This window comes from Cyprinus carpio, unplaced genomic scaffold (genome assembly GCF_018340385.1).
Source record: "Cyprinus carpio isolate SPL01 unplaced genomic scaffold, ASM1834038v1 S000006694, whole genome shotgun sequence".
NCBI classification, from domain to species: domain Eukaryota; kingdom Metazoa; phylum Chordata; class Actinopteri; order Cypriniformes; family Cyprinidae; genus Cyprinus; species Cyprinus carpio.
In genome coordinates, this window is record NW_024879306.1 from 316,764 (window position 1) to 438,659 (window position 121,896).

The 121,896-nt window shown below is 37.9% G+C and overlaps 1 protein-coding gene across 1 annotated transcript; it reads left to right on the top strand.

Annotated features, from left to right (window-relative positions):
• The first annotated feature begins 40,415 nt into the window (after nucleotides 1-40,415).
• LOC109053459 (A disintegrin and metalloproteinase with thrombospondin motifs 2-like) lies at nucleotides 40,416-120,714 on the top strand. The gene is made up of 20 exons (XM_042755375.1): nucleotides 40,416-40,535; nucleotides 86,411-86,610; nucleotides 97,261-97,344; nucleotides 104,386-104,542; nucleotides 104,808-104,913; nucleotides 105,880-106,023; nucleotides 106,104-106,236; nucleotides 108,968-109,081; nucleotides 109,178-109,323; nucleotides 109,512-109,690; nucleotides 111,069-111,202; nucleotides 111,278-111,398; nucleotides 112,067-112,147; nucleotides 112,239-112,402; nucleotides 112,492-112,657; nucleotides 113,169-113,301; nucleotides 113,891-114,098; nucleotides 114,206-114,335; nucleotides 115,394-115,483; nucleotides 119,325-120,714. Exons 1-20 carry the CDS (start codon nucleotides 40,445-40,447, stop codon nucleotides 120,362-120,364), a joined length of 3,621 nt encoding a protein of 1,206 aa, XP_042611309.1. The 5' UTR covers nucleotides 40,416-40,444; the 3' UTR covers nucleotides 120,365-120,714.
• The last annotated feature ends 1,182 nt before the right edge of the window (nucleotides 120,715-121,896 follow it).

The following is a 121,896-nucleotide window of genomic DNA, read 5'->3' on the forward strand; positions in this document are numbered from 1 at the left end:
TGTTATTTTGTGAGTTAAATCACATTAGTATGGCCTCTTCAGTGAGCGGCAAACCACAGATGGGCACAAATTGTGTCTGCCTCTAGCTTATGGCATTAAAAGTTGGACAAAACAGTGCAAGCGCATGAACACAGCGTGCAAGCGAATTTGAAAAGCTTGCACATAAAATGTAAACCTGAAGAAAGGGCATATTCCAAACTTGAACACAAAAAACATGATTGTGTACACATTTCTACGTGCTGCAAGGGGCAAATAACAAAACCGCGTGTCCTGGCAGATCCTACATGCGTGAGTAATATCTGCATGCTTGTTCAGATCTAAACACATGTGTGAGCTGAACCCTTCAAGCACTTGAAGTTTTGACAGTCAGCTTGCTGTGTTAACAAATGCTATTGGCTGCTGGCCAAATCCTGTATTGATTGGATGCTCGTCTTCGGATTGGCTGTTGATTGGCCCAGATCCTGATGAGGGGGAAACAGAGAGCGAGAGGGGATAGGATGATGGCAGGCCACAGTAAAGAGTAAAGTTTTCTTTCTAAATCCATACTTATTCATCTTAGCACTAAGATTTTTATAATATAAGACTCTAGATTCAGTATAGGCACTTTTCAGACAGTAGCCCTGCACCAGTAAACACGATCATCCTTTCCTCTTTACTACTAGTTCTAGCTCCAAATTCTCGTTCCTGGTGTGCCTACCATAGATATGTTATAGAGTAAATGCCTCATTCGACAGCTCCAAGCATGAAGACAACGTGCACCATCTTGCAACTGTCAACTTGGCGTTATTCACCACATAATCGATGAATATTTCAAAAATGCCACATTGATGGTTGTTAAAACCACCTGGATTTAAATTCCAAAACGAAACAGGTACGCCTTCACAGGAGAGATGGGTTGTGTGTTTTTAAATGTATTATCTCAATATTACAAGTTTTAAAACATTGGTACTTTTAATGTTGTGTGAGCCACATCTCCTTGTTGTATGTTAGTAGGTCACCAACATTTGTTAGGTAATAATAAGTACATCATAAAACAGCTTGTTGGGCTCTCAGTTTACAATTAATTGTCATTTTTTTTTAAGTTATAAACAGTTTTTAGAATATTCATTGATTATGGTGAATGATGTCAAGTTGCCCACCTTCCAATCAGGGAGAGACGGCTGTGTATAGCAGCCCATAAAAAACAGTCGCTAATGAGGCATCTAACTTATACATACCTATGGTGCCTACTGGATGTTGATCATCATGTGGTTTTAATATAGAGTGAGAACTGGCAGAACAGTGATTAAACTAACTTTGAACTGGTTTTAATAGAGAGCGAGAGAACTAGTAAAGACTGGATCTAACACATTTGATTTATTAACTTTTCACATAGGGTGCTTTCACATCTCTAGTTCGGTTCATTTGGTCCGAACCAAGGGCAAACAATTATACATTGTAGCATTTTTCAGCTTTTTTGGTTCCTTTTCACACCACACTGATTGCTTTGGTCCGAACCAGTTGAAACGAACCAAAATGCAGTCACATGACAACATCCACATCACTCTTTGGCCATGACGTATTTCCTAAACTGCTTTTCGATTGGTCAGAATTTACGTGCGGGAAAATTCCAACATAAGAGGAAAAGTCAGCAAACAACACAGAGACAACACAGCTATGGAGAGATGACTGCGCGGGCTGGTTTTGTCCCTGGCCATAATCTATTACATTGTTTGTATACACCACAATATGCAAACGTTACATTTCTATAATGAAGCGCGGATGCGGCTTGAAAACAACGTTCTAATGCACTGCAAACGGCGAGCGGGCATCGCTCGTAATGTCAAGTGGAGGCGTGCATTAATCCACGAGCTGCCATGCTAAAGCGCAAACTGTCAACAAACACACACAAAAAAAAAAAAACTGTCAACAAACACTTCCTCATCCCATAATGGACAGCGCAGCTGACTACGGCAGCTGGTTTAGTCCAAAAATGATCAGTACTTTTTGCAGTTGGGTCTGTTCGAGGTCGGATCATGTTCTCACCACAAACGAACTGCTCCAGAGTTCGTTTGAAAGCGTACCTAGACCACCTCTTCAATCAGGTCTCGGTACGCTTGTTTGGTCCGCCTTTGGTGCGCACCCGAGTGCGATTGCTGCTGTCCACACCACAATAAAATCATTTTCTACCAAACTGTTTAAATTCATTTTAAATCTGGTCAATTTTTAAATCATTTTCCAATGTTTTAAAATTGCCTGTTTTATGTTTTTAAATTTGCTTGTTTTATTTTTGTTATTATTTTTCTTCATGATTATTTTAAGTTTTATGTAAAGCCTTGAATTACAGTACGAAAGTGCTATATAAATAAACTTGCCTTGCCTTGCCTTGCCTTGCCTCGAACTAAATGAGGCAGGTGTGAAAGCACCCATAAAGTGTTTGTCCTTGTCAGGAAAGGGGCGATCAACATGATTGGGCTCTGCCCCCTGACTGTCAAAACTTTTGCTGCATCCCAGTGTGCCTACTTGTACTCCACCCTTAAAGTTTGTACTATTTTGTTGAAGAAAAAGTATACACTTTTGAATGTGTAGTAGAAGAGTAAGCAAGTGAAAGTGAAGTGACATGTGGCCAAGTATGGTGACCCATACTCGGAATTTGTGCTCTGCATTTAACTCATCCAAGTGCCCACACACACCCAGAGCAGTGGGCAAGCATATTGCTGTGGCACCCGGGGAACAGTTTGGGGTTCGGTGCCTTGCTCAAGGGTCTCACCTCAGTCATGGTATTGAGGGTGGAAGAGAGCGCTGGTCATTCACTCACCCCACCGACAATTCCTGCTGGACCTGAGACTCGAAACCCTCAACCTTTGGGTTACAAGTCCGACTCTCTAACCATTAGGCCACGACTGCAGGAAAGCTTTGGGACATACTATCAACATAAAATTGCGTCTTTAATGGACATCTCTTCTGCATAGTTAAACGCACCCTGTCACTGTAAACTGGCCTGTCAATCATCCTGTCACAGTTAATATCCTTCACATTTAATTCAATTTAATTTCCTACCATATTGGATGGAAAAGAAGTAGCACGTTGATCTGCCAGCCGTGAGTCTTTATCTGGAGAAATCTGCTCATATTTTTGCATGATGATGCATTTAAAAGTGAATGGCCAAACGGAAGGTTCACGTTGTTGCAGATAAAATATAACATAGATAACATTAAACAAATATTTTTTTTACCAGGTTAAATGTTGATTATTGGTAACTTAAAACCCTTTATATAAACCTCTCATATAACCGTTGGTCGTGCACATCCACCCTGTTTGTAGTTTTTAACACTTTTTATTCGTGTTTTTATCAAATCTTTTGCCAAAGCGCAATGGATTGTGGGCAATGTTAGCCATTAGCATGTGCACGGATCCACACTTTAAAAATTGACGTGAAATTGTAGACCATCCAGGGACTTTTGGCATACTCTTTTTAACATACTATGCTTTGGGTCACACTTATTCTAATCTCACATACTATTTAAGATGGATAGTAGGAACATTGAGATGCAGGGCTTGTGTGCGTAAAGGGTTCAGCTCGCGCGTGTATTTAGATCTGTACATGCATGCAGATATTACTGGCATGTGTGAGATCTGCCAGGACTCACGGTTTTGTTATTTGTCCTCGCAGCGTGTTTATGTGTGTACACAAACATATTTTTTGTGCTCAAGTTTGTAATTTGCCATTTCTTCAGTTGTTCATTTTACATGCAATCTTTTCACTGTGCGCACAGTACAGTAATTTGCTTGCGCACTGTGTTCACACACTTGCTCTGTTTTGCCCAACTTTAAATGCCATACTCAGTGGAGCCACATGAATAGGGTGACCATATGGGCCATTTTTAAGGGAAGCACCCTTGCCAGGATTTCTATATTGACTAAAATATCCAGGTTTTGGCTGTTAGCACTGTGCAGATCGATCGTTGTATAACATTATTTCACGAGAGCTACAGAGAGTAGAGCAGACGGCTCCTTATGCTTTCAAATCCCTCTTGCGGTACTTTCATACAATGATCAGTGCGCAGCTTCAAGTTGAACGAATGAACAAACATGTGCGTGTATTTGCATCACTTTGATCAATCTCACCTTCTCACGTGCGTCGCGCCACGTTGGTCAATTATTATGTTCAATACCTGCATGTTATTGGTCAAACTACTTTGGATGTTTTACGCAATATAGAAATTATGTCCAGGATGTGTCCTGTATAAATGGCACATATGGCCACCCTACACATAAATAATATTGAGAGATCTGAAAATCCTAGTGAATTATCGAGCAATGTGCTGGTTTACTGGTGAAATGACCAGTATTATCGCTCTCATGTATTTTAGCTTCATGTTATTTGCAATCATTTACACAGGTTACAATTGAAATCCACTAGCTAGGTTAAAGGATAAGTTCACTTTCAAATTAAAATCTCCTGATAATTTAGTCACCCCCATGTCATCCAAAATGTTTATGTATTTCTTTATTCAGTCGTAAAGAAATTAAGGTTTTTGATGAAAACATTCCAGCATATAGTAGACGTCATGGACTTCAAACGGTTGAAGGTCAAAATTACAGTTTCAATGCAGCTTCAAAGGGCTATGAATGATACCAGACGATGAATAAGGGTCTTATCTAGTGAAACGATTGGTCATTTTAAAAAGGGATTTATAAAGGAAAATGTTGAAGGGTTTCAATATAAGCCAAGAGGAGACTGGTTTTCCTTTGCTAAAGTAAGGAAATGTTGTTTCCTTGTGCGCATGTGCGACCCATACGTGCTACGTCATCCGCTGGAACAGCTTCCAGTTTTGACAGTTGGCAGAAGTGATAGAAAAGTGTTTATAAAGCATATATATATTTTTTTTTTAAATGACCAGTCATTTCACTAGATAAGACCCTTATTCATTGTCTGGAATGGTTTACAGCCATTTGAAGCTGCACTGAAACTGTAATTTTGACCTTCAAACGTTTGGAGTCCATTGAAGTCCACTATATGTAGAAAAATCCTGGAATGTTTTCATCAGAAACCTTAATTTCTTTTCAACTGAAGAAAGAAATATATAAACATCTTGGATGACATGGGAGTGAGTAATTTATCAGGAAATTTTAATTTGAAAGTGAACTAATCCTTTAAAACTGTTAAATATATTTAACATTGACTGTTCTCCCTTTTTACTCATGTTGACCAGCATGTATTTGCAAAATCATAAGATCATAAAACTACAAAAAACAAACAAACAAAAAAAAACAAAAAAACAAACACATCAGACCAAAACCTGAAGTGCTATTTTACACCCACAGGATGTAAAGTAATTAGTTTTCTATCACACCGCATGGCATTAGCAATATCACATCAACCACTCTGGTCAGATCCATCAAAAGAATTAAGTGCCGTGCCCTTAACAAAGGGTCACTGTGACCCTTATATCCCCTGCTGGTAGATGTGGCAATTACACAATCTGGATGCAAACAGCATCTTTCTTCACTGATGTCATATCCTTGGTTATATCCAAAAATTGTGAACAATTGCAAACATTTATTTATATTATTTTTCATATTTTATTAGCGTCTGCTCTTTTTACATCACAGCTCAGCATAGTCACCGATGAAGGGTTTGGGCATAGTTGTGGGTAGGTTGGACAAATCTATCTATCAAAAACTAATATAGAAAATTGCTTTGATTGTTTGTTACAACACATCTGTTTAGGATGCAGTGTAAAAAGTAAGTAGACCAGGTGCATGAAGAGTGTGTGTGTGGTGTGTGTTTGTGTGAGTGTGGGACAGAAATCACCCCATGGGATCCTATCAGGTGGTCAGTGGTAAGTTGACTCTGGTTGATTTATTACAGTGATTTTGCTTCATCAACATTAACATAGAGCAGAATCAGTGCAACAAGCATCAGCATTTCCCTTATAAATTGCCAGCATGCAACTAATCAATGAACAGTCGATAGTGAAAACTGGAAAGCATCTCAGCCTCTCGTTCTCTGAAAATGAGCCATTTAATTTCAATCAGAGCTTATCGTTTACAACAGTCTGGAACGTTTATGCCTCATTATGAACTAAATGGAAGGATGACAGTTATTCTTTACCATTTAATTGTTTGATGTGGTATCTAAATTCCTCTTAACAGCAATGGATTAAAGTGCTGCACTCAGCTTTTGCTGATGTATGCTGGAGAGTGGTGTAAAAAAAAAACGCAACCAGTCATGCACACATACACTATACACAGTGGCACACCTCATTTAGGTGTTTCATAATTGCAAACCTTGTGCATTGCATATTCATAATTACAAAAAAATTAACATTTTGATGTCTCAGAGAACAATGAATAAAATAATAATGATTTATTTTGATTTGTTGGGGACCTGGTGTGGTGTATATTAGTGATTTACCCTTATCCGAACTTATCGATCCATAATGTGATAGTCCACTCAAAAATGAAAATTACCCAATGATTTACTCACCCTCAAGGCAACATAGGTGTATATTATTTTCTTCTTTTAGACAAATTAAATTGGAGTTATATTAAAAAATGTTCTGGCTCTTTCAAGCTTTATAATGGCAGTGAATGGGTGTTATTTTTCAGTAGCCCAAAGAAGTCCAATAAACCACATCCATCCATCGTAAAAAGTGTCCCACGTGGCCTCTTGAAGCAAATCAGTGTGTTTTTGTTGGAAAAAATATCCATATTTAAAACTTTATAAACAGTTATCCCTAGCTTCCGTTAATTGTTGTACGCGCATTCACAATAGAACGCCATTCTGGCAGATGATGTATGACATAGGCATAGCGTAAATTCTATTGTCACAAATTAGAAGTATAAAATGAGAATTTGTATAGAAAAATGTTGGAAAATTTTGATATAAGCCCAGATACGTGTTTTCCTTTGCTAAACAATGGAAACTTTGCTTCCTTTGCTCCTGTAAACAAAACTTGGTTCCCGCTAGACTAGCATATTTTTACTTGAGCTTACGCTACGCCTGTGTCCGACGTCATCCACTGGAACATGACTCTCTCGTGTTAGCGGAAGCTAGAGATTACAGTTTATAAAGTTTTAAATATACACTTTTTTGACTTACAAAAATGCATCAATTTGCTTCAAGAGGCCTTTATTAACCCCCCGGAGTCATGTGGAACACTTTTTATGATGGATGGATGCGCTTTATTAGACTTCTTTTGGACTTTTGAAAAATAACACCCATTCACTGCTATTATAAACTTGGAAGAGACAGGGCATTTTTTATTATAACTCTGACTGCATTTGTCTGAAAGCAATGAATCATATACACCGAGGATGCCTTGAGGGTGAGTAGATGGTGAACTATCCCTTTAAAGGATGCTTAATAGTGCCTTAATATACTAATATGCACTCTATATGAGTAGACAAGGTACATAAGTTCCTTTAAGTTTGTCACTAGAGCAAAGTTTTTCTTGTACTTTTTCCTCACTGTGCAGCATGAATTTCTATGTTGGTTCTATGTTTGTGCTGGGTAGTACTAGCTTAATCATGCTTTTCACCAGGTGGATAAACTTTGCTGATCAGTATGGTATGTCTTTAACTCTGTTTGGCAAAAAAGTCTTGCTATTTAGACTAAGAAAATCGGTTAAGAAGCCTTGTGCCGACTTCCCTGAAGGAATAATACTCCCACAAATGAAAATTCAGTCATTATTTACTCAGCCCCAAATGTGTGAGCTGTTCTTTTTGCTGTGAAACAGAATTTTTGAAGAATATTCACACAGTTATAGTAAATAAACTGATTTTACATTCTCATAATGTTCTTAAGATAGAAGTTCATGATGTACAAAAAATAACATTACATCATTGTAATAACTGAATTGTGTAGTAGTAGTCTTGCAACAGTGATACACCGGTTTGGAAATAACTTTATGTTATTTATCATTATGTAACACCATCTCGTACATTTTCAGTAAATTTTATTTTGTGTATATATATATATATATATATATATATATATATATATATATATATATATAATATATATATATATATATATATATATATATATATATATATATATATATCTATATATATATATATATATATACAAACATTGCATTGTATACAGTATATATATATATATATATATATAATACTGTTTTATATAAAAATTTGTGCACAATGTGAATGCTGAACAGTCTGAGAATGATTTATCAGTCCATCATTACCTAGAAATGCATCATTACTGACGTCCTCATTATTTCTTCATTTTAGCCAATTGCATAATTGTGCTGTACATTGTGAAGGCTGTGGGCAAAAGGCTTGTGTTTTCAGCCTGAAGTATTAGACACCGCAGTCATGTGACACATCCACCCTGCCCCTTCATCTCTGATGAAGCCTGAGACCGAGCAAGGAATATATTAAGGAGGACTAAAGGCGTTGCCTTGCCAACTGGAAGGAGAGTTCCCACTCTTGACTTCTTTTCCACCATACCACATGTAGTATCATTAACCAATTCGATTTGATGTATACATAGATTAATACAGGGTTATATAACCCACACTGCCTTTATAGGTAACATATTTAATAGAAGCTGTAGCAGGATATATAATACCTGAACAGTTTCTAGGGTGTACAAGTATACACACATTGGTTGTCTCTCTTGTCTCCGTGTTATTGCTGGAGCAGGGCCCAGTACAGCAGGCGAGGTGCTACGCAGGCCATTTGCATTGACATATTGACACCCTTGTCAGGATTTATATGTACAGCGTGGCATGCTGGCTGAGGCGAGGACAGCGGAGCAGAGCACAGACATCCCAATCAAGAGATCTCACTTCTCCAAACAACACTGAAACTGAACATTTATCAAGCGTTTGGGTCTTATTTTAGTCAGATATGTGTGTTTGAGAATCAACAAAGCTCTAAATTAAATTTAAATCTGTTAAAGAGTTCATGAATAATGATATTATCTGATGCTGAATGTTCAGGAGAATATTATTTCAATTTTCTCTCTTTGTCCTCTCTCTCTTTCATTCGTTCTTGGCTAGACTCCCTTGAGGTCCCTGCATCATTACAAAACTCGAGGCTGAGTTGCACATAATCAAATATTTGACGTAATGAGGCTTTTTAATTACTCTTCCCTGCCTGCAGTATCGGCATGCTGATCCTCTCATTCATTTCCAGAGCCATTTGTCATACAGTTGACAGGCGGTTATGGATACTTCCCATGGTGCATTTTGGGGCTGCGTGAAGCTAGCTGTGTTACTGTTGGGCAGAATAGAATTACTGTTTATGGATGGGGATATTGGTATATACTTTGAACATCAAGGCTGCAAGCCATCAAGGATTTGGCAACATAAAATTAAAAGATAAAACAACTGATGTGTTCATGCTTTTTCAGTTATGCAGTGATAACAGTACAAGCTTGTCTGACATATGTAATTCTGTCTATACACTTTTTGTGAATATCTATCTATCTATCTATCTATCTATCTATCTATCTATCTATCTATCTATCTATCTATCTATCTATCTATCTATCTATCTATCTATCTATCTATCTATCTATCTATCTATCTATCTATCGTCTGTCTGTCTGTCTGTCTGTCTGTCTGTCTGTCTGTCTGTCTGTCTGATGGCATCTATTGCTTTTGTTTTGGATTCTTGTTTTGCAACACTGGTCGCATTGGACACAGTGTGAGATTTTACTGTTCAGTGTCTGAATATATTAGCATGAAACACCAGACAGTCTTAATAAGGGCCGTCATCCATGTTTCAGTGTGAAATGTGAAAAGTCTGTGCTCAAAAATATCATTATACAAACAGTCTGCTTGCTGCAATTTCCCAGGGTACCTGCATTTTTGTGGGTTTGTTAGAGATGTTCCTGAAGTCTTTTGCAGCAGCTGAGGCTTAACTTTACAGACATAACCTTGGTGGAAACTGAATGCAAATAAGATGGGCTTGTGCAGCGTAGTCAAAATCGCTGTTCATCCAACACTGGTTGCTTTCATTAACATGTTCTTGTAAACAATGAACACACCTGTAAGTGATAAACATGCCTTTTAGTTGAAGTTTATACTCTTATTTGCATACAATTTATTATGAGGTGTAATGCAACAACTAATTTCTTGCATTTTCAGCTAGTTTTTGCTTTTATTATTTTCACACATATTCTGTTTAATTTCTCTTAGGTTTATGATATAAAAATATATTTTTCAATCTTTTTATCTTAACACTTGCATATATTTTCACATTCTATTGAATAATCATGCTTTATGTATTTGCAGGCCTCAAATAAAAGTTTCAAGCAGAGTGGGCCCAATAATAATAATAATAATAATAATAATAATAATAATAATAATAATAATAATAATAATTTTTCTATATGAATTACAGTGTTCTTCTTGAATGAAGGAGATCTGCAGTCCTGCTTTTTCTATATTCCCCAAACATACATCCTATGAGAAAATGGCATTCTCGCAGGTTTCCTGTCTTTTTTTCCCTCATGTGTGGAGATAAAATTCTGTTCTTAGATGAAAGTAGCAAGGGGAAAAAAAGCATGGCACTGGCATGGATGGAGTATGACAGGAAATGAATGTGGTTTTTGCTCATTAAAATTGTGGAGTGATAACAGAAGGATAGATAAAATGAAAAGGCTAACTAGAGGTTTCACTTTGCCTTAAGGGTCCGTCACAGCTTGGGGAAGGAGTGGCAGAGCCCAGGGTATTAAGGAAGCCCACCAAATGTCAATGATCTCTGTATGATTTAAAAGGCAGAATGGAGATATCACTGGAGATATCTGGTACAATCACAGTAATAGGAGGTAATGAGGGCTTTCATAATGTTAGATCTGGCAATTGAGCAATTGAGAGAGATAAAGAAACAAAAAGAAATAGAATAAAAGGCAAGATGACAAGATGAGAAGGACAATACCATCAGGGGATGCTGGTGTGTTAATCAGCAAGGCTTCCTTAGTCAACGAGCATGACCAGAAAAATCACGCTGATTGACAAGCATCAAACCAGCACTGGAATTCATGATGGTCTTTTCAGCAGTGTATTTATTCTTGTATGAATTTAATTTACTCTTATTACTTTTAGAAATTGCGGTTTGAGTGTTTATGATTAAAATAGGCTAGATGTGTATGCAATGAATTGTTAGAGTAAATAATTCATGGATGAACTTGTGTTCAGTGGTTCCACACAATGGAAATGGGTTTTCTATAACATTGATGGTAAACTTAAATACATTATGTAGTGGAAACTGAGCTGAATAACTGAACTGAGTAGCAACAAATAAAATTGCAAATAAAAACAAATAGAAAAGACATGTCAAAGTAATGCTGAATCTTTAGCTGTCAACTACTAGGTACACTCTCAGAAAAAAGGTACAAAAGCTGTCACTGGGTTGGTACCTTTTCAAAAGGTACACTTTTTTTAATTCCTAAAGGGTGCATATAAGTACCTAAAATGTACATATGAGTAACTTTTGAAAGGGTACCATCACAGTGACAGTTTTTATACCTTTTTTCTGAGTGTGTAACAATAGTGTCATTAGTGGTACTTGATCAGCTCTTTTTAAAATATACACTGAACAAAATTATAAATGCAACAGTTTTGTTTTTGCCCCCATTTTTCATGAGCTGAACTCAAAGATCTAAAACTTTTTCTACGTACACAAAAGGCCTATTTCTCTCAAATATTGTTCACAAATCTGTCTAAATCTGTGTTAGTGAGCACTTCTCCTTTGCCGAGATAATCCATCCACCTCACAGGTTTGGCATATCAAGATGCTGATTAGACAGCATGATTATTGCACAGGTGTGCCTTAGGCTGGCCACAATAAAAGGCCACTCTAAAATGTGCAGTTTACTGTATTTGGGGGGGGGGGGGGTCCAGAAACCAGTCAGTATCTGGTGTGACCACCATTTGCCTCACGCAGTGCAACACATCTCCTTCGCATAGAGTTGATCAGGTTGTTGATTGTGGCCTGTGGAATGTTGGTCCACTCCTCTTCAATGGGTGTGCGAAGTTGCTGGATATTGGCAGGAACTGGAACACGCTGTCGTATACGCCGATCCGGAGCATCCCAAACATGCTCAGTGGGTGACATGTCCGGAGAGTATGCTGGCCATGCAGGAACTGGGTTTTCAGCTTCCAGGAATTGTGTACAGATCCTTGCAACATGGGGCCATGCATTATCATGCTGCAACATGAGGTGATGGTCGTGGATGAATGGCACACCAATGGGCCTCAGGATCTCGTCACGGTATCTCTGTGCATTCAAAATGCCATCAATAAAATGCACCTGTGTTCGTTGTCCATAACATACGCCTGCCCATACCATAACCCCACCGCCACCATGGGCCACTCGATCCACAACGTTGACATCAGCAAACCGCTCACCCACACGACACCATATACGCTGTCTGCCATCTGCCTTGTACAGTGAAAACCAGGATTCATCCATGAAGAGAACACCTCTCCAAAGTGTCAGACGCCATCAAATATGAGCATTTGCCGACTCAAGTCGGTTACGACGATGAACTGCAGTCAGGTTGAGACCCCGATGAGGACGATGAGCATGCAGATGAGGTTTCCTGAGACGGTTTCTGACAGTTTGTGCAGAAATTATTTGGTTATGCAAACCGATTGTTGCAGCAGCTGTCCGTGTGGCTGGTCTCAGACGATCTTGGAGGTGAAGATGCTGGATGTGGATGTCCTGGGCTAGTGTGGTTACACGAGGTCTGTGTTTATGAGGATGGTTGGATGTACTGCCAAATTCTCTGAAACGCCTTTGGAGGTGGCTTATGGTAGAGAAATGAACATTCAATTCACGGGCAACAGCTCTGGTGGACATTCCTGCAGTTAGCATGCCAATTGCATTCTCCCTCAAAACTTGCGATATCTGTGGAATTGCGCTGTGTGATAAAACTGCACATTTTAGAGTGGCCTTTTATTGTGGCCAGCCTAAGGCACACCTGTGCAATAATCATGCTGTCTAATCAGCATCTTGATATGCCACACCTGTGAGGTGGATGGATTATTTTGGCAAAGGAGAAGTGCTCACTAACACAGATTTAAACAGATTTGTGAACAATATTTAAGAGAAATAGGCCTTTTGTGTACATAGAAAAAGTCTTAGATCTTTGAGTTCAGCTCATGAAAAAGGGGGGCAAAAACAATTTCAACACATTCTTTCAGAGTATTCTGGGAACAAATACAATTCAATTAAATAACTATATATTAAATAAACTACATAATTAAATTGGTGAATGATGTTAAAATAACAATTAAATCTCCATCCAACCAAGGCCATTTATGTTCATGTTAAGGTATGGAAATAATTTATTTAGTTATAAGTGAAATGGATTAATTAAACTTCTATTTTACAAGTTTGACTTACATTGAATTAGCTTGTTTTAATTGACTTAAATTGAGAAAGCAGCAAAAGTGCCTCTCTTGAGTGTAAGAGAAGTGATGTGTTCATGAGTAATGTGAGCGAGAGCCCTTATGACCTGTTGATGCTGAGTTACCAGGGCAACATTATTTAGTTGGAATCTGAGGAGATGCAGAGAGCAGACTTGAGATGAACTGTCCTTGCAGTGACAGTCATCATGCACACTCTCAAATAAAGCTTTTTTTGAAACACTATATCACTGGAAAATATTTGCAAACTGCAGACTACAAATTGAAAATAAATAAATAAATTAAAAATATTCTGTATTAATCTGTGCTTTGTATATAAATGTTTTCTCACACATTCTGTAGTATCAAAATAAAAAAATACTGATTAAGAATTTTTTTTTTTTTTTTTTTGCTGTGTCAGTACATCATCCATTCATGTTTCGTGAAGGCTAAAGAGCACCTTTATATATTACGATTTTCCTGTGTGCCCACTGCCAGTTTGTCAATGAAGTTCTTTCATATGAAAAACACCCAGCTCACTAGAAAGTGGCCCTCTTCTATTCAGCAAGGCCTTTGATGCCATTCATGTCAACATAAGGTATAAAAAGCCAAACAAGTACCAAGAAGCACACTTGGCTAACTGTGGCTCCTCTCGTTCGCTTTTGCTGAGACACACAGTGTTGGTGGAGCTCTTGAGCTTTTGATGTATCGGGTGCTAAGCTATTCTTGCAGCCTGCTGCAGATAGAGGTTCTGGGCTTTTAACCAGGGTGGAGGGGGTTGAATAGTGTGTGAGAAGACAGCATGGAAGAGAAACAATTGGAAAGGATGAGTCCAATGGTTTATCAGATCATCTTCTACTCTTTTTCAACCATGTCTCCATAATTTTCTTTTTGTGAGTAGTTTTTAGTGCATAAAATAATTAAATAGAATTTTTAATTGCATGATGTGCTGCTTATTAATTAATTAAATTGCTTTCAATGAATCACATTGAATAGAAAGATCTCAAAGTACGATTCAACACATCAAATAAGGTTATTTTGGCAGATGCATTTTATGAATGAAAATATGTTACAAAAATGCCTTTATAAGTCTATATTATTTATTTCCATACATATTGATTTAATTAAGTTGATAGCCATGGTTTTAGACATTGGTTTTCACACATTGGTTGGTGATTTAGTAAAACAGTTAAAAGACCATTTCAAAGCATACAGAGTGACACAAAACAGATACTCACATACTGTAGGTTCATCCACAAAATACACAAGATGGAATAAATAAAGAACAGACCACAGACAGACAGATGGAGACAGAATGATCAGTGGAGAGACTGTTCATAAACTGCAGTCTCTCTGTCTGGCCTCTGGAGGAGACAGCAGGTAATTAAAAAGCAAAATGGGGGGTTGTGGGATGGGCGCTTGGGTGTTGGTAAGGCATTAATGGGCTGTGGAGAACAGTGATGTGAACTGTAAGCAATTTACAGTACCAGTCTGGTTTCGATTCTTCCTAACTATTTCTTTAACGATTTTTTAGTAGCTACTTTTAAAAAAGAAATATTTGGGGGAAAAAGAAATGCACTTCTTCTTGCATTTACTTCCCTCATAAGTCTATTGCAAAATTGTGAGATTTTAGAATCGATAATTGGTCTATAAAATAAATAATGAATGACACAATATAATTCAAAAGGTGTGTTTTAATTACTTTTCACTGACTTTCTGAAAGTGGCATAAATGCATTCCAATAGCTGCCCTATATATTCAGTTAGGTAGTACCATCCAAACATTTGGGGTCGTTCTTATTTATTTATTTTTTTAATAAATGAGTACTTTTATTCAGCAAGGACGCATTACATTAATCAACATCATCAATCAAAAGTGGTAGTAAAGACATTTCAAATATTATAAAATATTTTGATTTCAAATAAATTCTGTTCTTTTTAACTTTCTGTTCATCAAAGAATCCTGAAAAAAAGGCATCACAATTTGTTACCACAATGATAAGCACCAAAACTTTTTTTCAGTATTGATAATGAAATTAATTGTTTCTTGAGCAAAAAACAAAACAAAAAAAACAAAAAACAATTCAGTATATTAGATTGATTTCTGTAGGATCATGTGACACTGAAGACTGGAGTAATAGCTGCTAAAATTCAGCTTTGCCATCACAGGAATAAGTTTTAAAATATATTAAAATAGATGTTACTTAGAAGTCCTTTTTTTTTTTTTTTTTTTTGCTATATTTTGATCAAATAAATGCAGCCTTGGTGTGCATAAGAGTCTTAGGAAATCTTACCAAATCCAAACATTTGAATGGTATATAAAAATACAAGACAAAGGTAACATTTATTCCATTTGTTTTTGATTCAGAAAGTAAAGATTTTTGGTAGTTTTTTGATTCACTAACAAGAAGTAGTTTATTTAGGTATTTGTGTACACTGGTCAAGCTTTATGTTATGCACATGGAGGTTTACATCTACATTTATACATTTTTATCTAAAATTGACTTGCATTCAAAGTACTGTATATATAGCCTGGAGAAAGCTCTCCATTACCATCCTCATTCTTCTCATTGGCAGTTACTCAGCTAGTGCAAAGCTCCTAAATGTACGTAATTTGAAATCTTCTTTTTAGAACCAGAAACTAAATGCCATGTGACTAATTTCTGTCATGATAGCCCTATAATCCTAACCCTAGTGGAGAGAAAGAAAGAATAATGGGGGAAAACCACCAAATGGTGCAACAGCCTTGCTTATGAAAGAAATATGGCCACAGCAGACTGATCTATTAAAAAAAATAGCAGAGGTCGAGAAGAGAAGACTTAGAGAAGACTTAGTGATTTGAGAGCTAATCAATATTGAGGCTCATCACAGAAAATGATGTTTTATATTCCGCCACTAACACTTGGCTTGTTTTGCTTTCTCTGTGTGCCCTTTGGGTGGCTATGTTTGCTCCTCTGCATCTGGAAAATTCTCTGTAGAGGCATTTCTGATGCTATCATTGAGTTCCTGTCAGCCAAAGATCACATTAAATGGCCAGTTATCAAATATACTTAAAAGAATGAGGGTGGAACAGAAGGAAAGTAAGTTAACATAGAAAGTGAGTATATACTGTATATATCTTAAGTAAGTATAGTATAGTATATATATATAAGTATATATCTTCGTATAGGAAGGAAGGAAGAAAACTTATCAGTTCTTTCCTGTACTTTGCAATAGGTTGGTTAAAACTATGTATATTGAATCCAGTTAGTATATGTGGTACAGGAATAGTTCACCCAAAAATCACCTGTAATCAACCTGTATGACTTTTTTTTGTCCTCGGAAAGCAAAAGAAGATTTTTTTTATGGTCCATATAATGAATGCCAATAGGGTTTAAAGTTGTTTTGGACCCTACTGACTTTCATTGCATAGACTTTTAAACACTGCTTAACCAGAAATTTTAATTCTGTCATTATGCAGTCACCCTCATGCTGTTCAAACCTCTATGCTGTTGAAGTTTTCTTAAAAATTCCCCTTTTTTGACATTTGCAGTATAACTCATATTCCACTTTCATTATATGTAGCATGTACAGTATTTATGTATGAAAATTATGGTCAAACTATTTTGCATAGCAATTCCATAGCAATAGCTTTAGTGTGAAAGCAACCTTATATCTGTTAGTATTTGCAGTATATTTTCAGTGTGAATGTGTCTGTGTCTAAGGGAGAGATGGAGGGCATGTGTGTGCTGGTATGCTGCAGTGAAGTGTCCATCCAGCATTTAAATATTTAGGTCTATCTGTCAGGCTGGCTCAGGAAGGACTTAGCTTCAAGGCACATTTGCCGCAGGAAAAGAGAAGAGTGGGAGAGAGACAGAAAGGGAATATGAAAAAAATCGATAAGAATTGTGGGAAATGAGACAAAGATAAACGAGGACAAGAGAAATACCTGGACTTGAAGTGTTAAAGATTTTGGGTAAAAAAATAAATAATTAGAAATATTTTTGAGAAAAACAGTAAATAGTATTATATTAATTTAAAAAAATCATATAAAATGGATATCTGCTTTATACGTTGTTGTATATATATATATATATATATATATATATATATATATATATATATATATATATACATATATATATATATATATATATATATAATATATAATATATATATATTATATATATATATATATATATATAGTGTGCTGTATATACTATTATCATGCTCTCCCAGTTAAGCTAAAGCAGCACAAAATAAATGAATAAATAAATAAATAAAACAGAAAAAGGAAGAGTTAGATGAATGTCCAATCCAATGTCCATCTGTCCCGTTCCCTCTCTGCTCTCAGGAACAAAGATCTTCCCACAGTCCTGCTGTGACTGAAAAACAAATCAATTTTTGGGATGATGCAAATTCATTATGGTTTTGTTTGCTATGGAAAAAGGAACTGAAATCCAACTTTAAGCCAAAGGGCCTATGATTATCTGGTTTGGCTTTGAATTTGTCTGTGCAGGTTGGTTTCATCTCTCTGGAATGTTAAAGTGTCACTTTCAGTTCAGAAGTTCATCCCTTCACTAATATGAAAACTGGGTTATGACCCTCTCACTTGGTGATGCGCTCAACTGGAAATCAGATTTGTTCTGTAAATAATATTTGACAAGGTTTGTAGGAAGACAGGTTGCTCCCCCTTCCCTGTTTTGTTTGTTTGAATGGATGTTGTTTTGTTGAATCAAAAAAAGAAAAAGAAAAAAAGTTGATCACAAAAAAAGAATACACAATGCAAAAAGGAAAATAAATTATTTTCATCAGTTAATTTTAATGTAGTGTTGTTGAAAGCTACAGGCCCATGTCTCTCCTCCTGTTCATAGCAAAATCTTCCTTCCTCTGACAGAACAACCAGCTGGACAATAACCAATCTGGATTTAACATTGGCCATTCAACTCCAAATCTTCAGTTCTCATGATGCTAGATCTATCTGCTGCGTTTGACACTGTTAATCGTCAGATCCTTCTGTCCACCCTCTCATCGCTGGCTATCGCAGGAACTGCACTCCATTGGTTTGAGTCTTACCTCACAGGTAGGTCCTTCAGGGTGTCTTGGAGAGGAGAGGTATACAAATCACATCAGTTGGTCACTGAGGTTCCTCAGGGATCAGTTCTTTGGCCCCTCTTCTTCTCTATATACATTGAATCACTGGGACACATCATTCAGGCACATGGTTTTTCCTACCATTGCTATGCTGATGTCACACAGTTCTACCTCTCATTTCAACCAGATGATCCAACTGTACCTGCTCAGATCTCAGACTGCCTGATGGACATCTCAGCATGGATGAAAGAACATCACCTGCATGTAAACCTGGCAAAGACAGAGCTTCTCATCTTTCCAGTCACCCCATCAGTACAGATCAGACTCTTCTGAACAGAATATCCAGCACAGCTTCTCATCCAGGTCCTTGTCATTTCTAGGCTGGAATATTGCAATGCTCTTCTGGCTGAAATTCCAACATGTGCTATCAGACCTCTGCAAATGATTCAAAATGCAGCAGCATATCTTGTTTTCAATAAGCCAGAGAAAGCCCATGTCACACAATTTTTCATCTCTCTGCACTGGCTTCCAGTCGTGGCTAGCATCAAGTTCAAGACATTGGTGCTTGCCTACAGAACAGCCACAGACTCCGTACCCACCTACTGTACCTCAGCTCTCTCCTATGTGTCTACATCCCCTCCAAAAGTCTGCAGTCGGTAAATGAGCGGCAATTCGTGGTCCCATTGCAGAGAGGGACAAAATCTGCAGGCAAGAAAGCATACTTAAAACATACAAAAATGGGCATGAGATGATTTAATTAATACTAATGTAAGATTTAGATGCATCCTCTCTCAAAACTTGGAAAACCTGGACTAACATCTGTGTTTACGTTTCTAGCTGATGTAGCCTATATAATTTGAGTGTATTTTTGCCCCTGTAAGTATGGAAAAATAGACTAAGTGCAGTCTCATTTGTTCCTTCAGCTTCTCTAGCATTAAGGCTTGGAATTATTCAGCGGAGGGAGGGATGCTTAATTTTTCAAGCGCATCCCAAACCAAGCGCCTGCACAGTTCCACTGACCATTAACATCAGCTGCCTTGTCACACTCCTCCATCCTTTTCCTGTTCATGCCTTCGCTATCTTACTGATTTCCATTTCAAGCATCCTTAAAGTGCTCACTTCAATTTTCAGCCTCTCATTTGAGGCAAACCACAGTATGTTTTTCTTATTATTGAGCTAAAACTGGATGTGGAATCATTACAAAACATTAAACATTACAAAAGATAGCGAGTGATGTTCAGAACCATGGATGAGAGGCTTCTATCATTCCCTCTAATGCCTCGCCTCCCTCTCCAAGTCTGAAAAAGCTACTTTTACAACTGATCTTATCTGAGCTTGCTCAGATTTACAGTTTGCACTCTACATCTTCCCACTAGCCTTAAGGGACAGGGTCAAACTCTGTACAACTGATCCCCTTATCTAATCTCTCTTTGCTGAGACAGACAGAGAAAAAAAGAATCACAGTGACTGAAGGTGTTGGGTGCTGGAGTTTGTAGAGATGGGGCCTCAGTGTTCAATTATACTTGTTACACACTTCTTAAGATTCAACTCAATGCTGTGTGCTTTTCAATGTATAGGTGTGTGCTTTGGCATATTCCAACATAGACAGGTAATCTTTAGGTTGGACAGATTTTTTTTTAGGTCTGTGGGGGTTAAGGAATTTTTTTGGGGAGGTTCTGCATCCTTGATAATAGAAATAACAATAGATTCAAAAGATTGTTTTAATTTATGATAAACAGTATTCATTTCAAAATGCAAATAAAAAGATAGGATAGGAAAGGAACTGTTTCCTATATCCTACACATCCTATTATCTCCTTACGCTCATCTGAACACATGAAGAAATGTGAAATGAGTCACAGTCAGCTTTCACTCAAAATCATCTGAAGTTACTAACATCTTCACACTAAATAACAACAAATGTTGTGACAAGTGACAACGTATAATGTGACATTTATTTTAATGACTATGAGAAATATTTATTTCAGTTAAAAGATTAATCTCATTCTGTAATTTGCAGTTTCATTTAAATTGTCGGCTTTCAAATACAATGTTAAATGAATTACCTTTTTTTTCCCTTGGGTGTCTGCTTTTCTGTTGTTATCAGTGATTTTGGGCTTGATTGTACTTTTGAATTTACAGTTAAAAATTGTCGACAAATTTCAAATAATTTCACCACATAATATTATGTCAAAAATTACAGTGTGTTTTGGCTGTGCCAGTGTGATCTGCAATGTCCAGTTTGTTTTGTGTTCCTGCAGGCCAGATTCTGCTGCAGCTGTGTAAATGCAGTCTGTGTAACTACAGCTAATTAAAGCTGCATTATTGATAGATCATTGAATTATTCAGTACTTATAATAAAAGATATCCCAATGATAAGCATGGTGTTAAAGGTTTAGGGCCCTTATAATGGAAAAAGTCTTGCTTTGTTGTTCACCCTGTTTTTAATTGTCTGTCGGTTGTTTTTTCTCTTTTCAAATCTCTACCATAACCGTGACACCACTGACCTGTAGTGAGACAGATGGTATGTAAAAATTGTGAATGATCGGGTGTTGTGGTACATTTAGTCTGCGTAATGCGTAAAAGCAAACCCACATTGCAGCTTATTTTGGACAAGAACTACCTACTTGTGGTGGACATGTAAAGTGACCAAAGTGACCACAAGTTCTACAGACAAGCACAGATCATTTTGTATCTGAAATAGATTGTTTTACAATAATAGACTACGACAATAATAGATTGGGGGAAAATGAATAATTGCGCTGCAGTCTCTGCAAACTGTACAGAAAACGAAATATTGCATACATATGTATAAATGTTCTTTCCAACATGGCAAAACATGCAAAAAAACAAAACAAAAAAAAAACTAAAAGTTGTTTAAAGCTAGCCAATCAGATTACAACACAGCAGATTGAGAAAGTGTTTTCCAGTTTTTTGAGAAATATGCATCAGACGGTCAGTGAATGGTCTGTGGGCGGTCTGTGGGTGTGCCGTCTGAGACTAGGCTACTCTGACCTGAATTTAAGGTCATCTTAAGGTTGTTTATATCAACATGCAGGCCTTTAAACTGCTTTAATACATCTGACTGCAGTATTATCTTTTCATTAGTGCTTATCAATACATAACTCGATTGATATCATCACACATTGTCAAGTCTATCTAGGATGAGATATTAAAACACACAGTCTACAAAAGTAAAAACAATTCACTATCGCTCTTCTTGCACAGTGTGTTTCTTAACAGTGCTGCATGTGCTTGAGTGTGTGTGTGGGTGTGTGTGTGTGTGTGTAGTCAGCTATATGCTGTGTAAGTTGACCTTTATTACCTGTGTTATAGTGAGTTGGCTCATTAGAGCGGTGGGAAGCAGCAGGCATCTTGTTTAGCTGGGTAATGAGGAACCTTCCCTGTCCTGTGGCCCACGTCTACAGATCAAATCTCCATTACAGACCCCTTATTCAGCCTCCCACCAAACAGTTGTCATTGATTCGCTGCGTACTTATTGTGTTAGTTTGCTGAAAGCACAGGTCAGTATGTCTCTCGATACATTTCATCCATCGATCCATCCATCAGTCTATCCATCCATCTGTGCATTTATCCATTCATCAGGCCCTTCAGCTTTTTGAGACAAATAACTTGTAATGTAACTTCCATTTATTACTAACATTGAAAATATTTTTGAAATAATTTTTTTTAGTATTCTTTTTTGCTCTTTTTTGATTCATTTTTTAAGTCAAAAATGTAGTATTGCAGTATTTTTTTAAAATTTTTTTAAATTTATTACAACTGTTTTCTATTTTAATATACTTTAAAATGTATTTATTTCTGAATTTCTTACATTTTCAGCAGCCATTACTCCAGTCGTCCAGTCTTCAGTTCTAAAATGCTGTTTTGGTGCCTAAGAAACATTTCTTATAATCACTGATACAGGATTATTATTATTATTATTATTATTAGTAGTAGTAGTAGTAGTAGTAGTAACAATGTAAGTCTTTATTGTCACTTTTGATAAATTTAATGCATCCTCATGTTTTTTTTTTCATCTGGGAACTCATCAAGTGAGCCAGAACTTTGATTCTCTCTCCATCCATCCATTTATTCAGACTGATTTCTGTAATAATTTTTTTTTAACAATTTTTACAAATCTTTTGTTTCTGTCTTAATAGCATATTCAGAATTGTTTTGTTTTTTTCATATACATGCTTTGAATATCTAAAGTAATATCGACAGTAGATTATTGCTGTTGAGAGAAACATTAGGACTGATTTGATTCACCGCACTTCATGTTGGTTTTGCTGAAGTACTGTTAAAGCAACTGAGGCAGAGTCAAGTAGATTTAGAAACAAAACTGAACAGAGTGAAGAGGAATTTTAAAACCATTTAAAACCATTTGACACATTTTAAATAATTAATAAATGCACTGTAAAAAAAGTTTCTATCATTTCTAATCAGGCACTGAATAGGAAGCATTTTCTTAGTTCCATGGCACTTGACAAGAATGGTTTAGCTCAGTTCTTTGACTTGTTTTTTATGGTGTCTGACGGCTCCTCAGCTCCCATGGTTGCACACTTCAGTAGCTCAGAAATATGTCATCTGGGTATTGTTCACTTACTATACAGTGTCATGAATACATTTTACTTATACTGTGTAACAGAGAAGAACTTTCTTAAAAAAAAAAAAAAAAAAACTTTATACAGGGGAAGAAGTATATGTACAATGCAACTGGGAAGCATACTACCGTATGATGTTGGTGTTCTTAATAAATGATGTATTATGTTATGATTACTAATTAATCAGCTGACTCTTGTTGCCAATAACTGTGGCTGTTTAACACAAATCAGTTTTTCCACCTTCTTGTCAGTTCCAAAATCAACCAGTCTTGTCAGTGCCAGGACATTTTGAAAAAAATTACGTAAAATAAGTGTTCATTTGTAACTCCCAGTCCCAATCAGATGTCCCAATCAGCAAATTTTTCCCATCCATTTCCTCTGGCGTAACACTTATATTGTTCATTAATGTCAAAATCATAGTGACATTCACATACACATTTGTCATCATTTACATACTCAAATGTTGTTCCAAACCTGTATGTCTTTCTTTGTTCTGAGGAATAAAAATGAAGATATTTTGAAGACTGTTTTGTCCATGTGATGAAGACATAACACTATTAATATATATATATATATATATATATATATATATATATATATATATATATATATATATATATATATATATATTTTTTTTTTTTTTTTTTTTTTTCACAGAATAAAGAAATTAATACAAGTTTGGAATGACATGAGGGAGGAATTTCATGTTTGTTGAACAATACCTTTAAAAATGTTTTGGTGTATGTCCAGCCCATCCTATGTTTCTTCTCAGGGTGGGTCAAAGGAGGAGGTCAAATGCTTGATTTCTAGTGCAAAATGCTAATCATATTTATATATGACTGGGTTTCCTGTGCTATGAGTGAGCTTATTAAAGAGAAATAGCTTGTCCTAAGCCGGCACTGCAGGGGTTAATTTGGCTTTGACTGAGCCTGGAAGGGAGAAGGAGAGACAGAGGGATTGCACGATAATGAACCAGCAGGAGGAGGCATGACTGACCATAATATCAGGGTGATTATGAGACATTGGCGGGGCGAGATATGCACAATGTTGTGTTGTACAATGAGCTAACTGCTTGTGCCTTTTGAGTTAAATGCCTGTTAAACTGATGGAGAAATAATGTGTTTTCATGTCAGGTCACTGTTTGGTTCTGGAGGATTCTTATGGCTTCTGTCTAAAAAGGGTGTGGTGGTGGATTTGATGTATTTGGCAGTGCAAATCTTCTATGTTGAATGACAGGCGAGTATTTGTGTATATTTGTATGCCACATAGTGGCTGATCTTGCGTTCATCCTTTGATTTTTTTTCTCATCTTCCTAGGGTGGGGCGCAGTGTCTGTGTGTGAGGTAGGTATGCATCTCAACAGGTCCTGTAAAAACTCTCTGATTGGTCCGTTGAGTGCCCTGGGAGATGCAGTCTTTTGTGCCATATTGGCTGACAAGCTGAAGCTGTCACTGTGCGAGAAGGTGGAGGGCGGGACAATGTCTTCCACTGTTGCTAGGTTACAGGTATACCTAACAGTCGAGATAGAAATAGAGACAGAGATAGAAAGATAACAGGAAAGAGAAGTGCGAAATGGAGCGATTGGCATTTCTGAAACTTTCAGCTAGTTAGCATTGATTTTTACGCATTCTCAGGGCCAAAACAGTTGGCATGTGTAAACTTTTGCTATCATTTAAAACTCCTGTGTGCAATTATCTGATGATTAATGCCATTAGCCATCATTGTAACAAGGTCTGAGTGCAGACAGTATTATTTGTCATTTTTGAACACAGGCACTTTACAAATCCCCATTGTGACACTTATTAATGGAATATTGGCTGGAGGTTGTTGACCTGAACACAATCTGCTTGTAAAGGAATAAGCGAGTGCTTAAACATTTATCATGGCACTGTATAAATATAGCCACCACCAAGCTTTTTGTTCCTCTCTTCTCATAGATTACTGCTCCGAACCAGTCCGTCTGGCCTAATTGAGGTAATCTATCACCATCCCCCACTCTGAAGTGAAGAGGAAGTGATGAATAGCCAATGTACCGCTCTCATGTTTCACTGTTGAAAATAACGCGGCCGATGAGTCGGGGGAGCAACATCAGAAGTGTGGGACAGTGCTGTATCAGTAATCTGAATCGCTAACAAGAGTCCATTTAGAACTGCCAGGACTGCCAACAAGTTGAGCTCCCCAACACACACCAATCAATACACTCTTGTCAGCCTTGCCAAGGGCTCTGCAGGAACATGCTGTTAATGCTGCCCAAGAAATGCTACACAGTAAGGACATGAGGAAGTGGAAGAGAAGGAAAATGAGAATCTTATGCAGAGGAGAAGGGTTTGATACAGTAATCTATGACAGTGGTTCTCAACTTGCTTCGCAGCACAGGTGGGATGTCTAGTAGCAACCCATCACTGAACCAGAATTGTTTAACACACAAAAAAGTCTTTAAAATGATTGAACATTAAATCAAAATGTATGTATGTACATATTTATAATATAATAATTAATAATATTAACAATAATATTATTTAAATGATAATATAAATTATATTAATATTTTAATTAATATTAAATTGGTATATTACATATTATATAATATAATTAATCTAATTTTTTGAACTTTTTACACTTGTTCTGATGCTGCTGAATCTGGATTGTATATTATTTTTCATATATATATATATATATATATATATATATATATATATATTATATATATATATATATATATATATATATAAATAAAATATATATATATATATATATATATTTATTTGCATGTGTGGTTTGAGTTTATTCTAAATTGAGTTATGAATCTTACATTAAGAAAAACAGGTTTAACACACATATTTGCATATACAATGTGAATATTTTTGAGTAATTAAATATATGTTACTGATGATTACTATACATTCGCACACACACACACGCACACACACACACACACACACACACACACACACACACACACACACACACACACACACACACACACACACACACACACACACACACACACACTCACTGTGTATAGTAAATACTATACACACTATATATACTATTACCTGTTCATCTGGTGTAAGTGTAAGATGGAAAAAAACATTTTGTATAGTGAGTCTGATCTATTAAAGATTAAAAGATTTTTCCTTTTCATAATAGCTTACTTAATTTTTTTTTGCATCAAAACAGTTGTAGATCAGTCTCTACAAACGTTGGCTGTTCTCTCTTCCCTTCATTCTCCTTTTCCCTCTTTCAGTTTTATGTTCATCTTGCTGTCACTAAGCAGTTATAGCAGTTCCATAGTCATATAATTATAAATATTGTATAGCTAAATAGCCAGGTTGACCTTTAGCAAAGAGATTTACTTTTGTGCACAGAATCTAGCAATTAATCAGCTTGTTTCTTATATGGAAAGACCCCTTGAGTATAGCTGTCTTTAAAGCAGCCTGTTCTAGTTGTGTGACTCAACTGAACTGGGTTCAATTTAACATAATTAAATTAGAATGGTTTAGAAGCCGGAGAGGCCGGATCCCAGGCAACCAAGTGCTGAAAATCTGACCATAATTTTGCCTGCTAATAAGCTAGCTTCATTTATGATCTGTGACTGACTGTGAAGATGTTAGCAGTATAATACACCATATCATGTGAATGAATAATTTAAGCAAGCTGTTTAAAGTCAACATAGAAACTACTTCTGTAATTTGATGTGCTTCTGACTGAAGAAGGATGTTCAATAAGAAAAAATGTAGAACAAGACACCTGCCATTAACTGGATCATGACGAGTGAATGTTCAATGGTGTTTAGTGTCTAAAATGTTATTTGACTGTTTGGTTAACATTATATTATTGTCTGTGCTGCCAACGTGACGTCAGCATTAAAGGGAAGTTTTTATTTTGATTACAGAGACTAGAATAACATGCACCGATGAATCATTTGCGGTGCAATCAGGAACATGATTTAAGAACATAAGTGGTCAAGTTTGATTTCATGTTGACTTGAAGTACTCAATTGGACTCATAAGTACATACAAAATGACTCATAATTCTTGCTCTGTAGAGTCTGAATGAGCTGAAGAGAACCACGAAGAATCATTACTTTCTTTCTTAAGAATCATTTCTTATTTTTGAATACTTTTGCCCTCGATTCTCTCAGTGGAAACGTGACATTTATAGCATTTCTCTGCTCTCTGTTAGGCTGGATCAAACCATCCCCCTCCAGCACCCTTTAAAACTCTCAAAACATCCACCCCGTTCCCTTCTTCTCTCTTGCTATCATTCTCTCTCTCTCTCTCTCTCTCTCTCTCTTTCTCTCATACCCCCTAGTCATTCACTTCTTGTCACCCCCTCGTGCAGCTAGGCCCTGATATGACACCAATTAATTCATACTGGAGCACACAGCTCAACCTATTCTTTTTCTCTAAAAAATGACACTCACACATGCACACTATGTACCTGTTCCTATAATATTTGTTTTATTCTTATGCAATTTTGTGACTTTTCTCCCACAATTCTAAGCTTACATTCTCAATTGAGACCGTTTCCCCATAATTAATAAAAAAAAAAAAATAAATAAATAAAAATCAGAATTGTATTTTGTGGCAGAAACAAACTCCCATAGTTCATTAAAATCACAGTTGGACAGTAAGCATGTTAAAATTAGTTAACAATGTGGTTAACGTGTGAAAGTCTCTCTTGGGTACAGTATGTCTGTTTTACTTTAACCCTGCTGATATGAATACCCACATTACAAACTGTTCTACCATTTCTTTTCATTGTAGTCCTAAACTACAAATATTTTACATTTTTCTTTTTTTGGCATGTTTTCCAATAAAATTTCTAAAACTCTTAAAAACATGATGAATTTACTGAGTCAGCATGAAATGGAAATTCGTCTATTTACTAAATGCATGCTCTGGTGAAGTTTGCCATAATTTTTCAATCACTTTGTCTCCATAAGCCCTGCCACTTTTTTTGCAGTCAACGTACTTTTTTGCAAACTGCTAACATCCAGTCGACAACCGATGGTTAGAACCAAGTCCACACCCTACACTTTTTTTCGTTACTTTCAGAGGTTGTCACAATGTGAAAGAAAAGATCTCTTGCTACAGGTATATATGTTACATCACAGCTTTAGTACTAGAAGCAACACTGAATAAGATATTATACTATGAGACTTGTTTTAGATTGTCGATTAGAAGTTTTTTTTTGTTTACTGCACTGGCAGATTTTTTAACTTGTTTTAAACTGTTATCAACTTTGATCAAGAGAAAAAATCTTTCAGTGCAAGAAAAATTACTCGTATTGAAGGTGTGGGAAGGTTGAAGGTGTCTTTTAAAGGATAAATGCGTTGCTTCCTTAGACCTTGACCTTGACCAAAATAAACAACAGCCTATGTGTCGAAAGCACATGTATGCTTTAAAGGTCCCCTGAAGTGCTTTGAAATATGCAGTATTATTCAATGTGGTGACGTAATTTCAACTGAAACAGAAAGAGAGAGGGCGGGACAGGAGCCAAAGTCCGAATCAGACAGTGTGGCTGCCGCAGTTCGTGTGAAACAACGTGAAACCAGACCTCATTTGCACCAATCGAAATCAATTGTTCCCTATCACCTACATTGTGCACTACAAGTCATTCACTGTACTGGAAATACTACACTGTGAACAACAACAGTACCAATCTCAGCCGGCGCTTCAGCATCTATTTATAGTGCAGGGGGCAGGCAATTCAGATTTAGAGAGTATTTGATTGGTCAGAACAAAGAATTTGATAAGAAGATGAAGTACGATGTGATGTCAAAAAATTGCCTTTTTGGCAGAAGTGACAAACTGCAAGCTTTGAAGGCTGCTTGTTTTGGAAAACAAAACCAGTACCAATGGTCATATTGTTCTCATCCAGCATACTTTCCATGTGATTATGGTAGATTTGTTCTCAAAACAACATTAATAAGACCAGTAACATTATAAACCCCTAGCTGAGTTGCATGTGTGGTTATGAGGTGTGTGGTTGACGGAAGGTTTCAGCTCAGCGAGAATCTGTCCCAGAGGAAGCACCATAAGTTCAGTGTGTGTGGAGTCTTAATGGGCTAAAGGGGGGATAGGGAGTGTTAACGGCTAGGCTAATGATTCAGCTGAAAGGTTTAAACAGAACTACTGTAGCTCATAAGCGTGCACAAACATAGACAAACTTTGATGAAAACACGCATACAGGGGTGCCGGAACAATGAGGGAGCTGGCATTTGACTCAACACTTTGCAAACTGCTGGAGTGATACAATTTATGATTAGCTTTGGGTGGAAGTTTATTTTTTGGAAATTATTCTGAACTCGTTGGAGCTGTAGTCTGGTGTTTAATGTAGTTCTTTGACAATGTTGAGGCGTGGTGCAAATACAAATGATATGAGTTACGATTTCTGCTTCATTGTTTATCTATTTAATATAATTTAATTTAAATTATTTATTTATTTATTTGTTAGTAAATTGCTGAAAATTCAGCTTTTCCAATTATATAAATTACATTTAAAAATGTACGTTTTACATTTAAATTGTATTAATATTTCACAATATCACTTTATTATAAAATAAATGCAGCTTTGGGGAGCATAAAAGACTTCTTTCTGAGCCATTAAAAATCTTTTCAACCCCAAACCTCTGAATGGTAACGTATTTCTTTAAATTTGCACACATATCCCTTAGTGACATGGCCTGGACCATTTTTTTCCCCTTCTGAATTCTTGATGACACTTTCGTGAGTGTCTTTTTATGCAGCTCTCATTCTGACTGTCCTTCTCTTACCTTTGTTCTCTTTTCTCATAATCTCAGTGTCTCACGCATATACATCTCTGTCAGCACCATCTGAGCCTGTCAAAAAGTTCTCCAGCCCTCACAAAACTGTCAGTTGGTTATGCACATACTCTCTTTTGCTTTCTTTTTACACTCTCACCTTTCAAAGCCAACTGAACTCATCGTCGAGGGACATAGTCCTCTTGCCACGCAAATAAGAACTGCCTCTTGTAGCTGAGGTTCCTGTGTTGCGATGCCGATGAACTTCTGCCAAGGGAGCAGAACTGATGTGTGTGTTTGTATGTGTTTAGTCACTTGAATCATAATCTAGAGCAGATAATTCAACTATGTGCATTGGACTCTTTCGTGAGAATTTCATTTATGTACACATAAGCCTCGACATAAAGCAAGGCCTGTCTGGCTTTTAAACGGGTAATCAGAAGCAGAAATACAGTCACTTTTTAGAGTAACAACACATTGCATCTACTATCGTTCTAGCCCGCTTGTCGAATTGGTCTTGGATCAATATACAGTATATGAAAAGTGGACTGTGGATTCATTTGATTCAGATCGTGATTTTGGTGTGAGGGCGCAGATCTGAGGAACAGTGAACATCTCTCCGTGAATACTCAGTGTAATGAGAGTTTTCTTTTTTTGGGCTTTGGATGCTACGAAGCACGTAGGTTGCTCATAAGTCTCTTATGGTTGTAACTTGACCTGTGACATCGTGCCATCCCTGTGTGGGAATTTATGAGTTCATTGTGGTGGTGATAAAAACAGACTGGAATTAAGCCGTTGTTGTGTGCGTTGGCAAAACTGGCAGACATCAGACATGTAAAGAGACACGACAACTTCACTTACTAACCTTAAGACAGACTATGGAGCAGGACACACTATCACGAATTGTACATCGGTCCTGAATTCACGTGATTACATGCTGCAAATGGAGTTACTTAGGGACAGCAGCTGAAAAAAGACCAGCCTTATACCCAGGCATGTTCTTTCCGGTAAACGCTAGTTGGACTTTGCTGGTCAAGCTACTGCAAAAGCTTGTTTGAAGACCACTCAGAGCATCACAGGTTTTTTGGCACCCCAAAACAAACATGTTGGTCCTTAGCATAAGTATGGATATTAAACTTTGTTGAGAGAAGATAAACTGTGTAATAAGATATATTCATCTTTTAATAGTATATATATATATATATCATATATATATCTACATTATCTATAATATATAGATATATACATATCTACAGCCATTACCCCTCAGATTAATCGGGAGACTCTTTTCCTACGCTTAATTGATGATTAATCGCACACTTCATGTATAATTAAGCCTAGAGACCGTCTTTGATCTGCGGATGTGTCAAACTGGTTATTTTGTCATCATTGGCTAGTATTCAGCAAAATCTAAACAAAAAGACTTGGATAGGAAGTGATTCTTAAAAATCTGTAGGTTGATGGTCGCTGCAAGATAAATGTCCGATATCTTTCCATCAAAGGACTCCAAAAGAACTCCGAAAAACTCCAAAACTTACTCCAATAAGGAACCCAAAAAAAAACTCACAACAGATATAAGCTCCCCATACAACGCGGGTCATATTATGAAGAGCACCAATTATATATACTCCTATATATATATATATATATAATACCTATATATACAGTGCGGCGCAAAAGCGTATTCATACCGCTTCAATTTTCCCTCTGGGTGCCGTTACGGTGAGTGCTTATTGTCTGAAACGGTGCTTTAAATGAATTTTTTCCCACAATCGACAGCAGCCATACACACCATAATGGTAACAGCAACAAAAAACCCCATCTTAGTGTAAAAATACGAACACTTAACCTTGATTACCGAATCCGCCGGATAATGTATCTTATACCCGGCCTCTAGCGACATGGTTGAACATTAGCTTCAGGAGCATTCATACTGCCCGGGACTGCGCGTAGCAATTGTGCAGGATCACCGAACCACTGTGAGTGCACGTGAACTCGTGCACAGGACAATGAGAAGGGTGAAAAACAACCACAAACATCAGTAAAGCTCCTCCCCCTAGCCGAACTGGAGCAATGTCATGAGAGGAAGGGCTTTGGATTTGAAGTGGGACTCAAAGAACATCTATGTTCACTCTAGTTGATCTCCATTGTGGAGATAGGAGAAATCTGACAGTAAGGGACAAAACACCGACCTCGCCAGTGCAACTCTCTATCATCCTCGTGCACCGACTCTATGGGCTTAGTCGGTCGCATTGGCAAGCTTGTGGCCAAAACTACAATCACGCGCTTCAAAGGGAAGCCAACCCCCAGGATAAACACACTCTCAGAAGTTGCAAAAAAACCAAAGAAAAAAGAGCAACTTAAAGACCACAGACTGGTGAGAAACAAGGATGCTACTTGGTTATGATTTACCCTCAAGGCCAACATTGTGTTTGAAGGAAACATCTGCTCAAACACCCGCAGACTGCAGAGTAACATTCCCCAAACGGACAGTGTTGCTGGTAGCACCTGGGGGCGGTCCAGGGGTCACAGCTCCCGGGCTAGACTGGACTGAGATGTCATGCATAGTAGAAGAACACACTCAATGAACCAAATATATGACGATGTAACAGTATGACTGTAAAGGGTGCGTCAGCTAAATATTAGCGAAGGGTATGAAATACTGTCCGCATGGACATACTTATGCACAGGTGTTATCATGTGTATAGCTCATGTACGAAGTTGGTGACCAGCTGGACCTGGGCCGGCAGAAGATAGGAGAGCATTGGCAGCCCTCTAATATTATATATATATATATACAGTAGATAGAGAACTTGGAATATGTAGAATGTACAGGGCAAAGCATAGATCCATCCGGGTTTACAGAACTCTAAAATACAGCGTGACGTCAAATGTGCTGATCTATCGAACATAGGACTACCGCGACGCTATGGCTTCGCTGCAAAACCATAACCAACTGCCGTCTGACTGGCAGACAGGTCTACTACAGTACATGAGCCCATAGCAAACTTCAACTGTACCAGACACAGGCAAAATGAACTATTGACCAAATCAAACAGTATAACGGAATCTGGGTGGAAAACAATGTGAATGTATGGGAATGTCTGAGTCGTGCATAAATAACAAAGTCGAGAAGAGCCACCCGTGCAAACAAGACTGTTTGCACGGAGCACCCTCTACCACCCGCACATTAATATGACAGACTCACCGCGCTACTTACGTACGACGTCATGTACGCCACCTAGAAATCGCCGCTTAAAAGCTTACTTGCAGTCTTTTTCCATCAAAACTTTAATGCTGAGGCTGCGTCGAGGAAAAGGTGCTCAGTCAGTTCGAGACGCATCTGGCGCTATAGCCGATAATGTTGGACAATCGACTTCACAACAGCGCGCATGTGAGTAGTGAGAACTAGTGCACAGAATAGGACAGAGCACAGACATGCAGTACGAGAGCTTGTGCCGCTAAAAGCAAGACACCATCGGATTATCTCATAGTTCCATTGACGTTACGCAATGCGAGTCTCTGTTCTCTCTGCAATCTCTGGGTCGCTAGACTTAAGCCAGCATGGTGTCCTGTATATCGGACATAGCGCCCTGCTTAGTTTGACAGATGGTTTGAATGCCTTATATTACTGGATCAATGGACGACAGTAAGCAGTAAACAGGTAAACGTATTGCGCGTTAACTGCAGTCAACTTAATTTAAGTAGATATAGTCTAAAAAGTAAAAAGTAAGAGTAAGTGATTTATAAACATAGTAGACATACATTCTTAGATTTAGGCCAGACATTCTTGTGTGGCTCTCATTCTTAGAGAATATGTCTATACAATGGATTAAAAATGAAGAAGGTGTGATACAATCGTAATGATGAAATAATTAGATAGTATATATATATTCGCGGTTGACAACACACACCCAACACACAACACACTCAAACACACTCACACACACACACATATACACACAGCGCTAATCTCTAACAACATGCATGGTGCTAAATTTGCTTTTTTTGTTTCTGTTAAAGTTGTTGGTGTCTCAATACAAATTAAATTATGGCCAGTTGGAGGCAATGGGGACATTAGCGTAGAAGGAATTGGTCGAAAAATCCCCGAAGAACTTAAGGCTGCCCACCCACCCAAATTGTGCAGGCGCGCTAGGAGGTACCCGCTTAGTTGTGTAATTGTGGCTGAAAAGCAAGAGGCAAGCAGTCTGCACCCGCTGAATTACGTTGGATTTCCCCTGGGGCGGGGGGGCTGCTGTGTGCATGCTGTGTTGTGTGTGTGTGTGGTGTGTATCGTGTGGTTCTGAGTGAGAGAGAGAGTGAGAGAGGTCTAACAGAATGAGACTACGAGTAGAGGAACCTTAGGATAGTTATGCCACGCCTTATTCAGTCGAGTAGAGACACTTTCTGTTCTCCTCCATGGTGTCTGAAGGCAACACGCACTCATTCGCTGTGACAGAAGATGAAGTACTCGCCAGTACGATCACACATAACAGTTACGTCATCGCACCGTCTAAAGGTTATTTCTTAGGGCTGCCCATGGTGCTTGTACGAGTATCCTTCCTCTTCTCTCTGCCGCGGCCCCTTAGGCTGCGCCAGAGGCAGGGACATCCTTAAATCAGATGGTCCTCTGACAGGCTGAGAGATAATATAATAGAACCGGATTCACCCTTAACGATGAAACACAAACATTTTCCAGTGATTGCGATTAGGGAATCCCAGGTCACAGGTATCTTAACAAGCCTTATAGTATATGATGCGCTGTAGCGCCGTTTTATACAAGGCTGAGATGGGATTTAAGGGTGGAATTTAGTTGTGGCACATTAGACCACGTTTTTGTAAGTAATAAGTTCCAGCAGTTTAGAAAACAAGTTAGGTTTTTTTTAAAATTGTCAACATGTATTCATAAAACTTGAAAATCTGAGCAGATAGGTCATGTCTCCAAAGTGGTCCATCAAGGGTATGCATAAGTTTGTCTCTGCAACTTATGAGTAACCGTGGACTTTCAGGGGGGTTTTTTAGGGGTTCACTGTTTTGCAGCGTGCAACACATGGTAACATTCCCTGCCAATGCAAAGTATCATGATGGCTTACTTTGTTGTATAGATTTTTTTGCGTTTTGGTCCGACAAATCATGTTCATGCTAGGACACATTACCGTGAAACATAGCAGGTGGTAAGAGGCAAGTAGTATCCCTTGGTCATTTTCATATTTGAATGTGCCCATTACACTGGAAAGCCATCCCACGGCTCCAATTCCACGGTTAGTCTTTTTTAGGTCCTGCTCACCTTGAAATTCCATAGGGGGTGAAATGGAAACCCATAGTGTTTACATCTTTCAAAAAGGATTGTACAAACTTGTGCCAATGCTAACTGCCTATTTCATTAAGGAGAAACAAGTGGACACCTAACAACGCATCAATGTGAAAGTTGAAGGCAGTTCCTTGTTGTGGCTGTGGACCCACACGTAGTCATAAATCTAATAAAACCAGTTTGAGGTCACACAGCCTCGGTCTCAGTATGTCTTTACTCGCAGACCTGTTAACTATCCGTGCCCATTTTGACTTCAGGACATTTTTCACAGTCACAGTATGCAGCATCAGATTTTGGTGAACTCGACAATTTTCACTTTGCTTTTCTGAGAATTGGCATTTGTATGACACAGCGGCTACTACGAGCTGACTGAATACAGACGGCAAGAGTATAATGCTAAACTAAAGATGATGCACATACCCTCCGCATCAGCCATTTAAGAACAACCAAGGACAGGAATATGAACCAGGCCCCGTAGGGTTAAGTGCCTTGGGGCATCAGGGGCTGAGGTCTCGCAACGAAAGAGAATTCCATGAACCTTGCCTGAGCGACGTGTCCTCCGGTGTGATATACATACACTGCACTAAAATAGGCTTATACAAAAGATTCACCAAAAACATGAAAAGGATCCCATAGTTGTACGCACCCTCAAGCCCATCCGATGTGTAGATAACGGTCGTCGTCTGTACCAGACAAAGGGAAGCAGAGGTATATAAAAAAATTGTCCTGGCTCTGCCAGTCGGTATTAAGAACAATGAATGGTGGTCCAAGAGTTGAAGTGCAAAAAAAGTGCATCCAGCAATTCGTTAAAAGTGCCTCCAATTTGGCTTCCGGTGGGGGTTAATAAAGCGCCTTATGAAGGGAAGAGCTGCTTTGTCTACGAAAAATATGTCCCTATTTAAAAACTTTATAAACTGTAATCTCTAGCTTTCCACCTAACTGTCATACGCATGTTTACGAGAGAGGAGTTGGTATTCCAGTGGATGACACAGGATTCGTAAGCAAATCCATAAAGCCTCTGGTAAGAATATTCGAGTCTTGTTAGAAACCAAATTGGTGTTTACAGCAAAGGGAAAACCACTGTAGTTCTCGTCTTGGTATAGTTGAAATAATCTAACATTTTTCTTTTCCTCGTTTTGTACTTATAAGTCGTTAGTGAGCAGGTTCACTTTTCACGGAAACTTTAGGCAAAGCTCTACATCCCTACATCATCGCTGTTATGTAACGCGACCTCTGTCTCAACAACGTGTTTATGAAGTCCCTGAATATTGGATTTTTTTCTTACACAAAAAACAAATCGATTTTAAAAAATGTTACGTTAGCAGGCTTTGTCCGTCCCAGGAATAAATTATATTGTATGTATATATTAAAAAAAAGGAAAAAAATTTACGTGTAAATAGTTAATCATATACTTGGCTATAACAGTTGCAGCAAGAAGTGGCTGGAGACCCTATCTTTCCTTCTCTGCATGAACAACAACAGCTGCTCATTTGCCTTTCAGGGGGAGCAACAAAGTTTTTCTCGTATCACCATATCATGAACCAAGCTAAAAGGCTTGACGTGAGGTTGTTGAACTGGTTTTTTGGCTTCTAGGGTTTGGGCTCTCTATCCGTCCCTGACACCCTATTGATGGCCTCTTTTCCTACATTGCTTGGACCCATCCACCTGAACTTAAGAAGTTGAGCCAACTGAAGAGCCCAACGAGGATCGCAGGTAGACCTGTAGCCCTGTCGTCTACCCAAAAAAAAAAAAAAAATACCTGCCCGCTCTGTCTTCGTCTCCTAAATCCTGTCCTTGGAAGTGAACACACATGCTGCTTTGGCTGAAGCAGGCCTCTGATGTATTATTCAGCATCTCCTCTGAGAGTTGAGTTGAAGGGACAGCACAGAACTTGTCCGGTCCCCTCTCCCTTCCGCTGCCTCCTCCCTTCAACGATCAATACGTCCGTGTCTAGAGTCCATCACGTCCAGCTTTCCTCTCTCACAAGTGGGCTCTGCCTTTCCTCTGTTTGGTATTCTCCAGAGCAGAGGAGCCACAGTGTTAGATCCCATCAGCAAGGCTATAGGGAGGGGAGAATGAGGGATGAAACCGAGAGAGAAACCCAAAGACAGAGAAAGTAAGCCTATCTCTCAAAGTTTCTCAGAAATATGCAGCTGAATTACAGCACTCGGTTTCACACAAATGGCATTACACTTTTGAATCTCTTTTTTAATAGGCCAGTTTGGTCTCTTCTCTGTAATTTTGACAGTTTTCTGTGAGCTGCACGCACCTGTGTTTCTAAATAAGCAATGAAAACTTGATTTATCCCATAACTGAAAGTAATCACAGCCCAGTCCATCTGTAGGCCTTCATTATACTTTTGCACCGCGAATCTCAGTCATAACTCTGTTGATTGTTTTTGTTGCATATGTTGCCCTAGACCTTGATTTAGATTCCTAGTTTTTTTTCAGGCACATTATTTTTACAGTGTTAATATGTACAGTATTAAATATGGCCAGAAGAATGTTATTTAAAATTGGAGAATTTTTTACTTTTTTTTTTTTCGGGGGCCATAAACTATGATTCAGTTTAGGGGTACCCTCTCCTAAAAATATAAAGGTGATCAGCTGCATATTTTGCTTGACAAAATACCAATTTATACAATTGTGGAGAATAGTAAGCATGATATTATAAAGATATTAAAGGAATATAATTAAATTCTGAGAATGTATTAGAATAGAAAAACATGTATTTTAAATTATATATTACTATTTCCACAATTACTACTGTTTTTTACTGTATTTAATGGATCAAAAATAAAAGCCAATTTTAATGATTCCAAACTTCTGAAACAAGTAGTTGACTTTAATGTGTTTGCATATATTAATACACATGAGTTATCAATCACGTTCTAATTTTATTCAGGAGCCACAGAAGTTACCTAAAATGATCATGTAATTCTCATGCATGCCTCATTTTCACCCATTCCTGTCTAAAGACGTCAAACGTGAGAGGACAGACACAACGACAGTGTGATGGGAGCATGTCTGGGGCATGACTATATTTATGCTTAGTGTGTGGAGATTATCCCTTATGGATACGCGTAGATGCAGTCAGCAAGACTGGGTAATTTACCAGTTTGTCTAACAGACAAGATGGACTTAAGGCGAGAGTGAAGGCAATTTTCCGACACGCTTGTTTTGGGAGCAAGGACCCTATGAGAAGCGCAAAAGAGGCGAGCAGGACTAGAGAGACGAAAGATTAACCTGACCTGCGTTGTGTAGCACCTCCGCTTGACGGTTTTTATTCTTATTCAACTCTCATGTCACTAGCATCAGGCGGAGATACACTTTCCACCCTCCTGAAAGGATACATCTCGCCCTCTGCCTTGTTTTTCTTTTAACCTTCCACCTTTCATTCCTCTTCTTTTCCTTGTCTTCTCTCCTATCTGTTTCTGTGTTCTCTTTCTTCCTCTCACTTGAAGAGAAGGTCATCCAGAGTAGATGCCCATTCTGAGATAGCTTCACCACAAAACTCAGGCTGAGCACTATGGATCTTTTAGCACATTTTTGCTCAGCAAACTCCAGCTGTGCTCAGCCCTTGGGAGGTGATGGAGCTCCCCGTGGCCTGCAGTCTCCTTTTTCGGTTGTAAATCCATGTCAAGAGAAACCATCAGTTTGCCGTCAGTGAACCGTGTAACAAGCTACAGCTCCTGACTATGCCATTATCCTTAAGACCAACTGATTGCTTGGGTAGGTTTACGCACACTGGCCAATTTAGCTATCAAGGGATTACACCTTGTGTTGGTGTGGTAGGAACAGCTTGTCGCACAGCAGCTTCTTAGTCGAAATGAGGAGTTAGGGTAAACTCCAGCCTAGACCCAATAAATGAGAACTGGCAACATGACCTTTTTTTATAAGATATTCTGCCCTAATACCGGCTCTCTAAAGTATAGTTGTATTATGTAAAAAATAATAAGGAATTGCAAGATTACAGCGAGTATGTTCAAATGAAAGAAAAGAAGGCACATTTGTGGGGGAAAAAAATCTGGTCTTTAATGGGCTACATACTTGCATAAATGACCAGGTTTGTTGCAAGCAGGTCAGCCGAACCCATGCTACTTACCTGTCGAATCACAGCAGTGTGGTCTACGCATGCATATCTGCAATGGTACTCCAGCCATATAGAAAAGACAGACGAGTCTTGTCTCCTCTGGGAATCATTGTGGCGTATCACTCTCTGGGGTGACTTCTGAAATCCACTTTCTGTCTCATATGTGCCACAATCTGATTCAGAAGCCACTCCTGTTGAATAGACGTCAATGTGTTTAAGATGCAACTGGTGTTAAAAGAGATACCTGATCCTAAATAAGGGTTGTGGAAATAAAATTGAGATTGACTGACTTAGGGAGGAAGGATATCGGTGGGCAGTAATGTGTCGTCAGAGCAGGTGTGAAACGGGGCCTGAAGGGTATACTAGAACCCTTTTAGAGTCTGAAAGCTAGAAAGGAGGAGTTTCAGTGATATGGTTAAAAGTGTTCCCAGAGGAGGTTCTGCATTGTGCAGCGTGGCCCTTATTTCGGAATAAAAAGGTGCTAAAATGGAAATTGTGGGCGTAAAATTATCTAGAATCAGATTGACCAACAACCGAAGAACAGATGAGGCCTAATGATTTTCATTTGTTTCACTAAGTGTAGCTTGTTTCCTTTTAGCCATGGGATTTTTTCTTGTTTAATTCTTTTAAATGTACAAACCTTTTCTGTCATGCATTTCATACGTCTTTGTGGAAGCAGTGGTGTGATGTTGATTTTAATTAAAAATCGTTCATTACGGATTAACCATTTCAAAACAACCAAAAACATATGGATATTCCCATGTTTACCAGCTTGACCGGCACAAAATATGAACGCCGTGACCTGTTGTTTTCAAGGAAGAGAAATTAAATAGTGTGAAGATGAATTAAGGTGCTTTCTCATTGGCCAGGAGAAGGACTGGAAAACGTACGCTTCCTATGCTCTTCATCAGTAAGTGCTCTTGGTTTCAGCCCAGTGAACACCTGGCATTGGTCCTTATTCTCTGTGTTCAATCAGTTTATCACAAGATGTTCTGGAGTATATCAGTTATTAGTTTGAAGAACGTCTTTGTTACCTATGGTTGTGGGGGGGTGTGGCATTGTAACATTTGTATAAGTTTGGCACACTGTATTGAATTCTTTTTTTCTTCTCGAACAGGCAGGGGGGCGATCGTGGCTGGGTCATAACTGAGCAGGAGGAGGTTTTCATTTGAGCCCGTGGGGGGCTAACGGGAAAATCATGTGACTGAGCAGGAGGAAGAGGATGGTGGCCGTTCTCCACATTGTGTACCGTTCTGCTGCCGTGATAAGAAGCCTCCTGTTAGCCCACAAGCGTGCAGATTTTCACTCCAAAGGTTAGTCCTGTTCAGCAGCTGTTCAGTGTTTATGTTAACCTGCATATTTTGCCTGTACATACATACTAAACAATTCTCCTGCATTTAAAGAAAACATTAAATCCCTCTTGTGTTATGTAGTTGCACCATTGTTGCACTGTCTAATATTTCAGCATATCTAAAGCATTTAGATTCTAAAGCACTTCATTTCAAAATAGTTGCACTGACATTTACTGTCAGTGTGGTTATAACTAATGGTTCATGTGGTGGCATGCATTGTTAAACCCACGAGAGTCAAAGGAGGCCTCTGGTCAGCTTGGGTTGCACTGTTTGGATCTTCGTCCACTGACTGCCAGTCGAACATCATGCGTTATATTATTTGTTAATGAAGTGCACACGTTGAAGAAAGAGTGTTTGTCAACCTGTATTGTGAGTCATGTAATTGAAACAGAAATTTGGGTTGTGAAATCGGTTTTATGAGCAGTGTTTTGGGGAAAGTTACTTTTAAAAGTAATGCCTTACAATATTGCGTTACTCCCTAAAAAAAGTAACTAAATACGTTACTTAGTTACTTTTTATGGAAAGTAATGTGTTACATTACTGCTTGCATTAATTTCACGTTACTTTTTAAATATGAGCAGGGCTTGATTGTTTTTAATATAAGAAGTTCTATTTATAGCAAATGTAAAAGCCCTTTCACACCAAAAAGTGTAAATGAATAAACCTCAGGCTGAAGGAAAAGTAAATTCACGTCTGTACCAGTAGAACACAGGAGAAGAAGGTTCAACACTCTTCAGCAATAAAAAAAAAAAACAATGAAGCACAATTGTTAGATTATCTAAAGTCATTTTTGATTATTAGTATGGTTGAACATAAGGGAATCATTTAAAGGTCAGCAGCACAGACACTGTTAATAAAATGGGAATAGATACATTTGTGTTATTTAATATATTTAGTTATTGCAGGGTTTGCGTCATATCTGAGTTTGCCGTTCACTGTTTTTGATTAAGTTTTTGATGAATACTAAATCTGTTTGGTGTTGTTTGTTTTTTTGTGAGTGGGATGAATTAACGCTCATTCACATTTAGTCTAGAACTACAGTAACATCATGTTCACACAGCGCACACAACGCCTCCATACTTCCGATTTCTCCCAATATGGGAACAGGAGGCTTGTCAGTCAAAAAATGGGGGAATACAAAGTAACTGGCGTTACTTTTTTGAAAAAGTAACTCAGATATTTTCTTGTAAATAAAAAAAATAATGTGTTACTTTTCTAGTTACTTAAAAAAAAAAAAATCTGATTACGTAACTCATGTTACTTGTAATGCATTACACCCAATTACCCCCAACACTGTTATGGAGACAGCCACTCAGTAAAATGTTACTGATTGTTTAAACAGTTTTCAGCTTTGTGTAAAAGGGTTTATTTTGACCAAAAATAACTTCCAATATGACATGAAACACAACTGGATATGATATGAGATTTTGGACCTATTTATGTTATATGTTATAACCCCTAATGATGATAGTGAATAATTTACAGAGAAATAAATGACTTTTCAGATAAAAGCCTTGATGTACTATGAACACAAACTTTCAGAGCTCAAAATTTCCTCCCTCTTACGTTCTTAATGGCAAATTTTAGTTTTAGGTAGCTTTTGAGCATTTAAACATGCTGTCGATTGAATGCTTAAAAGTGACATTTTGTAGCTCTGCCAAGCAGCTGTTGAGATGTTGTTAGCACCATTTGGTCCATGTACTTATTCAGGAGGTAGAAAAATCAATTCAAAACCATGCGGCATGTCAGTACATCTGTTGTGTAAAGCCCTCTGAAACTGACTATTGGCACTTTAAAAATGTTGTTTTTGTTTTAAGGATATGTTTAATGAAAAAAATAAATAAATGTGCAAGTGGTAATGGGTCCAAGTAGTCTAAGCATTCATATGTGTCATATGTTTTTATTTATTGATTTTTTAACATTTTGAACTTTCTGTACAGTTTTTATACTCATTCGATTTGTGGGGGGAAAAAACGAAAAAAAAATGAAAAACAAAAAAAAAAAACAAAAACAACATTTGGTTTCCATTTCTTGTCAGAGGAGTGGCCAGCCATATGGGAAGAAAAAAATAACTGTTGTACATGCAAATAAACAATTATGCAATTAAAAATTGGTTTCGCCTTTCTAACAAACTTACAGTAGCTGTTCACTAAACACATCAAAATTAAAAGGGATGGATAGCAAATAATATTGATTATGAAATGAATACAGAATCAGATAACACATTTTCATTAATTAAATGAAAATAAATATTTATCTGGTCTTCACTTTCTGGCTATTTATAGGAAACAAATATTTTTACCTTTATTTAAATAAAGCATAGTATGAATTAATTAGTGCTTCAAATAAATAATTGCATTATATTTTGCTCTGTTACAATGTTTTGTGTGTGTGTGTGTGTGCGTGTGTGTTTTTGTGACATATAAGGACACAATTGGTATAATGACATGGGTATGACACAGGTATTACAAGGAGAGGGTGATTTATGAGGACATAACCCATGTCCCCATTTTTCAAAATGCTTTTTTTTGAGAAAGTAAAAATGCCACAAGTTTCCTGTAAGGGGTAGGGTTAGGTGTAGGTTTGGTGTAGGGCGATAGAATATACAGTTTGTACAGTATAAAAACCATTACGCCTATGGTATGTCCCCACTTTTCACAAAAACAAACATGTGTGTGTGTGTGTGATAAGTAATAAATATTTTATTTTTATCAACATATTTTTTTATTCCAAGATTTTAAATTGTAATCCTGTTTCAGTTGTTTTTGGAAACAATTTACAGTGATGTTCCATTTGTTAACATTAGTTAACTATATTACATAACATAAACTAACAATGAAAAATACTTCTCAAGCATTTATGTTGATTCCAACACATACTTATAATAAATCAAAAGTTGTTTCTATTTAATGTTATTTTAATTGACCTGAGCTAAAATGAACTGACAATGAACAGTTGTATTTTATTAACTAACGTGAAAAAAATGAATAAATACTATAACAAATGCATTGCTCATTGTTAATGTAAGTTAATGCATTAAATAAAAGTTAACAAATGGAACCTTATTGCAAAGTGCTATTAAGTTTTGTTTTGTTTTGTTTTAACAAAATGAAAAAAAAATAAAAGCTTGCCTGTGTGTTTTTGTCCAATTGATCACCTAAAGGTCAATCAATCATGACCTTTAGCACTAGAGGCGTAGACGCGACGGTGCTCTGGTATGAGGAGCATCATAACTTTCAGTCGTTGCTGCATTGTGTAGCTGTGCATTGAACGGGTCCTGGAGTGTTCAGTGAATATGGGGGATTATGAAGGTCTATTCTGAGCGCTCGCGCCTGACACCAGAGCCGCCTATAATAAAGGAATAAAAGCTGTGGAGAGGAAAAATTTGTTTCCATAAGAGTGCATCACAGAAGGATCTGGAAGGAGACAGATCTCTTAGCAAAGTGTAGACTGGTGTTAATGCTTTGTCATTGACACCTGCTTCTCAGCTGATTCCACTTCTGGAGTGTTATGGTGTGTGTGTGGTGTGTGTGTGTTTGCATGCTTTTCTTTCTGTGTGTAACACCCTGTTATGATAATATTATCCATACTGAGCCCCACACACCCTGTTGTATATGCATTTAATAAATGGCATCTCTGTACACATGTACAAAGTAATCTCTGTGTTGCTTGGTGAGCTGCAGTGTGCGCCTTTGAAGCACTAGGGTGAGTCTGGATGGCGTGGGGGGAAGCGACGCTTGGGAGGTGGTCGTGCTGCACTCTACTGTGAAGAAGTTTTTCATGGCCAGATGGTCATGTGACACAAAGACAACATAACTGAGTTGTGTTCCTGCTATTTTGCATTTCACCTTCCCAGATTTCATACCAGGTGCTATACAATATCAGCTTAATGGTTGTTCTTGAGGTGAACTAAGAGGTCTACCAGTCTGTTACAATTTAATGTCTGCCATAGTAAAATTTGTTGAACATGAGCATTATGTTTGTAAATCATAATCAAACTGTGAGTTCCTGAAACATTTTCTTTCATGGTGAATTATTGCAACAAGAACTGGGTGACTTTAGAGAATTTACTATATGTGCATAATGATTTTGCTGGTTCTATAAAATAATGCAGCATTGTGAATATTAAGATTATTCAATTAGGTTTTAAAAAGAGCCATTATATTAATTTTGCATGGTACTGCATTTTTTTTTAATGATGATAACATTTGATTAGTAGAGAATGGGAGGCCAAGGAGCCCCAATTTCATAGATATAATTAAAATCCTGTGCAACGGATTTAAATAGTGTACATCACTTTTCTATTTTCTAAAAGAATAAAATTGGTTTCCCATAAACATATTTATTTTTAATTAAATTAAAACCAATTCATTAACTTCATGAAAAACAGTTCATTTGGATTTTACAACAGAAAGCATATTTCGGTTTATTTATTTGATGCACCAATACTGAATTTCACTGCCGATACCGATAGCGATTATTCAGAATGATATCTGCAATACCAATGCCATTACCGATTTTGATTTTCTTAAGGAAAAAATTCTCTCCTAACCAATGCTGTTAACCACACAGGTAGCCCTGTCATTTTGCACATTGCTATAATATTAAAGGTTAAAATTAACCACAGAGATATTATATTCAACTGTTATTTATTTTCAGATAGTATAATTATACTCAAATAAAAATTTTAAGGGGTCCCATTATGCTTTTATGCTTTTTCACTTTTTGAATTATAGTCTGTGTGTAGTGTGTATGTTTGGGCATAAAAAAATCTACAAATTATAAATCTCAAAGTCCACTCTAAAGGGAGATATTTCATTTTTAAAAAAAAAAAAAAAAAAAAAAAAAACAAACCTTTTCAAGAACTACAGCAAATGTCTTGTTTGGACTACAGCATTGTGTTTTCCGGGTTTTGTGATGTCCAAAGCAGTCCATTAGAATATCATTAAAATAATTCCCTCCTACTGAAAATCAGACAAGACGATGACGAAAAAGAAGTGCTTCATGTTTTGTAATATGTAAAGTAATTCATAAATAACTATTAAAATTAACAGCAATGCATATTTACAGTACCTTTTGAATTTCTGAATTTTTGAAATAAACATAATACATATTACCATTGCACTTATCTGTACATAATAAATGCAGTTATTTTTCAGGGGGTGGGGGTGTGCCCGAAGCATGAATCCATATCCAGAAAAAGGCATGGAAAAACAATAACGTTTTTCTAACAGTTGCCTGTTACATTACAGTACATAAAACGAAAACGGTATTGGATGTGGCGGATTGCGGGGGGTATGGGGGGGGGGGGGGTGTCACGATGCTGGCTCAACATTGTGATGTCTATCAGCCATCGGCGAAGGACGATGCCATCGTCTATCAGCCCAACCCTAGTTACCATTCTTATATGTCTTGCAAAGGTTCTGTGCAATCCTCTTGTTTAATATTCTTGGGCTCTGAAACCGGCTCAATTTGATAATGGCAATATTGATCCCATTCTTAACTGGAGCAGACACAACTTACTGCTTTGGCAAGGGGCGGGGCAGTACTGATACACCGTCTAAGCTGTTCGCCAATCACAACACACTGGGACAGCTAACCAATAACACATTTCATTTTTCGGAAGGCGGGCCTTCATCAAACCTGGAACTAATCAGGCTTTTTTTTTTCTCCAGGCTGGGGAGAAAGGTATTGTAATAATGTAAAAAATTTGAAAAATAATGCGTTTTTCGAACCACTAAGTATGAGAGCATGTTCTAGTACACCCCCAAAATAAAATCAAGACTAAAAGAGCATAATAGGACAGCTTTAAATGTCTGTTTACAACTCATTTGCACATAGTCTTCATAAATACATGAAGTCTTCAAGCCAGATTTATTCAAACATGCATATATAATTATAAGTAAAAAAAAACTCCACTTTAGTGTTGTTTTATAGCTAACTAATGAATTGTTGAACATTGGATAACTTTGCTGAGGTACATGCTACGTTAAATGACATACTGTTCACAATCTGTTTTATTGCCATCTTTCCGCGGTTGAAACACTGATTGAGCGATTACATTAGACATGATACATTTTGGTAAGCTGTACTGTATCTTTCAATATACCTTCTGATGTTTATTCGTGTTAATTTGTGCTATAACTCATTAAAGTGGAAGAGACTCACGCGCTGCGCTGCTGCTTGAACTGAGGTGCTACAGCGATCTGTCACAACACATTTAAAAGCATCAAAATGGCATTCATTGTTTGTATTTATGATAGAATGTACAGGATTTGAAAGCCAAGACTTTGTTTCTTATCAGAAGTAAGAAAGCACAGAGCTCTTTGTGATTATTGGATGGGAGGCGCGCTACAAATAATGGTTGGTGTAGAGAAAAGATCTGGCAACCCTGGCTTGTACTGCGGACAATTCCTAGGGTCAAATAGAGCCTGCTTTAATGTCGCTATTTTTAACTGTTAATGTATTATTGTCATGTCAATTTTGACAGCCCAAAATTCAACATATATATTTATCTTAATTCAGATAATACAGATAATAGAATATTCCAGATTTTTAAATAGTGTATTGTTATCTTCTTTTTTTTTAACTTAAGACAATATTCAATATACATACATATATTTTTGCCTAAAGATGAAAATATTGTAACGTTTTTAGCTCTATCACCCAACAATAATAGAGGCACTTTGTTTCCAAAAATCTGAGTCTATGTGGATTTCATGTCCCTTCCCTTCTTCTCTTTATCAAGAGAATATTTTTTTGGTCAGTGGACTGAGACATGCACAGACAGATGGACCCCCCATGAGGCGTATCCTACAATGCATCACCTGCTTCGACTGCTGCCTCACCCTCAGGATGTTCTTCAACCAAATACAGTTTGTCTGAATAATAGTTGAACTCTGTTTGGGTCACAGATAGATGGTTCATTTGGTAGACCAGAAGTAGACAGCTGTCAAGAGGGTTTAATTTTACACTGATTTTGTCTGGAAAAATAGGGTGAAGCATCCAACAAATTAGTGTAGTAGCACTTAATTGTCACATTGTTATTCTGTCCATATTGGCAAATCCCCTCTGAGATGATGTGCACCACCCACATGAACAGGATAAAATAGTGACTCACCGAATCTCATGTGTCATATTTGGCGAGTGGTTTTTATTGTTTCTTATGCTGTTTTATTATGTAAAAGCAATTTCCATATCACTATTTCCATTGCAAAAAAGGGGGAAGAATAAAGAATGTTTTGAATGTCACACAGGATTTTAATAAATTGCATCCTTAATAACATTATTCCAACATCTATTTGGCTATCTGCCGAATATCATTATCTTATTTTTAAAACAGTAAAGAAAAAAAAAATGCAGTAAAGAACTTAATTCTTCTTTTATTATACATTGCCAAAAAACAGGCCCAGCAGAATTTCTTTCCATAAACTTAAGGTGCTGCCACCTTACAAAGGCACCATTAGATCAATACTGGAATGATCCCTCCAGAATAACTTTTGTGTCTTGTAGGAATTGAACCAGCAACCTTCCAGTTATAAGTCCAGAGTCATAACCACTGCACCAAATCTCCTGCTGAATCAATTTAACTGGCCTTTCCCACATTGTGACTGTTTTTCAAGCAAAGCTGCAGGCCAAATAAGCAGCCATTTAATCCCAGTTCTAAAGTGCAGCCTCCTACACAGTGACTGTCCAGGCCCATTACATCATGTCTTTGGAGAATCACACACATAATGGACAGAAGTGAGGAAAATAAACTGAAATAAATAAAATCCCGTTTCTTTTTTTTTTGGTTTGAGTGTTACCCAATGGGTCACTGAGAGGTCAGTATTGTCCATCATTTTTACTCTATATGCATTGATTGTTTTAAATGTGTTGTGGCAGAATTTGCTGCATTAAGCATTAAAGAGGTCATATGATGTTGCTAAAAAAAAACATATTTTGTGTATTTGGTGTAATAAAATGTGTTTGTGCAGCTTAAGTTTTAAAAAAAAACATTATTTTCCACATACTGTACATTACTGTTTCTCCTCTATGCCCCGCCTTTCTAAAACGCATAATTTTTTACAAAGCTCATTGGTCTGAAAAGCGAGGTGTGCTCTGATTGGCAAGCTATCCAGTACGTTGTGATTGGCTGAATGCCTCAAGAGCCCCTTACTATACTGTGATGCGTGTCCTGGTCAGAGTGTATTTGGTGTAATGAAATGTGTTTATGAACCATTATAAATGAGCCATTTGTTGCATCCAGTGGGCACATAATTATGGATTATAATGACTTATACTGTGTTTTTACGCATTGCTTTGCATCACGTCATGTACTGTAAGCAAAACCATGTCTGCATTTGTGATTGGAGAAACGACAAACAGCAAGTGCTACTCTACACCAGCTCATAATAATCAGCTCATTAGAAAAGAGCTTTGTGCATTATCTGTGTTCCCATTGACATGGTCCCTACACAGTGTTCATTGCTCCCTACTCCCTGAGCAGGGGAAATTTGTTGAAGTTTACCTCACTTCGGAACATTCATTCACAGATTTGTGCTGCACAATGTCTTCACACACAGACAAGTGTGACATCATATACCTCTGACAATTTAAATTCACGTCTAGCACACTTCAGTGCACTCTGAATGGAACATATACGTTCACTTCGAACTGGAATCATGCCGGAATATCCTGTGATGTCCAGTTCGTAGGGCACTTATGCTTGAAAAGAACAAACGTCTGAAGCGATAAGAGAAACATACAAAATGTGCAGAGCAGAGGGACACGAGAACTGGAATTGAGAACTGCTGCTCTACACTGCTCAGAACTCGTGTTTGAATCATCAGTGGCAAATCCTTTACATATGTAAATGTACTTACAGACTGTGAGTCAGAACAGCCGGCATTGTAGTCTTCTCTCCCAGGATCAGGAAACAGTGCTCCATAAAATGTGCTGCACACATCTGAATATTTGGGTTGAACTGTTCTGGAAAAGTGTTGTAAATACAACTTAACCACTGATTTCTAGTTGTGTCCTCTTTTGGAAAGCCAAACAAAGTATTTTCGCTTTCGCAAGGAAACACACAGCCTCTTCACAACATGGCGGTGGCGGTGGCAGCAACAATAAAGTTATGCCTTCTTTCTTTGCTTGAACATTTGGGAGGCGTTATGCAAATCTTCCCACATTGTGACGTAGACATGTGGGGGTGTGTTTAAACAAGCCGTTTAAGAAGGATGTGGACAAGTCTTAACTTTTATAAAGAATATCTCTTTGGGTTTGAGACTTTAGTCTTTGCAACTTTAGGGATCTTATCTATTCACGAACATCTTGTAACACTCCAAAGAGAAAGGAAAACTTGAAACTGCATTATATGACCCCTTTAATGAAGTGTAGAGGAAATGCTTGGTGAATGGTCACACATACGCACAATCACACAACCAGTTTAAATGTTATCTGTCTCACTCAGTTAATAGTTGTAGACTGTCACACATGCACAGATGGCATCCTGCAAAACTCACTGGAAGTCAGAGAGAAAGCAGCTCCTCAATAAGTAGGATGGTACTTCTTGAGATTACAGTATGTGTGTAAGGCTCTTTTTGGCCAGGCCTGTTCTTTCCCAAAACATTTTCCTATTTGAAAACTATCACATCGTTTCAAAAGTGCTTTTATGTCCCATCCTGACAGACTTTGGTTTCTGTAACATTCTTCAGAATTTCTGCTTATGTGCTCTATGTGTAAAATAAAGTCATGCAGGTTCAGAATGTAAATGATGGTAGAAATTGAGTTTCACATCCAGTAGTTTTACCAAGCTGTACCACAGATGTGCAAAAGGTGGTTTTCAACATCAGGTCTCATGCACCTGTTGAATGCATGAGTCTTCATTTTGGGTTTGTTCCTGTCTCCCTCCTATCTGTAGCGACTCACAAATGTATAAATTTTCAGTTCAGCAGAGCTGTTGAATTTCATTGGTCACGAACAGGAACTGTGAGGACAACCATATGGCCTTTGAACTGCGTCCATGTAAAACAAAAATGTTTGGGTTGGACAATCGAGAAGAGGCTTTTGAATGTTTTCCTATAGCTACACCCAGACTAGAACACGATGAAGTCTTCACCCAGAAAGAATACTGAAACACAAAAGGAGAATTTTTGAAGAATCATTATGCATTAAAGTTATTGTAACTGCATGTAACATCACATGTCTCATACACACACAGACACCCAAACAAACTTTATTATTATTGTTAATATTATATTTATTTCCTTATATATTTCATTTTGTGGGATTGGTTTTCTCCCTTCACCACAGGTGGTCAGCCAGTATTCATAGCTACACCTATATAATTATTTCAGTCTTGCCATTTCCATCTGTATGTTCTTTAAGTAGTTCACTGGATTTGTTTGAACTGGACAGATTACAGGGCAGCACCAAAGCCAGTTTTAGTGGTCTTTTTATGGGATCTTGACTCCAGAACATCTGTTCTGAAAGGCCTAATATTACAAAATAATAACACACCCAGTATTCCCAGAGATAGACCTAATAGACTTGAACACTAGAGGAAGCAGCTGGTTGTAGGAACACTTCCTTCACTGAAACTCTATAATTTCCTCACACACTCTCTCTTTGTGTCTCCTTTTCTGTTTCTCTGTCTCTTGCTTACATTTATGTTTCCGTTCATGTGTAACACCTGGAAAGGGGACATATCGATTATCAAAACAAAGTGCTTTATTCCTTTTGCAGTATGAGCGCTGAGTTGTTGCAGTGTATAGTGTATACCTGTTTTATTTATGCTGCTAAAATCCTATATAAAAGAACGTTTAAGAAATATAAACATGTATAATATAATGAAATTGCATGCTATCTGAATACCAAAAGGCATGTTAACGCCAGGTTTAAAAGGGAGTTTTTGTTTTGAAATACAAGCAGCCAGTATTGTACAATGACTTTTTTAAGTTCCCTGTCACAGTTTGATATGCTTGCTTTTTGTCCAGAAAGTACTTGGCATAACATATGTACGCTGAGTTATTTTGCTTTCTCTATCTTTATTGCCCTACACAATATTAGCATTTAGTTTTCCCATCCTCACAGTTTAAGCTACAACAAAGCATATTCTTGGGCAGTTTATCACCGTATAAACCAGAATAACCTCCACTGCACTCAAAATAACTGTTGCTCGGGAGCCATGTGCTGTCAGATGCTTGAGATAATTCTTAAGACTGTTTCATGTGAGAGTGATTCACCTCAGAGTGCCGTTCTCTGTAGGTCTGTTATTGAGCCATCACTCTCAGTGCCACACCACTATTATTACTGAGAGGGGGACAGTGAGGGAAATAGCAGGGTGTGTATCCGCTTGAGCATTTGGGATACACATTACGAAACTGGTGATTCCATCCACCATGTCTGTAAGCAGTACACATGACTTCACTAGTGCTATCAGTTTAGTTAAAATGTAATTTAGTTAACTAATTATATAAATCATAATATGATAATGTAATTTTTTGATCTGTATGTAAGCTTCATAATAAGGACTCTGTTAGATAAAAAATAGCACAGCCTGCATACATTTTAAATTGTGATAATCTATGGTCTAAAATGTAGTTCTTTTAAGTGTTATAAGGAATTAGTTCCCCATGTTGTTGTTTAAAAAAGGAGGAAATACAAAACATTTGGAAAAGTTGGTATGACATATCTCATAACAATTTTGTAACCATATTAATATTAATGTTTTACTGTAAAAATAATGCCTATCTTTCATTGTGTGTTTTTCTTGTATAACAGAAATAAGTATTTGAGAAATTTGAAATTCCTCATTTGGATATTTTCTAAGCAACTATTGCTTATATGTGATTTATTGTGAATTATTTGGTTATTTATTTAGTTTATCATATAAATTAATTGGTTAAATTTTTTTTTGTAACTGACAGCTGTAGTACAGAAGCACAGGAATACAATATTTGTAACTGTTTTTACCTTTTGATAATCATTTATAGAACTATCTGCTTTTTATTGCTGCACTTTTTGTAACTAATAAATGGGAAATAAGTGAGCATAACAGTACAAAATGTCTCAGACTTTTTGTTTTTGTTGATAAATTGTGAACAAAGTTACCATGATCATTGCAGGCGAATTGGGTAATGATTAGCAACTGTTCAGAATTAGCCACATGGTGACATGTTTTTTGGAAGATTTTTCCCACCAGTCTGGTTTAAAACCAGCGCTTACATGATTCTCAAATTGTTTTGACAGTTTTTGTTTTGAGCCCTTTTTTAGCTGTCCACACTTCTGCGTTTCGTTGTGTGATACATATGTCATGTTGTTCATTAAAGTTCCACTCCAGAGTTGCCGGGAACATGGCTACTTTAATAGATATTCACATGCCCTTAATTAGAGATACTCTGGGGGTAATTGAATGCCCAAATGACACCTCTGGCCTATTAGAATTCATTAATGTGTTGTGATTAGCATTCACAGTGCTCCCCAGAGGCATTTGAGGAGAGATCATTTTGAAGCAGGAGGTCTTGATCACACAACTCAAAGATACTACTGCAAAGTCTTGATTATAAGTGTCAAAACTGCACCACAGCCTCTTTGAAGCCTATTAACCACTGTTTTTTAAAGCGGGTATAATGTTTATAATCTCCTGACACTGTATAATTATATTTGAGGTCAAGATTTTTAGATGATGGTTTGAACTGGTTGGTTGTTGGTTCAGAGTGGTTTCCTCAGTTTCAGATGGTTTACTCTGTGTGATGATGGAGCATGTTAGTTTTGAGCATGAGTGGTTTGTTTATTTGGCAGAGGGGAAGGGTTTGATGCCGATAGTTGCTCATGAAAAGCATCTAAATGGTTTTGAATGTGTAGCTGGCAGCTGAAACACCCAATAATGTTCTAGTGGCTTTGATTCATGGTGGCGTCTGGCGTGTCACTCCTCAATTTGGACAAATTTAGCATATTCATGTGCACCCATTAATCTACTATAAAAATGCCCTGCAACTTACACTCATATGCAAGCATTTTTCATTCATGTACAGTGTAGTGGAGTATAATTTATAATCAGAATAGTAATATGCGAACTATCATGTTAAGCAGGTCTGGTTGAACAGGGTACAAATGCAAACACTTAGCAGAGCATAAGGGAGAATCAAAACAGTGTATCAGTGATAGCGGTTTTCTTATTCACCTATCAGATTTAAAGATACTGACAGCCACTTGGAAGTTTATTTAGCAATAATGACCAACTGGCTGTACATTATACTGCTCATTAAATTTATCAAACATATTAATAAATAGACATGAAATACTGATTTGAATGTACTGTTTTATGTGTGAAAAAAGATTTTTGAATGATATGACACATGAATCTGGCATGTAAAAAAGGTTGCCTGGAAAAATGCAATTGTATAATTGTCAATTATGCTATTCACTGATCATTTTGCAAATAATATTTCATCACAGAATGCAGTGATCAGCCAATCAGATTCAGGTATTCCACAGAGCTTTGAGCTTTAGAAACTTTAATTTACTATGACTTTCTTTTGCAGAACATAAAAGAAGATATTTTGAAGAGTTTTGGCAACCAAACAAGTTTTGGTTAACATTGACATTAGAACATTGAGACATTTCTCAAAATATCTTCTTTAATGTTCCACAGATGAAAAAAAGTCATACAGGTTTGGAAGAATATGAAGGTGAGTAAATGATGAAAAATTTTTGGGCAAATTATCCATTTAATATTTGCTGTAAACAGTGTTTTCTCAGGCAATAATATATCTTCCTTTTGATAGTTTTGTCCTTTTGAAATTTTCTCCATTCTTTTAAGTGTTTGGATAAAGAAAAATAGGCTCTTTCAAGAACAAAACTGATTGATTTCTGCAAAGAGTATTGATGATGGTCTAATTAGAGTTTTGACACAAACATTTGTGCTCATTAGGGAAAGCGATATAATCACAAAATGATTGCAGCATCCGACATCAAATAGAACTACCAAATTAAGTCAAGTGTGATCTTGCCAGCATTTGTCCGCATTCAGTTTTGAAACTGATTTATATCATTATTTATGCACTCCATGTCATTCCAAGTCCTTTCTTTATTTTCATTATTTTTATTTACTTTCATTGTAAGCATGAAAAAAAGTGACCAAGTACATAATTTCAAAATGTCTCCTTTTGTGTTTCACAAAAGACAAAGTCAAATAGTTTTGAAACAACGTGAGTAAACGATGACAGAATTATTTACTCTAAAGTAAACCATGTGTTTATTGAACATTATCTAATTACACATTGGCTCCCATAGACTTGCTGAACATGCAATCTGAAGTTTCTGCTTGGTGTATTCTCTCAGAGCCTTGGATGCCTACTTTTTCTCTGGGCTGTTGATTATTTTATCAATATCCACAATGATCTCAGACAAGTGGTCAAACTAGTTAGCGATTCTGCAGTGTAGACATGAGTGTAAGAGAGAAATAGTGTCGAAAGTGATGTATGAATACATATACTACTGCTTTTAATCACTGTATATGTGGCCTTCACTTAAAAGAGTGGGCAAATGTGTATACAGTAAGCCTGATTAAAAAGATGATCTCCAGTAATTATGAGGGAGCTGATTTTACTGTCCTTGAGGCATGGCTAATTGAATGAACACTTCTTTTTCTGGTTTTACCACAGTCAATAGCCTGTGGGCCTTCTGACCCTTGGGAAAACATGCTGATCAAGTAGTGTAAGAAATTTGCATATGCACTGCATCTATTGGAAAGCAAATTTCCAGGAAAATATGCATGCAATAATCTTCCATTTGCACATGTGCTCAGCCTTCCTCTACTCTCTCCAATAGAACATATGTCTTTGTACCATTAGGTTTATCCAGAGGGATTGAAGCGAAATAAAAGCAGTCCAGGGTGGCCACACAGCAAATGGTTAAGGCAAAGAACCGATACCTCCACTGGCTTATGGAGTAATTGTGTGCTGGGAAACCGTAGGACTACCTAATACAGCCACACGCTTTTACTCAAGCGAATCTTATGCCTGCAGTACCCAAATCAATTTTACCCCAAGCGATGGACATGATTTATTTCCACTAGTCTGAGCACCTTGCTGTATTGACATTCTTTAGGTTTCATTATTGTGCAATTTGTAGGGATTTTTTTTAGGAAGAAATAATGAAATTGCTTGGAATTTTCACTACTTTCATTCTTGATTTAAAGTAATATTCTATTGATTGATGAATTCAACATTCTACATACACTACCGTTCAAAAGTTTGGGTCTCTTTTACTCACAAAGGCTGCATTTATTTGATGAAGAAATAAACTATAAAAATAGTAATAAAGTGAAATATTATTACAATTAAAAATAATATTTAGCAGAAGAAAGAAAACCATGCAAAAAAAAAAAAAAAAAAAAAAATCCACTAAGACCTAAAACAGAAAAAATGCTTGTGATTGTAAATGTGATTTCCTTACTTTTTTATAATGATCGCAGATTCTACGATCAATTTGATTTCACAGCTATTTACACCTACTTCAGTAATATTTGTCAGGTTGTAAGGACATTTTGTGCATTTAAAATTAATAATGCATATAAGCTGGCAACACTTCAGAAGCCTTCAAAGAAAAAAACAACAACACCCTCACTTTACTCCATCACTGGTTACTAAGTTCAGAATTTAATTTTACATTAAACCTTGTACTCCTTTTCTTACTAGCATTGTTAGTCAGACGATTTTTTTTTCCAGCAGAATATGTTTGTTTTTCAGTTTTGTATAGGCAGAACAAGGACACAAACTTCACAATTTGTCAGTTTATTATAGTGTGAAGTACAGTACTGATTGTCACAAAATCAACATTAGCTTAATATCATGTTCCATTCATGTCGTGATTCTGTGGATTTCTATGTCATCCTGTTTGTGTGAGTATATTTGTACATTTTAAATTTCAGACTTCAATCACTGATCATCTCCCCCCTGAAGAATCTCTGAAATGTCAGTTTTGATCACATGCATAAGGAAAATTAGTTTTCGTTTTGACTGATGATGAATGTATTAAATGTCCACTTGAAAATGTAATCAAATCCAGTCATTACAATTTGCTCAGATCACCTTGACCAAACGAATTACCCAGTGTTATATTCCCTTTGGAAGTTTTTATTCTCTGTCGCAGTTTTGCAAAAAGACAAAGACGTCCTGAAGTTGTCAGTTGCTGGAAGAGTGTAATGGGGTATAATAGACTCCTCCCCTCAGTATATCAGTGTTATGAAGAGAAAAGAGAGACGGCTGTCTCCTTTAAGTGTTTTTGGCAGCTTAACTGATAGTAATGAAACATAACAGCCTGCCATAATAACTGTCACTATTACTTAGTGGGCCACTGAAGGGAATAAAAAAGGCTCAGACTGAAACTCCAGTCTGTGCTGTACTCTATACTTGCACATATGACATAATTCTGTCTAAGGTTGTCTGTGCAAGGGAAAGAAGTCAAACTTTGACATGATAATAGCTTAGTAATGCAAGCCTGTTGTACTATGTCTGTAAGCTAGTGCTTTGGGAATGGTAGAAAACTGTTATAGCTGGATGTGATTCTGTCAATGGATGAATATCTTGAACAGGATAACAGACACAGAATGGAGACATACTTGGCAATGCTATCACCTTCACCTTCAGCTTCCTCAGCAAGGCAGTTTTCATCTTGCCGGTGTTTGGGGTCATTATCATGTTGGAAAACTGCCGTTCTGCCCAGTTTCTGAAGGGAGGGCATTATGTTCTGCTTCAGAATGTCACAGTACATGTTGTAATCCATGTTTCCCTCAATGAAGTGCAGCTTTTATGTTCCAACAGCACTCATGCAGGCCCAGATCATGATGCTGCTACCACCACCATGTTTGACAGTAGGCAAGACACAATTGTCTTGGTACTCATCACCAAGGTGTTGCCACACATGCTGGACACCATCTGAGCCAAACAAGTTTATCTTAGTCTCATCAGACCACCGGACATGGTTCCAGTAATTCTTGCTCTTGGACAGGTTGTCTTCAGCAAACTGTTTGCGGGCTTTCTTGTGAGCCAGCTTCAGAAGAGGCTTCCTTCTGGGACGACAGCCGTGCAAATTGACAGTTAGTGGCCTATGGTTTGAGCACTGACATCTGACCTCCCAATTCTGCAACCCCTAAAGCAATGCCGGCAGCTCTCATGCGTCTGTTTTTTTGAAGCCAGCTTCTGCACCTGATGCACAGCACAAGGACTCGACTTCTTTGATTGACCTTTGCGTGGCCTGTTCCAAGTGGAACCCATCTTGGAAAACGTCTGTATGACCTTGGCCACTGTACTGTAACTCAGTTTCAGGGTGTTACAGATCTTCTTATAGCCTAGGCCATCTTTGTGGAGAACAACAATTCTAATTTTTAAATCCTCAGAGAGTTCTTTGCCATGAGGTGCCATACTGAGCATCCAGTGGTCCGTATGAGAGAATTTTACTCCAAGCACCAAATTTTGCTCTTATACAAGATACACACATTTGTATGGTCCTGTCAAGCAGACAAAATCATGAACATGATGAATAGGACATGCGGCTTTGTTGTCACTTAGGGTGTACTCACTTTTGTTGCCAGCTATTTTGACAAGGATGGCTTTAAGTTAAGTTATTTTCAGAGGATAGTAAATCTACACTGCTATACAAGCTGCACATTGACTACTCTAAAATATATCCAAGTTTCATTTCTATAGGATTGTCCCTTGAGAAGATATACTAAATGTATGCATATTGATTCTGAACCTTTGAATACTGACAAACGGCTCCTGAAGATGGAGTGTGCATCGCTGATGTCTCTTTCTTGAGCTGACAAAATCCCGAATCCCAGATACTGCTTTCAGCAACAGCACCACTTTCCTGTCCAACCTGCTGTTGTTGCTTGTGCCAAAGAGGTATTGGAATGAATCTAGTCTTTTGGCTGAAGTTGTGTGTGGTAAACAAGTCAGTAAGTAAGTGTTACTTTGAATGCTGAATAAATGCTGTTTTCATAAATACCTCTACAGCATTTTAAGTCTAGAAGTCTGGTTGATTACACGTTTTGTTTTGAACAACAGTGATGACTTGGTAATTATCTGATGTAAACATACAGCTTGTACAGATGGGGTGTCACAATGACTCCTTCAAAAATTGCAGTTTTGGCATCTTTTTTGGCATGTGTCTGCGCTCCTGAAGAGCCCTGCCCTTGTAGTGCTGCCTCGTGCTCCAAACCTCTGCTCAGTGACTTTGAGCCTGCTGGGCAATAGACCACTGTGCCTGGCATCAAATATGGCTGAGATGTGACTTCCAGGAATTTGCAACAATTTCTGCTCACTGCACAGATAGCTTCTGCTCTATAGCTCTATTGGTCCAATATTTTATCTGCATCCATCTTCTATCTATTGTTCTGTCAATTTGTCATTTTATCAATTGGTCTGTTGTTCTACCTGTCTGCCTGTATGCCCATCTGTTCAACTTTCTATCCATCTGCCTTTATGTGTTCATTCCTGAAAAGCAGCAATGAACAATTCTTTCAATATCAGCTTAGAGAGTTTAAATGGCAAAAAGCATTAGGAGTAGAAAGCCCTTGATTGATACTGTTGTGTGGAGTTGGTTGCATACAATTGTAATGATTATTTTGAGAAACCATTAGACCTGTGAACTAAGTGAAGATGAACCTGCTTTTAAACAAATCCACTCAGTGACTAGGTTTCTACAATGCTTTTCAATCTGTGCCAAAGTTAATTAATAATGGATAATGCCTACCTCAAAGATAAATTAATGACCCAAAGGCCAGCATCTTATTTGCTGATAAAATTATTAAACATATGCAAACTCACACACAAACATTCACACAGCTGTGTATGTTCTGTTTAGTGTCTGCACAGTTTTCCCTGACATTGGCCATAAAACGGATGGTCTTCGTTCATGTTTATGCTGGAAGATTTGTGTCAGATTTGCCGAGCCAAGGGATATAAAAGAACAACTATTTGGCAAATAAAGTAAAACTCACTCACAGGGTCTCTCTCTCTCTCTCTCTCTCTCTCTCTCTCTCTCTCTCTCTCAGCCACGTGTTGTCTTAACACTGCCAAGTGCAGTTTACCTGATGCTCAGAGAGGAGTTGAAATGACCTCAGCTATGTGTTTGTGTCTGTGCTTGTGAACATTATGTGGGGGATGTCAACAGACATTTCCTTTAGGCAATTCGGATGAGGTTTTGATGCCGTATATAGAAGGGCACGGATAAAGAAAACCCTGCAATGCTCACATAGTTTGGTCTGGAACACTGAATAAAATATATAAAATAAACAGTGGTGGAAAGAGTACAGAAAAATATACTGAAGTAAAAGTACCATTACATTCCAAAAAATGTAGTGTGAGTAGAATAAAAAGTGCTTATCCAAAAAACTACTTAAGCAATAGTGTAAGAGTAGATTATTTGAGTGTATTATTTGTGATTGTTCATGAGTAGTGAGTACTGAGCTGTGGATTCAACCCCTTAAAATAAAAATTCTATTTTAATGTTTAGAAAACATTGTATATACTGTAATTCACATTATCTTTTGTTGTTTGCCAGAAAGAATTAAGAATATCTATCATCCAGCAGTTTTAATTTTGACTGCCAACTCTACATCGAAACAGCACGGAAAACAACTATAAAAGTGATGAAAAGATGAACGTTATTCTCAGTACACTCATCACCATTTAAATCATAAAGTCTGAAAAAAATAGATTTAAAATAGGTGTAAGGCCACTGAGCCAGAGCATGCTATTGTTGCACATAATATATTAATATTAAGAACAGTGCAAAGAATACAAAAACCATTATAAACTTCCAGGAGATTTCAGCATCACACACACCATGAGATGGGTTAGAAAGAGACATTAAAAAGAGGCAATTTCTCTCCAAAATGGTGCCAGTTTTAGTGTTTTGTGATAAAGAAATGAGAATCACTAAACATGATAATTTATGTTAAAATTTAAACATAAATGCACATTGTTCTAGAAGGGCAAAATCCCCCACCTTTAACACACATGCTCAAATTGTTATGCTGATAAAAAAATTGTAAGGAAAAAATTGCATTAAATAGTATTTCCGGGGAATTTTTTTTTTTTTTTAAGAAAATACAAACACACAAACACAAGTCTCTTTGTGGGCCATGGTGGTCTCTGTGGATAAGCTGCTCTATCAGCAGCATTCACAACTGAATGGAACAAAAATTTTTGAACTGGAATTTTTTCTTTTTTATTTTTTTTGTGAGTGCACTTGCTAATTAAAGGCAGATTGTATTTGGATCAAACAAAAAACATTGTTTATAAACGGGCTGCAGTTTAATTACATCACGCACTGACAGAGATGCACTAATAATGCCACGGGTCATCAATAAGGTGCATACTGAATCTGGTCCTCCAATTTCAGTACATTATTTCCAAGTATTTTAGAGAGTTCCCAAAACACTTTTTCACAGCATGCATCATGTGCTCAAAGGACAGTGCAAATTGTGCGTTTACGTACTTAAGTAAATGGGAGTGGGAATTTACCGCATTATGATTGTGGCACTTGCAGGAGTTATTAACATTGTGTGCAATACCCGCAAACCTCACACCAATTAACAGCAGTTGGTGGTTAAAGTTTTCTATGCACAATTTGATTTGACGAGAGTCACAAGACTGATTACTCTCTCTATCCCATCAATCATGTTGATGGATAAAAATAAAATTAAAACAAGCATGTAATGACCACACACGGAGGGAAAATAGCAGAGTAAATGTACAGATACATCACTTAAAATGTCCTTAAGCAAAAATGAAAGTACACAATTTTTAAACTAAAAAAAGTACAATTTCTGATATAAACTACGTAATTACAGTAATGTGAGTATTTATAATTCATTGCTTCAGTTCACACCCCTGAAAATAAAGTATTGATCATTCCACTTAGGGAGCTTTTTCAGTTTGAAGTACTATTGGCATAACATGTTTAACGTTTCAGTCATATTCGGTCTGGTATTAATGCTGAATACGTCTAAAACTGAGAGATGCAGGTCAACTTATAAATGAGCTTGACTGATCAAGTTGTACAGTCTCATTTGGTCTATTAGTGCAATTAATTTATGTGCAAGAATCACCTGCTCATATCCAGAATCTGCAAACAGACAAATAAGAGAGGTGCCAGTGCATCTGAAAGGTGACGTGTTGTCACATTTGAATAAATTAAATATTGATGCCATCAGTCGATTCAAATTCACCATCGGGGATCTTGGGAACACATTAGAGCGTTGCTAATAAGATCATTTCCATTTAATGCCATCACTCAAAAGAACAAGGGCACTGTTTGGTCTCTTGTGATTGGATTTTAGACGGGGGTAGGACAAGGGCAGTTACTGTGCAACAATTTGAGCATATTCTTCGCAAATAGGCTATGTTGTTAATGGTGAAACAAGTGGCAGATATGTACGATTTTGGTGATGGTATCGGAATATTTCATCCAGTCTTGACATTGATTCAGGGACATACAAACTTTCAAAATAAACTCACAATCTTGTTTTCTTGAAAAGAGATTATGCCACACGTCATAACCTTTTTGTGCAATTTCTCTCAGGTAACACCAGGGGCATGTCTACGTTGTGCCCCCCTATCGCCCTGTCTGGCGATAGGCTTGTTTTTAGTAAATTTCTAACTGCATCTGGCAGTGGCGGATCCTGGCATGTGCAGCTGCCTATAGGGCCACTTTCTTCTCCTCTTTATATTTAATTTTAGGCGCGCATAATATTACGTGATGATACATGTAATGCGCGATTACCTTCACTAACACAAAACTGAATGTGTGCTTTAAAATATACATTGTTCTTTTATGAATGGTCTCTGCTCTCACTCAGATATTGCGTGTACACGCTCAAACGTTGTCTTCGCATCAATGAAGACTAGAAGAGTTTTTTTTTTAATTCAGGTGAAGAGTAGGCTTATCTCAGGCAATGTAAGCAAGCTGATTATAGTCAGCTTTCTCTAGTTATTTATTTTACTAATAGCCTTATTTAGTTAAGTGCTTAAATTGTAAATATGCATTTATTCAATTATTTTATTTAGTGCATTTGTATTTTGTTGTTTTTGTATATAGTTTTGCAATAAAAGCGTATCAGTCAGGTTACAGAAATAATTGAGGGTGCTTCTGAAATTAGCAAGGGTGTCTTAATGCACATTTTCACATATTTTGACCAGTCTATTGCTATGGTTATCACTGTGTCAATAACTGCTACTTTGAGAGCCAATCCCGCATAAATATGTAGACGTCTTTCCCGAAACTTTGCAACGTGTGTGTGGCCAAAAAACAAAGTTCTACATTTTAAATGGATTATAGACTAGAAAGTTTGCTAAGAATGTTCATAACCACTAAAAAGCTGTCACTCTTTGTTTAGTTAGTGTATACACAGTGTATTATAACATAGGCTATCATAGGCTATTATAACATATAACAAACAAACCAACTTGCAACACATTTTAATGTTAAGAACTCTTATGGAGGACAAAGAGACAGTATATGACAGAGGAACAAGAGCATATTTTATGCAAGAGCTGAGTGCAAAGTGCACCGTGACCCTGAAACAACATTAAACTGCAACTCCATGCTGATTACCTCCCTTCCTCGCTGTCTCAAACACACAAGCAACAATAAATCACCCCCCTCAGCAGCCAAGCTAGTTCAGAGCCACCCAGGCTCTGTCTCTACAGCAATATTAGCCCAATGGTAATTGAAGCACTTCTACTGAATTCACTACATTACTTTCTGGGTTTTTAGCCACCCATCTGTTTGGCAGTGGTTTATTGAGTGAAGCCATGGGCTTGTTAGCACTATTAGCAAGAAGGTGATTTCTAGTTAGCCAAGTGAACATGTTTGCAGCTTTTCTAATTACTTGAAAATTACTCAGGCTTTGATGTGAAAGGCAGCAGACAGGGAAAAATAAAATCCATTTCATGCATTAAGGAGCCCTCCAGAAAAAAAAAAAGATAATCAGCAAAACATCTACTATAATATAATTAAATATTTGTGATTTATACACTTGCAGAGTTTTTGTTTCTTCTGATTACAACAATGACGAATGACCATTAATACAGGGACCATCAGTAGAGGTAAAAATCTTTTTTGGGTCCCAAAGGTGTAGTTCAGCCAGCAGCTTTTTACTGGTAACATTGTTTTACTGGCATACAGGTTAGTTCCCTTTCAGTCGGTCACTCTCAACGTCACGTCGGATGATCGACGAAATTGGGATCTTGCCAGAGAGACCAATCCACTTTGAGTGTAACTAAATGAGCCAATGCACATTGGCATGCGATTATTGCATCCAGCTGCCGCTGATGACAGTGAATACCACAGCATGCCTGGATACCAGATACCGGATGCCTGTTTGATCGCCTCAGTCTGCTTCTGTGCCGCCGAGAACAGTGTGAGTATAAGAGACAGCAGGTGAATTCATCCTTTCGCTTCAGAGCCGAGCAGTAGTGCATCACTACTTGCTCTCTACGAACGAGTGTTGCAAGAGAGCCAACGAGTGCGGGCATTATGGCACGGCAGCGGTGGTTCACGGTCTGGAATCCTCCACTGATCCTTCGAGGCTAGATGTAAGGTTTCACGGTGGAGGTTGCTCTGGTTCTCAGTGCCCCCCTCTGGTGCCATTCTTCCCGGAGGTGCATGAGGAGCTCACAAGATCATGGAAGGCACCTTTTACTGCCCAAAACAAATCTTGTAGCTCCTCCGCTCTGTCCACCCTCGATGGTGGAGCCGTTTGGGGGTACACAGGCATTCCCTCGGTGGAGCGGTCGGTGGCCATGCAACTGTGTCCGACCGTCACTACCACTCTGCGGGGAGGTGGCTTCTGCCCTCCACGCCATGGCGTTACTGCAGGTCCACCAGGCCAAAGCCCTGAAAGACCTGCATGAGGACCAGGCAGTACAACATGAACTGCGTGCTGCGACAGACCTCATGCTTCGAGAGACGAAGGGGACCGCACAGTCATGCGATGTTCACATTGGTGGTCCAGGAATGCCATCTCTGGCTGTGTCTGGCCAACATGAAGGAGCACAACAAGGTACAGTTCCTGAATGCTCCCGTGTCCCAGAGCGGCCTTTTCGACAATGTTGTCGAGAGCTTCGCCCTGCAGTTCTCGGCGGCACAGAAGCAGACTAAGGCGATCAAACAGGCATCCGGTATCTGGTATCCAGGCATGCTGTGGTATTCACGGATGCCTCTGCCACAGCTGGGGCACCACGTGCAATGGGCACGCAGTGTTGGGGGTTTGGACGGGTCCCCAACTGCATTGGCATATCAATTGCCTCGAGTTGCTAGCAGTGCGCCTTACCCTGAGCCGCCTCAGACTGCGCCTTTGGGGGAGGGACATTCTGGTACACACGGACAACATTGCGACAATTGCGTATATCAACCAGCAAGGTGGTTTACTCTCCCATCGCATGTCGCAACTCGCCCGCTACCTCCTCCTGTGGAGTCAGAAGATCCTGAGGTCCCTTCATGCCATCCACATCCCGGGAGTGTTTAATCGGGCAGCCAACGAGTTGTCTCGAGCAGCACTACCAGGAGAGTGGAGACTCCACCCCCTGGTGGTTCAGCTGATCTGGGGATGTTTCGGAGTTGCTCAGGTAGACATGTTGCATCTCCAGAAATCACCCACTGCCAGTGGTTCTACTCCCTAACCGAGGCAATGCTCGGCACGGACACACTGGCACACAGCTGGCCCCAGGGCTTGTGCAAATATGTGTTCCCCCCAGTGAGCCTGCTCGCACAGACACTGTGTAAGATCATGGAGGACGAGGAGTAGGTCTTGTTAGTGGCTCCATATTGGCCCAACAGGACCTGGTTCCCGAAACTAATGCTCCTCGCGACAGCCCCTCCCTGGCAGATTCCTCTGAGGAAAGGTCTGCTTTCTCAGAGATGGAGCTCCCTTTGGCACCCACGTCCAGACCTGTGGAAACTCCATGTTTGGTCCCTGGACGGGACATGGAGGTTCTAAGTGAACTACCCCAGGAGGTAGCTCCCACTATCGCTTCAATGCATGATCAGTCCATGAGACAGGCCTATGCGCTGAAGTGGAACCTGTTTGTCAAATGGTGTTCCTTCCACCAGGAGGACCCCCGGAGATGTTCGATCAGAGCCGTGCTTTCCTTCTTGCAGCAAGGGATGGAGCGTAGACTGTGCCCCTCAACCCTTAAGGTATACGTTGCTGCTATCTTGGCCCATCATGACCCCAGAGAGGGGAGGTCGGTTGGGAAGCACGATCTGGTCATCAGGTTTCTTAGAGGGACCAGAAGGTTAAATCTTCCTAGGCCGCCCTCCCTACCCTCATGGGATTTGGCATTGGTGCTAAGAGCCCTACAAACTGCCCCCTTCGAGCCTTTCCAGTCAGTCGAGTTGAAGTTTCTTTCCATCAAAACCCTACTCCTGACTGCATTGGTCTCAGTCGAGAGGGAGGGGGACCTGCAGGCATTTTCAGTCTGCGAATCGTGCCTTCAGTTTGGGCCGGCTGATTCCGGTGCAACACTGAGACCCCGGCCCGGCTACATGCCCAAGGTTCCTACCACTCCCTTCAGGGATCAGGTGGTGAACCTGCAAGCACTTCCCCTGGAGGAGGCAGACCCAGCCCTAGCTTTGCTCTGTCCTGTACGCGCACTCCACTCCACTAGGGGTGTCGCATCGTCCTGGCCGCTGGCTCGTGGTGCCTCGCTAGCAGACATTTGTAGAGCTGTGCGACTCCTAACACGGTCGCTAGGTTCTATAGCCTGAGTGTTGAACCGGTTTCCTACTGTATTCTCACCTCGAATGAGTAGTGGCACTGAGAGGCCCCGTTCAGAGTTGGCTTGCGGCGTCCTAGATGCCTAGCTCTCCAGAGAGTCCCCTAACCGGGCAGACCCTGTTGAGTCCTCCAGCACTCCGGTGGCCAGACGTGGCAGAGCATCAGTGCCAGTCCTTTCAGCCAATGAATTCCTGAAATCTGGTGTGAAGCTAGTGCCCATATGAGTGACGCAGTTGGGATCCCAAATGTGTATTTCCACAGTACACCTACTAAGGCCATGTTTCCCCTGGCAGACCACGTTCTGCTGTCTCTAAATGATGCAGTCATGAGCCATATCAGAGACTTTCATGTGCAGTAGGGCCCCTCGGGGTTACTCCACGTCAGTAAATGCCACTTAACCTCCACTGGGAGGAGGTGACTCCGCAGTGTGTCCTCTTCCAAATGGAAGGGCATGCTTCCCAGTGTTATCCAAGTCCTACTATTAGGTTGCGAGTAACAACTGTAGTCAACCTTCTCTGTGTAGAGCCTGGTCCTATCGTCTGCCTCATAGAAAGGATCAGGTGGCCTACACAGGGCACTAGAAGGGGCAGCACCTGTGGTGTGTTAGTAGGGATCCCAATTTCGTTGGTCATCCAACGTGACATCGAGAGTGACCGACTGAAAGGGAATGTCTCGGTTACGTATGGTAACCCTCGTTCCCTAAAGGATGGAACGGAGACGTCACGTCCTGTTGCCACAGTTGCTGTACCACCGCTGAGCTGCTGGGTCACCGGTTCATCTCCTCAGCGAAAGCATGAATGAATGTGGTGCACCTGCTGTCTCTTATACTCACACTGTGATCAGCAGCAGCTGGATGCAGTAATCGCATGCAGTAATGTGCATTGGCTCGTTAAGTTACACTCAAAGTGGATTGGTCTCTCTGGTGAGATCCCAGTTTCGTCGCTCATCCAACGTTACATCTCCATTCCCTTCTTCAGGGAGCAAGGGTTACCATACGTAACCAAGACGATACTGTAATTTAGTTGATATTGCATTTATTCTAATGTCTTAATTTGCATATGTGGCCTTTGGGGTTATGCATTGTTCAGAACTGAACAAGAATGTTCAGAATGCTTTTTAAAGAAAAAATCTGAATCAATTCCTGAGTTTGAATGGTAACATTGAGGTAACAAAGATTAATTTGTTAATTACCCTTAATTACCATTCAAACACTTAATTTCCAGGAATTTTTGTCTGTGTTAAATTTGTTTGAATTGCAATTCAGTAAATTACCTCAGATTCCAGCTCATGAATTGAACTGAAGCCTATTCTTCAGTTCTGAATTTTGTCCTGTGCTGGTGGCCTCTAAAAGTACCTAAAGGTAGTACAATGACTATTTTCATATTGTGGTATTTGGGGATTTGCTTATTTGTGACATGCTTAGTACATAATTAATAATATGTACTAGAAAACCCTCCCATTTCTGAAATGTAATCGAGGATATCAAGAATCAAACCTGAATGTTTTGTATTAACAGCGAGGATTGTTAACCATCAGGCATCTATCACATCTGACTGGACAGTGTTTGCCACTTTAGTTGCCTGTGCATTTTAAGTGGATGAACAAATGGCCTTGTGTCTTCTGTAGTAAATCAGCTCAGGTAAAAGTTTAAATCACACCTGGAATTCTGTGTATATTCAAATTGAGCATATGGACAGTGAATTTATGATTTTACATTAACATGATTTATACGAAGCTAGGTACTTGAAAAGAAAGTGATATATTCATATAGACAGCCCAAGATACATGTCTTGCGCAAGATGCATTTTTGCCTCTTTGAACATCAGATCAGTCGTTACATGTAGCTGTCGGTGTTGCTCATGGTCTTTTTGGTGCACAGGTTATTGTTATTCAACATACGAGATTGCCAGCTGTGAAATCAGAGAGCCATCAACACTTAAATGTGAGTCACAATGTTATTTTAAGATATCTAGTTTTCATGTCTGTAACCACAGCACAGTTTCACCCACGGCATGGCGTTGAATCCATTAGCGTCAGTTACAACTGCTAGGTGTGGACGTTGACAATGTTGAATGGTGTTTGTGAGTCTTGTTTTGGCATTCACACTGGTGGCAACGGTGAGCAAACCTTCTCAACAAAAAACTAGAGTTACAGCCGCTGTGAATCAATGTAAAAGACTAGCTCATGGTCAAAACAAAACAGTGTTTTTCTCACTGACTCTTTCGCCATGTCTCTTGCCTTCTCAGTTAGTGTCACCTTTTCTTCACAGTGACCAACAGCATCAATGTCTGGCACATAAGTCTTGTTGAATGATGTACATTTGGCCTACCGATTGGTTTGGAGACCAATCAGTAACCCTGTCATTATTAATGAGAGAAAATGATGGCATAACTTTTTTAAGCAGTATCACTTGCAAGATGGCCACAATGTCCTCTTCTATACATGTGAGTCTGTGTGTTTGTTTAAAGGTGCATCCCTATTGAAATTAATATAATTTTTTTTTAAATGTAATTTATAACTTTTTATACAACAGTTCTATCTGGTCCTTGAATCTGATTGGCTGATAAGAGTGTGATATTCTAGTGATAACAGAACTCCAACCACTTCACCGTTTGTATCACTCTGCTTGTGGTCATTCATCACTCATGAACCCGCCGAGAGCAGCCTTACCTCGACAAGATCTTCTGGAATTTGCCACTGACTCTGATTTCTCTATAGTGGTTTAACGTAAGATATAATTAGTTTTGGGTACCCCCAGTAGCAATTGGCCGGGTTTTGTTGTGAAAAACTGGCAACCTTGCTTTCTACAACAGCTTATAAGACGCAGCCAACAAATGCACTGAGCAGCAGCGCTGTTGTAAATTAGCCTTAAAGGGGTCCTATTATGCTTTTTCACTTTTTAAATTTTAGTCTGTGTGTAGTGTGTATGTTTGGGCATAAAAAAGATATACAAAGTTACAAATCTCAAAGTCCACTCCAAAGGGAGATATTTAATAAAAAACAAAAAAATCCTTTTCAAGAACTACAACGAACGGCTCGTTTGGACTACAGCATTGTTTTCCTGTTTTGTGATGTTACAAATCAGCCCATTAGAATATAATTAAAATAATTCCCGCCTATGGAAATTGAAATGATTGTGGGGGAGGGGCAAGGTCGTGGTTAGAACGCTTGGTTGAGTGCATCAGACAAGACGACAATGAAGAAGAAGTGCTACTGCAGAGTTAGTGCATCAGAGAAAACAAAAAAGAAGAAGAGTTGCCGTAGCAAGTTTTCGCCATATCAATCAATATCCAAGCGTTTAAAGGTTCTGCATGATCCTCTTGTTCAGAATTCTCAGGGTCTGAATCCAGCTCAAATTGATATGGCAATATTGACGCCATCCTTAACCGGAGCAGACGGAACTTGCTGCTTTGGCAAGGGGCGTGGCAGTACTGAAACACCGTCTAAGCTATCCGCCAATCACAACACACTGGGACAGCTAACCAATCACAATTAAATTTTTTGGAAGGCGGGCCTGCATCAAACCCCGGAATTAATCGAGCTGTTTGTGCCAGGCTGGGGAGAAAGGTATTTTAATAATGTAAATTATGTGAAAATGTGTTTTCGAACCACCAAGCATGAGAGCAAGTTCTAGTACACCCCAAAACAAAATCAAGACTTTGTAAAAGAGCATAATTGGACCCCTTAACAGATGAAAGGGTAGTATGACAAAGATATCGCTTTCCTCAGCGGACATGTTTTATTGTGAATATGAGATTGATCTGAAGAATGAACGCAGTATCAGATGCAGGTAATCACATTTGCTCAGTCAATCTCTCTTATAATAATCTACATAATACAGTGAGCTTTTAATACAGTGATACAATAAGCTTTCATTGAAGCAACTCAACATTCCTTCTTTACTATTTCTAAAGTTATGTTTTCAAATTAGTAACAGAGGTCTACTGTTAAACTGGCATACTGAGATTTTAATCCATGGCGGAAGGAAATAGTTCTGCACAAAAGAGGGTTTTTAAAGACACTTCATTGCTGTTTCTTATATATTTACACACTTGTGCAGTCGAACTGTTGTATAAATGCAATATCACACTCTTAGCCGTGGGATATGGCTGTATAATGTGATATTGCTCATTTAAATAAGCAAAGTGTTCAGTATCATATTAGTTTTTGCTTTGGTATTTAGAATAATTATTTAAATTATATGTATTTTACTTGTATTGGTATGGATTGCTGAAATTTGACAGCAAGGGATAAGAATGGTAAATAATTGTTGCAGTTCCATTAATGATTCTTTTTATCAAGTTAAGTCAAATCACCCTAATTTTTTATAGTAAGGTAGGTAAGGTAAACTTTATTGTCCCACATGTGGGGAACTTTGTCTTGGGCCATCACCCATGCTGCATTCAGCTCACAATTAGCGCACAATAATCAACAAACACAAACAATAAAACAAACTATAAAACCAAAAAAAACAAAAAAAAAACAATTACACCTCCATACTGCCACTGTTTAATGGATTTATAGACACAGGAATAAATGAGTTTTTAAATCTATTCAGTCTACAATGAGGAACTCTAAACCTCCTCCCAGAGGGCAGCAGCTGTGTATATAAAACATGGGATGGACCACAGACAATCTTATTAGCTTGTCTTATAGTAGCCCGTTCATAAATAGTCTGCAATGATATGTGTTCTTTAACACCAATAATTTTCCAAGCAGTGTGAATAATCCGGAGCAGTTTAGTTCTTAGCTGCACAGACAGATTCCCAAACCAGGCTGTGATGCTGTACCTAATTAAGCTCTCAGACTGCCTGATAGAAAATTAACAAACTTTTGATCAACACCATGAATTCTCAGACGACATAAAAAAAGTGCAACCATTGTTGTAACCTACTGCAGATATTATCTACATGGATAGTCCATGTCAGTGAATTATCAAAAAAGACACCAAGATGTTTATATGATGGGACCTGTATGATGGTTTGATTGTGGATGATCAAAGGCCTGTGGTCACCAACTCCTCTAGGGTCAAACACAATTTCCTTTGACATTCAGAGCTAGGTGGTTGTCCTCACACCAATTCACAAACCTTCCAATCTCTGAAAAATATTCAGACAAGTCCCCGTTCTTTTCCAACAAACCTAAAATTGCAGTATCATCTGAGAATTTAATGATGTAATTATTAGAATAACACCTTCTGCATTCATCCGTATACAAGGTTAACAAAACCGGTGATGCTTTAAACAATAGAGATTGTTTTAAACCAGCTTTACAGTATTAAACGGGAGTAACCGAATCAGTGATGCAAACTTTAAATATAAGGCAAATCCAAATTCTTTAAATCCATTCAAGTTCAAATCCAACTTTAATTCAAAATAGTTCAATGTTGATTCAATTCAGCTTATGTTGCAGCTATAAAATGGCTTTACAGAAGACAATAGTGTCGTTATTCAGCTCAATTCTGTTCTCATCCAATAGTGTCACTGAAGTCAAATCAATAACTGATTTTTTTAAAAAACCCCAATTAACATGCCAAAGGTGACAGTGGCAAAGAAGTACTTTTAATACTTTAAGAATTATTATTATTATTATTATTATTATTTAAATGGCAGTTCCATTTCCAAATTATGAGATTAAATAAATAAATAAGTCCAAAGACTTTTTAATGACCTTTCAATCTTTTTAACAGTGGAATACTGTAAATGCAATGCAGTAATTATACTATTCAATTATTATATTTATTTATTTTTATAAAATACTACTGACAAAATAAAGAATGTGTATCTTGAACTACACGTTGTTATGACCAACCAGTCGGAAGTAAACTTAGTAGGTCTTGCTTGTTTGAATAACAAACAGTCTGTTTCATGCTTTCTGCACTGCTGAATAAGTAGACGATTGCTGTAGTTTTATTTATTATTTTCTTTCTTTATTTTTTATTAAAGTGGACCTGGTTCCCTTTCAGTCGGTCACTCTCGACGTCACGTCGGTGACTGATGAATTGGAATATCACTCCGATAGACCAATCTACTTTGAGTGTAAACTAAACAAGCCAATGCACATTGGCATGCAATTATTGCACTCAGCTGCCGCTGATCACAGTGTGAGTATAATAAGGCAGCAGGTGCAATGCAGGTTACACGCCATGGCATTACTGCAGGTGCACCAGGCCAAGGCACTGAAGGACCTGCACAAGGGCGGTCATGATCTGGAAGTTCTGAAAGACTGACCTCACACTCCGAGCGACATTGGTAATAACGAGATCTCTGGGTCGTTGCGAACGGCCAAACACTGGACCTCACTCATCCTCCTCCTTCGCCAGATGGCAGAGGATCTCTTTTCTCGGTATGGAGTTGGATTCGGTCAAACAGAAAGCACGCCTCACAGAGGACCGTGCATGGCCAATGCTAGCCTGCTTGAGTACGTTCAAGGGAAGGACAGCGGTACCACTGAAACTATTCAGAGGCTCCTGGGGCATATGGCGACCACAGCGGCACTAACACCACTTGGCCTGTTACATATGAGACCGCTCCAGCACTGGCTTTATGGGCGAGTCCTGAGGTGGGCGTGGAAGCGCGGCACTCACCGGGTCCAAGTTACACTGGCATGTCGCCAACCTTCACCCCACCTTTATCTCCGGGCAGGAGTGCCCCAAGAACAGATCTCCAGGCATACTGTGGTTTACACGGATGCCTCCACCACCGGCTGGGGGGCCACATACAACGGGCATGCAGTCTCAGTCTCAAGCCTGCAACTGCATTGGCACATCAATTGCCTAGAGTTGTTAACAGTGTGCCTTGCCTTGAACCGTCTCAAAGGACGCTTACGAGGCAAGCACGTTCTGGTCCGAACAGACAACACAACGACCATTGTGAACATCAACCGACAAGGTGGTCTGAGCTCCAGTCGCTTGTCGCAACTCGCCTGCCACCACCTCCTTTGAAGTCGGAAGGTTCTGAGGTCACTTTGTGCTGTTCACATTCTGGGCCTGCTCAACCGTACAGCCAACGACCTGTCTCAAGCAATGCTCCCTGGAGAATGGTGACTCCATCCCCGGACGGTCCAGCTGATTTGGAGACGTTTCGGAGTCGTTCAGATGGACCTGTTTGCTTCTCTAGAGACCTCTCACTGCCAGTTGTTCTACCTCCTGACCGAGGGAACACTCGTCATGGATGCACTGGCACAAAGCTGGACACGGGGCATACACAAATATGTGTTTCCCCCAGTGAGGCTACTCGCACAGACACTGTGCAAAGTCTGGGAGGACGAGGAGCAAGTTTTGCCAGTGGTGGCGTATTGGCCCACTCGGACCTGGTTCCCCGAGCTTGTGCTTCTCGCGACAGCTCCTCTTTGGCCGATTCCTCTGAGGAAGGATCTAGTGACTCAGAGAAGCGGCTCCGTTTGGCACCCGCATCCAGACCTTTGGAAACTCCATGTCTGGTCTCTGGATGGGATGCGGAGGTTCTAGGTGACCTACCCCAGGAGGTAGCGAACACCATCACTTCAGCGAGAGCACCGCCTACAAGACACGATTACGCCTTGAAGTGGAACCTGTTCACTGAGTGGTGTTCTTCTTGCAAAAAAAGACCCCCGGAGATGCCCGATTGCGGTTGTGCTTTCTTTTCTGCAGCAAGGGCTGGAGCGAAGGCTGTCTCCCTCCACCCTCAAAGTCCAGGTTACTGCTATTGTTGTGTACCATAACCCTGTGAATGGGAAGCCTGTAGGTTAGCATGACCTCGTCATCAGGTTCCTTAGAGTGGCCAAGTGGTTATATCCTTCCCAACCCCCCTCTATACCCTCTTGGGACCTGACTCTAGTGCTAAAATCACTACAGCAGGGCCCATTCGAGCCTTTGCATTCAGCTGAGCTAAAGTTCCTTTCATTGAAAACTCTGCTCCTGCTTGCACTGGCCTCCATCAAGAGGGTAGGGGACTTGCATGCATTTTCGGTCGACGATTCATGCCTAGAGTTTGAGCCGGCTGACTCCCAGGTAATCCTGAGGCCCTGGCCAGGCTACGTGCCCAAGGTTCCCAATAACCCTTCAAATACCAAGTGGTAAACCTGTAAGTGCTGCTCCTGGAGATGGCAGACCCAGCCCTGGCTTTGCTCTGTCCCGTCCAAGCATTAAGATGCTACGTAGACCGGACACAAAGATTCAGGACCTCAGACCACCTCTTTGTCTGTTACAGAGGCCAGCAGAGGGCAAATTTCATCTCTAAGCAGAGGATGGCCAACTGGATCGTGGATGCCATTGTCATGGCTTATCAGGTACAGGGTGTGCCCTGCCCGTTCAGGTTGTGAGCTCACTCAACTAGAAGTATTGCATCCTCCTGGGCGCTGGCTCGTGGCACCTCGCTGACAGATATGTGAAGAGCGGCGGGCTGGGCGACCCCCAACACATTCGCTAGATTCTATAGCCTTCGTGTAGAGCCGGTATCCTCCTGTGTTCTCACCTCAAAAGGGTAGTGGCACTAAGAGGCCCCGTTTAGTGTCGGCTTGCTAAAATTGCTCCAGAGTGTCCGCACTGTAGACCCTGTTGAGATCCTCCATCAGCCTCGGCAGCCGGATGCAGCGGTACGTCCGGCGCTAGGCCTTCATGATGAATCCGTAAGAACCGTGGAAGGCTGGGTTCCATATTGAAACCTAAGCGGTACTTGTATGTGAATAGTCCACGGTATAGCTTTAGAGCCCGTGTTTCCCTGGCAGACTTCTGCCTTCCCAAGATGGTTACAATCACCTCCAATTTCTCCATGTACACCTTAACGGATGCTATGTGTATTTGCTTCTGAAAACTCCTTCACGAAGGATGGGGCCAATATGCATTGGCTCGTTTGGTTTACACTCGAAGTAGATTGGTCAATCGAAGCGATATCCCAATTTGTCGGTCACCAATGTGACGTCTCCGTTCCCTCCTTCAGGGAACGAGGGTTACCATACGTAACCGAGACGTTCTGCATAAGAAACAATTCTTGTTTTCCAAAACTAGTGTGACAAGCTTCTCTGATGCACATTGTTAGTATTGAATTAGTTCAAAGTGTGCTGTCAGGTGTCTTGTGATGCGAATGTTTGTGTTTCATGATGATGCCAAGAGCATGTGCTCCATAAATCACACGTCATACACAGACACACACACACACACACACACACACACACACACACACACACACACACACACACACACACACACACACACTCACACATTTAAAGATTAAAAGGCCTCAAGGGCTCAGGGCACACTCTCTTACACACACTCATGTTCACATGCAGAGACCAAAAGGCAATTTTCACCAGCATCGTAGTGAGACCCACTTCATTAAAATTGGATAGAGAGTGGCGGGCCAGCGGCTTCAGAACAAGAGGAGGGAGAAGGTGAGGGAAAAGGAGTAGAGAAAGCGGAATCTGATTTCCCAGCCTCCTCTTTCTTTACACCCTTCCCCTGCCATCCGTACCGTTCTGTCAAGAATAGCTGGGAAAAAGGAAGCTATCTCATTACTTGATGTTCCTAGGGCTATGCGCTTTGGCTTCTGGGTTGGAGCTTTAGAGCTTGAATTAGCACATGCTCACTGCATGGCTGGTTTAATTGCGTAGCTTGTGTGGCAACAGAGGAAACGTGCCGTATTGTCAGAATAAACGCGCGGGCCGTGTGGTTGCTGTCACCGTCTGCTGCACTTTGCTGCATTGCTGCTTTTGTTGTGCTGTGTCTAATGAACTCATTTGGGGCATGCACTTCATGTACACCTTCACAAAACTGCTTTAGTGCTTGACCTGACTGTGCTATGTAAGACAAGAGACTGGCCATTTAAAGGTTTCTAAGTCTGTTGACAGTGGGACTGTGAGATTATTCTCTCAAAACAGAGAACTGTGTTTGAAGAAAATATAATGAGCTCTCAATACCTGTAGTAGAAATGTAAATACAGAGGTTATGTAATAGTGTTTGTTTTGTTTCTACAAGAAATAGTTCACCCACAAATGAAAATTCATTATTTACCCACCTTTGTTTCAAAGCCATATTGTGTTATATATATATATTTGTATGTTTTTGATAAAAAAAAGATTCATATGCCCACCAAGGTTGCATTTATTTGATCAAAAATAAAGTATAAAACATTAATGTTTTGAAATATCATTACAATACAGTTTTCTGTTTTAAAAGATTTTAAAATGCAATTAATTCCTGTGATGGCAAAGTGGAATTTTCAGCAACCATTACTCTAGTCTTCAGTGTCACATGATCCTTTACATTTAAATATGGTGTTTTGGTGCTCAAGTAATATTTCATATTAGTTGTGCTAATATTTTGCTTCTTAATAAAAATGGTACTAAAAAACAAAACCAGCTTTTGAGGTATTGTTTTATCTCTTTGCTCTTTATTACTTTTATTTTTGTTATTTAATGTATACTGTATTATTTACTGTATTATTGATATATATGTGTATCTATCTATCTATCTATCTATCTATCTATCTATATAGTACGACCAACTTCTGAGATTGTCAAAGCAAAATCATACCTTTGCTTTATAACTTACTGAGGCAACATAATACATGTTTACAAAGTGCATGTAGTAGCTGCTCACACGCACAAGCTTTGTAGAATGAACCTTCATGATGAGTGATGATTCACTCTCAATACACTACTCTTCCTCTGGACTATTACAAACTAGGTTACAGAGACGAGAGAGAGGTCACCACTATCTCAGTATTATAGTGACTTGGGACAGTCAGGAACCGGCCATGTAGTTTTCTTGACAAAGTAATTTGATTTGTTTATTGTCTAATGCTGTTACGGCTTGATCTTTAATTTATCACAGGTTTAAAGTTAAAAATGTTCTCTCTCCCTTGTTTCTCGCTGATCAGTGCACCGTTGGATTAAAGGACATTACCTGTGCAGTGAAACAAGGAGAATTAAATAACACTCAGTGTTGTGTTCAGATTGGAAACGGGAAAAAGAATCCTCTTTGAAGGCTGTTATTGAATTTCATCAGAGAAAGATAAGCCCCAACATTTCCTGTATGTTTCCCTTTGCTACACATTCAGTGCTGACTCTGTACAAACAATATTACTGTCCTGTTGTAAGCATATCCCTTTTTGTTGCTTCTGTGCACTAATGCACATGCACATTTGGATGAGGGAAATCATTGTCTATAGGATATCCTTGTTGTACCCTATACATGTTAGCATATTTTTTATTTGGGATATATTAGTTTTTTTTTGTTGTCATTGTTTTTATAATAATCTCTTTAATAATCATCAGTTATAATAGCTTTTGATGCCAAAGTTTTTGGTTTGAATTTATTACGATTGAACATGTTGTCTGTGTTGTATTAGCAACCAATTCTCTATAGAAATTATGCAAATCATGCACAATCTATAGTGATCCAAATTTACATAGAAAGGTGTCATGTTTGTGCTAAAATAGAAACAGCTTTTAGTGTCTGCTTAAACTGAATTTCGGGTTTTTAATGAATAAAAAAAATCAACTGTGATTTGTTGCCCTTTTGTGTTTCATGTTGCATTCATATGTAAGGTGCATTGCAGTTGCATGCATGAATAGGCACCGTTATCAGAGATGAAAGTAAACATTGTGCCTGAAAATCCAATTCTCTCCAAGGATTCAGAGAATTGGCAGTCCAGATTTATTCAGTTGGTGCCATGGGAATGACACGCACCGGACATCTGCTCTGGTGTGGCAGTCCGCCACAGATAATCCCATTAAAATCGCAGTTTATTAAAATGGGAAAACACAAGAAGGGATACTTTTCTCTGCTGCTGGAAGAATATAGTGTTACAGAGGGATGAGTGTATTGATTAATGATGGACCTTGCCAGTGGGTTCCAAGAGAGGACACAGATCCCATGAAGGGACAATATTGTATTGCACACTGAATGGTGAGCCAAGTGTTTATGCATAAAAATGGGCAAATTTACTGTAAAATTGATAAAAGAGTGATATTATGCAGTCAACATGTAATCCATACAGTGATTGTTTTGCACTATGTGGAGTATATTTAGATTCATGAACTTGAGTACCAGTGGAATGATTTATTATGAAGAATTATGCTTTATAATCTTGGCTGTAGATATGTGTTTATCAATTTTTCTTTAGTGTCTTAATTTATGCCAAAATAATCTGTGTCTACTGGAGAGGCAGATTTAAGAAGAAATGTTTATCTTTATTTAAATAGTGCCTGTCATTTTTCTGTATGTTTGCTCAATTAAAGTATATAACTGGCCGATGAATTTCCATAAATCATAACTGATATATATCCACATTCCCCATGGGAACTTCTACCCGGGATCATTTGCATACATATTGTCTCACACCTTTTGTTTTTCTCCACCTCCTGTACTCAAGACCTTTTCTACAATCTTTTTACAGTGGAGATGGCTGTATGTGACAGCTTGCTGAAATAATCTCATCTCTGAATCAAACTGCTGAAGTATATCATCAAATCGTATTGCATCAGTCAGTATCTGATGTTATTGAACTTGCTCTGCGGTTAAGACAACTAATGCATCTAAATTAAGTTTTAGTAGAGAACGTTTTAGTATGTAAAATTAATTTTGTCTTCTAGAAAACTGCCCTAATGTAATTTATGATTTTTTTGTCTTTCTTTGTGTATAGTCTTTCCTGTCTTTGGAAGAAGGCAGAGTGCTGTAGTACATCCCTTATCACTATAACATGATGACTAGTGCCATTTCTCACCTGCTGTTCACTGACATTGATCCTGCTTCCTCTAATGGAACATATCTGCTCTAATGCTGAGAGCTTTGAGAAATGTTTTTATTTCCCTAGAGATAAAGGTCAGGGAAAAAAGGCATACACATAATCCAATTAAAATCAGTTAGAATTCACACTTTTAACACTGCCTATAAAATCTTGAAAGTTTGTGTAAATGGGTTGCTAAAATACCATTTTTCTGAGGCAAAAGGTTTTGCTGAGGGTAAGATTTTTTTTAACCCAAAGTGTTGCATTATGGTCATTGACATTTTCTTTCTTTCAAGTGATTGAAAGTCTTTTTGAAATTGGTATATTTGAGCGTATCTTTGGTTGGACCTTTAGGAACCAGTGATCAAATGTTATGTAAGTGTTTCCGGATCCAGAGGAAAACCAAAAAGTGAAACAAGTTTGGCTGTATGTAACATGGTAATCAGTACCCTGGTACTTATATCAAAATATCATTGCATTACTACCTCATTTCATCACTTTAGTATAATTTAATAAGATTTATTTTTCAGGAGTTTCAAGGAGCAGCCATTGCTGTTGGCCATGTTTCTAGCTGATAACAGGAGCAGCCGTCTTTCAGGATTTTTGCGTGCCAGAATAAGTTTGTAAGAGGCACCTGTACAGTTCCAGCACTGTCTATTCTTGAAATCTCCTGTTGTATCTGTGGAGAGAGAGAGTGAGACAGTTGCCATGTCAACACCTTTGGAGGTCAGTGTGGCCTTGTCTGTTGCTTCTACTCATCTGTCACTGTTCGGGGGCTCATCCACTGACCTCTGTGGCCCACATGCACGGAGAGTGACATGGCCAGGTCAGTTTTTACTATTGAGCTTAAAGGGATAGTTCACCCAGAAATTAACACCCTGTCAACATTTTCTCACCAGCATGCCATTCCAAGCCTGTGTGACTTTCTTTCTAATGTGAAGGTTGAATTAAAAATGTTCTTCAAAATATATTGTATGTTCCACAGAATAAAGAAAATCATACTGGTTTTGAATGACACAAGGGTGAATAAATGAAGATAGAAATTTCAATTTGTATCCTTTTAAATGGCAATTTTATTTAGGAGATGCCACATGTTAGGAGTGATTTAGAGATTTTAAATTAGAAATTGTAGTATTGTATTAAAATTAGAAGTAGTTTAATATTACTGTAGTAATAGTATCATGTTACTGTATAAGCAGTATTGATTCACTGCCGTATAGCAATACATTGAATACAATGAATGTTTTTTTTTCATGCAGAATAGTGTACACCCTATTTAAAAGAAAATCACAAATTTAAATCTCTTTTATATCTCAGTTGTTTCTCCTAGATAGCAGTGCTATCTGCTGCAAGTGAAATTAGATCAAATGGTTTTTCTTTGCTTCAAGTCTCCTGCTTTCAAATTAATTAATTAATTTATTATTTATTTATTTATTTAATTTTTTAAGAAATGGACCCTAGTATTCTCATGTATTTTTTAAAGAGATCTCATTAGCCTCCCAAATGGTTTTTAGATGTGAGTGTCAGTATGACCACAAACATTTCTCATTAAATTCAAGGCTAAGTTATCTCAGCTATACCACGACTATTGAAATATAAAGCACTAAAGACTTACTGCAGCTTAACAATTGTCTTATTTGTGTCTGTTTAAATGTTCAATGGAATTTTAGGAGACAGATTTGAGACAAAATATATACTTGATAAAAATGTGCTACATTAAGCCTCCTGAACTATGAAAGAACAATAAAATCTCTCATTGGGTATGGCGCTATCAGGATATAGTGATTCTTTCAAGTTAAACCAAAATACTTTGGTACATTGCTACAATATTCATGTAGGTTTTTAAGTGTTGCATTTTTTTGTTATATACCCCCATTTCTGTGAGACATCCAATCACAGTCACATTTTGGGTTCTGTGTGTGTAAACAACTATGCCCAAACTCAGTCTCCCAGCATTCAACATATCTAGCCACTATTAGACGCAGAGAGAGGGTGGGGGAAATGAAGAATGTAAAGCTGACCTGTGAGAGAGCAGGCGTCTGGTGCAGAGATGCTAAGGAGGAGGTGGAGGAGGACCCCTCCCATCTTGGCATGAGTGGGTGGATTTCTCTGTTTATCTTTAAGATCTGGCAGTGACAAAAAGGCTGAATACTGTCTTCTTTCCTCTTTCTTCTATTTCATAAGAAGCTCTCTTATGGCACTCTTATGAAATCATTCTCTCATGTAGATATCCAGAGTTTAATGTGTGAATTGCTGGATGGCTTGATATAACCCAGTGGAGCATTACTCCCATGGTGCTTTGCTGTTGCTTACATGTCTGACTTTGAGGACAGACAGCTATTAAGATTATGGAACACTAAAAAACAGATATTCCACGTTTGACATGAATCAAAGACTCCTGTTTGATAAACCCTTGCCTAATTACCGTGGTTATATTTTACCAGTATATATATATATATATATATATATATATATATATATATATATATATATATATATATATAAAAATAAAATGTAATTAAAGAAATTTCCAACAGGCATAAATCATGTATACTGTCATGTATATTGTCAGTAATGTCAGGACAACCACCTCAAATAAGAGGAGGCTGACTCGAGAACATCAGGAGCTGGTTAGAGAACATGGCGGTTGAAAAAACGCTTTCCAATTTCATGCCGAACTATCATGTTGAGCTCTTTGGAATGATATATATGATATATATATATATATATATATATATATATATATGTTCTCTAACCAGCTCCTGATGTTCTCGAGTCAGCCTCCTCTTATTTGAGGTGGTTGTCCTGACATTACTGACAATATACATGACAGTACACCGAGTTATATACAGTATATTCCTCATATTTTACTTTTATGAACATTCATTATTACTGTTTTAATTAGAGCTTTTTAATCAAAAAAGGTCCACGAGCTGGGACTCGATGCACCGAACCGAGATGCCCGTACCATGATGGTTCGGTACAAATACATGTATCGTTCCACCCCAATATATATACAGTATTAACCCCCCATGTTTTATTTTATTACATGGGGGAGGATGATATGACACTATGATTACCATTATAGATTAATAATGGCACAAAGGTGCTGACCTCTATTCTACAGTAACATTGCCAATTTACTTACCACATAGTAAACATTAGTGCATTGTTGGCATTAATATAGAGCTTAATCAAATGGCATACTTTATTACCGCTGGAGATGATTAGTTACTGATATCATTACCAGCTCTCAATGGCCTGGTCCTAAAGGCTTAATTTGATCTTGGCTTTTACAACACCCCATTAAAGATTAAAAGGCACAAAGAGCATTAGTTGAGCACTGGCTGTTAGAAAATGTGTGTAGCTGGATCAGATTTCCCTAAGGTTGCGATACCCTTCCTCACTGGTACATCTGCTGCATGTACACACTTTCTCACACTCTAATTAAAAACACTGTCTGACATTACAGGCGCACCGCCAATGCGCAAGCTGTTTGCATGCAGAATGTCTACAGAACATTACATCTACACTGTACATTTGATGCTTATGGGACGATATTATGTGCTGAAAAAACTCTAATGGACATACACAGTTGAATGTACTACTGACATGTTTCTCTCATCTCTCATTCTGTTCATTTGTGTTTGGGCTTATATTATATCAGAATAAACTATTTTTTTATATAATATTTAATATTTTGACCATTTTGATTGCACTGACTGTTCTATGATTCTATTTGACTTTGTATTTATTATTTTTGACTAGATTTATTATACTATTTTGATTATTTTTGACTATTTTGTATTTAATATTTTTGAATATTTATTATACGTAATTGAATATTTTTGAGTATCTGACAATTCCAGTAAGCATACCGTGGGGTTTCAATCAATCAGGGCCTTCAGTAAGGAACTGTAAACTACATACCCTTACACACATCTCTGTTACAGCTAACGCAGCCATATGAATATAATTCACATATTATGCCGCACACAGGCTCTCAACGACAATGACAGCTGATCAACAATTTCAACAATAGGCTAGATGGGGGTGGGTTAAATTCAGAGTAAATTTTCCTACATGGATCAGTAAAAGTAATCCACTCTAAAATGACGACGCGCCCACAGCAGCAGAACTTTACATATGCTGGACATCCACACACCACAGCATTATCAACCACCACATACACCTCCATAACAATGTGCATGAATCAATACTCGTCAAATAATAAAGCACTCACATGTCACTTGTAAATAAAGTCTGTGCGTCTGTCATTCCATGTCCCTTCACTCGTATAAAAAAAAGTAAACATAGCCAAATAACTTGTGCTCAGTGCTAGCTGTTAGCCACTCATAGTGCAATCTTTGAAATGACGCACAAAACTGTTATTAGCGAATTCAGTTTAAGTAGTTTATCCTTCAGTTATCCCTCTTTTGTTTGAAAGAGCGCATTGAAAAAGTGACAAAAAAGTGCCTTGCTCAAGGGAACCTCAGTCGTGGTATTGCCGGCCTGAGACTCAAACCCACAACCTTAGGGTTAGGAGTCAAACTCTCTAACCACTAGGCCACGACTTCCCCACCAAAAAGGCAGATCGGCAACAAGGTCTGATGTAGAGGCGCCGGCGACAACGGCTTGGAAATTCCCAACTAAACGCTGGGCGCAGTGTTGCCAAATGGGGCTACTTTAACAATGTTGCCGCGGGTTGTTTTTCATGTCTGCTGGTTGAAACGACCTCATTGATGTGATATTTAGCCCCTGGAATGTGAATTTTACCAGGAGAACCCCGCCAAAAACGTGTATTTAACTCATTGAACGCGGTTTTTAACAGTGGACACCTCGAAACACGATTGAGTGGGTTTTGTCAAGAAAACCTGGCAACCCTGGCTGGGGGAAGCACTGGACACGTAGCTGGACCCAGAGGGCGTGCTGTCATGGAACGTCAAAATTTGATTGGCTGATGATTCTGTCACTAATGCTCATTACAAATCAGATTTGACGTCTTTGAACAAAAGGGAAGCACTATCTGTAGTGCTGGCCCTGTGTATTACAGTCTATGTGCTGGTGGCAGACTTTTTTTTTATGTAGGATATTCCAGTTCAACCTCAACGAAACTAATCATAGGCCATTCTGTGGACATTACACAAATGAAAATGATACCTAAATAATAATAATAATAATAATAACAATAAAAACATTTTTTCCACAATTTTATTTTTTATAGGGCAAGCAGAGAAGGCCCTACTGGCCTTGACGGCCCACCACTGGACAATTCTGAATTTGATAAATCAGACTACTTTTATTATTTAGTATTTAATATTTTTTAAATAGATTTATTATACTTTATTGAATGTTTTTAACTCTTTGTATTTAATATTTTGACTAGATTTATTATACTATATTATCAATTTTTAACTATATTTGGCTATATTTTTCTTCAACTTAAGACCACACTGTAAAAATGTTTGTAAAAATAGGGCACAATGTACTGTTTTAATATGTAGGAATTTTCTGTATTGACTGTTTTGTGGGTGTTTTACCTATATTTAAAATTTTCCACTTCATTGTGTTGTTTTTAGGGTTAACATAAATGTCTGGGATTGTTGTCTGTAAATGGAAGTATTAATATGAAAATTTTCACTTTACAAGTTTACAAATTTTACTGTATGTGATTGTAAGTATTATTTGGAATATTTTAAATGTTGTAAGTTTTATATGTTTAAGTTTTGAAGTTCTTTTAACACTTTTACCTCTATACAAACCTTGTTTGTGCTTGTGTGCATATTATCTGCATTTGTCAGCGAACACATCTTGATGCACCAATCTCTCGTTCCGTCTCAGTGCTTTTGTAGTTTGGTGGCCCGATGACCCATAAATCTGTCATTAATGGAGATGAACATGTGATAGTTTGAGTTGTTAGAAACCAAAGTGAAATGAGCTACTCAGTACTTACATCACAACTGTTGTACATGATATCAATCTTTTCAAATGTCCTACCAGTCTAAGCACCTTACGCCTTCTTGCATTTCTTCCATCTTTCTCTCCCTCATAGGCTCTCTTGACATTTGCAAAGGTTGAAAGACAAAGTAGCTTTGTGTCCTGATAAGGGCGAGGACTCCTCAGCCAGAATGTGAATGTTCTCTCATGAGATCAGAACGGAGCTGGGTGTATTTGAGAAACAGGGTGGTGGGTCAAGTTTTGGAAGATCACAGGATAGCAGAACTGAATAGCAGAAAAAGACAGATGTCATAATAGGAGGTTAGTCATCACAGTAGGGTAGAACAGGGGGAAAACTGTATTTTTTCTTTTCCAAAAATCTTCCAATCTTACTTTTTTAACTAAAGTGTGCAGTGTGAGTAGATTTGGTTCAAAGAATCTTTGCAAATATTTAATCATTTTTTCTTAGCTTCTGAATTGGCATTAACAGGTTCTGAGGTGACGCTCAGATCATCTTCAGCCATGAACAGAGTATGCTATAATATCAGCCTGGTGCAGGTATTGCAGGTAGTTTTGATTAAATTTGGCATAAAATATATATACATAAAAATAGCTTCAGAAAAATGGAATAAATAAATAAATAAATTGTATGTCTATACAGAAAACTGTGCATAATAAAAGACAAGAGCCAAGAGCATGTTAATTGCTTTTGTTGTACTGTAGAAGCTTTCTTCCAATTTTGTGTGGAAATCTGCTGACACTGGCTTTGATATTTTGAACACCTGCTGGTGAGAGGAAGTTTACAACCTTACAAAATGCTTCATAATGATAAACACCAACACAAATGAAAAAAAAAAAAAAAAAACACTTGACACCTTTTTTTTTGGTTTATATGGGAATTTTCTGTGCTTGTTGTCTTGCCTCTGTAGCCCTGTAATAATATGTTACTGACTCTCAGCATTTAGATGATGAATATTGTTCTTACTCTCGGATTATCATCCAATAAAAAAAAAAAAAAAAAAAATGACTGGTGAGCTAATATTAGTCTGCACCGAGCGTTGGTTTACCCATGAGTAGGTTGCCTAGGAAACGTTACATAATTGGAGCATAGAAGATGCCCCCAGCTGATTGGGTGATAGAGTCAATGTGATAGATCTCCCTCAATGTGTTCTCTCCTCCATGTTCCATCTATCCGCCTGGAGAGGAAATTACCTCATGACACCACGTACAGTGGCTAGTAGTTTGATTGGTTTCTCATTATGACACTATAGTTTCCTTTCATGTCTACAACATGTCACTCAAAAAAAAGAAAGTACTAATTTCTGCGAATTGCTGTAATGGTTTAGTAGTTTACGCTAAAAAATAATGAAACTGTTCATGAAGTTCACAAAATGACCAGTTTCTGTGTTTCTTTATAGGTGCTGATTTGGGCAGACTGTTGGACCTTGAGACTCTGTATCAGGGTGTTGAACGCAGTATTAACCAGAGCCGACGAGCCCGCAGACAGCTGCCCGAACGAGCCTACTACATTGAGGTTTTGCTGGGGGTGGATGACTCCGTGGTGCAGTTTCACGGGCAGCAGAATGTGGAGAAGTACCTCCTCACTCTTATGAACATCGTAAGTGTGCTTGAGCCACCCACGCTGCCTGTTGTGTTTGGGTTACCCTTGAGAAAAATCAAAGAATGATAGAAACTACTCTGTCAACAGCGCCACAGTTATACAGGCGTAAGACAGCATTGTAATAAAAAACTGAGATGAAGGTGGCTGGTGGTGAAGCATTAGAGACATGGTGTTGACACCAGAGGTAGTAATGTTTATAGCATTTATATTCAATCCTGAAGTGTTGTGAAAACATTTTAAGTACGGCTGTCTGTCTGTCTGTCTGTCTGTCTGTCTGTCTGTTGTCTGTCTGTCTATCTATCTATCTGTCTGTTTATCTGTCTACCTTTCTGTCTGTCCATCTGTCTGTCTGTCTGTTTTTTTGTTTTTTTTTTTTTTTTGTTCTATCTATCTATCTATCTATCTATCCATCTATCCATCTATCTATCTATCTATCTATCTGTCTATCTGTCTATCTGTCTATCTATCTATCTATCTGTCTATCGATCTATCGATCTGTCTAAATGTCTGTCTGTCTGTCTTCTATCTATCTATTTAGCATTTGTCTGTCTTGCATTCTGTTTGTTGTTCTGTTGTGCTATTTAGCTAGCCTATAAACCAGTGGTCGGCAACAGGCGGCCCGCGGGCCAAAATGTCTAACTCTTCGTGGTGCCGTTGCAGATAAAACACATCGGCTTTGCATTCAAAAAACTAGGTAGGATGAACATGTAGTTGTCTATCTTTGTATGCCCTATTTTTGCTGTCAACGTTCCTCTTTAAACTCTTTGATAGTGTAATTTTCTCTCACCAGCTAGCTTAAATGTTAATATCTCTTTGCACACAATAATATATATATAAAAAAAAAATACAATTTAGTTTGTGAGGATGCCAAGGAATAATTCTGAGTGTAAAATATGCTATGTCAAATAATTATTACAATAAGTTAGGCTCCATTGTGTAACAAGCAAATTAATATGATACACATTTATTATTCACAATATGAAAAGAGGAAATAAAACAGTTCGTTAAGAGTATGACTCAAAAAAAATTTCTCAGTCACTTTGGTGCATTTCTCAAATCAGAAATGAAATTCTTTTGAACAAGTTGTGATTGCTTTTGTACACTCATGCAATTGATTATGCACATTTATCTGCAGTTTCCTACATTATCAGTTGCTAATGTCATGTTGCTCAAAATGTATTATATAGTTTTCTGTGCAATAGTCTTACCCCTCAAAACATCTTTAGTTCATCGTAAGTCATTAAATGCAAAATGGTTCCTCTAGTTGTCATAAACTACCAAGCACATTTTTTTGTACACATTATTAATAGACTTTTTGTAAATTTAGCGTGAATTGTGCAAGTGAATCTTGATTAATGAAGAGAATGTAGATCAACCAATGATAAACCATTTCTCTGAAATAGCTCAAAGGTTCATCTCATGAATCTTCAGTTGGAAAGCATATACTGTATAGACAGAGGACAACACAAGAGTTACAAATTCTGACAGTGGACTTATTTTTTATTTTCATCTTTGTGCCCATATTTCCTTTTCCTTTTCTATATCACAATGACATTGTAAAGGTTGTAAAGTGTATTTTTTTATTTATTTTTTTATTTTATTTTATTTTTGGTCAGACCACTAGTAAAAGTGTAACTAGGAATTCTATCCAGTCTCTTTCAATCAATATCCGACATACAGTAATGTGCAAACTTGTACTTTTGAAATGGATATATGGCATGCATAAGCATATGGCATACTGTTCAATACAGTAACTGTCATCCAAAATGTTGCCATAGTTTACATCAGAACATCCCTCCAGAGTACACTGTTATATTGGCAACATGACTAAGCAATTTGACTGTCTTATCCGTACACAATGACTCAAGGACTTGTCATTCTGATGGCACTAACATGTTTATTGACACAGATATTTATTTTTGAGAGATGAACTAAGGATTTTGAGCAAGAGACTGGCTTTTTCAGGTAATCCATGGTGTTTTGCTATTTGTACGAGTTGTTTTGAGAAATGCACTTACTGTTTTGCAAATGTCAAGGATGGTTCGAGAAATGTACCAAAGCGACTGAGAAAAACTGTAATGGGCTTATTCAAGTCATCATTAATTTTTTTAGTTATTTTTATCACCATATCTCCCACATATGTGTGTTTTGCAAGGCGGTGTTGCAAGTTGGTGAATGAAGATACTTGCCAGGTTACATGTCATTACTCTGCTTTATTAAAACCTGGACACCGCCACACAAATGTGGCTTTTTGTTAATGACTGTCCTACTACACTACAGGATTTAACACAGAGTAACAGCTCACTACCAGTTACAAAAGACACTGTAACAGTCTGTCACAGGCAATTCTAGTATCATATTTCATCAATTAATTTCTTAAATTATCCTTTGACTATGTTCTGGCCCACCATCTAGTGGCAATTTTTTTTTGTCCTGATGCCAAACTTACTTGGTTTATGTTTTGATAGATATTTGATTTATTAAACTTTTTTTTCTTAAACTTTTTTTTCTTAAACGTTTTGATTATTGGCTTTGACAGTCCAACATAAAATATTTGTTTTGATGTTTTTGACCAACTATGTTTTTTTAATTAGTCCAATTAGAATAAGTTCGAAGTATCGTAAAATGTGGTTTATTATTATTATTTTTATAATTATTATTTTTTAAATGTGCTTCAGATATACATTTTTGTGCATTTGGATGAAGTTTGAGAACTAAAGCATTTGTGTGTGTGTGTGTGTGTGTGTGTGTGTGTGTGTGTGTGTGTGTGTGTGTGTGTGTGTGTGTGTGTGTGTCTGTGAGTGTGTGAGACGAGCAAAAAGCACTGTTGTATAAATACACCGCTGTCAAGTGTCATTTATATGGACATAGTTTCCAGATGAATAATTTATTTTTCTTTTCTTAAAAAAGGATCAAAACTTGTTAATCACAATTCAGCTGATTACTAACCCTAGCTTTAAGTGTTTATAAATTCCACTTCAGACTATTTAGGAGTAGTTTATTGATGTTTGAAAATATAGAAAATATTAAAATCATACAGTCTCTAGAGGAGCTGTCTGGTTGAGTTTATGCTGATTTCATTTTGTGCAATTTGTCTGTAATTTTCAGATTGTGTGTGAGTGCTTGTGTGTGTGTGTGTGTGTGTGTGTGTGTGTGTGTCTGTGTGTGTATGTGTATGTGTGTGTGTGTGTAGGATGTCAAGCTCAGGTAAAGCTGGTTGCAGTAAATCAGTGGTTTTGCTTCATGTGGTCCAGGGTGATGGTAAGCTGGGTGAAAAATATGCTTCAGGACAAAACAGCTCTCATCTGTCCCATGCTATGTGTCCTTTAATCTCCACAAATTAAACCTACGCAGTGACAGAGAGAGAGAGAGAGAGAGAGAGAGAGAGAGAGAGAGAGAGAGAGAGAGAGAGAGAGAGAGAGAGAGAGAGAGAGAGAGAGGGAGAGGGAGAGAGAGAGGGAGAGAGAGAGAGCAGTTAGCCAGCAGACATAAAAATCACAAGCTGGCCAGGTATTATGTCATCAGTAATAGTCAATGATGTGAGGTAAAATCAGAAACATATTAGATCAGTTCTGCAGTCATTTTTCTACATCATGCATCACTCCATCTAAGATAAAATGTGATGGGATGAAAAAGGCCAGAGAAAGATGTATTATAACCTCACCATTTGTCTCTATATTGCATATTTCTTCAGTTATCACAAGTCCCCGAACAATTTCTGCAGCTGTGCCACTGCCATCTCCTTTTCCTCTCCTCTCGTTCTCATCCTAGGGGGTGTTTCAAAGCTGCATTCTGAATAAATGACAGGAAAACAGATAAACAGAAATATATAAATAACATTGCGTCTCTTTTCTCTCCCACGCGTTGAGGTCTTAACGCTTTCTTCTTGAAAGTTTACTTTGCTCACTTTTGGAAGGCATGTCTCCCTCACTCTCTCCGGGAGTCAAGGAGAGAAAAGAGAGAGACATAAAGCAGGATTTTGCCCTTTTTTTTTTTCCTCCAACTATTTTCCCTGAATTCTCCTCTTTAAGTGTTTGTTGCACATAAGGGCTGTGTGTGATGATGTGTTATGCGTGGTGTCTGAGTTTGTTGTTACTTTGCATTAGTTTTGTGTGTGTTGAGCGTGTGTGTGCGTAAATGTCACTGCTCTGTTGCTGTGTTTGCTGAGAGTGAAAAAATCCTCTGCAGTCTCTCATTCATGTTCTCCTGGTCAATGGCTGGTCTTTCTCAATGATCCAGCAGGAGGAGAGAGTGGGAGCCGTCTGTCTGTCTGCATGAAAAGGGATCCATCTACGGGACTGTACGTGGGTGGCAGGGTTGAGCGCCATTCATAACTGAATTGAGAATGCCTTTTAAATTCCTGAATGTGAATTGGATTTGAATTGAAGTTCCAGAGTAGTAGTTCCACAAACGTTAAATGATATTGATAATTGATAATGTTTGAAATGCCACCTACAGTAGGAATGCATATTTAGTGTAGATCATATTTACATTTATTAGTTTGATTATATTTAATAAATAAGACCTTTTCAATTCAAATTTCAGCTTACGAATGGAATAGGAGACAATTCTTAAAGGGACACTCCACCCCAAAATTAAAATTTTGTTATTCATCACTTACCCCCATGTCGTTCCAAACCCGTAAAAGCTTTGTTCGTCTTCGGAACACAATTTAAGATATTTTGGATGAAAACCGGGAGGCCTGTGACTGTCCCATAGACTGCCAAGTAAATAACAGTGTCAAGGTCCATATATAAGGTATGAAAGTCATTGTCAGAATACTCTATCTGCCATCAGACATGAAATCTGGGTTATATGAAGTGACGGGAACACTTTTTATAAGCGAAGAAAACACAAATAATGACCTTATTCAACTATTCCTTTTTCAACAGTCTCCTCTGTGAAGGAGAATCTCTATATGCTGCGTATGCTGTTCTGTATCATCCGCGCCACAAGGATGCACTGTTTTCTTTCAAATCAAAGCTAAATCCTTGTGGTGCAGATGATACAGAAGAGCATAGACTGTTGGCAAACACACACACACACACACACACACACACACACACACACACACACACACACACACACACACACACACACACACACACACACACACACAAAACACTTTCTAAAATGCTACACATTCAGTGATACTTGTATACTGAGGCATTTTAAATGGATAGCTATTCATTTGTTTTCACATTATGTGGCATTTTTGTTCTTATCTGATTCTGGGCTATTCGATACGTTAATCTCTGTGTGGGAGTTGTTGTATTTGTGAATGAGATATTTGTTTGTTCTGGAGAACTGGTCCAGTGACTCACTCTGCCCTCAATTTATAAAACCGAGTGAAACAATTCTTTAAAATGCACTAAAATCGATTGGCTTTACTTCATAGGTCCATGGGAAATGATGAGGAATCGATGCATCAGACAGGGATCAAAAGATCAGGAGGCCTCTTGACTCACGCCCACCCTTCCAATCCACCAATCAGCCGTCCTTCACCTTTATTCCACCCCTTTAAGACTGGCTCTTTCAGATTTAGTGTTGCAGTCAAGATAATGGACCCCTATTTAATGCAGAAGCTCTTTGTTGGGAGAGTTTGTTGTTGTTGAAACTCCTTTCTAATTTCAAACTTGGAAAGTCTCACAACATGCTGAACTAAGATTGCCTTTAGCTCAGGAACATAAGCTACATGTACATCAGATCCACCACAGCCCCTCGAAGGTGCCCACGGCTCTTAATGCTTGTACTCAGACTCATTTCACGTATTTGCACAAGCGACCAGGGCAGCCAGTGTAATGGAGCTGAGACCTTTGTGTTCAGCATTAATTGTGTGAATTGAAAGTCGACAATATGAATTGCTTCCCTCTATATTAGTCGCTCCTCAGGAGTAAACAAGACGTGCAGGCGGGTGGACCATTATGTGATCAGCTCTTCATAGACATGTTGATCTGGCCCTCAAATGTCAGACAGGTAATAATGGTCCAAAATGTCAAGTGAAAATGGCAGAGATTCAGTAATGAGTCTGAGCAAATACTGTCCACCAGTGCGTATCTTCATATCTCTTAGCTTTCCTGTACATTACAGAAGAATGAAACGGAGATTGGGAAGATCACCAGCCAAGAGCCTGATGGGATTTCTGTACTCGTTCACTTTCCACTCCCCGACTTAAACAGGATGATGATGATTCAGCATAATATGTATATGGGATGCAAGGTAAAAATCAGCATTGTATAGGGAACTAAATGCTTGTTCGGGGATGTTTTGTCAAAATTAGTTTGGTCTGGCACACTACTATTATTGTTGTTTTCATTATTCATATTTTAATTACTTTAATCCCTCTTTCTATGTCGACTTCTTAAAAAAAATAGTTGAAAGAAAGAGTTTACTTCTTAGTTAACAAGTAAAGAAGTAAATTAGTGTTGTATGAGTATAACAAATGCGTGCAGACTTGAAAGAGGTCTTTTATATAGTTCATTTTGAAGCATTTAATTATTGCAGCTTACCTCATTTAGTATACACAGATCTAACTAGTCCCCGCCTGCTCTGCATTCACTCAGTTAACTAAAGTAGTTAACACTACACAATGGCAAGTGGCAATGTTGGAAAAATTGTTACCGAAGAGTGAAGCCGTGAGTGAATTCAAGTTCTGAATGGATTATAGCCTAGAAAGTGCATAAAGAGCGCTCTTCTTATAATTACGATTACTATTAAAAGCTGTCAATCATTATAGTTCATTGCAATTACGTTAAAATCAATGAACTTCTATACTGCACAATGAATCTCTTATTTACATTGCATCAATATGCATCTGTTATAATGAGAGGATTCACGTAGAACTCAGCTTTGGTGTTTTGAGCAGTGAGTGGATTCTGTCTAACTTAAACATCTCTGATTGGCTATTGTGTTCATGAAATCAACAGATATGTCTGTGATTGGCTACATTGCTCAGCACTGCAAAAACACATTGTAAATAGAAAGCTATGACGAGCATAGATAATAATATGAAAAGCCCCGCAATGCAAGTTGATAGGACTGGTTACATGTTTGCAGCAGAAACAAGCAGTTTCAAACCACATTTTTGAGACAGCCTTTGGTACATAGCAGTTTTAAGGAGAAAATGCTCATCAATGGCATTGGCTGATGAATATGCACATGGTTTGTCTTGAAGCATATTAAAAACAGCAGACAGACATGTATAGTAAACACCAGACAGACAACATTACAAAACTTGATTTTCACCACAGGGGGTCTTTTACAGGTAAATGTTAAATCCCCCAAATGTCTGTGATTAAGGAAACACTTTGGCACCTCAATCCCTTCTATCAAAGTTCTTTTTACAGTTTGGCAGGGTCAGATGATAAACAGGGCTGATAAGATAAATTAGCCTCTTTTAAATGGTTTATTTTAAAGGTTCTTTCACACATTTGATTTGGGAATGTTTTCATTTCATGTGCACATTTGTGATCATTTTGTTAATATTTTTCAATATCAACCTTTTTTTTTCTCCTCACTCGGTCAATGGCCACACATGCACACATGGGCTTTTTTTCTGTTCCCCCTTTCTCTCTTCTAACCCTATCTTCCTATCTGCACCCTCTGCTATTTCCTTGACTCTCCCCTCTTTCCTCTAAAGCAGTGAAGCCACAATGCTGGCCCCTGCTGCATTATTAATGGGATATTAATGATTTTCTGACTTGCTGACCTCTAGGTTTCCATTAGTTACCTGTAGGCTGATGAAACCCAGTGCTCCTGAACAAGGCCAGCAACCAGGGCAGTACTAATGAGACCTATACTCTCACAGTCATTAACATAGAGCTAGAGGGGTGGGAGGAAGCTATAGGGTTTTTATTCTGTAGGAGGTTGAGGAAGAACCCTATTGGTGTTGCTGAAGATTTGTGACTCCAATTAATACTAGAATATCCACCCAATGTTGCTTGTGTTAAGCTTTCCAATAAAATGTGCATGTGTATAGTGTGTGTGGGTGGTATACAACAGCATTTTAGTGGCGTGTTAAAATTTTCTAAACATTTGTGAATATTCTCTTAATACATCTTTTATGAGAAAGTAATTTATTAACTAGGCTTTAACTTAACGTTAATCAACTAGTTAATAGTGAGAATTGGTCCTTAAAATAATGTGTTACCAAAATTCATAAATTTAAATAACAGAATTTATACCTATTTATACCCTTTTACAGTACAATACATACTATAATCCTGTCCAGGCCCAGAGTAATAATATGAGAGAAATAAACTTTTACTACCAGTGTGTTTTTTTTTTCTTCTTCTTTGAAGTGAAGCCTGAAATCAAAGCAGTAGTCATATCCCATCATGCACTGCTTCTCCTAATGCAGAGTCCTGAGGTGTTGCACAGTGTGTGTTTCGTATGAAAGTCATGCCTCAGTTTAACGATCATTAACATTCGGAACACTGGAGTCATGGTCACCTGGAAGTCATCTATTTCTTTACCAGTCATCTGTATTAACGCGGTTACTAAGGCAACCAAGCCGAAGAGCTGCGCTCTTTAGAATTTCTCGAGAAATCTTGGCGAATGCTACGGAAAAGGCCTATACACTACTTTGAAGGATAAGCTTTTGGCAGCTGCAGACACATATACTGATGTAAAACTGAAAGGGAAGGGATGATGAATTCAGTAAAGTTGTGAACTGTAAAAACAAAGTCTGCAGAAACATAATGAAACATTGACAAATAGACAGTGCAACCAAAACATATTCCGACAGTCAAAAGGAATGACAGCAAGCAGAAAGGGAATGTCAGGAATACACACACACACAGAAAGAGAGATAGAAACAGGGTCCCACCCCACTCTGAAGTTTGCCGGTTGCTCGGCAACAAGTAGATCGTACATATAAAAAAGAATCGGTGCAGGACACATCATTTTCAGAAAGCGTGTTGTGTAATATTTTTCAACCATTTTCCTTCTTCCTTGCTGCCCCCTTTTAAGCCCCTTACTTCATGTCTGTCTTCGCCTCTTATTCTTGCTCCCCCTCCCGCAGTCTGTCCATCAGAAATCTCATTATTGTTGGCTGTGTATACATCTCAGTGTCTCATTAGCAGGTTTCCAGAGCGGCAGAGGACACCATGTCTGAACTTCTGTACCAATTTGTCTGCCTCTGTCTCCCTCTCTGTCTGGGAACAACGTTTCCCACAGTGCATTAGGCCCATCCTTCAGCAAACTGAATAAGTAAAGATGGCTGAGGCACGGGGTGGGAAGTCAAGCTGCAGAATCATGGGAAATGAAAAAGGCTCTCTTAAACATAATTGAGTGCAGCTTTGCTGGTTGTCTGTTTGTTGCTTTGTGGGTGTGTTACGCTTTGCTGTCTCTGTGGGGACAGGATGGCCCCAAAAATTTGGTAAAACCCTACTGAAAATAACCTAGCCTTTGATGGTTTGCTGGTCTTAAATGCTTAAGATGGTCTAGCTGGAGTTTAACTTGTGTCTCTGTTTGAACTGGGAGACTAGCTGAGATATGTTAAAAGCTGAAACTTATACAGCAACTTTAGCAAATAAAAGCACAAGCAAAACAGCTTCATAAAAAGTCTAAGTATATATATTTACATGTACAACACCATTCTGAAGAAGTCTGTAATGTTTTAGAAAGAAGTCTCTTATGCTCACCAAGGCTGCACTCATTTGATCAAAAATACAGGAAAAACAGTACATTTGTGAAATGTTTATAATATTGAAATGTTTATAGTTTATAATATTGAAATGTTTATAATATTGTGTGTTTTCAGCCGTCAACATGCCAGTCTTCAGTGTCACATGATCCTTCAGAAATTGTTCTAATATGCTGATTTGCATCTCAGGAAACATTATAAACAATAAATAGTGTTGAAAACAGTTGTGATGCTTATTTCTTTACAGATTTTTTCCCCAGGATTCTTTGATTAATACAAAGTTCAAAAGCAGCATTTCAGAATCAGAAATAGAATCAGAATCTGAAATAGAAACCGAATCAGAATCTTCTTCATTGCCAAGTACTGTGGCTGTACATGTACAAGGAATTTGTAATTTTGTACAAGAATAAATAATAATAATAAGATAAACATTGTAAGGTGAAGTAAATGGAAAGATATTTAATAAGAAGCAGAAAAATAAGCAGAAAAAATTATTTGAACATTATGAATGTCTTCACAGTCATATTTGTTTATTTTTTTATGCCTCCTTGCTAAACAGAAGTTTTTTTTTTTTTTTTAAGAAATGAATAAGAAATTCTTACTGACCCCAAACTTTTGAACATACAAATAGAAAAGGATTTGCGTTAGGGTTAGTATTTATAATTACTTTATTAGTTATCATTTAAAGTTGCTAGTCATTTTGCACAACAGTTTTTTTTTTTTTTTCTAACATCATGCTGAAACATACAGTATCTAAAAGGCAGACTGGAACATTGAATCTGTAGAAGATGTCCCCAGTGTGAAGTCTTGGATATCACTTAGTCATAATTCTCACTCAGAGCACTTTAGTTTGACCTCTGTTACATGAGTTTCAAGAAAGCAAACATAATTTCCGTTAATGGAAAGTATTTTAAAATGAGGCCTTTTGCTCTTACAATATCAGCCTGTCTCAATATGAAGCTCTTAATGTTGGATCTAACACTGCTTTTTTCTCTTCACAGGTGAACGAGATTTATCATGACCATTCTCTCGGGGCACTAATAAATGTGGTGCTAGTTCGGATCGTTTTGGTCGATGCCAAAAAAGTAAGAATTATTAATCTATTGACATCATGCATCAAATATCAGATGACAAGTTATAATCAGAATGAAATTAAAATGAGCCATATTTACTATTTTATTACACATTTCTGATCTTATTCTGTATGATCATTATGTGTATAATTCATCAGTGCATCTTTAAAAAATTTGCTCTGCCTATGAAGCAACTTTCCTTTTTCGACTGACATCATAAATCCCTCTTAATTTTTTTGAAGTCCTGTCCTTCATTGTTTTTTTTTTTTTTTTGTTTTTTTGTGAAATATCTTATATTGCTCAGAAATAAGTCCGTTTAAGTCAGCGATTTTGCAAACAGCCTTTCATGTTGACTATAATCTAGTAATATATCTAATTATATACAGTATATGTATAGTTTGTAATGGTTTATGGTAATTTTGAGTCATCCCAAATGTGAAGTGTGTTCTTTTGTTAAGTACTTCAAAATATTAGTAAACGATTTGTAGGCTAACTTCCAAAAAATTGTAACACTGTGGTTTTGTAAGTCCCACACATTAGGTTGTGGCTCAACCAGTGGTTTAAGTTTAGGACAGGGCTATCTGTTTTTTTTTGTTCAATGGAAGATGGAGTGGTTAGAAAACTTATTTGATGCTGCTAGTAAGTGAAAGTGTAGTGTGGCAACCCATACTCAGAACTCTGCATTTAACCCATCCAAATGCACACACACAGTAGTGAACACACACCCAGAGCAGTGGGCAGCCATGTTGCTGTGGTGCAGCGCCCAGAGGTGCCATTCTCAAGGGTCTCACCTCGTGGTATTGAGGGTGGAAGAGAGTGCTGGTCATTCACTCCCCCCACCGACATTCCCTGTTGGACCTGAGACTCGAACCCACAACCTTCAGGTTTCAAGTCCAATGCTCTAACCATTAGGCCATGACTGCCCCCATAGTAGTGCCAAAATTATACATTTCTGTTCAATTTTTTTTTTTTTTTTTTGTATTATGACAATTTGCATGAGATTGCATCTGCGGCAAACATGTATAAAATACACACTCTGTTTCTCTCTTTTCCATTCTATCTCACACCTACATAAACACGTAAACACACCGTTAGCTTAGGTTACGTGCGCATCTTTTTCCCACCCCTTCTGCTGGGTGCTCACCATGGCCTAGGGCCTGTTATTCCATCGGACTGAGCAAACGGGAACTAAAAGCATTGAGTTCCCATGGGAGTCTTTTCAAAGTCGCACGCCTTCACAGTTCAACACCAAAGCACACAGAGTGCTGATGTTATGCAACTGCCTTCCCAATACCCCCTCCCCAACACATAAACTCGCACACACCAGCACTTCCCCTATGGGACCAAGCAAAGGATTCTGGGAAGAAGAATCAAGAATGCAAGATAAACAATCAATGATGACCCTGCCTCATTCATAAACACAGCTCTATAAAATGCTGCTCTTCCTGTAACTGGAGATCAGGGAGAGGCTGATCTCAGATCAGGTAACCAGACTCTGATGTGGTTGACCTGATAGTGACCACAGTTCTTGGTTCGGCTTTTATCTGGCACAGTTACTCACTAAGAAAATCCCACATCTCTTCAACATCTCACCTGGACAGAAATGAGGATAAATTAATAGCAGTAGTGTACATTACATGCATTAGTGGTAAAGAATTTTCACTTAAACATTTTGTGGGTTACATTTATGCCAGTAGGTGGTTGCAAGTGGTCTTTATGAGTGACTAATTTGTTCAAAAACACTGATTCATTCATGAATAGTCAGTTGTGAATAGTCATTGAATCTTTTACTAATTTGTTAAAAATAGCCTACTGATTCATTCATTCATGAACAAAACAAATTATTCTTTTTATGAGTGAATCTTTCATGTGAATCACTGAATCAGTGAGTGAGTGATTCAATAAATAATTTATGAGTGAGTCATTGAACGATTCATTCAGGCAATTAGTTCATTACAGCAATTCATTCAAGAAGTGACTGTCGAGTCATTTAATTATTTACTTAATCAGTTCAAAATGCTCTCTTTATGACCAAATTATTAAATCATTCACATGAATCACATGAGTCATTGAATCATTTATTCAGCTGATTGGTTCAAAACAGTGTTAATTTCGTCAATGAAGACGAGGATGAAATATATTTGTTAACAAACATTTTTTCTGTGACTAAGACGAGACGTTGACGTGCTAAACCTAATATATGATGATAAAAACTATGACAAAATTTATGCCGCGTCTTCGTTAACAGGATGAGACGGGACTATAATGTTATTTGAGGACTACCGGACATTCAAAATGCATCCTATAGTCTACTGTCTTGTCCTTCAAAATGTGCGTCCCTGTTATAGGATTGCAATCGGATAAGGGGCGTTCACATATGGCAGCCGCAGTGGATGGATAGACTACCAAAATGTGAACTAGCGACCTGAAACAATGGCCGCAGCACCCGAAGGGGTAGGGATAAGGTGAACAGACGTCCTGTTTATCCCGGGAGTCACAATTCATTGTCGATTAACTTAAAGTTAGCGAAGACTACCAGCGGATAGAATCGCGCTGATAGAAGTGCTCTCTCTCGTGTGCACGCTACACATTTCAGTTCTCATATACAGCGCACGATCAGTTCTCAGAGCTCAAATACACACACAGCAGTCCAAATGTCTTTCGTGTAGAATATCTCATGCAGTTGATTAAGTGAACGTGAACAGGTGGGTGAAAACTAAACATGTGTCAGTGTAACATGCATGCCATCTTGAAAGGACAGTATTCCTTTTAAGTACCTATCCGTGTCATTAATGTTAACCAACAAAAGATGTTAAATAAATGTACACGTTAAGTAAACCTACTGTATCTAAAAAAAAAATGTTCCAGTACTTTAGTAATGTACATTTAGTTCTGGTACTAAAGTGGTGCGAAAGGCCCTTAAATCAAAAATGCCTGTCAAAATTAACACTGGTTCAAAAACACTGTCACTGCATTGCTCAGAGATGATACAAATTGAATTAAGCCTTTCATAGGTTAAATTCCTGAACCTTTCAAAATAGTTTGTTTGAGATACCTGACACAGCAACAATGAATCAACCCAGGGTTTTGTTGTTTTTTTTTGTTAGTTTTATTTTGGACTATTGATAGATGGGCAGAGTGTTTGGAAAAGCTGTCGTTTTTTAGTGACATTCTGTTTGGTACCACTAGTGGCTCAGAAATTACATACATGAAACAATCCAGAGACAAACTAAACTTGAGCTTTGAAAGAGCAATTTTCCTCTGGGATCATCTGAAAAATATGATGTCTGGAAAAATAGCTCTTAATCAATAGTGAAGTTAACACCCACTCAATTTATTCAATCAGCATCAGGTTCAGGAAGAAAGGATCTTTTCTCCATGAGTGCTATCTGGATGCATAACCCATATAAAAGATATTTTAAACCACTTAAACTTGACAAACCATCACCTCTCTATCTCTGCAATGGAGCTTACTATTACAACAAATGTCAGTTCACTCAGTGGGAGGAATAGCTCATAACGCTATGATGCCCTCAAATTTTGCTCTTCTTACTGAGACACTTTACCACCCCCAGCCATTATGATAAATGGTGATTTTTTTACTCCATGACAGATAGTGTGTGGGGCTACATGGTGATTATGTGCGGTTTCAGGTGAGATGGAGAGACAGAGTTCCACGGCGGGTCAGGCAGATGGTGTTTCCTGCACTGATTTGTGGTGATTGTCCCGCTGGCCTTGTCTTTCTAGGATTAAGTTCTTAAAATGCAAACTGTCCCACATAAACTCATCAGGCAGTTGGTACACAGGTCTCTCTCTCTGTTTATCTGTCAGTTCTCTCTTCATCTCTGTCCCTGTGTTCGTACATCTTCTGGTTTCCTTTCCATTCTGTCTTTTTCCTTCCGTCTGTTGCTGTTCATGCTTTGTCTGCCTCTCACTGTGGCTTAAAATGTTGTTAAACTCCATTCAGGGATACAGTGGCCTTAGGGATCACCGTGACATTCCATTGGGTCAGTTGACCTGTGGGCTGGCTGTCGAAACCATATTTAGATAAAAAGTAACGATGAAGTGATTTTAAATAGAAAAAATGTTTCAAAATCATCAGGCAGGCTGGCCACGCCCCAGTGGTAGAGTGTGGTGAAGACAACATACTGTAGACACAAAATAAAAGCAATTAAATGCAGCCCTGATACCAAGTAAAAATCTATTTTTATTGCTGCAGGGTTTGAACACAGGTCTCTATAGCAGTGTTTCCATCAGTGATATTTTATATTAGTTTTTATTATATTAATAATGTTCAACTTTTTATAAATTGTATTAGCAATTCTGTTACTTACGTGCTTTTGTCATATATATATATATATATATATATATATATCTAATATATATATACACACACACACACACACACACACACACACACACACACACACACACACACACACACATATACAAGTTATATATGTTTCTTTTATATTAAAATCTGTTTTAAAAACAAAATAATGAGCACATGTTAATCCTAGGCAGTTTTTCTCCCGATTTATTCCTGACTCCAGTAAATAAAAGAACAATTCAATGTCTGACTGACTGAATATGCATATTTCTTTGTAATAAATATTATTTAATTTAAAAAGATAACACATACATAGAACTCGATTCATGGCTACCATAACTCAACCTCACAACACTTTCAGTGTGGAAACCCTGTGGGTTTTTTTTTTCTTATTCTCACTCACTCGCATCCTCGATTCACTCTAGATCACCCACCTATTTCAATAGCACTGCTACAGATATATATCTTTCTCCACATGTATCTTTTTTCTCCACCTCTCCCTCCCTCTTTTTCCCTCTCTTACACAAATGCCTGGTTGTTCCACACCCACTCCTCTCCCCTGCCGCCTCAGCCCCAATCAGCATGTAGTCTCACCCGTCTTGCCAGCAGGTTGTCCATCATTCCCAATTACTGTGGCAACCGTTGCTGGCGGCAGCGGCACACACTGATCAACCGAGTGACCCTGCACACCTCCAACCTGGTTCCAACATCACAGTGTCTTCCGCACATCTGTTCCACTCTTTTCCTCACCTAGCGCCAAAAAGATAAAAAGACACTGACATGACACACCCAACATCAATCCACACAGTGCGCGAGTGTGTGTCTTAGTGTGTGTTCGGTGGATCACAGAGGAGATAAAGATGCCGAGACATTCTTTTAATGAGCACGCTTGCCCGTCTGTCATGTATTCCGTTAACAAGAACAATAGGAAGTCTCTTGTGTACAGAATTCTTAGAAGCACCCTTCATGACATTATCAACAAACATCTAAGTGATGGAATGAAGATAAGTGACAATAAATTGTGTGTTTAGTAACTAGTTTACATTAGAGTCTGCTATCTGCGCACAAACCTATGGCGTAAAAATCATCAGTTACAAATAAATGAAGTGTAATGAGAGAATAAAGCGCTGGATGCACTTTTGCTGAGAGTGATGCTGAGTTGAGTTATTCCCACCACCCATTTCTTCCCATGGTGCACAGCAATGCATTGGAATGGTGAAGCCTCCCTCTACTGGTTGGTGAAGACATTGCAGCATAGTTCTTCGAGTTCATGACCTTGATGCAAAGTAAAGTGCACAAAGTGAAGCACAGGGAAAGAGAGAGGCAGTTTCAGGACACGCATCTGGAAAGGATCTCCTACTTCCATGGCTCTCGTGGACACGTCATCAAAACTCAGCTGCGCATTCCTGTCTGGATGTTTCTTTGCACACATTTATCACCCTGCACTGACTGCAGAAAAAAACCAGCGTAATGTTTATGTCTGTGTTCACATGAGTGTGAAATGTAGCAATAATAACAGCATAACGGCAGCCGTGGTTTACGACGTAAACTTTTTTCTTTTGTTATTATATAAATATTTAATGTCAACGTGTCCAGTTTCACTATACAAATTGTTTTGATTGGATTGTTCAGTACTTTCAACATCAAAGGAAGTTAATGATACTAGATGATACTATATGATTGATTAACAATAGTGCTAAGCTTTTGAAGTTTGTGGGGATGTAATTGTTTAGGTGTCTGTCCTCTGATTAAAGGAACTGTCTAGGTTCAGCATCTGTGATTTGACCGCAGTTTCAACTCATCCTTCAGATTAAAACCAACAGCAACTGTTCAGTGTTCAGTAATGTACTTATAATGGATGTCTTAGGGGCAAGTGTGTGAGAAGCACTTCATACTAAATTTACCAGCTTTGCTTGCATTAAATTGTAAAAAAGAAAATGATCACGGTTTACACAGAGCACAGCTGTTTTCTACATTAATGAGAAGAAATAATATTGATTAGTTTGCTGAAAAATTAGCTTTTACATCACGCATTAATTATTTTTTTTTAAATTAAATTTTAAAATATATTAATTATTAAATATGAATTAAAATATATTAATTAATTATTTAAAATAGTTATTATAAATTGTAATAATATTTCACAATATTATTGTTTTTACTTTATTTTATTGTATTGCAGCCTCAGAAACAGAGAGATTGCTTTTAGAAAGACTTGCTCTGGCGAAGTCTTGCTGACCCCAAACTTTTGAAAGGTTGCATACATACTTAACGTTGGTCTGGCAGTAACAATCATCATTACTCATAGAGTTTTTTTTAAATGTTACTCACCCTCATATCATTTCAAACCCTTATGGCTTTTTTTTTTTTTTTTTTTAGCGTAACACAAATAAAAAGCTTTAAAATGCTAGTTGCTTTTTTACATTATTTCAAGCTCCAAAAAAGATCCCAAAGCATCATAAAAATCATCCATACCATCCATGTGTTTTATTCCAGGTCTTCTGAAGTCATATAATATATTTATGGTAGCAACAGAACAAAATTTATAATAGATTCTATCAAAAATTGATAAAATGTTAAATGGTGAACTATTCCTTTAGTAGTTTGTATTTACCTCATAACTTAATTTAGATATTTGGAATTTATTCATACCTTTATCAGATGCCAATAGTGAAATCAAAATGTAGATGTAGAGTGTAATGTCCTTTCATGTATGCTTTCAGTCTATGAGCCTCATTGAGCTGGGCAATCCTTCTCAGAGTCTGGAGAATGTGTGTCGCTGGGCTTTCGAACAGCAGAGGAAGGACACTAACGATAAAGATTACCATGATCACGCCATCTTTCTCACTCGTCAAGAGTTTGGACCCACAGGGATGCAGGGTAAAATCAACACACAAGCACACTAACACAGCATCATAAACCTTCAGAGATTTAAACATGTTGCTAACAAGATTAGTTGATCTTTTAAACACGAACACGTGCTCAGTTTGAAAAATGGGTATCTGTACGGACATGCCACAATGAACTTGAAATGACCTTGACTTCAGGCCTCAGACCAGTGGAAAATAAGTGTTAAAAATAACGTGTATATGTGATGAAGATGTGAGGAGGACAAACTCAATCAGGTGTTCTTATGTGTTGCTAGGTTACGCTCCTGTCACAGGCATGTGTCATCCCGTACGGAGCTGCACTCTCAACCATGAGGACGGTTTCTCGTCTGCTTTTGTCGTGGCACATGAAACCGGACACGTGTGAGTATCTGCTAAAGTATGTGAGAAGATACCTCATATATTTTCATTTGTACAGCAGTTAGTTCTGGTCCTGATTGGTTGAGCATCAATTGAACAGCTGGTTTCCACTGTTTGTGGCGCTAATTAGTGTATTAGTGGTGGGAATTTTACAGTGTTCTCTTTCTGCAAGTTACATTGAAATGTCAGTAGGTGGCAAAAAGTGATTGTCTTGTGATGAGTAAATCAGTGAATCACTGAATTGCTCACAACTGATTTATTCAACATGGATTCATTCAGTAAAGAAGTGACTGGCTGGATCTGAATTTGCATACTTCCCTACTATATAGTAGGTAAAAAGCAGTGTGTGAAAAGAGTAGTATGTTCATATTCACAGTATTGATAATATAGTAGGGCAAAAAATAAATAAATAAATAAATAAATAAAACAGATGACGTACTACTTCCAATGAGATTCTGAAGTGTGCATCTAATGGACGCTTTATTATCGCATGAGACCATGGGAGAGGTTTTGTGAATGGCAGAGAAGCAATGCATCTGACACTGGTAGGGCACATAGCAATTACAAATGTTGCATGTAAATTATATTCATACTACATACTTTCATGCTATAGTACATATTTTTTTAACAGTCGAAAAGTAATTACTTCATTCATATTATTACTTATTACTTAAGAGATTATGCGATTTTGGATGCAGCCACTATGAGTGAATCATTGAGTCATTTTCTCAATAGATTTGTTCAAAATAAAAATTAATTTCGGAACAAAACAAGTGACTGCAAATATGATTGAACCATTGATTCATTCACACAACCAATTCATTCAAAAGTCTCAAATTAACATAATTCCATAAATATGGAATCTTTTCGGACCAATGTCTTAATTAAAATGCCTAAAAATGCCAAAATAAGGAGCAAGTTGTCATCAGAAATGTAAAATGTTTGTATATATATGCATATGTGTTATAGGTTGGGGATGGAGCATGATGGGCAGGGGAATCGTTGTGGAGATGAGGTACAGATGGGGAGCATCATGGCCCCACTGGTGCAGGCTGCTTTCCACCGCTTCCACTGGTCCCGCTGCAGTCAACAGGAACTGGGCCGCTACCTGCAGTGAGTGCTAGACAGACATACACAGACAATTTTGACTAGTACATATGTGGATTATATACCATCTCATTCTGTCTCTAAAGTTCGTATGATTGTCTCCGTGATGACCCGATCGAGCCCAAATGGGAGGAGCTTCCGCACCTGCCCGGGATGGATTACTCCATGCACGAACAGTGTCGCTTTGACTTTGGGGCCGGATACATGATGTGCACAGCGGTGAGTCTTGAATTTACTGATGCACAGGCTTTTTCATTCAAGTAATGCATTATTATAATGCGATTGTAAAATCACTACGAGCATGTATAATTCTACAAGCATTCTTCCTTGACAACCATCAGCTTGCCATAACAATCACCATTTGTGGTCACTGGGTTCACCGAAGAGCACCGTGACCCAGTATGATGTGTGTTATACATGCCAATAATGCATTATGAATGGAACACAGTATTTTTTATGTTAAGTGATTGAGTTTTGATATCTGTACATGCCAAAGGGAAAAGGCTTAATGGAACAGAATAGTGCACCAAAAATGTTCAGTCTCTCACTATTTTACTCATTCTCATGTTGTTTCAAACCTGTATGACTTTCTTTCTTCTGTGGAGCACAAAAGTAGGAGATTTAAAGCTTTTTTTCAAGCTTTTTTTCATGCACTTTATTCCAAGTCTTCTGAAATAATGCAAGTTATAGAGACTGAAATTTAAGTCACCGTTCACTGCTGTAGCTCTTTTTGGCAAGTTCAGCAGAGCAGCACTGATTCATTAACAAGTACTTCTTTTGTGATCTTTTTTATTAATTTATTGCTTATTTATTATTTTTGCAATAATTCTGCAAGTTTAAAGTCTTGTGCATGTTCCAAAAAAAAAAAAAAAAAAAAAAAAAAAAAATCATACGGGTAAACATGAGAGAGAGTGAATGATGAAACTATTTTTATTTTTGAGTGAACAATTCTTTTAGTGAATAAGAGAAGAACCAGGTTTTAAAACTACTCCATAGCACATTAGCTGGTTTTATTTGATGAGCACCAAATTTCAAATTGATGTTACTCGTCTATAGGAGAGAAAATGCAGGGCTGTAATTACACTGTTTGCAGTTCACTGTTGGGAATAAAACTGATCAGAAAATCAAAACCAGATGGCATGAGTTTGATATCACTTGATAAACTGGATAAAAATGATTTCAAGAATCATTTCTGCTCACAAAATGAGATTCCAGTTGAACAGCACTGCTTGGACTGTACTTCACTGTCTTGTTAAACCATTCCCTTAGCTGCAAAAGGTGGGGCAATCAGGAGCCCAGGTAAGGTGTTCTCCTCAGTCACAATGTGGCCTCTTTCATTTGAACTTGGTTCAATTCAAATGGTCTTATTGTTAATCATTAAATGTTATTGGTTGGTGTTGAACTCATTGTCATTTTGCAGACACATACGCAGCAGGATACTAAACCCATGGTTGTTTCTGAATTAATTGACATTCACAAACATCAAAAGGGATGCTTGAGTTAAAATATATATATATAATTAAAATCATATTTGGCTTGTACTTCAGTTTCTAAAGATAAATATAAAAAATTTGTGAACAAAAATGCACAAATTGATGTTATATACTGTATGTACAATAATATGCACATGAATACTCAAACAATGAGCAATTTCCACACATGGGAATTGCATTAGGATAAAGCATAACAGGGGGTTCATCCACCCAGAACAGAAGTCCCACCACTAAGTGAACGATTTACTATACAGTAGACAACTTTACAGTTTAGGTAACACATTTTTTGTATGGAATAACTGATATAAGTGCTTTAGCAAAAACATGAGTGGCATATTTCTGCTTCTAAACATTCTGGAATGCCTTACCTCTAGACTTCAGTTGAAAAACACTAGTGTAAACTATTTTTTTTGTCTGTTTTTCAAACTGAAGGATAAAATTATTCTCTGTTGTAATACTGTAGATCTCAAACCTCTTTTGAACATTCATTTAATGTCAAGTTAACCAGGTCATTGCAGTCTGGTGACATTTCAGAGAGTTTTCTACATTTATTAGAAAAGATATCCATGAATAGATTGCTGAATGAGGCAGGTTTAATCATACAGTTCTCAGAAGCATCTAAAAATCTTTACAGGTGCTAAATAATCGTCTAGCTATTGGCCTAGCAATCTTTTCGCTATTTAGCTTGGCAAACTCTAAACAATATTCAAACTGAGACAACAGTAGCAGCCAGCTGGCTACTGCTGAAAACTGCGAGCCATTATTTTGCACTTGGTGTCTTGATGTGTTTAAAATGCTTGTTGGGTTTAGGATCCTGCTAAATGTAGTGTCATCATTAGTACCTCAGCCAGAGATTCTGCTCTTGTCTACTACGCCTCTCAGAGGAAGGAAAACAAAGAGAGATTTTGCTCAACGTTTGACCTTAACTGAGGCCATATCCCATCACTGCCCAGCATTCTGTTGTCTAACTGTACTGCTGGTCACAGGCTGCATCATAAATAAAAGAGTTTTCGTCATTGTTTTGATTTGCCTGCATGAGATTGCTTTGTTACATAAATGCAACCTGCCCATGAATTAAAATATATTATGATGTTTTCTCAACTGTTATAATATTGTTATATTTTATCTTATATTAAATAAAAATTTTTTACTATATATATATATATATATATATATATATATATATATATATATATAGAGAGAGAGAGAGAGAGAGAGAGAGAGAGAGGAAAGAGAGATTAACTTGTAATGAATGAATTTATTATTATTATTATTATTATTATTATTATTATAGTAACAATTTATTTGCAATTTATTAAAAAGTGTCTGTTTAATTGACTTTTTCTCAATTATTAGAAATTTACATTTTAATAGTGGTATTTGTACATCATTTTAATGAACAGTTGTTCAGCGAGTTTGAGAAAAAATTTTCTTCTCTCTGTTCCTCTGTTTCTCAGTATCGCCCCTTTGACCCTTGTAAGCAGCTTTGGTGTGCTCACCCAGACAACCCCTTCTTCTGCAAGACCAAAAAAGGTCCACCTATTGATGGAACAAAATGCGATGATGGGAAGGTACCACTCAGCCTTTCATGCAGATTCATCCTGAGGTGTTAGACTCACTTGCTTCCTCTGTGTTTATGTGGTTGCCCTGCTCTCTTCCTCTCTCAGCACTGTTTTCAAGGCAACTGTATGCATCTAACTCCAGACATCATAAAACTGGACGGAAATTGGGGGACGTGGAGTGAGTTTGGCGCCTGCTCTCGCCCCTGTGGAAGGGGACTACAGTTTCGCACCCGAGATTGTGACAATCCGCTGTCTGTATATCTATCTATCTATCTATCTATCTATCTATCTATCTATCTATCTATCTATCTATCTATCTATCTATCTATCTATCTATCTATCTATCTATCTATCTATCTATCTATCTATCTATCTGTTGGCTAGTCTAATTTTTTTCATATGTAGCTTTTTTCCCCCCACTTCCTTTAACCTCCTCCAGTCCAGCTAACGGTGGACGTACTTGCTCCGGCCCAAGCTATCAGTTCCAGATGTGTAATACACATGAGTGTGAGGACCTGTACCATGACTACAGAGCCGAGCAATGTAGCATGATGGACAACAAGTTTGAGTACCAGAATACCTGGCACCACTGGCTGCCTTATGAACACTCGACCGTAAGTAATACGGCAAATTTCATGGACCACATAGAGTTGAAAACAGCTTTTCTTCAGTAAAAAAAAAAAAAAAAGATGCCTTGAAAACTTATTATGATGTAAATAAATTATGTAAATAATTTGTGGATGGCCCTATTGTAAGTTTTTCAAGTTTGGCTTGCAATGAACTGCCCAAAATACTTTTCACTCCGCACCGTACAGTCTATCAGAAGCAGAGGTCAGCAATTTGGCAAATGCCAAAACATCTTAAATATCAACGCAACAGAACATTTGACTTTGTTTTTATATGTGAAGTTTATTTAAATGAATATAATGTAGTTTGATTTAAAAATATTTATTTTAATTACATTATTTTTATTTTATTTAAAGCTTACTTAGATTGTTTCCTACTCCTGTACTGCACAGAGCTCAGATTGTCAGCCAGGCCTGTAACCGGGCTGATGTAATCTGTCTCTTCACACAGCTGTTTCTCACTTACACAGTGGGTACACATGAAATTATGATTATATTAAAACCCCCCTCTTTTTTTCCACATGTACTTCTACACCATTCATGACATCACTTAGAGACAATCCCTCCAGAGTTATTAGTGCTGTGGACATCTGCCTTAGTCTTATGATCAACGCAGGCACATTCAAAGTAATTCTCAAATAAAGAGATACTTTTTAAGCCTTTTTTTTTGTTTTGTTTGTTTGTTTGTACTGTCCTGTCAATTACGACTGAACTGCAGAATAATTCACAAAAGAATGTTTGTGGTTTATGTCTCATACAGTAAAATGGGCTTGGTACCTTTGATCAGATGAGATAAACATTTTTACTCTTAGGAGAAATGTACTCTGTTGATCTTGAATTTGATTTGTGTGGGTTTGGGTTTTTTGAGAGGAATAAAGTACTTGTTTTACTTGTACTTTTTCCACACAGAGTGAAATTAAATGCTTTTAAATTACTGGGACATTCAACAGGCGTCACATTGTTCATGGATGTGTGTTGGTCTTTATGAAAAATTTACTTGGACGTAATTCTGGAACAGAAGTGTCCAGTTTTTGGATTAGCTGGGAAACTGTGTGGGATGATATAATGTACAATGCTCTTGTAAATACTTTTAAAGAGACCTTTTTTGTTGTATTGTATAAACCATGCAATAATGTTATCGAACTATCCTCTTTAGGACAAAAATGTAATAGATGTGGAATTTTTTTCAAAACATTTTGTACATTAAAATGGTATATGATCAACATTTATTTTATTTTACTTTATTATTTTCTTAATTAAAATTATAACTTTTATATTATTCTTAGAATTCAAGATCTTCTAAATCCTTATAAATATGCACTAAATCCCAATTCATCACTCAAGGATCTCCCTTTTCTTGTTTTCCATAGCTAAGCAACGCTGCAAATTGTACTGTCAATCCAAAGAGACGCGAGCTGTAGTCAACATGCAGACTCAGGTGGAACCTGGAACACGCTGCTCCTACAAAGATCCCTACAGTGTGTGCGTGTACGGAGACTGTGAGGTAAATAGCTGTGTGTACCTCTTGTAAATGTTTGTGTCAAGTGGCCTGTTGCTCACAGTCTCTCTCTCCCTTCAGAAAGTGGGCTGTGATAATGTGGTTGGATCAGGTCTACAGGAAGATAAGTGCGGTGTCTGCGGGGGAGACGGAACCAAGTGCAAGACTCACAAGTTTAACTTCACCTTTGTAGAGAAGAAAGGTACGTCTCCACAACACACATATAGGCTCTGTTCCAACACCTGGCATAGGAAGGATTTTAAGGCATCACAGACCCAGTTCAGACACAGTGGCTCTTCCAAACATAGGCATAATTATACAACCTCCTAAGATACCTTCTTTTGGCCAAATTCTTTGCAAGGCAATCCCGTAACACACTGCAATTTGCAAGGTCAGTGTAAGAAAAAAAAACAAGAAACAAATGTTGGTTTCAAATTCATTAACTTAATGCTGAAAAGTAGTGATGTATGATTCCGAAACACTGCTTTGTGAAGCTGCCACATGAGTCACGTGATTTCAGTAAACAAAACTTTGTTACATCATAACTGTTTCAATGTTTATATGGTTTTTACCATTTTTAAAAACACATTTGTATAATAAAAGCAAGAGTTGTAGTTAATAGTCTAATATTGGCCCGATTATTCAAGCCCTGCAATTTAATAAAATAACACATACAGACAGTTCATATTTGATGGTATTAGAAAATTTGGAAAAGCTTTGTTTCTTCCACCACTACTGAAAAGTTGTCATGTCTCTGTTCTGTTTAAATTAAACCATTTTGCATTTACTTTTATTTAATCACATTTTTTTTTGTATTAAAGTATTGGAGTGAAGTAATAGTGATTTGGAAATGTTTTGCATTTGGTTTAGGTGTCATTAAAGTGCTTGAAGTTCCCAGAGGGGCAAGACATCTCTTAATTCAGGAACTTAATGGAACTACTCACATTTTAGGTAAAGCCTGATCATTTCTTGTAGTTTTTCATACATTTAGCACTATGCTTGTTTGATTGCAGCTCTTTTTCTCCATTTTTTCATTGAATAGCTGTCAGGAATAAAGCGTCAGGTGATTTCTTTCTCAACGCACGTGGAGACTACCCAGAGACACGCTCAGTTATTGAGAAAGGTCTGGAATGGGAGTATGAAAATAAAAACAACAAGGACACCATTCAAACCAGCGGACCCTTGAAAAACGATGTGGTTGTCATGGTAATCTCCTGTAGGAACTCAAACACACACATAAGTGGACACACAACTTGTCTTAATTGATCGTCTTTAATTGTGCAATTGTTTACTAGTTCCGAATGCATGGATCGGCCAAGGTGAAGGTGTCGATCAAATACATCACTGACAGTGACAGACTGAGCGACGGTGCCAATGAGAATAACATGGTCCCTGATAATGCGGTGCCATACTCCTGGGTGGTGAAGAGATGGACACCTTGTTCCAAGACCTGTGGAGGAGGTAGTTCACTGTAACCACAATATCTTGTTTGGAAGTAGTTTGATAAAGATACAGACAGTTAAGTTTCCCCTACATCTCTCAGTTTCTGCTATAATTGATCCTTTGCCAAGTCCTGCCTTAAAAACATTAGTGACCAATCCTACCTTAGCAACTGTTACTGTCCACTATATATAGAGCACTGCAGTGATGACGTGTTTTGAAAGCCAACCTGTAGGTCAGCATCACTCTGGTTCCCTCAACAAAAACCCAATAGGGTTTTTCTGTTGGCTTTTCAATTATTACAGAAAATAGGCCCTATGACCAACAAAAGTTGATGACTGTTACACGGTTTGTTCGTCATTATCATCTTCACAACTTTTATGAATTTTGAAAGTCTAAAAACAATCACCAGAAGTAAAAACTAGAATGTTAACTTACATTATTTGCATAATTATGGATTAATAGTGTATATTGTTTTGCTTTTCTCTTTTGATGTTCATGAGTATTTCCTCCACTACCTTCTTATGGACAGGTATTCAGATGACGCGTTATGGCTGCCGTAAAAACGCAGAGATGAGGATGGTCCATCGCAGATTTTGTGAGAAACTCAAGCAGCCTCCGCCCCTGTTTAGAGACTGTTACCAGAGAGAGTGTGCTCAGCCCATGTGAGTGTGTGGGAGTTTTTTATTCACATTTTCAGTTTTGGGGGCAACACAAGGGATTACTTTTTTTTGAAGTAACAACAATTGGATTGGATGCTGTAATAATTAGTACCTCATATATATATATATATATATATATATATATATATATATATATATATATATATATATATGCAGAAAAGTGCATGCAAATTACACATAAATCTTCATTTGTCAAAATATTTACATTTGATTGAAATATACGTTTCCTGTTATTTAACATATCTAAAACATTACAGTGATGTTTAATAATGTATTTTATAATTTTATAAAAATGTGTAGTTAATACATTTAATATACATTAATACATAAAAAAAAATTATACTTAATATCTTATTATGAATAACATTTAAAAAAAGTAGCATTACTTTTATAACTAGCATTCTCTAGCACTACATTTTGTGGTATGGTTTTCTTCAACTACAGTATAGTTTATCTAGTTTATTTCCAGTAGATGTCACTGTGACACTGTTGTTTCTTGTATCACACATGACACTTTGACACCTGTTTTTCTTGATAAACTTTGACTGATTGTCTGTGTCTATGTGTTTAGCTGGGTGGCTGGAGAGTGGGGTGAATGCAGTAAGTCTTGTGGGAAGACTGGCACTCAGACACGCTCTGTACGCTGCATCCAGCCTCTTGTCGACGGCAAGATCAAATCTATCCGCAGCCGTTATTGCAGTGATGAGCGCCCAGAGTCGCGCAGAGAGTGCAATCGCAACCTGTGCCCTGCTGAGTGGAGGCTGGGCCCCTGGTCACAGGTACAGACATCTGACATACTGTGTTTCCATAGGTCTGAGCGTGGGTTAGTTTGATAAACATTTAGCATAAAAATAATGAATGTTTGCTTGTGTGTGTGCTGTTGTAGTGCTCAGTGACATGTGGTAATGGTACGCAGGAGAGGCAGGTGCTTTGTCACACCCGTGACAACACCATTGGACTGTGTCTGGACTCCAAACCAGCTGCATTAAGACCCTGCAGAATGGATCCCTGCCCAAGTGCGTATTTGATTATGTGCTCACATTTTCAGTAACTTTCATTAAGGCTGAAATAACAACCTGAAACCTCTAACAGATCAGTACATTCAAAATTAAAGTCAACATGAAGTGCTGTTCACAGCCTATTTTAAATTGATAAATTTCTGAGTGCAGAAAGATATTAAACTAGAAAAAATATAGGGCAGGACTTGAGAGCCATTGACAATTGGTTAAATCATTAAAAGTGGGTGTTACATACCAAAACGGAGTCAGATGGTTGGTGGGAAAGGATTAGGATGTATCTAACTGGTTAGACTTTACACTAAGGATGTGTAAATCTAACATTAAATCCAGTGAACAATATTTAAAGCATGTATTAATTTTTCGTAAGATTTGGTATTCAGTGTCACACGATACATCAGAAATCATTCTAATATGCTGATTGGTGCTCAAGAAACAGTTCTTGTTTGATGAGCATTGTTGAAAACAGTTGTGCTGCTTAATACTTTTTTCAGTATTCTTTGAAATCTTTTGTAGCATCATAAATGTCTTTACTGCCAGTTTTGATCAATTTAATGCATCTTTGCTGAACAAAGGTTTAAATTCTTTAAAAAAAAATATATATAAAAAAAAACACTCATTGATCCCAACAATGAACATAACAATGAACTACAGTTATATACTGGATTAATAAATCCTGTAAAATTTCTATCCATAATTTGGAGGATAAATGATAATATGCAATGACAGTTTTATATGTCATCTTCCAAGTTCTAGTCAGAAGTCGTAGATATCGAATATCGATTTTCATTTCATGTTGATGAAGACAAAAATATATGAAACCAAGTTTAGACAATTGGGATTATTCGAATGTACACATACTAATGATCTGTCAAGCATGCTTATTAATGTTATTAATGAAAGTTGTATTATCTGTACTAGTTTTTGCAGAAATAACAGCTTAATTCATAACATGAATGAATACACTAATATAGTTGATGGGATTTTTCTTTCTTTCTCTCACATTTTCTTTGTTTCCCGGGCTTTCTTTTTCCCAATCCCTCTCCCACATACAACAGGGAGCACTTCCGACTTCAACAAGCACGGCAACTTCCTGATACAGTGGTTGTCGCGTCACGACCCCAAATACCCTGTGCAGAGGATGTCAAGTAAAGCGTCTCTCTCCAGCCACGTTGTGGCACTGCGCTGTCTCACCTCTCTCAGCTGGACCTTCCCTCTGTCTATCTGCCTGGCTTTACAAGGCAAACTCCCCTGACTGCCTCCCTCTTCCGAGGCTTGCACGCTTCTTTTTCCTGGGTGGTGGTCCTCTTTTATGGGGCGTTTCCGATAGGGGGAGGTTTCTCTGTTTCTCTCTCTCTGTCTCTCGCTCTATCTCTCTCTCTCCTTTGTGGAGCTCTGTGTTGTGAACGCTGGCCAGTAAGAAATTGTTGACAAAACAAAACATGTAAAAAATTTGGGGGATGTTTGTTAAAGGAGGGGCTTTGTGATTGGACGGGCAGCTTGCGGAGCTAATGATTGCGCTGAGGTTTCTGCAGGGGCGACGCGTTTGTTTGAATCACTGCCCTCTGTAAGCTGTTTCCATATGGCTCACGCTCTCAAGGTGGACGCCGTTTTACAGAGGCGCCGCCTGAGCTGCAAGTGTGAAGGGGGAAAAATAAACATGAAAAGTGGCTAAAAGATTAAAAAAGAAAAAAAAAGAAAAAAAAAACTAAAGCTTTATTGTGAATGTGAACTTGTCACAATGAGGAAATCTTTGCTAAGTGCTCATTTCACATCCTAGTTCATTCTTGAAAACCGATGGGACAAAAACAAACACTCAAACTAACAAATTAAGTGTTAACATGGGACGTACTGTTGAACCGCCATCGTACATGTTGGTGGTCGATGGTGAACATGAGGTGGAACTTGCTAAACAGGGTCGCTTTACTACACACGTTCGAATGCCATAACCACCTCCTCCTCCATCCTCTCTTTGACTGTTAACAAACTCAATAAATGCAGCTTATTTGTGCTTGCAGACTTTAAACAAACATATAAATATATTTGTATTTATATATGACTATAAATCTATATGGGTACCAATAATATGAAATATTAATAATTTGTTTTACCATGAATAAGCTGTAGCTTATTAGCCTAGCATTTTGACTGCTATTGATCGCTTTAATTCTTGACTGTTACGTGTATTTTTTTATTGATTTTACATAAATACAGAACTATTGCTATTTAATAACAGAGTTTAAGTGTTTTGGGGGAAGGGGAAGACCTATATTATGCAGGACTCACTCAGCCAGTTGCCTCTCGGTTTTTTTCTGAGAGTTGTGGTTTCATTTTATCGGATTCATGCACATTAAATATCTCCACATTGTGATGAGTGATGTGCGTTTTCGTCATGCCTTTGTGTGTGTGAGCATTTCCGACACACGTGTGCGTGCGTGTACGTCTGCCAGCATGTGTTTTTAACGATGGTTACCAGTGGCCATACAAAAGACGACACATAAATATACCTCATGAACTTTCATCCACATACACAGGGGGTGGGGCCAAAGAAGAGCGTAAGAACAATGCCTTACACTATGTTTGAATGTATCGGCATGTATCTGTGAAAGTGATGGCTTAGCACACAGAAACCAGAGGCAGCTTCAAACAAAACCTGAATTAGAACCAACCGATTAATCAATAATCACACACATCCGAAAACAGTGGCTAACTCATTGGATACGGAGAGCGTTTTAGTGGAAACCTACACTCAGCATCTCTTTATCACTTCAGACATGTCATTGTATCGTGAAACACATTTCTGTTGTGACTATGTAGCGAGCTATCCGAATAAACATTGGTGTTTACTGTATTTAATAACATTTATGACTGTTATCTCCTTACTTATAAGAAAAAAATGCTAATATTATATACTTTGAGTAACTGTCATGTTACTTCACTGGCCCAATTGCGTCTTGGCTGGCTGTTGTGGGGGAAAATGTCTGGGGAACATTCAGATGGACTTACGTGCACTGCGTCTATATGCACTTTGATTTATCAGGGAAACTTTATTAATGTTTTGTAAATGTTTAATATATGACACTTGTATGTGCCATGCCAGTTTTTACATCATCATGGAAATCCTGTATTTTATTTAACCAATGACCTATTTATTTATTTACTGTTCATCTGAATTACCAATGGATTAATTGTTCTCAAAGTAATGAAGTGTTTAACCAAAGTTACTGTGAACTTGTACCTTTCAATACAGTTGATTTATTTTTCTGAAGAAGACAACTCTATCTGTATGTTTAAATGGGGGCGGGAGTGCATTTCATTGTTTACGTTTCTGTCATGATCAACTGCAAAAGTAGGAATAAAAAAGTGTCATGAAAATGGGAAAGAAAAAAAAATCTTTTGGCTTTTTCTTGCCTGTGTTGTCACTCTGCTTTCTGTCTGTTTTTCTGTGACAAGTGGGATTTTTTTTCCAGTTACTTTAAAGGTGCACTACAGAACATTGGCCTCTCTTTCACCATCTCTGGTAGAAGTGCAGGTTATTTTGCAGAAAAAGAGTTTTATTCCTACGTTCATTGTGCTACAAGTATAAAGCTACTGTAGTGAATCAGGGTAAAGAAAAAACACTGATATTTGTAATGTATTCACAGAATAATGTGTTTTTCCAGTGCAATGACAGAGTTTTTTCATGCACCTGTCAATATTTAGATTTTGGGCTTTTTGGCTTTTCATTAAGTGTTTTTTTCAGACTTATGGAAAGAAAACATCCAAAACACAGTGTTAAGTGTTTGTTTTATAGCACTTTATCTATTTGTGTCAATAGATTTCAATTACAATACATATTTTTAAAGGCCGTTTTCTCAAAATGAGTTTTTTCTCCAACTCTGAGCCATAAATCTCCACTTCAGTGGTATTTACACACACCAAACTTTACATATTTATTCCTGTCTATATTCTGAAGGTTTTTACAGAGGGATTTGTTCATATATAATTTTCTTGATTATATACAACATTTTATTCCCCAAAAAATTGTGAAAATATATTGTTTTCTAGCTGTTCAAAGTTTTTTTCTGAATTATGGAGTGACAAAAAGTGATACCCAGAATTCCTTCTGTAAAAACATTTGACTCTAGTATGTCAAAAAAATTAAACAAGAATTTTGAAACTGACTTCATCCAGTGTTCAGATTTTTGTACTAGAAATTTATGCAAATTAGCGCTTATTTCATTAAATAATGCCTCATTTGCATATTTAAATATAACATTTTAGAAAACTTGTAATACAAAAAATGTTTGCAATTATCAATGTAATCAATCAACTTGGTAAGTAAGGTGATAACTATTAGTTAATTTTTTTACCCTATTCACCTGCAGTGTCTCGCCTTACCAAATTTTACCAAATACCCTGCTCTCAGCTGTCAGCCATTGAAAATCCTTTTGACATTCACCAATTTTTGGAGAATCTTGCAAAATGTTTTAGCTAACAATTATATAAATAAATACAATCCATATTCAGAACAACCACATTCATAATCCATAAATAACCACATTCAAAAGGAAAACAAAAGAAAACTGCATGTTTACCTCACATGTTTAGTCCTGTGGTATGCATCTATATGCCTGTCTTTGCAGGCTTGCTTAATGGTCAGTTCATAACTCTGTTTCTTACTTTGCTTCATCTTCTAATGCTTCTCTTTGTTTTTTCTTTTCTTTTTCATTTCTGCTTATTTCTTACTCAAGCAAACTTGTTAAAAGCATGAGAAGCTTAGAAGACGCATATCTAGTTAGCTTACATATCGTCATTAAGCTCCTCTTTATACATACACATCATAGATTGTAAAAAATGGAGACTTGATCTGAACTTTAAATTTAGTTTTGATCATGTAAACAAATGTATTTAGCTTGTTGCGGTGATGTTATCATATATTTGACTACAGTTGGATTTCAATGTACATACATACTCTATGTCTTATCGTGCACCTCGCTTGTTTTGCAGAACGTTGTCACGGTGACCGTTCTGCATTCTGTCGCATGGAGGTGCTGCAGCAGTATTGCTCCATGCCGGGCTTCCAGCGCATGTGCTGCAAGTCCTGCAAGGTTGGCAATTCCACAAAGACCACTGTGACCTCAAGTAAGCCACCATCTAAATCAAAAGTCACCAATACCCAAACTCCTACACGCACCACGTGGACCTCCACGGCAGCCTTTTTGTCGTCTACAGAAGGGAAAAGTGTCACATCTGTGAGCACACCTTGGTTATATACAGCCTTGGCAACGTCAGCTCATACTCACGGATATACAACAGCGCCCTTTTATCTATATACTACAACTCCTATCTATAAGCACGCTACTTCACAACAGAGCACATCCTTTGCCATTACTACACCATCTAGGATCATATCTGCACCTGGAAATGACATGACCGAATTACCTGTTAGCACTGTTTCTGCAGCAACAAGGATTTCATCTGCACCAAACAGCACCAAATTACCTGTCAGCACTGTTTTCCCCATCATTTACAGTGATCTGAATGAAGATACTCTCTATCCCAGCACCACCGTCCAGTTTATAGAGTTTGATGAGAGTAGTGGTGCACCAGATGTGGACAGCAGTGCGGTATTGCAGTCAACAACAGTGAATGGTGTGAATGAAAGCGTATTAACAACCTCAGTCAATGTGGACACCAGCATCCCAGTGACATCTACAGCAGAGGTGTTAACAACCACTAAAGAACGTGCACCTCTGGTACCAACCTCTATAACTACAACTTCCAGTACACCACTGTCCAGTACAACAGCATCCGACACAGAGAAGACGAGCGGACGACCGAATAAAGTGGAAGAAGCGAGTGAGAGCAATGCTATTGATATACTGTATCAAATAATCCCATTGGACAACGAGTTTCCTGTGAATAACATCATCCCCAGGAGAGGTCGAGTGTTTCTGCGTGAGAAAACACGGAATAAGCGCATCCAAGAACTGCTTGAGGAGAAGCGAAACTTTTTAAGGAGGATGAAAAGAGCACAGGGGATTTGAACCCTGTCCAGTTTCTCTTATAGAGATACAGCTGCCAAATTCAACTTTTGAATCCAGATTTCATCTTGGTACTTGGGTCAAGAACTGGAAAATGGCCAAAATATTGCAGTGAACTGATGCTTTTCCCTCTTTTAATGACATGGCAAACTGATCTTTGTGGGAAAAAAACCACTAGCAAGTGTTTGCACAGTTACTATGAACCTCAACAATGTCCCTTAGGAGCTTTCACTGAAGGATCTTCTAATTCAAAGTGATTTATCATTTTAAAGGCTTAGTTCAGCTGAAAATTTTAATTCTGTCATCATTTATTCAACCTCATGTCTTTCCAAACCTGTATGGCTTTCTTCCTGCCATGGAACACAAAAAACGAGATTTAGCAATTTTTTTACACCATTTTTTACATTAAATAGGTGAATGGTAGTGAGGAGCTGTGAAACTCCAAAAATTACAATAACACGTCAAACAAGTCATCTTTGCAAGAAACTATTCATTTTTCACAGATAGTATCATAAATAAATTACAAATCTTTAAAATCACTCATATTCCAGGATATTCACATATGGTTCATTAAGATTTTTATAGTTCTGAAACCTTGACTGCTTCTTGTCCCAATCCCCTTTCAATGAATGGAAAAAAGCAGCATGAAGAAGAATGGGAAGTCAACAAGAGGGGGAGTGAATGATGATATAAATTTCATGTTTGGGTGATCTAAAAATCATAGAAAGATAATTGGGAAAATTATCATTTGCACAAATCTGTGCTTCTCAACATGTTTTTGCCCAAATATGCTCACTGACCAATACAGACGATAGGCACATACTGTATTATTGGTAAATTAGCATTTTTTTTTTCTTTTTTTCCATTTGGCACCAGTCTGAAATGTACATGTTGGCTAGGGTGTGTTTCAGCTGCACATTTTATCATAAAAATGACTGATAATTTTACAGAGTTAAAAATATGGAACCTGTGGTGGTGATGAGAAAAATGAGAGTTAAGTGAGAACATACAGTAACCAAACATGACATGCAGTTAATATTCTTACTTACAGTATATCACAGCCTCATCTGTTCTTACATATATCTGTGATAAGAAAAAAATTACAAGGTTGTCTTCACTGATGAGTCATTTGACAAGAACAGTTCAGGGATGCACCATACATACAGATGTTAATTTTATGCTTGTGAATTATATTTCCTTCACCAGTATGCAAGCTTATGCTATAACTTTATCAGACCAGGTCAAGATATGTGATATTATAAGATATATGTTTTTATTTGTGAGATAATGGCTTGTTATAAGAGTATTCTACACCCCTACCCAAAGACGTCAAAGACTCCTTCATTATGTAAAAAGCAGAAGAAAATGTCAAAAACAGAAATAAATTTTATATATTGCAAAAAAGAGTTTCAGAGTTTTACATTCCTCTTATACATTTTCTTGTGCTTTTACAGACCTTTTTAGATTTTGATTATTTCAGATTAAGTTTTTATATTTAAATGCTAAATCTATATGTACCAATTTATTATTGTTCT

What these genes read in the sequence shown, in the direction of transcription:
- LOC109053459 (XM_042755375.1), top strand. Translation starts at nt 40,445, where the DNA reads ATGGTGGCCGTTCTCCACATTGTGTACCGTTCTGCTGCCGTGATAAGA. An exon ending in GCACATGAAACCGGACACGT is followed by an intron (nt 104,914 to 105,879) that starts GTGAGTATCTGC and finishes TATGTGTTATAG; the next exon opens with GTTGGGGATGGAGCATGATG. An exon ending in GCGTGTACGGAGACTGTGAG is followed by an intron (nt 111,203 to 111,277) that starts GTAAATAGCTGT and finishes CTCTCCCTTCAG; the next exon opens with AAAGTGGGCTGTGATAATGT.